Source organism: Phyllobates terribilis, unplaced genomic scaffold, assembly GCF_046119375.1.
Source record: "Phyllobates terribilis strain yellow unplaced genomic scaffold, ASM4611937v1 Scaffold_3__8_contigs__length_932513732, whole genome shotgun sequence".
Classification (NCBI taxonomy): Eukaryota; Metazoa; Chordata; class Amphibia; order Anura; family Dendrobatidae; genus Phyllobates; species Phyllobates terribilis.
Window position 1 is genome coordinate 95560154 of NW_027362763.1, and position 144179 is coordinate 95704332.

Genomic DNA, 144179 nt, shown 5'->3' on the forward strand with positions numbered 1-144179 from the left:
GTGTAGTATATAGAGGATCTGTCAGCTCTCCTGTGTGGTGTAGTATATAGAGGATCTGTCAGCTCTCCAGTGTGGTGTAGTATATAGAGGATCTGTCAGCTCTCCTGTGTGGTGTAGTATATAGAGGATCTGTCAGCTCTCCTGTGTGGTGTAGTATATAGAGGATCTGTCAGCTCTACTGTGTGTTGCAGTATATAGAGGATCTGTCAGCTCTCCTGTGTGGTGTAGTATATAGAGGATCTGTCAGCTCTCCTGTGTGTTGTAGTATATAGAGGATCTGTCAGCTCTACTGTGTGGTGCAGTATATAGAGGATCTGTCAGCTCTCCTGTGTGGTGTAGTATATAGAGGATCTGTCAGCTCTCCTGTGTGGTGTAGTATATAGAGGATCTGTCAGTTCTCCTGTGTGGTGTAGTATATAGAGGATCTGTCAGCTCTCCTGTGTGGTGTAGTATATAGAGGATCTGTCATCTCTCCTGTATGATGTAGTATGTAAAGGATCTGTCAGCTCTCCTGTGTGGTGTAGTATATAGAGGATCTGTCGGCTCTCCTGTGTGGTGTAGTATATAGAGGATCTGTCATCTCTCCTGTGTGGTGCAGTATATAGAGGATCTGTCAGCTCTCCTGTATGGTGTAGCATATAGAGGATCTGTCCTGTGTGGTGTAGTATATAGAGGATCTGGCAGCTCTCCTGTGTGGTGTAGTATATAGAGCATCTGTCAGCTCTCCTGTGTGGTGTAGTATATAGAGGTTCTGTCCTGTGTGGTTTAGTATATAGAGGATCTGGCAGCTCTCCTGTGTGGTGTATTATATAGAGGATCTGTCAGCTCTCCTGTGTGGTGTAGTATATAGAGGATCTGTCAGCTCTCCTGTGTGGTGTAGTATATAGAGGTTCTGTCCTGTGTGGTTTAGTATATAGAGGATCTGTCAGCTCTCCTGTGTGGTGTAGTATATAGAGGATCTGTCAACTCTCCTGTGTGGTGTAGTATATAGAGGATCTGTCAGCTCTCCTGTGTGGTGTAGTATATAGAGGTTCTGTCCTGTGTGGTGTAGTATATAGAGGATTTGTTAGCTCTCCTGTGTGGTGTAGTATATAGAGGATCTGTCAGCTCTCCTGTGTGGTGTAGTATATAGAGATTCTGTCCTGTGTGGTGTAGTATATAGAGGATCTGTCAGCTCTCCTGTGTGGTGTAGTATATAGAGGATCTGTCAGCTCTTCTGTGTGGTGTATAATATAGAGGATCTGTCAGCTCTCCTGTGTGGTGTAGTATTTAGAGGATCTGTCAGCTCTCCTGTGTGGTGTAGTATATAGAGGATGTGTCAGCTCTCCTGTGTGTTGTAGTATATAGAGGATCTGTCAGCTCTCCTGTGTGGTGTAGTATATAGAGGATCTGTCAGCTCTCCTGTGTGGTGTAGTATATAGAGGATCTGTCCTGTGTGGTGTAGTATATAGAGGATCTGTCAGCTCTCCTGTGTGGTGTAGTATATAGAGGATCTGTCAGCTCTCCTGTGTGGTGTAGTATATAGAGGATCTGTCAGCTCTCCAGTGTGGTGTAGTATATAGAGGATCTGTCAGCTCTCCTGTGTGGTGTAGTATATAGAGGTTCTGTCCTGTGTGGTGTAGTATATAGAGGATCTGTCAGCTCTCCTGTGTGGTGTAGTATATAGAGGATCTGTCAGCTCTCCTGTGTGGTGTAGTATATAGAGGATCTGTCAGCTCTCCTGTGTGGTGTAGTATATAGAGGATGTGTCAGCTCTCCTGTGTGTTGTAGTATATAGAGAATATGTCCTGTGTGGTGTAGTATATAGAGGATCTGTTAGCTCTCCTGTGTGGTGTAGTAAATAGAGGATCTGTCAGCTCTCCTGTGTGGTGTAGTATATAGAGGTTCTGTCCTGTGTGGTGTAGTATATAGAGGATCTGTCAGCTCTCCTGTGTGGTGTAGTATATAGAGGATCTGTCAGCTCTCCTGTGTGGTGTAGTATATAGAGGATCTGTCAGCTCTCCTGTGTGGTGTAGTATATAGAGGATGTGTCAGCTCTCCTGTGTGTTGTAGTATATAGAGAATATGTCCTGTGTGGTGTAGTATATAGAGGATCTGTCAGCTCTCCTGTGTGGTGTAGTATATAGAGGATCTGTCCTGTGTGGTGTAGTATATAGAGGATCTGTCAGCTCTCCTGTGTGGTGTAGTATATAGAGGATCTGTCAGCTCTCTGTGTGGTATAGTATATAAAGGATCTGTCAGCTCTCCTGTGTGGTGTAGTATATAGAGGATCTGTCATCTCTCCTGTGTGGTGTAGTATATAGAGGATCTGTCAGCTCTCCTGTGTGGTGTAGTATATAGAGGATCTGTCAGCTCTCCTGTGTGGTGTAGTATATAGAGGATCTGTCAGCTGTCCTGTGTGTTGTATTATATAGAGGATCTGTCAGCTCTCCTGTGTGGTGAGGAATATAGAGGATCTGTCAGCTCTTCTGTGTGGTGAAGTATATAGAGGATCTGTCAGCTCTTCTGTGTGGTGTACTATATAGGAGGATCTGTCAGCTCTCCTGTGTGGTGTAGTATATAGAGGATCTGTCAGCTCTCTTGTGTGGTGTAGTATTATATAGAGGATCTGTCAGCTCTCCTGTGTGGTGTAGTATATAGAGGATCTGTCAGCTCTCCTGTGTGGTGTAGTATATAGAGGTTCTGTCCTGTGTGGTGTAGTATATAGAGGAACTGTTAGCTCTCTTGTGTGGTGTAGTATATAGAGGATCTGTCAGCTCTCCTGTGTGGTGTAGTATATAGAGGTTCTGTCCTGTGTGGTGTAGTATATAGAGGATCTGTCAGCTCTCCTGTGTGGTGTAGTATCTAGAGGATCTGTCAGCTCTTCTGTGTGGTGTAGAATATAGAGGATCTGTCAGCTCTCATGTGTGGTGTAGTATATAGAGGATCTGTCAGCTGTCCTGTGTGTTGTAGTATATAGAGGATCTGTCAGCTCTCCTGTGTGGTGAGGAATATAGAGGATCTGTCAGCTCTTCTGTGTGGTGAAGTATATAGAGGATCTGTCAGCTCTTCTGTGTGGTGTACTATAAAGGAGGATCTGTCAGCTCTCCTGTATGGTGTAGTATATAGAGGATCTGTCAGCTCTCCTGTGTGGTGTAGTGTATAGAGGATCTGTCAGCTCTCCTGTGTGGTGTAGTATATAGAGGATCTGTCAGCTCTCCTTTGTGGTGTAGTATATAGAGGTTCTGTCCTGTGTGGTGTAGTATATAGAGGATCTGTTAGCTCTCCTGTGTGATGTAGTATACAGAGTATCTGTCAGCTCTCCTGTGTAGTGTAGTATATAGAGGATCTGTCAGCTCTCCTGTGTGGTGTAGTATATAGAGGATCTGTCAGCTCTCCTGTGTGGTGTAGTATATAGAGGATCTGTCAGCTCTCCTGTGTGGTGTAGTATATAGAGGATCTGTCAGCTCTCCTGTGTGGTGTAGTATATAGAGGATCTGTCAGCTCTCTGTGTGGTGTAGTATATAAAGGATCTGTCAGCTCTCCTGTGTGGTGTAGTATATAGAGGATCTGTCATCTCTCCTGTGTGGTGTAGTATATAGAGGATCTGTCAGCTCTCCTGTGTGGTGTAGTATATAGAGGATCTGTCAGCTCTCCTGTGTGGTGTACTATATAGAGGATCTATCAGCTCTCCTGTGTAGTGTACTATATAGAGGATCTGTCAGCTCTCCTGTGTGGTGTAGTATATAGAGGATCTGTCAGCTCTCCTGTGTGGTGTAGTATATAGAGGATCTGTCAGCTCTCCTGTGTGGTGTAGCATATAGTGGATCTGTCCTGTGTGGTGTAGTATATAGAGGATGTGTCAGCTCTCCTGTGTGGTGTATTATATAGAGGATCTGTCAGCTCTCCTGTGTGGTGTAGTATATAGAGGATCTGTCAGCTCTCCTGTGTGGTGTAGTATATAGAGGATCTGTCAGCTCTCCTGTGTGGTGTAGTATATAGAGGTGCTGTCCTGTGTGGTGTAGTATATAGAGGATCTATTAGCTCTCCTGTGTGGTGTAGTATATAGAGGATCGGTCAGCTCTCCTGTGAGGTGTAGTATATAAAGGATCTGTCCTGTGTGTTGTAGTATATAGAGTATCTGTCAGCTCTCCTGTGTGGTGTAGTATATAGAGGATCTGTCAGCTCTTCTGTGTGGTGTAGAATATAGAGGATCTGTCCTGTGTGTTGTAGTATATAGAGAATCTGTCAGCTCTCCTGTGTGGTGTAGTATATAGAGGATCTGTCAGCTCTTCTGTGTGGTGTAGTATGTGGAGGATCTTTCAGCTCTTCTGTGTGGTGTAGTATATAGAGGATCTGTCCTGTGTGGTGTAGTATATAGAGGATCTGTTAGCTCTCCTGTGTGATGTAGTATACAGAGTATCTGTCAGCTCTCCTGTGCAGTGTAGTATATATAGGATCTGTCTTCTCTTCTGTGTTGTGTAGTATATAGAGGATCTGTCAGCTCTCCTGTGTGTTGTAGTATATAGAGGATATTTCAGCTCTCCTGTGTGGTGTAGTATATAGAGGATCTGTCAGCTCTCCTGTGTGGTGTAGTATATAGAGGATCTGTCAGCTCTCCTGTGTGATGTAGTGTATAGAGGATCTGTCAGCTCTCCTGTGTGGTGTAGTATATAGAGGATCTGTCAGCTCTTTGTATGGTGTAGTATATAAAGGATCTGTCAACTCTCCTGTGTGGTGTAGTATATAGAGGATCTGTCATCTCTCCTGTGTGGTGTAGTATATAGAGGATCTGTCAACTCTCCTGTGTCGTGTAGTATATAGAGGATCTGTCAGCTCTCCTGTGTGGTGTACTATATAGAGGATCTGTCAGCTCTCTGTGTGGTGTAGTATATAAAGGATCTGTCAGCTCTCCTGTGTGGTGTAGTATATAGAGGATCTGGCAGCTCTCCTGTGTGGTGTATTATATAGAGGATCTGTCAGCTCTCCTGTGTGGTGTAGTATATAGAGGATCTGTCAGCTCTCCTGTGTGGTGTAGTATATAGAGGATCTGGCAGCTCTCCTGTGTGGTGTATTATATAGAGGATCTGTCAGCTCTCCTGTGTGGTGTAGTATATAGAGGATCTGTCAGCTCTCCTGTGTGGTGTAGTATATAGAGGTTCTGTCCTGTGTGGTTTAGTATATAGAGGATCTGTCAGCTCTCCTGTGTGGTGTAGTATATAGAGGATCTGTCAACTCTCCTGTGTGGTGTAGTATATAGAGGACCTGTCAGCTCTCCTGTGTGGTGTAGTATATAGAGGTTCTGTCCTGTGTGGTGTAGTATATAGAGGATTTGTTAGCTCTCCTGTGTGGTGTAGTATATAGAGGATCTGTCAGCTCTCCTGTGTGGTGTAGTATATAGAGATTCTGTCCTGTGTGGTGTAGTATATAGAGGATCTGTCAGCTCTCCTGTGTGGTGTAGTATATAGAGGATCTGTCAGCTCTTCTGTGTGGTGTATAATATAGAGGATCTGTCAGCTCTCCTGTGTGGTGTAGTATTTAGAGGATCTGTCAGCTCTCCTGTGTGGTGTAGTATATAGAGGATGTGTCAGCTCTCCTGTGTGTTGTAGTATATAGAGGATCTGTCAGCTCTCCTGTGTGGTGTAGTATATAGAGGATCTGTCAGCTCTCCTGTGTGGTGTAGTATATAGAGGATCTGTCCTGTGTGGTGTAGTATATAGAGGATCTGTCAGCTCTCCTGTGTGGTGTAGTATATAGAGGATCTGTCAGCTCTCCAGTGTGGTGTAGTATATAGAGGATCTGTCAGCTCTCCTGTGTGGTGTAGTATATAGAGGTTCTGTCCTGTGTGGTGTAGTATATAGAGGATCTGTTAGCTCTCCTGTGTGGTGTAGTAAATAGAGGATCTGTCAGCTCTCCTGTGTGGTGTAGTATATAGAGGTTCTGTCCTGTGTGGTGTAGTATATAGAGGATCTGTCAGCTCTCCTGTGTGGTGTAGTATATAGAGGATCTGTCAGCTCTCCTGTGTGGTGTAGTATATAGAGGATCTGTCAGCTCTCCTGTGTGGTGTAGTATATAGAGGATGTGTCAGCTCTCCTGTGTGTTGTAGTATATAGAGAATATGTCCTGTGTGGTGTAGTATATAGAGGATCTGTCAGCTCTCCTGTGTGGTGTAGTATATAGAGGATCTGTCCTGTGTGGTGTAGTATATAGAGGATCTGTCAGCTCTCCTGTGTGGTGTAGTATATAGAGGATCTGTCAGCTCTCTGTGTGGTATAGTATATAAAGGATCTGTCAGCTCTCCTGTGTGGTGTAGTATATAGAGGATCTGTCATCTCTCCTGTGTGGTGTAGTATATAGAGGATCTGTCAGCTCTCCTGTGTGGTGTAGTATATAGAGGATCTGTCAGCTCTCCTGTGTGGTGTAGTATATAGAGGATCTGTCAGCTGTCCTGTGTGTTGTATTATATAGAGGATCTGTCAGCTCTCCTGTGTGGTGAGGAATATAGAGGATCTGTCAGCTCTTCTGTGTGGTGAAGTATATAGAGGATCTGTCAGCTCTTCTGTGTGGTGTACTATATAGGAGGATCTGTCAGCTCTCCTGTGTGGTGTAGTATATAGAGGATCTGTCAGCTCTCTTGTGTGGTGTAGTATTATATAGAGGATCTGTCAGCTCTCCTGTGTGGTGTAGTATATAGAGGATCTGTCAGCTCTCCTGTGTGGTGTAGTATATAGAGGTTCTGTCCTGTGTGGTGTAGTATATAGAGGAACTGTTAGCTCTCTTGTGTGGTGTAGTATATAGAGGATCTGTCAGCTCTCCTGTGTGGTGTAGTATATAGAGGTTCTGTCCTGTGTGGTGTAGTATATAGAGGATCTGTCAGCTCTCCTGTGTGGTGTAGTATCTAGAGGATCTGTCAGCTCTTCTGTGTGGTGTAGAATATAGAGGATCTGTCAGCTCTCATGTGTGGTGTAGTATATAGAGGATCTGTCAGCTGTCCTGTGTGTTGTAGTATATAGAGGATCTGTCAGCTCTCCTGTGTGGTGAGGAATATAGAGGATCTGTCAGCTCTTCTGTGTGGTGAAGTATATAGAGGATCTGTCAGCTCTTCTGTGTGGTGTACTATAAAGGAGGATCTGTCAGCTCTCCTGTATGGTGTAGTATATAGAGGATCTGTCAGCTCTCCTGTGTGGTGTAGTGTATAGAGGATCTGTCAGCTCTCCTGTGTGGTGTAGTATATAGAGGATCTGTCAGCTCTCCTTTGTGGTGTAGTATATAGAGGTTCTGTCCTGTGTGGTGTAGTATATAGAGGATCTGTTAGCTCTCCTGTGTGATGTAGTATACAGAGTATCTGTCAGCTCTCCTGTGTAGTGTAGTATATAGAGGATCTGTCAGCTCTCCTGTGTGGTGTAGTATATAGAGGATCTGTCAGCTCTCCTGTGTGGTGTAGTATATAGAGGATCTGTCAGCTCTCCTGTGTGGTGTAGTATATAGAGGATCTGTCAGCTCTCCTGTGTGGTGTAGTATATAGAGGATCTCTCAGCTCTCTGTGTGGTGTAGTATATAAAGGATCTGTCAGCTCTCCTGTGTGGTGTAGTATATAGAGGATCTGTCATCTCTCCTGTGTGGTGTAGTATATAGAGGATCTGTCAGCTCTCCTGTGTGGTGTAGTATATAGAGGATCTGTCAGCTCTCCTGTGTGGTGTACTATATAGAGGATCTATCAGCTCTCCTGTGTAGTGTACTATATAGAGGATCTGTCAGCTCTCCTGTGTGGTGTAGTATATAGAGGATCTGTCAGCTCTCCTGTGTGGTGTAGTATATAGAGGATCTGTCAGCTCTCCTGTGTGGTGTAGCATATAGTGGATCTGTCCTGTGTGGTGTAGTATATAGAGGATGTGTCAGCTCTCCTGTGTGGTGTATTATATAGAGGATCTGTCAGCTCTCCTGTGTGGTGTAGTATATAGAGGATCTGTCAGCTCTCCTGTGTGGTGTAGTATATAGAGGATCTGTCAGCTCTCCTGTGTGGTGTAGTATATAGAGGTGCTGTCCTGTGTGGTGTAGTATATAGAGGATCTATTAGCTCTCCTGTGTGGTGTAGTATATAGAGGATCTGTCAGCTCTCCTGTGAGGTGTAGTATATAAAGGATCTGTCCTGTGTGTTGTAGTATATAGAGTATCTGTCAGCTCTCCTGTGTGGTGTAGTATATAGAGGATCTCTCAGCTCTTCTGTGTGGTGTAGAATATAGAGGATCTGTCCTGTGTGTTGTAGTATATAGAGAATCTGTCAGCTCTCCTGTGTGGTGTAGTATATAGAGGATCTGTCAGCTCTTCTGTGTGGTGTAGTATGTGGAGGATCTTTCAGCTCTTCTGTGTGGTGTAGTATATAGAGGATCTGTCCTGTGTGGTGTAGTATATAGAGGATCTGTTAGCTCTCCTGTGTGATGTAGTATACAGAGTATCTGTCAGCTCTCCTGTGCAGTGTAGTATATATAGGATCTGTCTTCTCTTCTGTGTGGTGTAGTATATAGAGGATCTGTCAGCTCTCCTGTGTGTTGTAGTATATAGAGGATATTTCAGCTCTACTGTGTGGTGTAGTATATAGAGGATCTGTCAGCTCTCCTGTGTGGTGTAGTATATAGAGGATCTGTCAGCTCTCCTGTGTGGTGTAGTGTATAGAGGATCTGTCAGCTCTCCTGTGTGGTGTAGTATATAGAGGATCTGTCAGCTCTTTGTATGGTGTAGTATATAAAGGATCTGTCAACTCTCCTGTGTGGTGTAGTATATAGAGGATCTGTCATCTCTCCTGTGTGGTGTAGTATATAGAGGATCTGTCAACTCTCCTGTGTCGTGTAGTATATAGAGGATCTGTCAGCTCTCCTGTGTGGTGTACTATATAGAGGATCTGTCAGCTCTCTGTGTGGTGTAGTATATAAAGGATCTGTCAGCTCTCCTGTGTGGTGTAGTATATAGAGGATCTGTCATCTCTCCTGTGTGGTGTAGTATATAGAGGATCTGTCAGCTCTCCTGTGTCGTGTAATATATAGAGGATCTGTCAGCTCTCCTGTGTGGAGTAGTATATAGAGGATCTGTCAGCTCTCCTGTGTGGTGTAGTATATAGAGGATCTGTCAGCTCTCTGTGTGGTGTAGTATATAAAGGATCTGTCAGCTCTCCTGTGTGTTGTAGTATATAGAGGATCTGTCATCTCTCCTGTGTGGTGTAGTATATAGAGGATCTGTCAGCTCTCCTGTGTCGTGTAGTATATAGAGGATCTGTCAGCTCTCCTGTGTGGTGTACTATATAGAGGATCTGTCAGCTCTCCTGTGTGGTGTGCTATATAGAGGATCTGTCAGCTCTCCTGTGTGGTGTAGTATATAGAGGATCTGTCAGCTCTCCTGTGTGGTGTAGTATATAGAGGATCTGTCAGTTCTCCTGTGTGGTGTAGTATATAGTGGATCTGTCCTGTGTGGTGTAGTATATAGAGGATGTGTCAGCTCTCCTGTGTGGTGTATTATATAGAGGATCTGTCAGCTCTCCTGTGTGGTGTAATATATAGAGGATCTGTCAGCTCTCCTGTGTGGTGTAGTATAAAGAGGATCTGTCAGCTCTCCTGTGTGGTGTAGTATAAAGAGGATCTGTCAGCTCTCCTGTGTGGTGTCGTATATAGAGGTTCTGTCCTGTGTGGTGTAGTATATAGAGGATCTGTTAGCTCTCCTGTGTGGTGTAGTATATAGAGGATCTGTCAGCTCTCCTGTGTGGTGTAGTATGTACTGACTGGCGTGAGCGTGATTAGTGATCCCACTGTACCATGAACCGAGGAGTGCCTGGAGGGGCGTAACTAAGTATCAACCCGATCTGACCAAGGTCGAACTGCGGCTCAGTCGACTCCGTGAGCCAAGGAGGAACTGAGCAGAGGGACTAGGTGCTACTCCAGGTCAGACCCCGGTCACAGCTGTTGACCCACACCGGGGAATGCAGGAACCGGCAGGTTAGACTGGCATACAGGCAGGTGGGTATTGGCAGGCACGGCTGGTATGCAGACAGGTGGATACTGGTAAGCACGGCTGGTATGCAGACAGGTGGGTACTGGCAAGCACAGCTGGTATGCAGACAGGTGGGCACTGACAAGCACAGCTGGTATGCAGACAGGTGGGCACTGGCATGCACGGCTGGTATGCAGACAGGTGGGTACTGGCAAGCACGGCTGGAGTGCAGACAGTGAGATACTGGCAAGCACAGCTGGAGCGCAAACAGGGAGGTACTAGCAGGTTGGAGCGCAGGCTGGATAGGGTCCAGTACAGACTGGGAGACAGGAACAGAGCCGCAGATGGGGTAGACAAGCAGAGTAAAGGGAAACCAACGGAGCGGAGGACAAGGCAGAGCAGAGAGGAACCACCAGTGCGGTGAGCAAGCAGAGCGGAGCGAAAACCGCAGGTGCGGTGGGCAAGGCAGAGCAGAGCGGAACCGCCGAAGTGGTGGACAAGGCAGAGCAGAGAGGAACCGTCGGAGCAGTGGTCAAGGCAGAGCAGAGAGGAACCGCCGGAGCGGTGGACAAGGCAGAGCAGAGCGAAACCGCAGGTGCGGTGGACAAGGCAGAGCAGAGCGAAACCACAGGTGCGGTGGACAAGGCAGAGCAGAGCGAAACCGCAGGTGCGGTGGACAAGTCAGAGCAGAGCGAAACCGCAGATGCGGTGGACAAGGCAGAGCAGAGCGGAACCGCAGGTGCGGTGGACAAGGCAGAGCAGAGCGGAACCGCCGGAGCGGTGGGCAAGGCAGAGCAGAGAGAAGCAGCCGGAGCGGTGGGCAAGTCAGAGCAGAGGGATCCGCTGGCGCCGTGAGCAAGCAGAGCCGAAAAAGGCTGAAGGTGCAGGCAGAGAGGACAGGACTCTGTTCACATGGAACAGACTGGAAAATACAGGAAGATGGCTAGAACACAGGAGGTAGATACGGAGGAAGGGAAAGGGACAAGCAGAACCAGATGCACACAAGGTACTTACAATGAAGTAGCAAGTGGACACAAAACTCACAAACAGAAGTACAGAGACAACGAGTTGGAGTTAGGTGCAGGTTCAGACACTGCAAGAAAAGGGAAGGTACGGACATAGAGACAAACAGGTAACAGGCTAGGAGACAGTTCAGACAGGAACTGATACTGAAACGAGATACAAGAACGAGCCTGGGTATACAGCCCCCAGGGTGGCGGAAACAGACTAGAAGTCACAGGTAACGGGCCTGGGTATACAGCCCCCAGAGCTGCGAAAACAGACTAGAAGTCAGAGATAACAGGTCTGGGTATGCAGCCCCCAGAGTGGGGGAAACAGACTAAAAGTCGGAGATAACAGGCCTGGGTATGCAGCCCCCAGAGTGGCGGAAGCAGACTAGAAGTCAGAGATAACAGGCCTGGGTATGCAGCCCCCAGGGTGGCAGAAACAGACAAGATACAGGACAGGACCTGGCAATTCAGTTGCAAAGACAAACTGAGTGAAGGTGTTGCTCAGGCACCTCCTTCTGGGTGGAGGGGGTTTAAATATCCAGTGACTCGCAGCAATAGGCTGGGGACGCATTAGGAGCGCGCCCACAGCAGCTATAAGAATCAGTAAGTAACCGGGCCGCCGCCCTAAGCAATCAGACAAGAGACATGCACACAGCATGAACTGGAGCAAGGTTTGCAGGCTGGACTGACAGGTAAAATTGCGGCCTTGCATAGTGGTACGTGGTGCACTATGCAAGCACGCCGCCAGGGATGTTACAAAGGATCTGTCGGCTATTCTGTGCGGTGTAATATATAGAGGATCTGTCAGCTCTCCTCTGTTGTATAGTATATAGAGGATCTGTCAGCTCTCTTGTGTGGTGTAGTATATAGAAGATCTGTCAGCTCTCCTGTGTGGTGTAGTATATAGAGGATCTGTCAGCTCTCCTGTGTGGTGTAGTATATAGAGGATCTGTCAGCTCTCCTGTGTGATGTAGTATATAGAGGATCTGTCAGCTCTCCTGTTTGATGTAGTATATAGAGGATCTGTCAGCTCTCCTGTGTGGTGTAGTATATAAAGGATCTGTCAGCTCTCCTGTGTGGTGTAGTATATAGAGGATCTGTCAGCTCTCCTGTGTGGTGTAGTATATAGAGGATCTGTCAGCTCTCCTGCGTGGGGTAGTATATAGAGGATCTCTCAGCCCTCCTGTGTGGTGTAGTATATAGAGGATCTGTCAGCTCTCCTGTGTGGTGTAGTATATAGAGGATCTGTCAGCTCTCCTGTGTGCTGTAGTATATAGAAGATCTGTCAGCTCTCCTGTGTGGTGTAGTATATAGAGGATCTGTCAGCTCTCCTGTGTAGTGTGGTATATAGTGGATCTGTCGGCTCTCCTGTGTGGTGTAGTATATAGAGGATGTGTCAGTTCTCTTGTGTGGTGTAGTATATAGAGGATCTGTCATCTCTCCTGTGTGGTGTAGTATATAGAGGATCTGTCAGCTCTCCAGTGTGGTGTAGTATATAAAGGATCTGTAAGCTCTCCTGTAAGGTGTAGTATATAGAGGATCTGTCAGCTCTCCTGTGTGGTGTAGTATATAGAGGATCTGTCGGCTCTACTGTGTGGTGTAGTATATAGAGGATCTGTCAGCTCTCCTGTGTGGAGTAGTATATAGAGTATCTGTCAGCTCTCCTGTGTGGTGTAGTATATAGAGGATCTGTCAGCTCTCCTGTGTGGTGTAGTATATAGAGGATCTGTCAGCTCTCCTGTGTGGTGTAGTATATAGAGGATCTGTCAGCTCTCCTGTGTGGTGAATATATAAAGGATCTGTCAGCTCTCCTGTGTGGTGTAGTATATAGAAGATCTCTCACCTCTCCTGTGTGGTGTAGTATATAGAGGATCCGTTAGCTCTACTGTGTGGTGTAGTATATAGAGGATCTGTCAGCTCTTCTGTGTGGTGTAGTATATAGAGGATCTGTCAGCTCTCCTGTGTGGTGTAGTATATAGAGGATCTGTCAGCTCTCCTGTGTGGTGTAGTATATAGAGGATCTGTCAGCTCTCCTGTGTGGTGTAGTATATAGAGGATCTGTCAGCTCTCCTGTGTGGTGTAATATATAGAGGATCTGTCAGCTCTCCTGTGTAGTGTAGTATATAGAGGATCTGTCAGCTCTCCTGTGTGGTGTAGTATATAGTATAGAGGATTTGTCAGCTCTCCTGTGTGGTGTAGTATATAGAGGATCTGTCAGCTCTCCTGTGTGGTGTAGTATATAGAGGATCTGTCAGCTCTCCTGTGTGGTGTAGTATATAGAGGATCTGTAAGTTCTCCTGTGTGGTGTAGTATATAGAGGATCTGTCAGCTCTCCTGTGTGGTGTAGTATATAGAGGATCTGTCAGCTCTCCTGTGTGGTGTAGTATATAGAGGATCTGTCAGTTCTCCTGTGTGGTGTAGTATATAGAGGATCTGTCAGCTCTCCTGTGTGGTGCAGTATATAGAGGATCTCTCAGCTCTCCAGTGTGGTGTAGTATATAGAGGATCTGTCAGCTCTCGTGTGTGGTGTAGTATATAGAGGATCTGTCAGCTCTCCTGTGTGGAGTAGTATATAGAGGATCTGTCAGCTCTCCAGTGTGGAGTAGTATATAGAGGTTCTGTCGGCTCTCCTGTGTGGTGTAGTATATAGAGGATCTGTCAGCCCTCCTGTGTGGTATAGTATATACAGGATCTGTCAGCTCTCCTGTGTGGTGTAGTATATAGAGGATCTGTCAGCTCTCCTGTGTGGTGTAGTATACAGAGGATCTATCCTGTGTTGTGTAGTATATAGAGGATCTGTAAGCTCTCCTCTGTGGAGTAGTATATAGAGGCTCTGTCAGCTCTCCTGTGTGGTGTAGTATATAGAGGATCTGTCAACTCTCCTGTGTGGTGTAGTATATAGAGGATCTGTCAGCCCTCCTGTGTGGTGTAGTATATAGAGGATCTGTCAGCTCTCCTGTGTGGTGTAGTATATAGAGGATGTGTCAGCTCTCCTGTGTGGTGTAGTATATAGAGGATCTGTCCTGTGTGGTGTAGTATATAGAGGATCTGTCAGCTTTTCTGTGTGGTGTAGTATATAGAGAATCTGTAAGCTCTCCTGTGTGGAGTAGTATATAGAGGATCTGTCAGCTCTCCTGTGTGGTGTAGTATATAGAGGATCTGTAAGCTCTCCTGTGTGGAGTAGTATATAGAGGATCTGTCAGCTCTACTGTGTGGTGTAGTATATAGAGGATCTGTCAGCTCTCCTGTGTGGTGTAGTATACAGAGGATCTGTCAGCTCTCCTGTGTGGTGTAGTATATAGAGGATCTGTCAGCTCTCCTGTGTGGTGTAGTATACAGAGGATCTGTCAGCTCTCCTGTGTGGTGTAGTATATAGAGGATCTGTCAGCTCTCCTGTGTGGTGTAGTATATAGAGGATCTGTCCTGTCTGGTGTAGTATATAGAGGATCTGTCAGATCTCCTGTGTGGTGTAATATATAGAGGATCCGTCGGCTCTCCTGTGTGGTGTAGTATATAGAGGATCTGTCCTGTCTGGTGTAGTATATAGAGGATCTGTCAGCTCTCCTGTGTGGTGTAGTATACAGAGGATCTGTCAGCTCTCCTGTGTGGTGTAGTATATAGAGGATCTGTCAGCTCTCCTGTGTAGTGTGGTATATAGTGGATCTGTCGGCTCTCCTGTGTGGTGTAGTATAGATAGGATCTGTCAGTTCTCTTGTGTGGTGTAGTATATAGAGGATCTGTCATCTCTCCTGTGTGGTGTAGTATATAGAGGATCTGTCAGCTCTCCAGTGTGGTGTAGTATATAAAGGATCTGTAAGCTCTCCTGTGTGGTGTAGTATATAGAGGATCTGTCAGCTCTCCTGTGTGGTGTAGTATATAGAGGATCTGTCGGCTCTACTGTGTGGTGTAGTATATAGAGGATCTGTCAGCTCTCCTGTGTGGAGTAGTATATAGAGTATCTGTCAGCTCTCCTGTGTGGTGTAGTATATAGAGGATCTGTCAGCTCTCCTGTGTGGTGTAGTATATAGAGGATCTGTCAGCTCTCCTGTGTGGTGTAGTATATAGAGGATCTGTCAGCTCTCCTGTGTGGTGAATATATAAAGGATCTGTCAGCTCTCCTGTGTGGTGTAGTATATAGAAGATCTCTCACCTCTCCTGTGTGGTGTAGTATATAGAGGATCCGTTAGCTCTACTGTGTGGTGTAGTATATAGAGGATCTGTCAGCTCTTCTGTGTGGTGTAGTATATAGAGGATCTGTCAGCTCTCCTGTGTGGTGTAGTATATAGAGGATCTGTCAGCTCTCCTGTGTGGTGTAGTATATAGAGGATCTGTCAGCTCTCCTGTGTGGTGTAATATATAGAGGATCTGTAAGTTCTCCTGTGTGGTGTAGTATATAGAGGATCTGTCAGCTCTCCTGTGTGGTGTAGTATATAGAGGATCTGTCAGCTCTCCTGTGTGGTGTAATATATAGAGGATCTGTCAGTTCTCCTGTGTGGTGTAGTATATAGAGGATCTGTCAGCTCTCCTGTGTGGTGCAGTATATAGAGGATCTCTCAGCTCTCCAGTGTGGTGTAGTATATAGAGGATCTGTCAGCTCTCGTGTGTGGTGTAGTATATAGAGGATCTGTCAGCTCTCCTGTGTGGTGTAGTATATAGAGGATGTCAGCTCTCCTGTGTGGAGTAGTATATAGAGGATCTGTCAGCTCTCCAGTGTGGAGTAGTATATAGAGGTTCTGTCGGCTCTCCTGTGTGGTGTAGTATATAGAGGATCTGTCAGCCCTCCTGTGTGGTATAGTATATACAGGATCTGTCAGCTCTCCTGTGTGGTGTAGTATATAGAGGATCTGTCAGCTCTCCTGTGTGGTGTAGTATACAGAGGATCTATCCTGTGTTGTGTAGTATATAGAGGATCTGTAAGCTCTCCTCTGTGGAGTAGTATATAGAGGCTCTGTCAGCTCTCCTGTGTGGTGTAGTATATAGAGGATCTGTCAACTCTCCTGTGTGGTGTAGTATATAGAGGATCTGTCAGCCCTCCTGTGTGGTGTAGTATATAGAGGATCTGTCAGCTCTCCTGTGTGGTGTAGTATATAGAGGATGTGTCAGCTCTCCTGTGTGGTGTAGTATATAGAGGATCTGTCCTGTGTGGTGTAGTATATAGAAGATCTGTCAGCTTTTCTGTGTGGTGTAGTATATAGAGAATCTGTAAGCTCTCCTGTGTGGAGTAGTATATAGAGGATCTGTCAGCTCTCCTGTGTGGTGTAGTATATAGAGGATCTGTAAGCTCTCCTGTGTGGAGTAGTATATAGAGGATCTGTCAGCTCTACTGTGTGGTGTAGTATATAGAGGATCTGTCAGCTCTCCTGTGTGGTGTAGTATACAGAGGATCTGTCAGCTCTCCTGTGTGGTGTAGTATATAGAGGATCTGTCAGCTCTCCTGTGTGGTGTAGTATACAGAGGATCTGTCAGCTCTCCTGTGTGGTGTAGTATATAGAGGATCTGTCAGCTCTCCTGTGTGGTGTAGTATATAGAGGATCTGTCCTGTCTGGTGTAGTATATAGAGGATCTGTCAGATCTCCTGTGTGGTGTAATATATAGAGGATCCGTCGGCTCTCCTGTGTGGTGCAGTATATAAAGGATCTGTCAGCTCTCCTGTGTGGTGTAGTATATAGAGGATCTGTCAGCTCTCCTGTGGGGTGTAGTATATAGAGGATCTGTCAGCTCTCCTGTGTGGTGAAGTATATAGAGGATCTGTGAGCTTTCCTATGTGGTGTAGTATATAGAGGATCTGTCAGCTCTCCTGCGTGGTGTAGTATATAGAGGATCTATCAGTTCTCCTGTGTGGTGTAGTATATAGAGGATCTGTCAGCTCTCCTGTGTGGTCTAGTATATAGAGGATCTGTCAGCTCTCCTGTGTGGTTTAGTATATAGAGGATGTGTCAGCTCTCCTGTGTGGTGTAGTATATAGAGGATCTGTCAGCTCTCCTATGTGGTGTAGTATATAGAGGATCTGTCAGCTCTCCTGTGTGGTGTAGTTTATAGAGTATCTGTCAGCTCTCCTGTGTGGTGTAGTATATAGAGGATCTGTCCTATGTGGTGTAGTATATAGAGGATCTGTCAGCTCTCCTGTGTGGTGTAGTATATAGAGGATCTGACAGCTCTCCTGTGTGGTGTAGTATATAGAGGAACTGTCAGCTCTCCTGTGTGGTGTAGTATATAGAGGATCTGTCAGCTCTCCTGTGTGGTGTAGTATATAGAGGATCTGTCAGCTCTCCTGTGTGGTGAATATATAAAGGATCTGTCAGCTCTCCTGTGTGGTGTAGTATATAGAAGATCTCTCACCTCTCCTGTGTGGTGTAGTATATAGAGGATCCGTTAGCTCTACTGTGTGGTGTAGTATATAGAGGATCTGTCAGCTCTTCTGTGTGGTGTAGTATATAGAGGATCTGTCAGCTCTCCTGTGTGGTGTAGTATATAGAGGATCTGTCAGCTCTCCTGTGTGGTGTAGTATATAGAGGATCTGTCAGCTCTCCTGTGTGGTGTAATATATAGAGGATCTGTCAGCTCTCCTGTGTAGTGTAGTATATAGAGGATCTGTCAGCTCTCCTGTGTGGTGTAGTATATAGTATAGAGGATTTGTCAGCTCTCCTGTGTGGTGTAGTATATAGAGGATCTGTCAGCTCTCCTGTGTGGTGTAGTATATAGAGGATCTGTCAGCTCTCCTGTGTGGTGTAGTATATAGAGGATCTGTAAGTTCTCCTGTGTGGTGTAGTATATAGAGGATCTGTCAGCTCTCCTGTGTGGTGTAGTATATAGAGGATCTGTCAGCTCTCCTGTGTGGTGTAGTATATAGAGGATCTGTCAGTTCTCCTGTGTGGTGTAGTATATAGAGGATCTGTCAGCTCTCCTGTGTGGTGCAGTATATAGAGGATCTCTCAGCTCTCCAGTGTGGTGTAGTATATAGAGGATCTGTCAGCTCTCGTGTGTGGTGTAGTATATAGAGGATCTGTCAGCTCTCCTGTGTGGAGTAGTATATAGAGGATCTGTCAGCTCTCCAGTGTGGAGTAGTATATAGAGGTTCTGTCGGCTCTCCTGTGTGGTGTAGTATATAGAGGATCTGTCAGCCCTCCTGTGTGGTATAGTATATACAGGATCTGTCAGCTCTCCTGTGTGGTGTAGTATATAGAGGATCTGTCAGATCTCCTGTGTGGTGTAGTATACAGAGGATCTATCCTGTGTTGTGTAGTATATAGAGGATCTGTAAGCTCTCCTCTGTGGAGTAGTATATAGAGGCTCTGTCAGCTCTCCTGTGTGGTGTAGTATATAGAGGATCTGTCAACTCTCCTGTGTGGTGTAGTATATAGAGGATCTGTCAGCCCTCCTGTGTGGTGTAGTATATAGAGGATCTGTCAGCTCTCCTGTGTGGTGTAGTATATAGAGGATGTGTCAGCTCTCCTGTGTGGTGTAGTATATAGAGGATCTGTCCTGTGTGGTGTAGTATATAGAGGATCTGTCAGCTTTTCTGTGTGGTGTAGTATATAGAGAATCTGTAAGCTCTCCTGTGTGGAGTAGTATATAGAGGATCTGTCAGCTCTCCTGTGTGGTGTAGTATATAGAGGATCTGTAAGCTCTCCTGTGTGGAGTAGTATATAGAGGATCTGTCAGCTCTACTGTGTGGTGTAGTATATAGAGGATCTGTCAGCTCTCCTGTGTTGTGTAGTATACAGAGGATCTGTCAGCTCTCCTGTGTGGTGTAGTATATAGAGGATCTGTCAGCTCTCCTGTGTGGTGTAGTATACAGAGGATCTGTCAGCTCTCCTGTGTGGTGTAGTATATAGAGGATCTGTCAGCTCTCCTGTGTGGTGTAGTATATAGAGGATCTGTCCTGTCTGGTGTAGTATATAGAGGATCTGTCAGATCTCCTGTGTGGTGTAATATATAGAGGATCCGTCGGCTCTCCTGTGTGGTGCAGTATATAAAGGATCTGTCAGCTCTCCTGTGTGGTGTAGTATATAGAGGATCTGTCAGCTCTCCTGTGGGGTGTAGTATATAGAGGATCTGTCAGCTCTCCTGTGTGGTGTAGTATATAGAGGATCTGTGAGCTTTCCTATGTGGTGTAGTATATAGAGGATCTGTCAGCTCTCCTGCGTGGTGTAGTATATAGAGGATCTATCAGTTCTCCTGTGTGGTGTAGTATATAGAGGATCTGTCAGCTCTCCTGTGTGGTCTAGTATATAGAGGATCTGTCAGCTCTCCTGTGTGGTTTAGTATATAGAGGATGTGTCAGCTCTCCTGTGTGGTGTAGTAGATAGAGGATCTGTCAGCTCTCCTGTGTGGTGTAGTATATAGAGGATCTGTCAGCTCTCCTGTGTGGTGTAGTTTATAGAGTATCTGTCAGCTCTCCTGTGTGGTGTAGTATATAGAGGATCTGTCCTATGTGGTGTAGTATATAGAGGATCTGTCAGCTCTCCTGTGTGGTGTAGTATATAGAGGATCTGACAGCTCTCCTGTGTGGTGTAGTATATAGAGGAACTGTCAGCTCTCCTGTGTGGTGTAGTATATAGAGGATCTGTCAGCTCTCCTGTGTGGTGTAGTATATAGAGGATGTGTCAGCTCTCCTGTGTGGTGTAGTATATAGAGGATCTGACAGCTCTCCTGTGTGGTGTAGTATATAGAGGATCTGTCAGCTCTCCTGTGTGGTGCAGTATATAGTGGATCTCTCAGCTCTCCTTTGTGGTGTAGTATATAAAGGATCTGTCGGCTCTCCTGTGTTGTGTAGTATATAGAGGATCTGTCAGCTCTCCTGTGTTGTGTAGTATATAGAGGATCTGTCAGCTTTCCTGTGTAGTGCAGTATATAGAGGATCTGTCAGCTCTCCTGTGTGGTGTAGTATATAGAGGATCTCTCAGCTCTCCAGTGTGGTGTAGTATGTAGAGGTTCTGTCAGCTCTCCTGTGTGGTGTAATATATAGAGGATGGCTCCTGTGTGGTGTAGTATATAGAGGATCTGTCAGCTCTCCTGTGTGGTGTAGTATATAGAGATTCTGTCAGCTCTCGTGTGTGGTGTAGTATATAGAGGATGGGTCCTGTGTGGTGTAGTATATAGAGGATCTGTCAGCTCTCCTGTGTGGTGTAGTATATAGAGGATCTGTCAGCTCTCCCATGTGGTGTAGTATATAGAGGATCTGTCCACTCTCTTGTGTGGTGTAGTATATAGAGGATCTGTCAGCTCTCCTGTGTGGTGTAGTATATAGAGGATCTGTCAGCTCTCCTGTGTGGTGTAGTATATAAAGGATCTGTCAGCTCTCCTGTGTGGTGTAGTATATAGAGGATCTGTCAGCTCTCCTTTGTCGTGTAGTATATAGAGGATCTGTCAGCTTTCCTGTGTGGTGCAGTATATAGAGGATCTGTCAGCTCTCCTTTGTGGTCTAGTATATAGAGGATCTGTCAGCTCTCCTGTGTGGTGTAGTATATAGAGGATCTGTCTGCTCTCCTGTGTGGTGTAGTATATAAAGGATCTGTCAGCTCTCCTGGGTGGTGTAGTATATAAAGGATCTGTCGGCTCTCCTGTGTTGTGTAGTATATAGAGGATCTGTCGGCCCTCCTGTGTGGAGTAGTATATCGAGGATCTGTCAGCTCTCCTGTGTGGTGTAGTATATAGAGGATCTGTCAGTTCTCCTGTGTGGTGTAGTATATGGAGGATCTGTCAGCTCTCCTGTGTGGTGTAGTATATAGAGGATCTGTCAGCTCTCCTGTGTGGTGTAGTGTATAGAAGATCTGTCAGCTCTCCTTTGTGGTGTAGTATATAGAGGATCTGTCAGCTATCCTGTGTGGTGTAGTATATGGAGGATCTGTCAGCTCTCCTGTGTGATGTAGTATATAGAAGATCTGTCAGCTCTCCTGTGTGGTGTAGTATATAGAGGATCTGTCAGCTCTCCTGTGTGGTGTAGTATATAGAGGATCTGTCAGCTCTACTGCGTGGTGTAGTATATAGAGGATCTGTCAGCTCTCCAGTGTGTTGTAGTATATTGAGGATCTGTCAGCTCTCCTGTGTGGTGTAGTATATAGAGGAACTATCAGCTCTCCTGTATGTTGTAGTATATAGAGGATCTGTCAGCTCTCCTGTGAGGTGTAGTATACAGAGGATCTGTCAGCTCTCCTGTATGGTGTAGTATATAGAGGATCTGTCAGCTCTCCTTTGTGATGTAGTATATAGAGGTATAGAGGATATGTCAGCTCTCCTGTGTGGTGTAGTATATAGAGGATCTGTCAGCTCTCCTATGTAGTGTAGTATATAGAGGATCTTTCCTGTGTGGTGTAGTATATTGAGGATCTGTCAGCTCTCCTGTGTGGTGTAGTATATAGAGGATCTGTCAGCTCTCCTGTGTGGTGTAGTATATAGAGGATCTGTCAGCTCTCCTGTGTGTTGTAGTATATAGAGGATCTGTCAGCTCTCCTATGTGGTGTAGTATATAGAGGATATGTCAGCTCTCCTGTGTGGTGTAGTATATAGAGGATCTGTCAGCTCTCCTGTGTGGTGTAGTATATTAAGGATCTTTCCTGTGTGGTGTAGTATATAGAGGATCTGTCAGCTCTCCTGTGTGTTGTAGTATATAGAGGATCTGTCAGCTCTCCTGTGTGGTGTAGTATATAGAGGATCTGTCAGCTCTCCTGTGTGGTGTAGTATATATAGGATTTGTCAGCTCTCCTGTGTGGTGTAGTATATAGAGGATCAGTCAGCTCTCTTGTGTGGTGTAGTATATAGAGGATCTGTCAGCTCTCCTGTGTGGTGTAGTATATAGAGGATCTGTCAGCTCTCCTGTGTGGTATAGTATATAGAGGATCTGTCAGCTCTCCTGTGTGGTGTAGTATATAGAGGATCTGTCAGCTCTCCTGTGTGGTGTAGTATACAGAGGATATGTCAGTTCTCCTGTGTGGTGTAGTATATAGAGCATCTGTCAGCTCTCCTGTGTGGTGTAGTATCTAGAGGATCTGTCAGCTCTCCTGTGTGGTGTAGTATATAGAGGATCTGTCAGCTCTCCTGTGTGGTGTAGTATACAGAGCATCTGACAGTTCTCCTGTGTGGTGTAGTACATAGAGCATCTGTCAGCCCTCCTGTGTGGTGTAGTATATAGAGGATCTGTCAGCTCTCCTGTGTGGTGTAGTATATATAGGATCTGTCAGCTCTCCTGTGTGGTGTAGTATATATAGGATCTGTCAGCTCTCCTGTGTGGTGTAGTATATAGAGGATCTGTCAGCTCTCCTGTGTGGTGCAGTATATAGAGGATCTGTCAGCTCTCCTGTGTGGTGTAGTAAATAGAGGATCTGTCAGTTCTCCTGTGTGGTGTAGTATATAGAGGATCTGTCAGCTCTCCTGTGTGGTGTAGTATATAGAGGATCTGTCAGCTCTCCTGTGTGGTGTAGTATATAGAGGATCTGTTAGCTCTCCTGTGTGGTGTAGTACATAGAGGATCTGTCAGCTCTCCTGTGTGGTGTAGTATATAGAGTATCTGTCAGCTCTCCTGTGTAATGTAGAATATAGAGGATCTGTCAGCTCTCCTGTGTGGTGTAGTATATAGAGGATCTGTCAGCTATCCTGTGTCATGTAGTATATAGAGGATCTGTTAGCTCTCCTGTGTGGTGTAGTATATAGAGGATCTGTCAGCTCTCCTGTGTGGTGTAGTATATAGAGGATCTGTCAGCTATCCTGTGTGGTGTAGTATATAGAGGATCTGTCAGCTCTCCTGTGTGGTGTAGTATATAGAGGATCTGTCAGCTCTCCCGTGTGGTGTAGTATATAGAGTATCTGTCAGCTCTCCTATGTGGTGTATTATATAGAGGATCTGTCAGCTCTCCTGTGTGGTGTAGTGTATAGAGGATCTGTCGGCTCTCCTGTGTGGTGTAATATATAGAGGATCTGTCCGCTCTCCTGTGTGGTGTAGTATATAGAGGATCTGTCAGCTCTCCTGTGTGGTGTAGTATATAGAGGATCTCTCCTGTGTGGTGTAGTATATAGAGGATCTGTCAGCTCTCCTGTGTGGTGTAGTATATAGAGGATCTGTTAGCTCTCCTGTGTGGTGTAGTATATAGAGAATCTGTCAGCTGTCTTGTGTGGTGTAGTATATAGAGGATCTGTCAGCTCTCCTGTGTGGTGTAGTATATAGAGGATCTGTCAGCTCAACTGTGTGGTGTAGTATATAGAGGATCTGTCAGCTCTCCCGTGTGGTGTAGTATATAGAGTATCTGTCAGCTCTCCTGTGTGGTGTAGTATATAGAGGATCTGTCAGATCTCCTGTGTGTTGTAGTATATAGAGGATCTGTCAGCTCTCCTGTGTGGTGTAGTATGTAGAGGATCTGTCAGCTCTCCTGTGTGGTGTAGTATATAGAGGATCTGTCAGGTTCCTGTGTGGTGTAGTATATGGAGGTTCTGTCAGCTTTCCTGTGTGGTGTAGTATATAGAGGATCTGTCAGCTCTCCTGTGTGGTGTAGTATATAGAAAATCTGTCAGCTCTCCTTTGTGGTGTAGCATATAGAGGATCTGTCAGCTCTCCTGTGTGGTGTAGTATACAGAGGATCTGTCAGTTCTCCTGTGTGGTGTAGTATATAGAGCATCTGTAGGCTCTCCTGTGTGGTGTAGTATATAGAGGATCTGTCAGCTCTCCTGTGTGGTGTAGTATATAGAGTATCTGTCAGCTCTCCTGTGTGGTGTAGTATACAGAGCATCTGTCAGTTCTCCTGTGTGGTGTAGTATAGAGAGCATCTGTCAGCCCTCCTGTGTGGTGTAGTATATAGAGGATCTGTCAGCTCTCCTGTGTGGTGTAGTATATAGAGGATCTGTCAGCTCTCCTGTGTGGTGTAGTATATAGAGGATCTGTCAGCTCTCCTGTGTGGTGTAGTATATGGAGGATCTGTCAGCTTTCCGGTGTGGTGTAGTATAAAGAGGATCTGTCAGCTCTCCTGTGTGGTGTAGGATAGAGAAGATCTGTCAGCTCTCCTTTGTGGTGTAGTATATAGAGGAGCTGTCAGCTCTCCTGTGTGCTGTAGTATATGGAGGATCTGTCAGCTCTCCGGTGTGATGTAGTATATAGAGTATCTGTCAGCTCTCCTGTGTGGTGTATTATATAGAGGATCTGTCAGTTGTCTTGTGTGGTGTAGTATATAGAGGATCTTTCCTGTGTGGTGTAGTATATAGAGGATCTGTCAGCTCTCCTGTGTATTGTAGTATATAGAGGATCTGTCAGCTCTACTGTGTGGTGTAGTATATAGAGGATCTGTCAGCTCTCCTGAGTGGTGTAGTATATAGAGGATCTGTCAGCTCTCCTGTGTGGTGTAGTATATACAGGATCTGTCAGCTGTCTTGTGTGGTGTAGTATATAGAGGATCTGTCAGCTCTCTTGTGTGGTGTAGTATATAGAGGATCTGTCAGCTCTCCTGTGTGGTGTAGTATATAGAGGATCTGTCGGCTCTCCTGTGTGGTGTAGTATATAGAGGATCTGTCAGCTCTCCTGTGTGGTGTAGTATATGGAGGATCTGTCAGCTTTCCTGTGTGGTGTAGTATATAGAGGATCTGTCAGCTTTCCTGTGTGGTGTAGTATATAGAAAATCTGTCAGCTCTCCTTTGTGGTGTAGTATATAGAGGATCTGTCAGCTCTCCTGTGTGGTGTAGTATACAGAGGATCTGTCAGTTCTCCTGTGTGGTGTAGTATATAGAGCATCTGTCTGCTCTCCTGTGTGGTGTAGTATATAGAGGATCTGTCAGCTCTCCTGTGTGGTGTAGTATATAGAGGATCTGTCAGCTCTCCTGTGTGGTGTAGTATATAGAGGATCTGTCAGCTCTCCTGTGTGGTGTAGTATACAGAGCATCTGTCAGTTCTCCTGTGTGGTGTAGTATATAGAGCATCTGTCAGCCCTCCTGTGTGGTGTAGTATATAGAGGATCTGTCAGCTCTCCTGTGTGGTGTAGTATATAGAGGATCTGTCAGCTCTCCTGTGTGGTGTAGTATATAGAGGATCTGTCAGCTCTCCTGTGTGGTGTAGTATATAGAGTATCTGTCAGCTCTCCTGTGTGGTGTATTATATAGAGGATCTGTCAGCTGTCTTGTGTGGTGTAGTATATAGAGGATCTTTCCTGTGTTGTGTAGTATATAGAGGATCTGTCAGCTCTCCTGTGTGTTGTAGTATATAGAGATTCTGTCAGCTCTCCTGTGTGGTGTAGTATATAGAGGATGTCAGCTCTCCTGTGTGGTGTAGTATATAGAGGATCTGTCAGCTCTCCTGTGTGGTGTAGTATATAGAGGATCTGACAGCTGTCTTGTGTGGTGTAGTATATAGAGGATCTGTCAGCTCTTCTGTATGGTGTAGTATATAGAGGATCTGTCAGCTCTCCTGTGTGGTGTAGTATATATAGGATCTGTCAGCTCTCCTGTGTGTTGTAGTATATAGAGGATCTGTCAGCTCTCTTGTGTGGTGAAGTATATAGAGGATCTGTCAGCTCTGCTGTGTGGTATAGTATATGGAGGATCTGTCAGCTCTCCTGTGTGGTGTAGTATATAGAGGATCTGTCGGCTCTCCTGTGTGGTGTAGTATATAGAGGATCTGTCAGCTCTCCTGTGTGGTGTAGTATATAGAGGATGTCTCAGCTCTCCTGTGTGGAGTAGTATATAGAGGATCTGTCAGCTCTCCTGTGTGGTGTAGTATATAGAGGATCTGTCAGCTCTCCTGTGTGGTGTAGTATATAGAGGATCTGTCAGCTCTCCTGTGTGGTGTAGTATATGGAGGATCTGTCAGCTTTCCTGTGTGGTGTAGTATATAGAGGATCTGTCAGCTCTCCTGTGTGGTGTAGGATATAGAAGATCTGTCAGCTCTCCTTTGTGGTGTAGTATATAGAGGATCTGTCAGCTCTCCTGTGTGGTGTAGTATATGGAGGATCGGTCAGCTCTCCGGTGTGATGTAGTATATAGAAAATTTGTCAGCTCTCCTATGTGGTGTAGTATATAGAGGATCTGTCAGCTCTCCGGTGTGGTGTAGTATATAGAGGATCTGTCAGCTCTCCTGTGTGGTGTATTATATAGAGGATCTGTCAGCTGTCTTGTGTGGTGTAGTATATAGAGGATCTTTCCTGTGTGGTGTAGTATATAGAGGATCTGTCAGCTCTCCTGTGTGTTGTAGTATATAGAGGGTCTGTCAGCTCTCCTGTGTGGTGTAGTATATAGAGGATCTGTCAGCTCTCCTGTGTGGTGTAGTATATAGAGGATCTGTCAGCTCTCCTGTATGGTGTAGTATATACAGGATTTGTCAGCTGTCTTGTGTGGTGTAGTATATAGAGGATCTGTCAGCTCTTCTGTGTGGTGTAGTATATAGAGGATCTGTCAGCTCTCCTATGTGGTGTAGTATATAGAGGATCTGTCGGCTCTCCTGTGTGGAGTAGTATATAGAGGATCTGTCAGCTCTCCTGTATGGTGTAGTATATACAGGATTTGTCAGCTGTCTTGTGTGGTGTAGTATATAGAGGATCTGTCAGCTCTTCTGTGTGGTGTAGTATATAGAGGATCTGTCAGCTCTCCGGTGTGGTGTAGTATACAGAGGATCTGTCAGTTCTCCTGTGTGGTGTAGTATATAGAGCATCTGTCAGCTTTCCTGTGTGGTGTAGTATATAGAGGATCTGTCAGCTCTCCTGTGTGGTGTAGTATATAGAGGATCTGTCAGCTCTCCTGTGTGGTGTAGTATATAGAGGATCTGTCAGCTCTCCTGTGTGGTGTAGTATACAGAGCATCTGTCAGTTCTTCTGTGTGGTGTAGTATATAGAGCATCTGTCAGCCCTCCTGTGTGGTGTAGTATATAGAGGATCTGTCAGCTCTCCTGTGTGGTGTAGTATATAGAGGATCTGTCAGCTCTCCTTTGTGGTGTAGTATACAGAGTATCTGTCAGCTCTCCTGTGTGGTGTAGTATATAGAGTATCTGACAGCTCTCCTGTGTGGTGTAGTATATAGAGGATCTGTCAAGTCTCTTGTGTGGTGAAGTATATAGAGGATCTGTCAGCTCTCCTGTGTGGTGTAGTATATATAGGATCTGTCAGCTCTGCTGTGTGGTGTAGTGTATAGAGGATCTGTCAAGTCTCTTGTGTGGTGAAGTATATAGAGGATCTGTCAGCTCTCCTGTGTGGTGTAGTATATATAGGATCTGTCAGTTCTCCTGTGTGGTGTAGTATATAGAGGATCTGTCGGCTCTCCTGTGTGAAGTAGTATATAGAGGATCTGTCAGCTCTCCTGTGTGGTGTAGTATATAGAGGATCTGTCAGCTCTCCTGTGTGGTGTAGTATATAGAGGATCTGTCAGCTCTCCTGTGTGGTATAGTATATGGAGGATCTGTCAGCTTTCCTGTGTGGTGTAGTATATAGAGGATCTGTCAGCTCTCCTGTGTGCTGAAGGATATAGAAGATCTGTCAGCTCTCCTTTGTGGTGTAGTATATAGAGGATCTGTCAGCTCTCCTGTGTGGTGTAGTATATGGAGGATCGGTCAGCTCTCCGGTGTGATGAAGTATATAGAAAATCTGTCAGCTCTCCTGTGTGGTGTAGTATATAGAGGATCTGTCAGCTCTCCGGTGTGGTGTAGTATATAGAGGATCAGTCAGCTCTCCTGTGTGGTGTAGTATATGGAGGATCTGTCAGCTCTCCTGTGTGGTGTAGTATATAGAGAATCTGTCAGCTCTCCTGTGTGGTGTAGTATATAGAGGATCTGTCAGCTCTCCTGTGTGGTGTAGTATATAGAGGATCTGTCAGCTCTCCTGTGTGTTGTAGTATATAGAGGATCTGTCAGCTCTCCTGTGTGTTGTAGTATATAGAGGATATGTCAGCTCTCCTGTGTGGTGTAGTATATTGAGGATCTTTCCTGTGTGGTGTAGTATATAGAGGATCTGTCAGCTCTCCTCTGTGTTGTAGTATATAGAGGATCTGTCAGCTCTCCTGTGTGGTGTAGTATATAGAGGATCTGTCAGCTCTCCTGTGTGGTGTAGTATATATAGGATCTGTCAGCTCTCCTGTGTGGTGTAGTATTTAGAGGATCTGTCAGTTCTCTTGTGTGGTGTAGTATATAGAGGATCTGTCAGCTCTCCTGTGTGGTGTAGTATATAGAGGATCTGTCAGCTCTCCTGCGTGGTGTAGTATATAGAGGATCTGTCAGCTCTCCTGTGTGGTGTAGTATATAGAGAATCTGTCAAGCTCTCCTGTGTGGTGTAGTATACAGAGGATCTGTCAGTTCTCCTGTGTGGTGTAGTATATAGAGCATCTGTCAGCTCTCCTGTGTGGTGTAGTATATAGAGGATCTGTCAGCTCTCCTGTGTGGTGTAGTATATAGAGGATCTGTTAGCTCTCCTGTGTGGTGTAGTATATAGAGGATCTGTCAGCTCTCCTGTGTGGTGTAGTATATAGAGTATCTGTCAGCTCTCCTGTGTGGTGTAGTATATAGAGGATCTGTCAGATCTCCTGTGTGGTGTAGTATATAGAGGATCTGTCAGCTCTCCTGTGTGGTGTAGTATATAGAGGATCTGTTAGCTCTCCTGTGTGGTGTAGTATATAGAGGATCTGTCAGCTCTCCTGTGTGGTGTAGTATATAGAGGATCTGTCAGCTCTCCTGTGTGGTGTAGTATATAGAGGATCTATCAGCTCTCCTGTGTAGTGTAGTATATAGAGGATCTGTCAGCTCTCCCGTGTGGTGTAGTATATAGAGTATCTGTCATCTCTCCTGTGTGGTGTATTATATAGAGGATCTGTCCGCTCTCCTGTGTGGTGTAGTGTATAGAGGATCTGCGGCTCTCCTGTGTGGTGTAATATATAGAGGATCTGTCCGCTCTCCTGTGTGGTGTAGTATATAGAGGATCTGTCAGCTCTCCTGTGTGGTGTAGTATATAGAGGATCGGTCAGCTCTCCTGTGTGGTGTAGTATATAGAGGATCTTTCCTGTGTGGTGTAGTATATAGAGGATCTGTCAGCTCTACTGTGTGTTGTAGTATATAGAGGATCTGTCAGCTCTCCTGTGTGGTGTAGTATATAGAGGATCTGTCAGCTCTCCTGTGTGGTGTAGTATATAGAGGATCTGTCAGCTCCCTGTGTGGTGTAGTATATAGAGGAGCTGTCAGCTGTCTTGTGTGGTGTAGTATATAGAGGATCTGTGAGCTCTCCTGTGTGGTGTAGTATATAGAGTATCTGTCAGCTCTCCTGTGTGGTGTATTATATAGAGGATCTGTCGGCTCTCCTATGTGGTGTAGTATATGGAAGATCTGTCAGCTTTCCTGTGTGGTGTAGTATATAGAGGATCTGTCAGCTCTCCTGTGTGGTGTAGTATATAGAAGATCTGTCAGCTCTCCTTTGTGGTGTAGTATATAGAGGATCTGTCAGCTCTCCTGTGTGGTGTAGTATATAGAGGATCTGTCCTGTGTGGTGTAGTATATAGAGGATCTGTCAGCTCTCCTGTGTGTTGTAGTATATAGAGGATCTGTCAGCTCTCCTTTGTGGTGTAGAATATTGAGGATCTGTCAGCTCTCCTGTGTGGTGTAGTACATAGAGGATCTGTCAGCTCTCCTGTGTGGTGTAGTATATAGAGGATCTGTCAGCTCTCTTGTGTGGTGTAGTATATAGAGGATCTGTCAGCTCTCCTGTGTGGTGTAGTATATAGAGGATCTGTCAGCTCTCCTGTGTGGTGTAGTATATAGAGGATCTGTCAGCTCTCCTGTGTGGTGTAGTATATAGAGGATCTGTCAGCTCTCCTGTGTGGTGTAGTATATAGAGGATCTGTCAGCTCTCTTGTGTGGTGTAGTATATAGAGGATCTGTCAGCTCTCCTGTGTGGTGTAGTATATAGAGGATCTGTCAGCTCTCCTGTGTGGTGTAGTATATAGAGGATCTGTCAGCTCTCCTGTGTGGTGTAGTATATAGAGGATCTGTCAGCTCTCCTGTGTGGTGTAGTATATAGAGGATCTGTCAGCTCTCCTGTGTGGTGTAGTATATAGAGGATCTGTCAGCTCTCCTGTGTGGTGTAGTATATAGAGCATCTGTCAGCTCTCCTGTGTGGTGTAGTATATAGAGCATCTGTCAGCTCTCCTGTGTGGTGTAGTATATAGAGGATCTGTCAGCTCTCCTGCGTGGTGTAGTATATAGAGGATCTGTCAGCTCTCCTGTGTGGTGTAGTATATAGAGCATCTGTCAGCTCTCCTGTGTGGTGTAGTATATAGAGGATCTGTCAGCTCTCCTGTGTGGTGTAGTATATAGAGGATCTGTCAGCTCTCCTGTGTGGTGTGGTATATAGAGGATCTGTCAGCTCTCCTGTGTGGTGTAGTATATAGAGGATCTGTCAGCTCTCCTGTGTGGTGTAGTATTCAGAGGATCTGTCAGCTCTCCTGTGTGGTGTAGTATATAGAGGATCTGTCAGTTCTCCTGTGTGGTGTAGTATATAGAGGATCTGTCAGCTCTCCTGTGTGGTGTAGTATATAGAGGATCTGTCAGCTCTCCTGTGTGGTGTAGTATATAGAGGATCTGTCAGCTCTCCTGTGTGGTGTAGTATATAGAGCATCTGTCAGCTCTCCTGTGTGGTGTAGTATATAGAGGATCTGTCAGCTCTCCTGTGTGGTGTAGTATATAGAGGATCTGTCAGCTCTCCTGTGTGGTGTAGTATATAGAGGATCTGTCTGCTCTCCTGTGTGGTGTAGTATATAGAGGATCTGTCAGCTCTCCTGTGTGGTGTAGTATATAGAGGACCTGTCAGCTCTACTGTGTAGTGTAGTATATAGAGGATCTGTCCTGTGTGGTGTAGTATATAGAGGATCTGTCAGCTCTCCTGTGTGGTGTAGTATATAGAGGATCTGTCAGATCTCCTGTGTCGTGTAGTATATAGAGGATCTGTCAGCTCTCCTGTGTGGTGTAGTATATAGAGGATCTGTCCTGTGTGGTGTAGTATATAGAGGATCTGTCAGCTCTCCTGTGTGGTGTAGTATATAGAGGATCTGTCAGTTCTCCTGTGTGGTGTAGTAAATATAGGATCTGTCAGCTCTCCTGTGTTGTGTAGTATATAGAGGATCTGTCCTGTGTGGTGTAGTATATAGAGGATCTGTCAGCTCTCCTGTGTGGTGTAGCATATAGAGGATCTGTCAGCTCTCCTGTGTGGTGTAGTATATATAGGATCTGTCAGCTCTCCTGTGTGGTGTAGTATATAGAGGATCTGTCCTGTGTGGTGTAGTATATAGAGGATCTGTCAGCTCTCCTGTGTGGTGTGGTATATAGAGGATCTGTCAGCTCTCCTGTGTGGTGTAGTATATAGAGGATCTGTCAGCTCTCCTGTGTGGTGTAGTATTCAGAGGATCTGTCAGCTCTCCTGTGTGGTGTAGTATATAGAGGATCTGTCAGTTCTCCTGTGTGGTGTAGTATATAGAGGATCTGTCAGCTCTTCTGTGTGGTGTAGTATATAGAGGATCTGTCAGCTCTCCTGTGTGGTGTAGTATATAGAGGATCTGTCAGCTCTCCTGTGTGGTGTAGTATATAGAGGATCTGTCAGCTCTCCTGTGTGGTGTAGTATATAGAGGATCTGTCAGCTCTCCTGTGTGGTGTAGTATATAGAGGATCTGTCAGCTCTCCTGTGTGGTGTAGTATATAGAGGATCTGTCTGCTCTCCTGTGTGGTGTAGTATATAGAGGATCTGTCAGCTCTCCTGTGTGGTGTAGTATATAGAGGACCTGTCAGCTCTCCTGTGTAGTGTAGTATATAGAGGATCTGTCCTGTGTGGTGTAGTATATAGAGGATCTGTCAGCTCTCCTGTGTGGTGTAGTATATAGAGGATCTGTCAGATCTCCTGTGTCGTGTAGTATATAGAGGATCTGTCAGCTCTCCTGTGTAGTGTAGTATATAGAGGATCTGTCCTGTGTGGTGTAGTATATAGAGGATCTGTCAGCTCTCCTGTGTGGTGTAGTATATAGAGGATCTGTCAGTTCTCCTGTGTGGTGTAGTATATATAGGATCTGTCAGCTCTCCTGTGTTGTGTAGTATATAGAGGATCTGTCCTGTGTGGTGTAGTATATAGAGGATCTGTCAGCTCTCTTGTGTGGTGTAGCATATAGAGGATCTGTCAGCTCTCCTGTGTGGTGTAGTATATATAGGATCTGTCAGCTCTCCTGTGTGGTGTAGTATATAGAGGATCTGTCAGCTCTCCTGTGTGGTGTAGTATATAGAGGATCTGTCAGCTCTCCTGTGTGGTGTAGTATATAGAGGATCTGTCAGCTCTCTTGTGTGGTGTAGTATATAGAGGATCTGTCAGCTCTCCTGTGTGGTGTAGTATATATAGGATCTGTCAGCTCTCCTGTGTGGTGTAGTATATAGAGGATCTGTCAGCTCTCCTGTGGTGTAGTATATATAGGATCTGTCAGCTCTCCTGTGTGGTGTAGTATATAGAGGATCTGTCAGCTCTCCTGTGTGGTGTAGTATATAGAGGATCTGTCAGCTCTCCTGTGTGGTGTAGTATATAGATTATCTGTCAGCTCTCCTGTGTAGTGTAGTATATAGAGGATGTGTCAGCTCTCCTGTGGGGTGTAGTATATAGAGGATCTGTCAGCTCTCCTGTGTGGTGTAGTATATAGAGGATCTGTCAGCTCTCCTATGTGGTGTAGTATATAGAGGATCTGTCAGCTCTCCTGTGTGGTGCAGTATATAGAGGATCTGTCAGCTCTCCTGTGTAGTGTAATATATAGAGGATCTGTCCTGTGTGGTGTAGTATATAGAGGATCTGTCAGCTCTCCTGTGTGGTGTAGTATATAGAGGATCTGTCAGATCTCCTGTGTCTTGTAGTATATAGAGGATCTGTCAGCTCTCCTGTGTGGTGTAGTATATAGAGGATCTGTCCTGTGTGGTGTAGTATATAGAGGATCTGTCTGCTCTCCTGTGTGGTGTAGTATATAGAGGATCTGTCAGTTCTCCTGTGTGGTGTAGTATATTGAGGATCTGTCAGCTCTCCTGTGTGGTGTAGTATATATAGGATCTGTGAGCTCTCCTGTGTGGTGTAGTATATAGAGGATCTGTCCTGTGTGGTGTAGTATATAGAGGATCTGTCAGCTATCCTGTGTGGTGTAGTATATATAGGATCTGTCAGCTCTCTTGTGTGGTGTAGTATATGTTAGAACCTTGCTGTTAGGTTTTTTTTCCTTTGCTGGTCACATGACCTTGTTGGCCTATTTAATCCTGCTCCGCCCTTCTGGCTTTGCTGGACTTCATTGTATAACTACTTTCTAGCTAGCCTGTGCTCTGTATCTATCTCTGTTAGTTTGCTTGGTCTACGGACCTCTATGTTCTATCTATTTTGTTTGTTCGTCTGTCTGCTACTATTTCTGTTAGGAGGTGTCCCATATTCCTTCCAGTCCTTAGTACTTGTAGGGATTCCCTCCCCACATCTATAGGTCTTCGTACAGACTAGATTAGGACTTTAGCAGGTCTGATCGCAGGATCAGGTTCCCTGTTACATCGTAGGGATTCAGCTGAGTCCTATAGTAGGGACAGATCTCCTCTCTTTCCTTAGCTTTGGTAGCAGAACATAACAGTAAGTCCAGCCCGCAAATTCTCTAAGGAAAGATTTTTTTTTTTGTTCCATCATGGTGTCGGTTCAGGATTTGGCTAAACACCTGCAGGGACTCTCTCTGGAAGTGGCCGAGCTCCGTCAGCACGTGAGTAACTGTCCTGGAGCACATTTCTTGGAGCCTAAGGTATGTTTGCCGGATTTATTTTTTGGTGAACACCGAGAATTTTTTTCATTTAAAAATGCTTGCTTATTGTATTTTCGTTTGAGACCTAAGTCCTCTGGGGATGAATCCCAGCGCGTAGGGTTCATAATGTCACTTTTGCGCAAAGAGCCTCAGGAGTGGGCCTTTTCTTTGCAACCTAGTGATTCATGCTTCAGATCAGTGGATAGTTTTTTTTCTGCTTTGGGACTATTATATGATGATCCTGACCGTGTCGCATCAGCTGAGACTGAGTTGAGACGTTTAAAACAAGGATCGGGTAATGTGGAAAAATATTGTACACATTTTCGTCGTTGGTCCACTCAAACAGGGTGGAACGATTCTGCTCTGAAAAGTCTATTTCTTGCTGGGCTCAGTGAAAGGGTTAAAGACCTGCTAATTGCTTATCCTACACCTGAGGATTTGCAACAGGCTATGCAATTAGCTATACGGGTGGATAGAAGACTGCGTGCTAGGGTTAATGAGAGCAAATCCTCTGCTATGTCAGTTTCTGGTTATGATAATGTGTGTATTAACAGTGGTGAACCGATGGAGATTGGATCGGTGGCACCTCGCTCTCAAGAAAAAGACCGTCGTTTTTCGGAAGGCTTGTGCTTCTATTGCGGAAAATCTGGTCATTTGATTAAAGGCTGTGAGCTTCGTATGAAGAAAGAAAAAAAAATGGTCAGTCACGCCCGTATTGCCTGTTTAAATTCCAAGGGTATATTTTTAGCTGCTTCCACGATTGCTCAGGAAAAATTGATGGAATTTCGGGTGTTTGTTGATTGCGGGTCTACACTGAATGTAATTGATGGGGGATTCTTGGAAAGACTCAATTTAAAACCTGAACCTTTATCATCCCCCATTGCTGTGGTTTCTGTGGATGGCTCCCCTTTGAAGAATATTACTCTCAAGGTCAGTGAATTTCCTCTCACTAATAATGGTGTTCACCATGAGAAATTGGATTTGGTAGTGTTGAATAACTTGCCTTCTCCAGTAATATTGGGTTTGCCCTGGTTAAAATTTCACAATCCTGTACTGGATTGGTCTACCAGTGAAATTAAATCCTGGAGCCATAAATGTTATGACAAGTGTTGTAACGGGCGTATTGCAGCTTTGGATAGGGGAGAATTGCCTGTTCCTATTCAGGATTTTTGGAGAGTTTTTTCTGAGAAAGAATCGCAGGTTTTGCCTCCCCATAGAGACTATGATTGTTCTATTGAATTTGTCCCTGGAGCGACTCTTCCTAAGAGTCGTTTATTTAACCTTACTATTCCTGAGAGGAAGGCTTTGGAGGAATACATACAGACAAGCTTGGCCGCCGGTCACATTAGGCCCTCTAAGTCTCCTGTGGCGGTTGGATTTTTTTTTGTAAAAAAAAAGGACGGCGGTTTACGTCCTTGTCTGGATTTTCGTGAGATTAACAAAATTACGGTACGCAATCCTTACCCACTGCCATTGATTCCTGATCTGTTTAACCAGTTATTGGGGGCCAAGTGGTTCTCTAAAATTGACCTTAAGGGGGCATACAATCTGTTGCGCATGAAGGAGGGTGATGAATGGAAGACTGCTTTTAACACTCCTGTGGGTCATTTTGAGAATCTGGTTATGCCTTTTGGTCTTACTAATGCTCCTGCATTTTTTCAGAATCTGATTAATGACATCCTTAGACCTTTGATCGGTAAAAATGTGGTTGTGTATTTGGATGACATTTTGATTTATTCGCCAGATCTGGAGTCTCATTGGCGGAGCGTGCGTGAAGTATTACAGTTATTAATGGACAATTCGCTTTTTGCTAAGCTGGAGAAATGTGAGTTCGCTGTACAGAGAATTAGTTTTTTGGGCTACATTATCTCCAGCAAAGGTTTTGAGATGGATCCGGTTAAGGTTCAGGCTGTGCAGGAATGGCCTAGGCCTATTGGTTTGAAATCGATACAGAGGTTTTTGGGTTTCGCCAATTACTATAGAAAATTCATAAAAAATTTTTCTAGTATTGTCAAACCTCTGACTGATCTCACCAGGAAAGGTGCTGATGCGGTTCAGTGGTCTTCTGAGGCCATTGAAGCTTTTGTGTATCTCAAGGAGAGGTTCACCTCTGCTCCCATCCTTATGCAGCCTGATGTTACTAGGCCGTTTTTGGTTGAGGTTGATGCTTCCTCTGTGGGGGTTGGCGCAGTATTGTCTCAGGATAACGGGGATGGATTACATCCCTGTGCCTTTTTTTCAAAAAAATTTTCGGAGACTGAATTGAATTACGATGTTGGTAATCGGGAATTATTGGCTATTAAACTCGCATTTGAACACTGGCGCCACTTCTTGGAAGGTGCGGAATTTCCCGTTCAGGTTCTTACGGATCATAAAAATCTGATATATCTTGATGCTGCCAAGCGCCTTAATGCCCGTCAGGCTAGGTGGGCACTGTTTTTCTCGCGGTTTAATTTCTCCGTTACTTACATCCCTGGTACTAAGAATGTTAAGGCGGATGCCTTGTCTCGCAGTTTTTCTCCCATAGTCGGTGCTGAGAAAGAGGAAAACATTTTACAAGAAGGTGTTGTGATAGCTGCTTTAGACTCCGTTTTGGAAGATGAGATTCTTAAAGCTCAGGAGAATGCCCCATCTAACACTCCTCATGGGAGGTTGTTTGTGCCTGGGACCTTTAGGAGAGATTTGTTTGTTGAGTGTCACGAATCTCGGTTGGCAGGTCATCCCGGAATCTCTGAGACCAAGAGACTGGTGGGTCGCAGTTTTTGGTGGCCTGGATGGCAGAAGGAAGTCATTAAGTGGGTGCGCCAATGTACTATATGTGCTAGATCTAAGTCCTCACACACTCCTGCTGCGGGGTTGCTTTGTCCTTTGGAGGTCCCCAGTGCTCCTTGGACACATTTGGCTATGGACTGTTAGAACCTTGCTGTTAGGTTTTTTTTCCTTTGCTGGTCACATGACCTTGTTGGCCTATTTAATCCTGCTCCGCCCTTCTGGCTTTGCTGGACTTCATTGTATATCTACTTTCTAGCTAGCCTGTGCTCTGTATCTAACTCTGTTAGTTTGCTTGGTCTACGGACCTCTATGTTCTATCTATTTTGTTTGTTCGTCTGTCTGCTACTATTTCTGTTAGGAGGTGTCCCATATTCCTCCCAGTCCTTAGTACTTGTAGGGATTCCCTCCCCACATCTATAGGTCTTCGTACAGACTAGATTAGGACTTTAGCAGGTCTGATCGCAGGATCAGGTTCCCTGTTACATCGTAGGGATTCAGCTGAGTCTTATAGTAGGGACAGATCTCCTCTCTTTCCTTAGCTTTGGTAGCAGAACATAACAGTAAGTCCAGCCTGCAAATTCTCTAAGGAAAGATTTTTTTTTTTTTTTTTTTGTTCCATCATGGTGTCGGTTCAGGATTTGGCTAAACACCTGCAGGGACTCTCTCTGGAAGTGGCCGAGCTCCGTCAGCACGTGAGTAACTGTCCTGGAGCATATTTCTTGGAGCCTAAGGTATGTTTGCCGGATTTATTTTTTGGTGAACATCGAGAATTTTTTTCATTTAAAAATGCTTGCTTATTGTATTTTCGTTTGAGACCCAAGTCCTCTGGGGATGAATCCCAGCGCGTAGGGTTCATAATGTCACTTTTGCGCAAAGAGCCTCAGGAGTGGGCCTTTTCTTTGCAACCTAGTGATACATGCTTCAGATCAGTGGATAGTTTTTTTTCTGCTTTAGGACTATTATATGATGATCCTGACCGTGTCGCATCAGCTGAGACTGAGTTGAGACGTTTAAAACAAGGATCAGGTAATGTCGAAAAATATTGTACTCATTTTCGTCGTTGGTCCACTCAAACAGGGTGGAACGATTCTGCTCTGAAAAGTCTATTTCTTGCTGGGCTCAGTGAAAGGGTTAAAGACCTGCTAATTGCTTATCCTACACCTGAGGATTTGCAACAGGCTATGCAATTAGCTATACGGGTGGATAGAAGACTGCGTGCTAGGGTTAATGAGAGCAAATCCTCTGCTATGTCAGTTTCTGGTTATGATAATGTGTGTACTAACAGTGGTGAACCGATGGAGATTGGATCGGTGGCACCTCGCTCTCAAGAAAAAGACCGTCGTTTTTCGCAAGGCTTGTGTTTCTATTGCGGAAAATCTGGTCATTTGATTAAAGGCTGTGAGCTTCGTATGAAGAAAGAAAAAAAAATGGTCAGTCACGCCCGTATTGCCTGTTTAAATTCCAAGGGTATATTTTTAGCTGCTTCCACGATTGCTCAGGAAAAATTAATGGAATTTCGGGTGTTTGTTGATTGCGGGTCTACACTGAATGTAATTGATGGGGGATTCGTGGAAAAACTCAATTTAAAACCTGAACCTTTGTCATCCCCCATTGCTGTGGTTTCTGTGGATGGTTCCCCTTTGAAGAATATTACTCTCAAGGTCAGTGAATTTCCTCTCACTATTAATGGTGTTCACCATGAGAAATTGGATTTGGTAGTGTTGAATAACTTGCCTTCTCCAGTAATATTGGGTTTGCCCTGGTTAAAATTTCACAATCCTGTACTGGATTGGTCTACCAGTGAAATTAAATCCTGGAGCCATAAATGTTATGACAAGTCTTGTAACGGGCGTATTGCAGCTTTGGATAGGGGAGAATTGCCTGTTCCTATTCAGGATTTTTGGAGAGTTTTTTCTGAGAAGGAATCGCAGGTTTTGCCTCCCCATAGAGACTATGATTGTTCTATTGAATTTGTCCCTGGAGCGACTCTTCCTAAAAGTCGTTTATTTAACCTTACTATTCCTGAGAGGAAGGCTTTGGAGGAATACATACAGACAAGTTTGGCCGCCGGTCACATTAGGCCCTCTAAGTCTCCTGTGGCGGTTGGATTTTTTTTTGTAAAAAAAAAGGACGGCGGTTTACGTCCTTGTCTGGATTTTCGTGAGATCAACAAAATTACGGTACGCAATCCTTACCCACTGCCATTGATTCCTGATCTGTTTAACCAGTTATTGGGGGCCAAGTGGTTCTCTAAAATTGACCTTAAGGGGGCATACAATCTGTTGCGCATGAAGGAGGGTGATGAATGGAAGACTGCTTTTAACACTCCTGTGGGTCATTTTGAGAATCTGGTTATGCCTTTTGGTCTTACTAATGCTCCTGCATTTTTTCAGAATCTGATTAATGACATCCTTAGACCTTTGATCGGTAAAAATGTGGTTGTGTATTTGGATGACATTTTGATTTATTCGCCAGATCTGGAGTCTCATTGGCGGAGCGTGCGTGAGGTATTACAGTTATTAATGGACAATTCGCTTTTTGCTAAGCTGGAGAAATGTGAGTTCGCTGTACAGAGAATTAGTTTTTTGGGCTACATTATCTCCAGCAAAGGTTTTGAGATGGATCCGGTTAAGGTTCAGGCTGTGCAGGAATGGCCTAGGCCTATTGGTTTGAAATCGACACAGAGGTTTTTGGGTTTCGCCAATTACTACAGAAAATTCATAAAAAATTTTTCTAGTATTGTCAAACCTCTGACTGATCTCACCAGGAAAGGTGCTGATGCGGTTCAGTGGTCTTCTGAGGCCATTGAAGCTTTTGTGTATCTCAAGGAGAGGTTCACCTCTGCTCCCATCCTTATGCAGCCTGATGTTACTAGGCCGTTTTTGGTTGAGGTTGATGCTTCCTCTGTGGGGGTTGGCGCAGTATTGTCTCAGGATAACGGGGATGGATTACATCCCTGTGCCTTTTTTTCAAAAAAATTTTCGGAGACTGAACTGAATTACGATATTGGTAATCGGGAATTATTGGCTATTAAACTCGCATTTGAACACTGGCGCCACTTCTTGGAAGGTGCGGAATTTCCCGTTCAGGTTCTTACGGATCATAAAAATCTGATATATCTTGATGCTGCCAAGCGCCTGAATGCCCGTCAGGCTAGGTGGGCACTGTTTTTCTCGCGGTTTAATTTCTCCGTTACTTACATCCCTGGTACTAAGAATGTTAAGGCGGATGCCTTGTCTCGCAGTTTTTCTCCCATAGTCGGTGCTGAGAAAGAGGAAAACATTTTACAAGAAGGTGTTGTGATAGCTGCTTTAGACTCCGTTTTGGAAGATGAGATTCTTAAAGCTCAGGAGAATGCCCCATCTAACACTCCTCATGGGAGGTTGTTTGTGCCTGAGACCTTTAGGAGAGATTTGTTTGTTGAGTGTCACGAATCTCGGTTGGCAGGTCATCCCGGAATCTCTGAGACCAAGAGACTGGTGGGTCGCAGTTTTTGGTGGCCTGGATGGCAGAAGGAAGTCATTAAGTGGGTGCGCCAATGTACTATATGTGCTAGATCTAAGTCCTCACATACTCCTGCTGCGGGGTTGCTTTGTCCTTTGGAGGTCCCCAGTGCTCCTTGGACACATTTGGCTATGGACTTTATAACTGACCTTCCCCCCTCTGAGGGTTTTACTGTCATCTGGGTGGTCGTGGACCGTTTTAGCAAGATGTGTCACTTGGTTCCCTTCGTCAAACTGCCCTGCGCTAAAACTCTCGCTAAGGCCTTTGTCAAGGAAATTGTCAGACTTCATGGCGTTCCTACTGACATTGTTTCTGATAGGGGTCCTCAGTTCGTGGCTCGTTTTTGGCGTGCTTTTTGTGACAGGTTGGGAATTCATTTGTCGTTTTCGTCCGGATATCATCCTGAATCTAATGGCCAGACAGAAAGGAAAAAACAGGATGTTGAGCAGTTCTTGCGTTGTTTTGTGGCAGACAATCAAGAGGGGTGGTCTGAGTTTCTGCCACTTGCCGAATTTGCTCTGAACAATCATACATCTTCTTCTGCTGGTTGTTCGCCTTTTTTTTGTTGTTCTGGGAGACATCCGTCGTTTGGGTCGTTCTCCAAGTTGGGATCTGCCGTGCCTGAGGAGGAGAATTTTTCCGGTGATTTGGAAAGAGTTTGGACGGATGTGCGTGGTAATCTTCAGGAGGCCAACAGAAAATCTAAAGACTACTTTGATAGGAAACGACAGGAGGTTTTGTTCGCTGTTGGTGACATGGTTTGGTTGTCCTCTAGGAATCTGCGGTTGAGGATTCCTTCTAAGAAATTGGGTCCCAAGTTTGTAGGGCCCTTTAAGGTGCTTCAGGTTGTCAACCAATCTGCTGTTAGGTTGGAGGTTCCTACCTCCTGGAGAATTAATCCGGTCTTTCATGTCTCTCTGTTAAAAAAAGCTGTTGTGTCGGATGGTGACGCCTCTGCCTCTGTTCCTCCGGTGGTGGAGGACGGGGAATATGAAATTTCTCGCATCCTTGACTCTAGACGGTATAGAGGTAGTTTGCAGTATCTTGTGGCCTGGAAAGGTTTCGGACCCGAGGATAACTCTTGGGTGAGGTCAGATGATGTTTCCGCGTCCAGACTTATCAGAGCGTTTCACAGGAGATTTCCTGATAAGCCTGGTCCTAGGGGATCCGGAGGATCCTCTTAGAAGGGGGGGTACTGTTAGAACCTTGCTGTTAGGTTTTTTTTCCTTTGCTGGTCACATGACCTTGTTGGCCTATTTAATCCTGCTCCGCCCATCTGGCTTTGCTGGACTTCATTGTATATCTACTTTCTAGCTAGCCTGTGCTCTGTATCTAACTCTGTTAGTTTGCTTGGTCTACGGACCTCTATGTTCTATCTATTTTGTTTGTTCGTCTGTCTGCTACTATTTCTGTTAGGAGGTGTCCCATATTCCTCCCAGTCCTTAGTACTTGTAGGGATTCCCTCCCCACATCTATAGGTCTTCGTACAGACTAGATTAGGACTTTAGCAGGTCTGATCGCAGGATCAGGTTCCCTGTTACATCGTAGGGATTCAGCTGAGTCTTATAGTAGGGACAGATCTCCTCTCTTTCCTTAGCTTTGGTAGCAGAACATAACATGGACTTTATAACTGACCTTCCCCCCTCTGAGGGTTTTACTGTCATCTGGGTGGTCGTGGACCGTTTTAGCAAGATGTGTCACTTGGTTCCCTTCGTCAAACTGCCCTGCGCTAAAACTCTCGCTCAGACCTTTGTCAAAGAAATTGTCAGACTTCATGGCGTTCCTACTGACATTGTTTCTGATAGGGGTCCTCAGTTCGTGGCTCGTTTTTGGCGTGCCTTTTGTGACAGGTTGGGAATTCATTTGTCGTTTTCGTCCGGATATCATCCTGAATCTAATGGCCAGACAGAAAGGAAAAACCAGGATGTTGAGCAGTTCTTGCGTTGTTTTGTGGCAGACAATCAAGAGGGGTGGTCTGAGTTTCTGCCACTTGCCGAATTTGCTCTGAACAATCATACATCTTCTTCTGCTGGTTGTTCGCCTTTTTTTTGTTGTTCTGGGAGACATCCGTCGTTTGGGTCGTTCTCCAAGTTGGGATCTGCCGTGCCTGAGGAGGAGAATTTTTCCGGTGATTTGGAAAGAGTTTGGACGGATGTGCGTGGTAATCTTCAGGAGGCCAACAGAAAATCTAAAGACTACTTTGATAGGAAACGACAGGAGGTTTTGTTCGCTGTTGGTGACATGGTTTGGTTGTCCTCTAGGAATCTGCGGTTGAGGATTCCTTCTAAGAAATTGGGTCCCAAGTTTGTAGGGCCCTTTAAGGTGCTTCAGGTTGTCAACCAATCTGCTGTTAGGTTGGAGGTTCCTACCTCCTGGAGAATTAATCCGGTCTTTCATGTCTCTCTGTTAAAAAAAGCTGTTGTGTCGGATGGTGACGCCTCTGCCTCTGTTCCTCCGGTGGTGGAGGACGGGGAATATGAAATTTCTCGCATCCTTGACTCTAGACGGTATAGAGGTAGTTTGCAGTATCTTGTGGCCTGGAAAGGTTTCGGACCCGAGGATAACTCTTGGGTGAGGTCAGATGATGTTTCCGCGTCCAGACTTATCAGAGCGTTTCACAGGAGATTTCCTGATAAGCCTGGTCCTAGGGGATCCGGAGGATCCTCTTAGAAGGGGGGGTACTGTTAGAACCTTGCTGTTAGGTTTTTTTTCCTTTGCTGGTCACATGACCTTGTTGGCCTATTTAATCCTGCTCCGCCCTTCTGGCTTTGCTGGACTTCATTGTATATCTACTTTCTAGCTAGCCTGTGCTCTGTATCTATCTCTGTTAGTTTGCTTGGTCTACGGACCTCTATGTTCTATCTATTTTGTTTGTTCGTCTGTCTGCTACTATTTCTGTTAGGAGGTGTCCCATATTCCTTCCAGTCCTTAGTACTTGTAGGGATTCCCTCCCCACATCTATAGGTCTTCGTACAGACTAGATTAGGACTTTAGCAGGTCTGATCGCAGGATCAGGTTCCCTGTTACATCGTAGGGATTCAGCTGAGTCCTATAGTAGGGACAGATCTCCTCTCTTTCCTTAGCTTTGGTAGCAGAACATAACAGTATATAGAGGATCTGTCAGCTCTCCTGTGTGGTGTAGTATATATAGGATCTGTCAGCTCTCCTGTGTGGTGTAGTATATAGAGGATCTGTCAGCTCTCCTGTGTGGTGTAGTATATATAGGATCTGTCAGCTCTCCTGTGTGGTGTAGTATATAGAGGATCTGTCAGCTCTCCTGTGTGGAGTAGTATATAGTGGATCTGTCAGCTCTCCTGTGTGGTGTAGTATATAGAGGATCTGTCAGCTCTCCTGTGTGGTGTAGTATATAGAGGATGTGTCAGCTCTCCTGTGTGGTGCAGTATATAGAGGATCTGTCAGCTCTCCTGTGTGTTGTAGTATATAGTATAGAGGATCTGTCAGCTCTCCTGTGTGGTGTAGTATATAGAAGATCTGTCAGCTCTCCTGTGTGGTGTAGTATATAGAGGATCTGTCAGCTCTCCTGTGTGGTGTAGTATATTGAGGATCTGTCAGCTCTCCTGTGTGGTGTAGTATATAGAGGATCTGTCAGTTCTCCTGGGTGGTGTAGTATATAGAGGATCTGACAGCTCTCCTGTGTGGTGTAGTATATAGAGGATCTGTCAGCTCTCCTGTGTGGTGTAGTATATAGAGGATCTGTCAGCTCTCCTGTGTGGTGTAGTATATAGAGGATGTGTCAGCTCTCCTGTGTGGTGTAGTATATAGAGGATGTGTCAGCTCTCCTGTGTGGTGTAGTATATAAAGGATCTGTCAGCTCTCCTGTGTGGTGTAGTATATAGAGAAGGTGTCAGCTCTTCTGTGTGGTGTAGTATATAGAGGATCTGTCAGCTCTCCTGTGTGGTGTAGTATATAGAGGATCTGTCAGCTCTCCTGTGTGGTGTAGTATATAGAGGATGTGTCAGCTCTCCTGTGTGGTGTAGTATATAGAGGATCTGACAGCTCTCCTGTGTGGTGTAGTATATAGAGGATCTGTCAGCTCTCCTGTGTGGTGTAGTATATAGAGTATCTGTCTGCTCTCCTGTATGGTGCAGTATATAGAGGATCTGCTAGCTCTCCTGTGTGGTGTAGTATATAGAGGATCTGTCAGCTCTCCTGTGTGGTGTAGTATATAGAGGATGTGTCAGCTCTCCTGTGTGGTGTAGTATATAGAGGATCTGTCGGCTCTCCTGTGTGGTGTAGTATATAGAGGATCTGTCAGCTCTCCTGTGTGGTGTAGTATATAGAGTATCTGTCTGCTCTCCTGTATGGTGCAGTATATAGAGGATCTGCTAGCTCTCCTGTGTGGTGTAGTATATAGAGGATCTGTCAGCTCTCCTGTGTGGTGTAGTATATAGAGGATGTGTCAGCTCTCCTGTGTGGTGTAGTATATAGAGGATCTGTCAGCTCTCCTGTGTGGTGTAGTATATAGAGGATCTGTCAGTTCTCCTGTGTGGTGTAGTATATAGAGGATCTGACAGCTCTCCTGTGTGGTGTAGTATATAGAGGATCTGTCAGCTCTCCTGTGTGGTGTAGTATATAGAGGATCTGTCAGCTCTCCTGTGTGGTGTAGTATATAGAGGATGTGTCAGCTCTCCTGTGTGGTGTAGTATATAGAGGATGTGTCAGCTCTCCTGTATGGTGTAGTATATAGAGGATCTGTCAGCTCTCCTGTGTGGTGTAGTATATAGAGGATCTGTCAGCTCTCCTGTGTGGTGTAGTATATAGAGGATCTGTCAGCTCTCCTGTGTGGTGTAGTACATAGAGGATCTGTCAGCGCTCCTGTGTGGTGTAGTATATAGAGTATCTGTCTGCTCTCCTGTATGGTGCAGTATATAGAGGATCTGCTAGCTCTCCTGTGTGGTGTAGTATATAGAGGATCTGTCAGCTCTCCTGTGTGGTGTAGTATATAGAGGATGTGTCAGCTCTCCTGTGTGGTGTAGTATATAGAGGATCTGTCAGCTCTCCTGTGTGGTGTAGTATATAGAGGATCTGTCAGCTCTCCTGTGTGGTGTAGTATATAGAGGATCTTGCAGCTCTCCTGTGTGGTGTAGTATATGGAGAATCTGTCAGTTCTCCTGTGTGGTGTAGTATATAGAGGATCTGTCAGCTCTCCTGTGTGGTGTAGTATATAGAGGATCTGTCAGCTCTCCTGTGTGGTGTAGTATATAGAGGAGGTGTCAGCTCTCCTGTGTGGTGTAGTATATAGAGGATCTGTCAGCTCTCCTGTGTGGTGTAGTATATAGAGGATCTGTCAGCTCTCCTGTGTGGTGTAGTATATAGAGGATGTGTCAGCTCTCCTGTGTGGTGTAGTATATAGAGCATCTGTCAGCTCTCCTGTGTGATGTAGTATATAGAGGATCTGTCAGCTCTCCTGTGTGGTGTAGTATATAGAGGATCTGACAGCTCTCCTGTGTGGTGTAGTATATAGAGTATCTGTCAGCTCTCCTGTGTGGTGTAGTATATAGAGGATCTTTCCTGTGTGGTGTAGTATATAGAGGATGTGTCAGCTCTCCTGTGTGGTGTAGTAGATAGAGGATCTGTCAGCCCTTGTGTGTGGTGTAGTATATAGAGGATCTGTCAGTTCTCCTGTGTGGTGTAGTATATAGAGGATGTGTCAGCTCTCCTGTGTGGTGTAGTATATAGAGGATGTGTCAGCTCTCCTGTGTGGTGTAGTATATAGAGGATCTGTCAGCTCTTCTGTGCAGTGTAGTATATAGAGTATCTGTCAGCTCTCCTGTGTGGTGTAGTATATAGAGGATCTGTCAGCTCTTCTGTGTGGTATAGTATATAGAGGATCTGTCAGCTCTCCTGTGTGGTGTAGTATATAGAGGATCTGTCAGCTCTCCTGTGTGGTGTAGTATATAGAGGATCTGTCAGCTCTCCTGTGTGGTGTAGTATATGGAGGATCTGTCAGTTCTCCTGTGTGGTGTAGTATATAGAGGATCTGTCAGCTCTGCTGTGTGGTGTAGTATATAGAGGATCTGTCAGCTCTCCTGTGTGGTGTAGTATATAGAGAAGGTGTCAGCTCTTCTGTGTGGTGTAGTATATAGAGGATCTGTCAGCTCTCCTGTGTGGTGTAGTATATAGAGGATGTGTCAGCTCTCCTGTGTGGTGTAGTATATAGAGGATCTGACAGCTCTCCTGTGTGGTGTAGTATATAGAGGATCTGTCAGCTCTCCTGTGTGGTGTAGTATATAGAGTATCTGTCTGCTCTCCTGTATGGTGCAGTATATAGAGGATCTGCTAGCTCTCCTGTGTGGTGTAGTATATAGAGGATCTGTCAGCTCTCCTGTGTGGTGTAGTATATAGAGGATGTGTCAGCTCTCCTGTGTGGTGTAGTAGATAGAGGATCTGTCAGCTCTCCTGTGTGGTGTAGTATATAGAGGATCTGTCAGCTCTCCTGTGTGGTGTAGTATATAGAGGATCTGTCAGCTCTCCTGTGTGGTGTAGTATATAGAGGATGTGTCAGCTCTCCTGTGTGGTGTAGTATATAGAGGATGTGTCAGCTCTCCTGTGTGGTGTAGTATATAGAGGATGTGTCAGCTCTCCTGTATGGTGTAGTATATAGAGGATCTGTCAGCTCTCCTGTGTGGTGTAGTATATAAAGGATCTGTCAGCTCTCCTGTGTGGTGTAGTATATAGAGGATCTGTCAGCTCTCCTGTGTGGTGTAGTACATAGAGGATCTGTCAGCTCTCCTGTGTGGTGTAGTATATAGAGTATCTGTCTGCTCTCCTGTATGGTGCAGTATATAGAGGATCTGCTAGCTCTCCTGTGTGGTGTAGTATATAGAGGATCTGTCAGCTCTCCTGTGTGGTGTAGTATATAGAGGATGTGTCAGCTCTCCTGTGTGGTGTAGTATATAGAGGATCTGTCAGCTCTCCTGTGTGGTGTAGTATATAGAGGATCTGTCAGCTCTCCTGTGTGGTGTAGTATATAGAGGATCTTGCAGCTCTCCTGTGTGGTGTAGTATATGGAGAATCTGTCAGTTCTCCTGTGTGGTGTAGTATATAGAGGATCTGTCAGCTCTCCTGTGTGGTGTAGTATATAGAGGATCTGTCAGCTCTCCTGTGTGGTGTAGTATATAGAGGAGGTGTCAGCTCTCCTGTGTGGTGTAGTATATAGAGGATCTGTCAGCTCTCCTGTGTGGTGTAGTATATAGAGGATCTGTCAGCTCTCCTGTGTGGTGTAGTATATAGAGGATGTGTCAGCTCTCCTGTGTGGTGTAGTATATAGAGGATCTGTCAGCTCTCCTGTGTGGTGTAGTATATAGAGGCTCTGTCAGCTCTCCTGTGTGGTGTAGTATATAGAGGATGTGTCAGCTCTCCTGTGTGGTGTAGTAGATAGAGGATCTGTCAGCTCTCCTGTGTGGTGTAGTATATAGAGCATCTGTCAGCTCTCCTGTGTGATGTAGTATATAGAGGATCTGTCAGCTCTCCTGTGTGGTGTAGTATATAGAGGATCTGACAGCTCTCCTGTGTGGTGTAGTATATAGAGTATCTGTCAGCTCTCCTGTGTGGTGTAGTATATAGAGGATCTTTCCTGTGTGGTGTAGTATATAGAGGATGTGTCAGCTCTCCTGTGTGGTGTAGTAGATAGAGGATCTGTCAGCCCTTGTGTGTGGTGTAGTATATAGAGGATCTGTCAGTTCTCCTGTGTGGTGTAGTATATAGAGGATGTGTCAGCTCTCCTGTGTGGTGTAGTATATAGAGGATGTGTCCGCTCCCCTGTGTGGTGTAGTATATAGAGGATCTGTCCGCTCCCCTGTGTGGTGTAGTATATAGAGGATCTGTCAGTTCTCCTGTGTGGTGTAGTATATAGAGGATGTGTCAGCTCTCCTGTGTGGTGTAGTATATAGAGGATTTGTCAGTTCTCCTGTGTGGTGTAGTATATAGGAGGATCTGTCAGCTCTCCTGTGTGGTGTAGTATATAGAGGATCTGTCAGCTCTTCTGTGCAGTGTAGTATATAGAGTATCTGTCAGCTCTCCTGTGTGGTGTAGTATATAGAGGATCTGTCAGCTCTTCTGTGTGGTATAGTATATAGAGGATCTGTCAGCTCTCCTGTGTGGTGTAGTATATAGAGGATCTGTCAGCTCTCCTGTGTGGTGTAGTATATAGAGGATCTGTCAGCTCTCCTGTGTGGTGTAGTATATGGAGGATCTGTCAGTTCTCCTGTGTGGTGTAGTATATAGAGGATCTGTCAGCTCTGCTGTGTGGTGTAGTATATAGAGGATCTGTCAGCTCTCCTGTGTGGTGTAGTATATAGAGAAGGTGTCAGCTCTTCTGTGTGGTGTAGTATATAGAGGATCTGTCAGCTCTCCTGTGTGGTGTAGTATATAGAGGATGTGTCAGCTCTCCTGTGTGGTGTAGTATATAGAGGATCTGACAGCTCTCCTGTGTGGTGTAGTATATAGAGGATCTGTCAGCTCTCCTGTGTGGTGTAGTATATAGAGTATCTGTCTGCTCTCCTGTATGGTGCAGTATATAGAGGATCTGCTAGCTCTCCTGTGTGGTGTAGTATATAGAGGATCTGTCAGCTCTCCTGTGTGGTGTAGTATATAGAGGATGTGTCAGCTCTCCTGTGTGGTGTAGTAGATAGAGGATCTGTCAGCTCTCCTGTGTGGTGTAGTATATAGAGGATCTGTCAGCTCTCCTGTGTGGTGTAGTATATAGAGGATCTGTCAGCTCTCCTGTGTGGTGTAGTATATAGAGGATGTGTCAGCTCTCCTGTGTGGTGTAGTATATAGAGGATGTGTCAGCTCTCCTGTGTGGTGTAGTAGATAGAGGATCTGTCAGCCCTCCTGTGTGGTGTAGTATATAGAGTATCTGTCAGTTCTCCTGTGTGGTGTAGTATATAGAGGATGTGTCAGCTCTCCTGTGTGGTGTAGTATATAGAGGATGTGTCAGCTCTCCTGTGTGGTGTAGTATATAGAGGATCTGTCAGCTCTTCTGTGCAGTGTAGTATATAGAGGATCTGTCAGCTCTCCTGTGTGGTGTAGTATATAGGAGGATCTGTCAGCTCTCCTGTGTGGTGTAGTATATAGAGGATCTGTCAGCTCTCCTGTGTGGTGTAGTATATAGAGTATCTGTCTGCTCTCCTGTATGGTGCAGTATATAGAGGATCTGCTAGCTCTCCTGTGTGGTGTAGTATATAGAGGATCTGTCAGCTCTCCTGTGTGGTGTAGTATATAGAGGATGTGTCAGCTCTCCTGTGTGGTGTAGTATATAGAGGATCTGTCAGCTCTCCTGTGTGGTGTAGTATATAGAGGATCTGTCAGTTCTCCTGTGTGGTGCAGTATATAGAGGATCTGTCAGCTCTCCTGTGTGGTGTAGTATATAGAGGATCTGTCAGCTCTCCTGTGTGGTGTAGTATATAGAGGATCTGTCAGCTCTCCTGTGTGGTGTAGTATATAGAGCATCTGTCAGCTCTCCTGTGTGGTGTAGTATATAGAGGATCTGTCAGCTCTCCTGTGTGGTGTAGTATATAGAGGATCTGTCAGCTCTCCTGTGTGGTGTAGTATATAGAGGATCTGTCTGCTCTCCTGTGTGGTGTAGTATATAGAGGATCTGTCAGCTCTCCTGTGTGGTGTAGTATATAGAGGACCTGTCAGCTCTCCTGTGTAGTGTAGTATATAGAGGATCTGTCCTGTGTGGTGTAGTATATAGAGGACCTGTCAGCTCTCCTGTGTGGTGTAGTATATAGAGGATCTGTCAGATCTCCTGTGTCGTGTAGTATATAGAGGATCTGTCAGCTCTCCTGTGTGGTGTAGTATATAGAGGATCTGTCCTGTGTGGTGTAGTATATAGAGGATCTGTCAGCTCTCCTGTGTGGTGTAGTATATAGAGGATCTGTCAGTTCTCCTGTGTGGTGTAGTATATATAGGATCTGTCAGCTCTCCTGTGTTGTGTAGTATATAGAGGATCTGTCCTGTGTGGTGTAGTATATAGAGGATCTGTCAGCTCTCCTGTGTGGTGTAGCATATAGAGGATCTGTCAGCTCTCCTGTGTGGTGTAGTATATATAGGATCTGTCAGCTCTCCTGTGTGGTGTAGTATATAGAGGATCTGTCCTGTGTGGTGTAGTATATAGAGGATCTGTCAGCTCTCCTGTGTGGTGTAGTATATAGAGGATGTGTCAGCTCTCCTGTGTGGTGTAGTATATAGAGGATCTGTCAGCTCTCCTGTGTGGTGTAGTATATAGAGGATGTGTCAGCTCTCCTGTGTGGTGTAGTATATAGAGGATGTGTCAGCTCTCCTGTGTGGTGTAGTAGATAGAGGATCTGTCAGCTCTCCTGTGTGGTGTAGTATATAGAGGATCTGTCAGCTCTCCTGTGTGGTGTAGTATATAGAGGATCTGTCAGCTCTCCTGTGTGGTGTAGTATATAGAGGATCTGTCAGCTCTCCTGTGTGGTGCAGTATATAGAGGATCTGTCAGCTCTCCTGTGTAGTGTAATATATAGAGGATCTGTCCTGTGTGGTGTAGTATATAGAGGATCTGTCAGCTCTCTTGTGTGGTGTAGTATATAGAGGATCTGTCAGCTCTCCTGTGTGGTGTAGTATATATAGGATCTGTCAGCTCTCCTGTGTGGTGTAGTATATAGAGGATCTGTCAGCTCTCCTGTGTGGTGTAGTATATAGAGGATCTGTCAGCTCTCCTGTGTGGTGTAGTATATAGAGGATCTGTCAGCTCTCCTGTGTGGTGTAGTATATAGATTATCTGTCAGCTCTCCTGTGTAGTGTAGTATATAGAGGATGTGTCAGCTCTCCTGTGGGGTGTAGTATATAGAGGATCTGTCAGCTCTCCTGTGTGGTGTAGTATATAGAGGATCTGTCAGCTCTCCTGTGTGGTGTAGTATATAGAGGATCTGTCAGCTCTCCTGTGTGGTGTAGTATATAGAGGATCTGTCAGCTCTCCTGTGTAGTGTAATATATAGAGGATCTGTCCTGTGTGGTGTAGTATATAGAGGATCTGTCAGCTCTCCTGTGCGGTGTAGTATATAGAGGATCTGTCAGATTTCCTGTGTCTTGTAGTATATAGAGGATCTGTCAGCTCTCCTGTGTGGTGTAGTATATAGAGGATCTGTCCTGTGTGGTGTAGTATATAGAGGATCTGTCAGCTCTCCTGTGTGGTGTAGTATATAGAGGATCTGTCAGTTCTCCTGTGTGGTGTAGTATATTGAGGATCTGTCAGCTCTCCTGTGTGGTGTAGTATATATAGGATCTGTGAGCTCTCCTGTGTGGTGTAGTATATAGAGGATCTGTCCTGTGTGGTGTAGTATATAGAGGATCTGTCAGCTATCCTGTGTGGTGTAGTATATAGAGGATCTGTCAGCTCTCTTGTGTGGTGTAGTATATAGAGGATCTGTCAGCTCTCCTGTGTGGTGTAGTATATATAGGATCTGTCAGCTCTCCTGTGTGGTGTAGTATATAGAGGATCTGTCAGCTCTCCTGTGTGGTGTAGTATATAGAGGATGTGTCAGCTCTCCTGTGTGGTGCAGTATATAGAGGATCTGTCAGCTCTCCTGTGTGTTGTAGTATATAGTATAGAGGATCTGTCAGCTCTCCTGTGTGGTGTAGTATATAGAAGATCTGTCAGCTCTCCTGTGTGGTGTAGTATATAGAGGATCTGTCAGCTCTCCTGTGTGGTGTAGTATATTGAGGATCTGTCAGCTCTCCTGTGTGGTGTAGTATATAGAGGATCTGTCAGTTCTCCTGTGTGGTGTAGTATATAGAGGATCTGACAGCTCTCCTGTGTGGTGTAGTATATAGAGGATCTGTCAGCTCTCCTGTGTGGTGTAGTATATAGAGGATCTGTCAGCTCTCCTGTGTGGTGTAGTATATAGAGGATGTGTCAGCTCTCCTGTGTGGTGTAGTATATAGAGGATGTGTCAGCTCTCCTGTGTGGTGTAGTAGATAGAGGATCTGTCAGCCCTCCTGTGTGGTGTAGTATATAGAGGATCTGTCAGTTCTCCTGTGTGGTGTAGTATATAGAGGATGTGTCAGCTCTCCTGTGTGGTGTAGTATATAGAGGATGTGTCAGCTCTCCTGTGTGGTGTAGTATATAGAGGATCTGTCAGCTCTTCTGTGCAGTGTAGTATATAGAGTATCTGTCAGCTCTCCTGTGTGGTGTAGTATATAGAGGATCTGTCAGCTCTTCTGTGTGGTATAGTATATAGAGGATCTGTCAGCTCTCTTGTGTGGTGTAGTATATAGAGGATCTGTCAGCTCTCCTGTGTGGTGTAGTATATAGAGGATCTGTCAGCTCTCCTGTGTGGTGTAGTATATGGAGGATCTCTCAGTTCTCCTGTGTGGTGTAGTATATAGAGAATCTGTCAGCTCTCCTGTGTGGTGTAGTATATAAAGGATCTGTCAGCTCTCCTGTGTGGTGTAGTATATAGAGAAGGTGTCAGCTCTTCTGTGTGGTGTAGTATATAGAGGATCTGTCAGCTCTCCTGTGTGGTGTAGTATATAGAGGATCTGTCAGCTCTCCTGTGTGGTGTAGTATATAGAGGATGTGTCAGCTCTCCTGTGTGGTGTAGTATATAGAGGATCTGACAGCTCTCCTGTGTGGTGTAGTATATAGAGGATCTGTCAGCTCTCCTGTGTGGTGTAGTATATAGAGTATCTGTCTGCTCTCCTGTATGGTGCAGTATATAGAGGATCTGCTAGCTCTCCTGTGTGGTGTAGTATATAGAGGATCTGTCAGCTCTCCTGTGTGGTGTAGTATATAGAGGATGTGTCAGCTCTCCTGTGTGGTGTAGTAGATAGAGGATCTGTCAGCTCTCCTGTGTGGTGTAGTATATAGAGGATCTGTCAGCTCTCCTGTGTGGTGTAGTATATAGAGGATCTGTCAGCTCTCCTGTGTGGTGTAGTATATAGAGGATCTGTCAGCTCTCCTGTGTGGTGTAGTATATAGAGGATGTGTCAGCTCTCCTGTGTGGTGTAGTATATAGAGGATGTGTCAGCTCTCCTGTGTGGTGTAGTATATAGAGGATCTGTTAGCTCTCCTGTGTGGTGTAGTAGATAGAGGATCTGTCAGCCCTCCTGTGTGGTGTAGTATATAGAGGATCTCTCCTGTGTGGTGTAGTAGATAGAGGATCTGTCAGCTCTCCTGTGTGGTGTAGTATATAGAGGATCTGTCAGCTCTCCTGTGTGGTGTAGTATATAGAGGATCTGTCAGCTCTCCTGTGTGGTGTAGTATATAGGAGGATCTGTCAGCTCTCCTGTGTGGTGTAGTATATAGAGGATCTGTCAGCTCTCCTGTGTGGTGTAGTATATAGAGTATCTGTCTGCTCTCCTCTATGGTGCAGTATATAGAGGATCTGCTAGCTCTCCTGTGTGGTGTAGTATATAGAGGATCTGTCAGCTCTCCTGTGTGGTGTAGTATATAGAGGATGTGTCAGCTCTCCTGTGTGGTGTAGTATATAGAGGATCTGTCAGCTCTCCTGTGTGGTGTAGTATATAGAGGATGTGTCAGCTCTCCTGTGTGGTGTAGTATATAGAGGATCTGAAAGCTCTCCTGTGTGGTGTAGTATATAGAGGATCTGTCAGCTCTCCTGTGTGGTGTAGTATATAGAGGATCTGTCAGCTCTCCTGTGTGGTGTAGTATATAGAGGATGTGTCAGCTCTCCTGTGTGGTGTAGTATATAGAGGATTTGTCAGCTCTCCTGTGTGGTGTAGTATATAGAGGATCTGTTAGCTCTCCTGTGTGGTGTAGTAGATAGAGGATCTGTCAGCCCTCCTGTGTGGTGTAGTATATAGAGGATCTCTCCTGTGTGGTGTAGTAGATAGAGGATCTGTCAGCTCTCCTGTGTGGTGTAGTATATAGAGGATCTGTCAGCTCTCCTGTGTGGTGTAGTATATAGAGGATCTGTCAGTTCTCCTGTGTGGTGTAGTATATAGAGGATGTGTCAGCTCTCCTGTGTGGTGTAGTATATAGAGGATGTGTCAGCTCTCCTGTGTGGTGTAGTATATGGAGGATCTGTCAGCTCTTCTGTGCAGTGTAGTATATAGAGGATCTGTCAGCTCTCCTGTGTGGTGTAGTATATAGGAGGATCTGTCAGCTCTCCTGTGTGGTGTAGTATATAGAGGATCTGTCAGCTCTCCTGTGTGGTGTAGTATATAGAGTATCTGTCTGCTCTCCTGTATGGTGCAGTATATAGAGGATCTGCTAGCTCTCCTGTGTGGTGTAGTATATAGAGGATCTGTCAGCTCTCCTGTGTGGTGTAGTATATAGAGGATGTGTCAGCTCTCCTGTGTGGTGTAGTATATAGAGGATCTGTCAGCTCTCCTGTGTGGTGTAGTATATAGAGGATCTGTCAGCTCTCCTGTGTGGTGTAGTATATAGAGGATCTGTCAGCTCTCCTGTGTGGTGTAGTATATAGAGGATCTTGCAGCTCTCCTGTGTGGTGTAGTATATGGAGGATCTGTCAGTTCTCCTGTGTGGTGTAGTATATAGAGGATCTGTCAGCTCTCCTGTGTGGTGTAGTATATAGAGGATCTGTCAGCTCTCCTGTGTGGTGTAGTATATAGAGGAGGTGTCAGCTCTCCTGTGTGGTGTAGTATATAGAGGATCTGTCAGCTCTCCTGTGTGGTGTAGTATATAGAGGATCTGTCAGCTCTCCTGTGTGGTGTAGTATATAGAGGATGTGTCAGCTCTCCTGTGTGGTGTAGTACATAGAGGATCTGACAGCTCTCCTGTGTGGTGTAGTATATAGAGGATCTGTCAGCTCTCCTGTGTGGTGTAGTATATAGAGTATCTGTCAGCTCTCCTGTGTGGTGTAGTATATAGAGGATCTTTCCTGTGTGGTGTAGTATATAGAGGATGTGTCAGCTCTCCTGTGTGGTGTAGTAGATAGAGGATCTGTCAGCCCTCGTGTGTGGTGTAGTATATAGAGGATCTGTCAGTTCTCCTGTGTGGTGTAGTATATAGAGGATGTGTCAGCTCTCCTGTGTGGTGTAGTATATAGAGGATGTGTCAGCTCTCCTGTGTGGTGTAGTATATAGAGGATCTGTCAGCTCTTCTGTGCAGTGTAGTATATAGAGGATCTGTCAGCTCCCCTGTGTGGTGTAGTATATAGAGGATCTGTCAGCTCTCCTGTGTGGTGTTGTATATATAGGATCTGTCAGCTCTCCTGTGTGGTGTAGTATATAGAGGATCTGTCAGCTCTCCTGTGTGGTGTAGTATATAGAGGATCTGTCCGCTCTCCTGTGTGGTGTAGCATATAGAGGATCTGTCGGCTCTCCTGTGTGGTGTAGTATATAGAGGATCTGTCAGCTCTCCTGTGTGGTGTAGTATACAGAGGATCTGTCAGCTCTCCTGTGTGGTGTAGTATATAGAGGATCTGTCAGCTCTCCTGTGTGGTGTAGTATATAGAGGATCTGTCAGCTCTCCTGTGTGGTGTAGTATATAGAGTATCTGTCAGCTCTCCTGTGTGGTGTAGTATATAGAGGATCTTTCCTGTGTGGTGTAGTATATAGAGGATCTGTCAGCTCTCCTGTGTGGTGTAGTATATAGAGTATCTGTCTGCTCTCCTGTATGGTGCAGTATATAGAGGATCTGCTAGCTCTCCTGTGTGGTGTAGTATATAGAGGATCTGTCAGCTCTCCTGTGTGGTGTAGTATATAGAGGATGTGTCAGCTCTCCTGTGTGGTGTAGTATATAGAGTATCTGTCAGCTCTCCTGTGTGGTGTAGTATATAGAGGATCTGACAGCTCTCCTGTGTGGTGTAGTATATAGAGGAGGTGTCAGCTCTCCTGTGTGGTGTAGTATATAGAGGATGTGTCAGCTCTCCTGTGTGGTGTAGTATATAGAGTATCTGTCTGCTCTCCTGTGTGGTGTAGTATATAGAGGATCTGTCAGCTCTCCTGTGTGGTGTAGTATATAGAGGATCTGTCCGCTCCCCTGTGTGGTGTAGTATATATAGGATCTGTCAGCTCTCCTGTGTGGTGTAGTATATAGAGTATCTGTCTGCTCTCCTGTGTGGTGTAGTATATAGAGGATCTGTCAGCTCTCCTGTGTGGTGTAGTATATAGAGGATCTGTCAGCTCTCCTGTGTGGTGTAGTATATAGAGGATGTGTCAGCTCTCCTGTGTGGTGTAGTATATAGAGGATCTGTCGGCTCTCCTGTGTGGTGTAGTGTATAGAGGATCTGTCAGCTCTCCTGTGTGGTGTAGTATATAGAGGATCTGTCAGCTCTCCTGTGTGGTGTAGTATATAGAGGATCTGTCAGCTCTCCTGTGTGGTGTAGTATACAGAGGATCTGTCAGCTCTCCTGTGTGGTGTAGTATATAGAGGATCTGTCAGCTCTCCTGTGTGGTGTAGTATATAGAGGATGTGTCAGCTCTCCTGTGTGGTGTAGTATATAGAGGATCTGTCTGCTCTCCTGTGTGGTGTAGTGTATAGAGGATCTGTCTGCTCTCCTGTGTGGTGTAGTATATAGAGGATCTGTCAGCTCTCCTGTGTGGTGTAGTATATAGAGGATCTGTCAGCTCTCCTGTGTGGTGTAGTATACAGAGGATCTGTCAGCTCTCCTGTGTGGTGTAGTATATAGTGGATCTGTCAGCTCTCCTGTGTCGTGTAGTATATAGAGGATCTGTCAGCTCTCCTGTGTGGTGTAGTATATAGAGGATGTGTCAGCTCTCCTGTGTGGTGTAGTATATAGAGGATCTGTCAGCTCTCCTGTGTGGTGTAGTATATAGAGGATCTTGCAGCTCTCCTGTGTGGTGTAGTATATGGAGGATCTGTCAGTTCTCCTGTGTGGTGTAGTATATAGAGGATCTGTCAGCTCTCCTGTGTGGTGTAGTATATAGAGGATCTGTCAGCTCTCCTGTGTGGTGTAGTATATAGAGGAGGTGTCAGCTCTCCTGTGTGGTGTAGTATATAGAGGATCTGTCAGCTCTCCTGTGTGGTGTAGTATATAGAGGATCTGTCAGCTCTCCTGTGTGGTGTAGTATATAGAGGATGTGTCAGCTCTCAGGTGTGGTGTAGTATATAGAGGATCTGACAGCTCTCCTGTGTGGTGTAGTATATAGAGGATCTGTCAGCTCTCCTGTGTGGTGTAGTATATAGAGTATCTGTCAGCTCTCCTGTGTGGTGTAGTATATAGAGGATCTTTCCTGTGTGGTGTAGTATATAGAGGATGTGTCAGCTCTCCTGTGTGGTGTAGTAGATAGAGGATCTGTCAGCCCTCATGTGTGGTGTAGTATATAGAGGATCTGTCAGTTCTCCTGTGTGGTGTAGTATATAGAGGATGTGTCAGCTCTCCTGTGTGGTGTAGTATATAGAGGATGTGTCAGCTCTCCTGTGTGGTGTAGTATATAGAGGATCTGTCAGCTCTTCTGTGCAGTGTAGTATATAGAGGATCTGTCAGCTCCCCTGTGTGGTGTAGTATATAGAGGATCTGTCAGCTCTCCTGTGTGGTGTTGTATATATAGGATCTGTCAGCTCTCCTGTGTGGTGTAGTATATAGAGGATCTGTCAGCTCTCCTGTGTGGTGTAGTATATAGAGGATCTGTCCGCTCTCCTGTGTGGTGTAGCATATAGAGGATCTGTCGGCTCTCCTGTGTGGTGTAGTATATAGAGGATCTGTCAGCTCTCCTGTGTGGTGTAGTATACAGAGGATCTGTCAGCTCTCCTGTGTGGTGTAGTATATAGAGGATCTGTCAGCTCTCCTGTGTGGTGTAGTATATAGAGGATCTGTCAGCTCTCCTGTGTGGTGTAGTATATAGAGTATCTGTCAGCTCTCCTGTGTGGTGTAGTATATAGAGGATCTTTCCTGTGTGGTGTAGTATATAGAGGATCTGTCAGCTCTCCTGTGTGGTGTAGTATATAGAGTATCTGTCTGCTCTCCTGTATGGTGCAGTATATAGAGGATCTGCTAGCTCTCCTGTGTGGTGTAGTATATAGAGGATCTGTCAGCTCTCCTGTGTGGTGTAGTATATAGAGGATGTGTCAGCTCTCCTGTGTGGTGTAGTATATAGAGTATCTGTCAGCTCTCCTGTGTGGTGTAGTATATAGAGGATCTGACAGCTCTCCTGTGTGGTGTAGTATATAGAGGAGGTGTCAGCTCTCCTGTGTGGTGTAGTATATAGAGGATGTGTCAGCTCTCCTGTGTGGTGTAGTATATAGAGTATCTGTCTGCTCTCCTGTGTGGTGTAGTATATAGAGGATCTGTCAGCTCTCCTGTGTGGTGTAGTATATAGAGGATCTGTCCGCTCCCCTGTGTGGTGTAGTATATATAGGATCTGTCAGCTCTCCTGTGTGGTGTAGTATATAGAGTATCTGTCTGCTCTCCTGTGTGGTGTAGTATATAGAGGATCTGTCAGCTCTCCTGTGTGGTGTAGTATATAGAGGATCTGTCAGCTCTCCTGTGTGGTGTAGTATATAGAGGATGTGTCAGCTCTCCTGTGTGGTGTAGTATATAGAGGATCTGTCGGCTCTCCTGTGTGGTGTAGTGTATAGAGGATCTGTCAGCTCTCCTGTGTGGTGTAGTATATAGAGGATCTGTCAGCTCTCCTGTGTGGTGTAGTATATAGAGGATCTGTCAGCTCTCCTGTGTGGTGTAGTATACAGAGGATCTGTCAGCTCTCCTGTGTGGTGTAGTATATAGAGGATCTGTCAGCTCTCCTGTGTGGTGTAGTATATAGAGGATGTGTCAGCTCTCCTGTGTGGTGTAGTATATAGAGGATCTGTCTGCTCTCCTGTGTGGTGTAGTGTATAGAGGATCTGTCTGCTCTCCTGTGTGGTGTAGTATATAGAGGATCTGTCAGCTCTCCTGTGTGGTGTAGTATATAGAGGATCTGTCAGCTCTCCTGTGTGGTGTAGTATACAGAGGATCTGTCAGCTCTCCTGTGTGGTGTAGTATATAGTGGATCTGTCAGCTCTCCTGTGTCGTGTAGTATATAGAGGATCTGTCAGCTCTCCTGTGTGGTGTAGTATATAGAGGATGTGTCAGCTCTCCTGTGTGGTGTAGTATATAGAGGATCTGTCAGCTCTCCTGTGTGGTGTAGTATATAGAGGATCTTGCAGCTCTCCTGTGTGGTGTAGTATATGGAGGATCTGTCAGTTCTCCTGTGTGGTGTAGTATATAGAGGATCTGTCAGCTCTCCTGTGTGGTGTAGTATATAGAGGATCTGTCAGCTCTCCTGTGTGGTGTAGTATATAGAGGAGGTGTCAGCTCTCCTGTGTGGTGTAGTATATAGAGGATCTGTCAGCTCTCCTGTGTGGTGTAGTATATAGAGGATCTGTCAGCTCTCCTGTGTGGTGTAGTATATAGAGGATGTGTCAGCTCTCAGGTGTGGTGTAGTATATAGAGGATCTGACAGCTCTCCTGTGTGGTGTAGTATATAGAGGATCTGTCAGCTCTCCTGTGTGGTGTAGTATATAGAGTATCTGTCAGCTCTCCTGTGTGGTGTAGTATATAGAGGATCTTTCCTGTGTGGTGTAGTATATAGAGGATGTGTCAGCTCTCCTGTGTGGTGTAGTAGATAGAGGATCTGTCAGCCCTCATGTGTGGTGTAGTATATAGAGGATCTGTCAGTTCTCCTGTGTGGTGTAGTATATAGAGGATGTGTCAGCTCTCCTGTGTGGTGTAGTATATAGAGGATGTGTCAGCTCTCCTGTGTGGTGTAGTATATAGAGGATCTGTCAGCTCTTCTGTGCAGTGTAGTATATAGAGGATCTGTCAGCTCCCCTGTGTGGTGTAGTATATAGAGGATCTGTCAGCTCTCCTGTGTGGTGTAGTATATATAGGATCTGTCAGCTCTCCTGTGTGGTGTAGTATATAGAGGATCTGTCAGCTCTCCTGTGTGGTGTAGTATATAGAGGATCTGTCCGCTCTCCTGTGTGGTGTAGCATATAGAGGATCTGTCGGCTCTCCTGTGTGGTGTAGTATATAGAGGATCTGTCAGCTCTCCTGTGTGGTGTAGTATACAGAGGATCTGTCAGCTCTCCTGTGTGGTGTAGTATATAGAGGATCTGTCAGCTCTCCTGTGTGGTGTAGTATATAGAGGATCTGTCAGCTCTCCTGTGTGGTGTAGTATATAGAGTATCTGTCAGCTCTCCTGTGTGGTGTAGTATATAGAGGATCTTTCCTGTGTGGTGTAGTATATAGAGGATCTGTCAGCTCTCCTGTGTGGTGTAGTATATAGAGGATCTGTCAGCTCTCCTGTGTGGTGCAGTATATAGAGGATCTGCTAGCTCTCCTGTGTGGTGTAGTATATAGAGGATCTGTCAGCTCTCCTGTGTGGTGTAGTATATAGAGGATGTGTCAGCTCTCCTGTGTGGTGTAGTATATAGAGTATCTGTCAGCTCTCCTGTGTGGTGTAGTATATAGAGGATCTTTCCTGTGTGGTGTAGTATATAGAGGATCTGTCAGCTCTCCTGTGTGGTGTAGTATATAGAGGATCTGACAGCTCTCCTGTGTGGTGTAGTATATAGAGGAGGTGTCAGCTCTCCTGTGTGGTGTAGTATATAGAGGATGTGTCAGCTCTCCTGTGTGGTGTAGTATATAGAGTATCTGTCTGCTCTCCTGTGTGGTGTAGTATATAGAGGATCTGTCAGCTCTCCTGTGTGGTGTAGTATATAGAGGATCTGTCCGCTCCCCTGTGTGGTGTAGTATATATAGGATCTGTCAGCTCTCCTGTGTGGTGTAGTATATAGAGTATCTGTCTGCTCTCCTGTGTGGTGTAGTATATAGAGGATCTGTCAGCTCTCCTGTGTGGTGTAGTATATAGAGGATCTGTCAGCTCTCCTGTGTGGTGTAGTATATAGAGGATCTGTCAGCTCTCCTGTGTGGTGTAGTATATAGAGGATCTGTCAGCTCTCCTGTGTGGTGTAGTATACAGAGGATCTGTCAGCTCTCCTGTGTGGTGTAGTATATAGAGGATCTGTCAGCTCTCCTGTGTGGTGTAGTATATAGAGGATCTGTCAGCTCTCCTGTGTGGTGTAGTATATAGAGGATCTGTCAGATCTCCTGTGTGGTGTAGTATATAGAGGATCTGTCTGCTCTCCTGTGTGGTGTAGTGTATAGAGGATCTGTCTGCTCTCCTGTGTGGTGTAGTATATAGAGGATCTGTCAGCTCTCCTGTGTGGTGTAGTATATAGAGGATCTGTCAGCTCTCCTGTGTGGTGTAGTATACAGAGGATCTGTCAGCTCTCCTGTGTGGTGTAGTATATAGAGGATCTGTCAGCTCTCCTGTGTGGTGTAGTATATAGTGGATCTGTCAGCTCTCCTGTGTCGTGTAGTATATAGAGGATCTGTCAGCTCTCCTGTGTGGTGTAGTATATAGAGGATGTGTCAGCTCTCCTGTGTGGTGTAGTATATAGGAGGATGTGTCCGCTCTCCTGTGTGGTGTAGTATATAGAGGATCTGTCAGCTCTCCTGTGTAGTGTAGTATATAGGAGGATGTGTCCGCTCTCCTGTGTGGTGTAGTATATAGAGGATCTGTCAGCTCTCCTGTGTGGTGTAGTATATAGAGGATGTGTCAGCTCTCCTGCGTGGTGTAGTATATAGAGGATCTGTCAGCTCTCCTGTGTGGTGTAGTATATAGAGGATCTGTCAGCTCTCCTGTGTGGTGTAGTATATAGTGGATCTGTCAGCTCTCCTGTGTGGTGTAGTATATAGAGGATCTGTCTGCTCTCCTGTGTGGTGTAGTATATAGAGGATCTGTCAGCTCTCCTGTGTGGTGTAGTATATAGGAGGATGTGTCAGCTCTCCTGTGTGGTGTAGTATATAGAGGATCTGTCTGCTCTCCTGTGTGGTGTAGTATATAGAGGATCTGTCAGCTCTCCTGTGTGATGTAGTATATAGGAGGATCTGTCAGCTCTCCTGTGTGGTTTAGTATATAGAGGATCTGTCAGCTCTCCTGTGTGGTGTAGTATATAGAGGATCTGTCAGCTCTCCTGTGTGGTGTAGTATATAGAGGATCTGTCAGCTCTCCTGTGTGGTGTAGTATATAGAGGATCTGTCAGCTCTCCTGAGTGGTGTAGTATATAGGAGGATGTGTCCGCTCTCCTGTGTGGTGTAGTATATAGAGGATCTGTCAGCTCTCCTGTGTGGTGTAGTATATAGAGGATGTGTCAGCTCTCCTGTGTGGTGTAGTATATAGAGGATCTGTCAGCTCTCCTGTGTGGAGTAGTATATAGAGGATCTGTCAGCTCTCCTGTGTGGTGTAGTATATAGAGGATCTGACAGCTCTCCTGTGTGGTGTAGTATATAGAGGATCTGACAGCTCTCCTGTGTGGTGTAGTATATGGAGGATGTGTCAGCTCTCCTGTGTGGTGTAGTATATAGAGGATGTGTTAGCTCTCCTGTGTGGTGTAGTATATAGAGGATCTGTCAGCTCTCCTGTGTGGTGTAGTATATAGAGGATCTGTCGGCTCTCCTGTGTGGTGTAGTATATAGAGGATCTGTCGGCTCTCCTGTGTGGTGTAGTATATAGAGGATCTGTCAGCTCTCCTGTGTGGTGTAGTATATAGAGGATCTGTCCTGTGTGGTGTAGTATATAGAGGATCTGACAGCTCTCCTGTGTGGTGTAGTATATAAAGGATCTGTCAGCTCTCCTGTGTGGTGTAGTATATAGAGGATCTGTCAGCTCTCCTGTGTGGTGTAGTATATAGAGGATCTGAAAGCTCTCCTGTGTGGTGTAGTGTATAGAGGATCTGTCAGCTCTCCTGTGTGGTGTAGTGTATAGAGGATCTGTCAGCTCTCCTGTGTGGTGTAGTATATAGAGGATCTGTCAGCTCTCCTGTGTGGTGTAGTATATAGAGGATCTGACAGCTCTCCTGTGTGGTGTAGTGTATAGAGGATCTGTCAGCTCTCCTGTGTGGTGTAGTATATAGAGGATCTGTCAGCTCTCCTGTGTGGTGTAGTATATAGAGGATCTGTCAGCTCTCCTGTGTGGTGTAGTGTATAGAGGATCTGTCAGCTCTCCTGTGTGGTGTAGTATATAGAGGATCTGTCAGCTCTCCTGTGTGGTGTAGTATATAGAGGATCTGACAGCTCTCCTGTGTGGTGTAGTATATAGAGGATGTGTCAGCTCTCCTGTGTGGTGTAGTATATAGAGGATCTGTCAGCTCTCCTGTGTGGTGTAGTATATAGAGGATCTGACAGCTCTCCTGTGTGGTGTAGTATATAGAGGATCTGTCAGCTCTCCTGTGTGGTGTAGTATATAGAGAATCTGTCAGCTCTCCTGTGTGGTGTAGTATATAGAGAATCTGTCAGCTCTCCTGTGTGGTGTAGTATATAGAGGATCTGTCAGCTCTCCTGTGTGGTGTAGTATATAGAGAATCTGTCAGCTCTCCTGTGTGGTGTAGTATATAGAGGATGTGACAGCTCTCCTGTGTGGTGTAGTATATAGAGGATCTGACAGCTCTCCTGTGTGGTGTAGTATATAGGAGGATCTGTCAGCCCTCCTGTGTGGTGTAGTATATAGAGGATCTGTCCGCTCTCCTGTGTGGTGTAGTATATAGAGGATCTGTCAGCTCTCCTGTGTGGTGTAGTATATAGAGGATCTGTCAGCTCTCCTGTGTGGTGTAGTATATAGAGGATCTGTCAGCTCTCCTGTGTGGTGTAGTATATAGAGGATCTGTCAGCTCTCCTGTGTGGTGTAGTATATAGAGGATCTGTCAGCTCTCCTGTATTGTGTAGTATATAGAGGATCTGTCAGCTCTCCTGTGTGGTGTAGTATATAGAGGATCTGTCAGCTCTCCTGTGTGTTGTAGTATATAGAGGATCTGAAAGCTCTCCTGTGTGGTGTAGTATATAGAGGATGTGTCAGCTCTCCTGTGTGGTGTAGTATATAGAGGATCTGTCAGCTCTCCTGTGTGGTGTAGTGTATAGAGGATCTGTCAGCTCTCCTGTGTGGTGTAGTATATAGAGGATCTGTCAGCTCTCCTGTGTGGTGTAGTATATAGAGGATCTGACAGCTCTCCTGTGTGGTGTAGTGTATAGAGGATCTGTCAGCTCTCCTGTGTGGTGTAGTATATAGAGGATCTGTCAGCTCTCCTGTGTGGTGTAGTATATAGAGGATCTGTCAGCTCTCCTGTGTGGTGTAGTGTATAGAGGATCTGTCAGCTCTCCTGTGTGGTGTAGTATATAGAGGATCTGTCAGCTCTCCTGTGTGGTGTAGTATATAGAGGATCTGACAGCTCTCCTGTGTGGTGTAGTATATAGAGGATGTGTCAGCTCTCCTGTGTGGTGTAGTATATAGAGGATCTGTCAGCTCTCTCCTGTGTGGTGTAGTATATAGAGGATCTGTCAGCTCTCCTGTGTGGTGTAGTATATAGAGGATCTGACAGCTCTCCTGTGTGGTGTAGTATATAGAGGATCTGTCAGCTCTCCTGTGTGGTGTAGTATATAGAGAATCTGTCAGCTCTCCTGTGTGGTGTAGTATATAGAGAATCTGTCAGCTCTCCTGTGTGGTGTAGTATATAGAGGATCTGTCAGCTCTCCTGTGTGGTGTAGTATATAGAGAATCTGTCAGCTCTCCTGTGTGGTGTAGTATATAGAGGATCTGTCAGCTCTCCTGTGTGGTGTAGTATATAGAGAATCTGTCAGCCCTCCTGTGTGGTGTAGTATATAGAGGATCTGTCAGCTCTCCTGTGTGGTGTAGTATATAGAGAATCTGTCAGCTCTCCTGTGTGGTGTAGTATATAGAGGATCTGTCAGCTCTCCTGTGTGGTGTAGTATATAGAGAATCTGTCAGCTCTCCTGTGTGGTGTAGTATATAGAGGATCTGTCAGCTCTCCTGTGTGGTGTAGTATATAGAGAATCTGTCAGCCCTCCTGTGTGGTGTAGTATATAGAGGATCTGTCCGCTCTCCTGTGTGGTGTAGTATATAGAGGATCTGTCAGCTCTCCTGTGTGGTGTAGTATATAGAGGATCTGTCAGCTCTCCTGTGTGGTGTAGTATATAGAGGATGTGACAGCTCTCCTGTGTGGTGTAGTATATAGGAGGATCTGTCAGCCCTCCTGTGTGGTGTAGTATATAGAGGATCTGTCCGCTCTCCTGTGTGGTGTAGTATATAGAGGATCTGTCAGCTCTCCTGTGTGGTGTAGTATATAGAGGACCTGTCAGCTCTCCTGTGTGGTGTAGTATATAGAGGATCTGTCAGCTCTCCTGTGTGGTGTAGTATATAGAGGATTTGTCAGCTCTCCTGTGTGGTGTAGTATGTAGAGGATCTGTCAGCTCTCCTGTGTGGTGTAGTATATAGAGGATCTGTCAGCTCTCCTGTGTGGTGTAGTATATAGAGGATGTGTCAGCTCTCCTGTGTGGTGTAGTATATAGAGGATCTGTCAGCTCTCCTGTGTGGTGTAGTATATAGAGGATCTGTCAGCTCTCCTGTGTGGTGTAGTATATAGAGGATCTGTCAGCTCTCCTGTGTGGTGTAGTATATAGAGGATCTGTCAGCTCCCCTGTGTGGTGTAGTATATAGAGGATCTGTCAGCTCTCCTGTGTGGTGTAGTATATAGAGGATCTGTCAGCTCTCCTGTGTGGTGTAGTATATAGAGGATCTGTCAGCTCTCCTGTGTGGTGTAGTATATAGAGGATCTGTCAGCTCTTCTGTGTGGTGTAGTATATAGAGGATCTGTCAGCTCTCCTGTGTGGTGTAGTATATAGAGGATCTGTCCGCTCCCCTGTGTGGTGTAGTATATAGAGGATGTGTCAGCTCTCCTGTGTGGTGTAGTATATAGAGGATCTGACAGCTCTCCTGTGTGGTGTAGTATGGACAAGAAGACCAAAGACCTGAAGCGAGCTGTATTTGGGCCGGGACTTGTACAGTGAGGACACATAATGATCAGGTCTAGGGCAAGTTAGTATAATCACTTATTTTTTAACAACTTCCTGGCCCTATTCAGCAAATTGGCGGCCGGCTGGTGAATCAGAATTTTTGGGGTCATTCATAAAGAATTGTATTACAAATCCATTCTCTTATTCCCCACCAAACAGTTTATAAAATTAAAATAGTAAAGTATTGGTGCTAAAAAAATAAAGTTCAACTCATCCTGCAAAAACAGCCTCCATAAATCTTTTGTCATGGAAAAATAAAAAGTTAACTTTTAAAAAATAAAAAAAATAATAAAATGCGTTGATACAAAATGCTCAGTTCTGGTTCCTAAAGGTCTAAATTGGTCGGTCCTTAAGGAGTTTCAAAAAAACCCCTAAAGAATTAAGTGTTTGCATTGCAGCAGAATGTCTTTATTGCTCATACAGAAGTTGTGGTATTTTACAGGACGGCTGTGGGTAAATGTTATTTGTACAATTAGAGATCTTTTTACAGTTTTCTTTTCCTTGATGGTGAGAGGTGGCCGAGCGTGGCAGTCATTTCTGCAGGTTACATAGTGGAACATTTTCCTTGACGTGCTCAGCTGTCCCTTAGAAAGAACATGTAATGTGACAAGTCATCCCCAGCCCTTAATTCCTGGACCATCTCCCAGTAAGTAATGTCGAAAAATTTCTTCCTAAACCTATGAACTGGCATATTTTTTCACAAGCCCATAAAATTCCTTCCTTGGAAACACGACCTGGAATATTCTTTCTTCTTTGCTATTGACATTAATAAAGTCTCTATCCTCAACTGACCATCACTGGGCTGGAATATCTCTAACACTTACTTAAACCTGACAGTCCAATAATCCACATTGCTGGATGAGGAACTTAACGCATTCAGCCTCTGAGGACTGGGACATTGTCTGGGAATGACTTCATTTTGGTCTTATTATTACTTCATGGCTCATGGTTTCTTCAGAGTAGAGGTTTGGAACAGTCTGATCTGGTGGACCTTGTTGAGGTCGCCAACTGTACAATGGTGGAATAACTTGTAGCTCTTAACACTGAAGGACAACTTCAAGAAGCTTTTTAATACAGCTGCTGTATAGAAAAGCTTTTCACCAACCTAATTTCTTTTACTTGAAAGCAGTCTGGAACATGGAAAAAAAGACTGGAGAAATTTGATCAGATCTTAAAAAATCAACAATGGAGTCAATTTTTCCTAATAAATAAAATGTGTGTGCCACTTAGTAAACTTTTAGACTGTTCTAAAGTAAAAAGAAATCTATGAGCATGTACTGATTGGTGCCAGAATTTGCTACATTTTATCAATTAAAGCTTAATAAATGTGTTTAAAATTTGAGGTCAGTGCCTTCTCCTGATACACCACGTCTTCTTTTTTCCCCTTTTCCCCAGCAAGGTGCAAAAAATAACAACTTTGCACAATTTTTAACATTTTTGTACAATGTTTCCTCGAACACCCCTTTAAAGGTGCAAGGATGCGATGTGCAGAATTCTGGCCACATTCCGACTAGACGTGTCTGGCTTCATTCAACTCACTTGTTTTGATTGAGGCCACGCATGTCTAGTGAGCATGTGACTGCATGTATGCAAATCGCTAACAGCATCATCACCGGAGAATCCTGACAGCTTGCAGTGTAAGGATTTACATGTCTGTAGTCACGTAGAGTGACTGCAGACTTGAGACCCAAGTTTGAACAACCCCTTTAAGAAAGCGACCAGTTGGGTCTGGCATTAGAGAGCATCCTTAATGGCAGACTATAACACACATAGGTTTTCTTCTTGTAAAAAAAATGTCTTTTAGTCCAAAACTTAACGAAAATATTTTTTTTTAGAATGGTACAATACATAAAAAGCCATAATTTTAAATGACAGGGGAACAGTCAGGGGATCTCACAGATATCCCTCCCCCTCTGTCTCCTTTTATTTATTAACCAGCACTCAGTGGTGCGACCCCCCCTGTGTCAGGTTCATGATCTCTGCCTCCACAACGTGGATCATGTCAGGCTCGTCATAAATCAACCTTGAGCCAAGAAAAAAGGCTTGTGGGCACAAAGAAAATGCCCAAGACTGAGTGCCCCCTCGCAGGAGGTACATGATTATTCCCACCCGCTGGGACTCATTCCCTGAAGACTGGGGTTGCAAGGTAAAAATAGTCTACAGCTCTCCCTAATCACACTAAACATTTTTTTCAAACCCAATTTTTTTTTTATGAAGTGCCACTACTGGTTCAGGAGAGGTCAACTGCAAGTCAGAAGTTACAGATGTCCGCAACGGAGATCTCTGGGAAGCACGCATCGTTCTAGAAAACTGACCCTGCACCTGGAGCTGCCATGATTCTAGCTTCTGATGCCCCCTGGCCAGATCCTGAACCATCTAGGTCAGATTTTCCATCTCATCACAAAGTGTAAGAGTTGGATCCATTCAGCTGGGGAAAAAAAGTATACAGCCAATTCTAATGTGACATTAGTCACTATTCATGGACAAGCCGTGAGGCAGGTAATCAAGAGGTTCAGGGTCAAATACTAAGAGAGCTCGTCGTAAGCTAAAGGGAAAGACAGAGTTTTATTCAGGTCATGGTCTGAAGTCAGAATTCCAGGAACATAGAAGATCAAGACAAAGGGGCTAGGCAAACGGATGGTCAAAGGCAAATGCAAGGTTGGGCTGAAAAGATCAGAATATAAGAACTCAGAGCACAGAGCAAACACACACCATTTGAGCTAAGCTACAACTGGCAGCAATCAGATACAGACAAACAGCTAATAGCCAGGTAATAACCCAGGACAGGAGACACCTGGAGGAAACCCAGCATGCCCCGGCTCTGATTGGACAGCTGGACTGTCACTCACAATACTGACAGCTCAGCATGCCCCAGCCCCAGATTGTACTGCTGAGCCATCAATCACAATACCAACAGCTCAACACGCCCCTGCCCCAGATTGGACGGCTGAACTGTCACTCACTGCGTCAAAGACACGATGAGTGGTGGAATCCTGACAGGTGAATCCTGTGTTGGCTACTGAATATTGAAGAATTTCACTTACTATACAGGAGGAGGTGAGCTGTGACATTGACAATTGTGAATGGTGGATCCTGTGTTATCCACTGTATATAAAGGTGTTATCAGTCATTGTCCAGGAGGGGGAGGTGAGCTGTGACATTACCTATTGTGAATGGTGGATCCTGTGTTATCTACTGTATATAGAGATGTTATCAGTCATTGTAGAGGAGGGGGAGGTGAGCTGTGACATTACCTATTGTGAATGGTGGATCCTGTGTTATTTACTGTATGTAGAGGGGTTATCAGTCATACAGGAGAAGGAGGTGAGCTGTGACATCATCTATTCTGAATGGTGGATCTGTGTCACCCTGGCCTGGATGCCACAAAATGTAATAAAGCTGTGTCTGAGAGCAGGGGGGAGGTTCTCTAGTCAGGGGAACATTAGCATGCAGTACCTCCTGTCTCAGGCCAGTAGGGGGAGCAGGCTGCCCCTATAAAAGCTGGAACTGGGGGCAGGGTTAGAGAGAACTGGATGACCTGTCTCAGTACTGAGACTTGTCCCGGAGCAGAGCAGGGACAGAAAGTTGTATTGCACCTAAGAGGAAGTGTGGCAGGAGGAGAGAGCCACAAGCCAGAGACAAGAGGCGAAGAGAGACTGTCTTGGCAGATAAAGGACTTAATTTACCAGACTTTGGTGTCTGAGGCTGGGAGGATTCCACATCCTACAGCAGATAACCAGTCCGCAGGGGACTGTATATTCCTTGGCCTAAGAAGCCTGGACGCTCTGCCACAACAGAAGGGACCAGCAAAGCCGTACCAGGCTGGGAGCAGAAAGGAACCCACGTCTCAGGCCATACAGGCGAGAATACACGGAGAGCTCGGAAATGTGGGCTGTTACCCTATAACGAGGAGATAGCCAGAAGGAGCACAGAAAGCACGGTAGGCCTACACCCTCACCCTGACCAGGGCCAATTTCCCCATTGCTCTCAGACATCCAGGTTCCCTCCTAGCCGGGACTGTTTATGGGTCAGTTTACCTGTTTTAGTAAAGGCCCTGGACTGCAACCTGTTGTCTGTGTGCTCCTTCGCGCCTCCAGCACTACCGGTACTGGGACTCTCACCACCATCACTCCCACCATCCATTATACTGCCCTGGGGCCGCACTCTTCCCGTGGGGAGTCACACTACCCTAGCTGCACACCTCATCAGCCCCAGCGGTCTGCATGCAGCGGCGGTTCCTAATAACCGCAATCCACGGGTGGCGTAGTCGGACATAATCATCAGCGCATAACGGACTACCACTGGCCTGACCACCCTGAGCCACGGAACCGGATTGCCACTACTACTCCCATCGTTCCCCTACTGCCCGGATCCGAGTGCCCCACGGCCCAGGGGGCGAGTCAGATCCTGTGTTATCTACAGTATATAGAGATGTTAATAGTCATTGTACAGGAGGAGGAGGTGAGCTGTGACACCACCTATTGTGAATGGTGGATCCTGTGTTATCTACTGTATATAGAGGTGTTACCAGTCATTGTACAGGAGGAGGAGGTGAGCTGTGACATCACCTATTGTGAATGATGGATCCTGTGTTACTACATAGAGATATGCTACTTTTCATTGTAATTATGCTTCTTATGGAAAGGACACTGCTAAAAGGTCATCTGTACCGAACAGGAAATAAGAGTCTAGTATTAGGCCTAGTGGCCAGTCTGAAAATTGCAAGCTTTTTTATTCTTTCCATATAGATAGAAAAAAAATTAAAAGAAAATCATTATGATGTTTAAAAAGAAAACCTTTAACCTTGAATTAATCAGTAAGTTGTTTATTGAAGTCACATTCCCTTTAAGTTCTCTTGACCCCCCCTTAATACTTTACAGCAGTAACAAACGCCTTGTATAAGGTAAGCTGCACAGTGTGCCAACCACGGCTTAGTGATATTTCTATGTAGTGTCTCCTGCATGTGTCGCTTTCTTGCTGTTCCCTTAACAGAAGCTACAGGATACATTTGCAAATGTGTTTGTCTTAGCTGTAAGGACCCTCCAGAAACAAAAGGATTATTTGTTTGCATCCAAGTAAAATACAGATCTGCCTCTTAAATAATACAGTTCTTTCCTCTCCTAAACACTAAACATTGTAATCCTTTCACATTACAACTGACTGACACAATCGCTGAAGAAAGCCCTGCATATATTACAGGGAGGGAGCTGGAGATGAACATATACTGTGAGCGTCACCTGCATTATGAGCACAATCAACCCGTCGGGATTTTTTTTTTTTTCTTTTTTTGCAGGCTTTCTGCTTTCAGTTGCACCTCCGCGGTGGTGACAAGACGTTTGCTAGAAGACTTTCTCATTTGCAATTTGTCTACAGATCAGACCATTAGCTGCTACTGCTTCCTGAAGGTCAAGAGAGTAACAGAGAGGAGAACATGGAGTTTTAGCATAACATCCGTACCTAAAAAAAAATATTTTTCTTAATTGTAGCCAGTATTCCTAGTGTAAATGCTATATCTGTCATTTTTAGGGTATTTTACAACTGCTACCATGCTTAAAGGGGTTGTCTCAAGTTAGGTTTTCAAGAACACACAGTTCCGCTGCCTCCTGGCTTCCTGCTTGCCTGGGGATTATTTGGTCCTACTTGAGTGACAGTTCGGACCAGCGGCATCATTGTGCCGATGCCCAGATTGTACACTCTCTGATTCTGCCAGCAGAGTCAGCTTTTCCTCTGTATGTAATATAGAAGTAGAAAAACGATCCATGCATGAACCTGAACATATATGAGTGCTCATGCACTGCTCGCCTGATACGGTTGCGCATGGCAGGCGAAACACTGAGAAGAGCCGGGATATTTCCACCATTACGCAGCTGCACCGACCGCTGGTTCCGAACCTCATGGATTTCAGAACAATAAATATATCCCAGAGGACGGAAAAAGATAGCAGTATTGCCTGGCCGAAAGGGGTTGGATCAATTCCGAAAAGCATAGTTCCAATAAAATGTTTCCTTCACTTCGTCTCTGGTCCCTGTAGGAAAGCAGGAGGTAAAGTCCTAGATATAAGGTATGTGTCACCGATATGGCTACCCTTGGTGATGTAAGTCCAGGGGCTGAAGGCTCCAGCAATAATAGGCTGCTGAGAGGTTTTTATTGTGGCCGAGATTTTGGGTCCGGGTTTTAGAAGCGACCAGAAGAACATGGGTGGGAATGGTCTCTCCCATACCTCCCAGGCCAGGCTTTGGAGGTCCTATTTAAGGGAGCTGAGCTGCCTCAGGTCTGTCTGTGTTTGGGAGAAGGAAAAGACTCTAGTGTTGGATAGTCTGTGCCAGAGACTGAAAGAGTTGGACTGTTATCTGAACAGGTGAGCCCATATTTGCTGCATGAACTGTTTTGTTTATTTTGTTATACCTTTATGCCAAAAAGAGGCTGTTTTTATGTTGAGTCCTCCGAAGTTTATGAGTGCAAAAAACATTGCATTATTGAACAAGAACCTATTGCTTGTGTGTACACTAACGACTGCCAAAGTACGTGAATCCCTACAACACCTATATCCATCGGCAGCGCCCGGGCAATAGCGCAATCTTTTTTCTTCCTCTGGAATAGCTTTCCCTCTGAAGCACCAGAGGAGCTCAGGAGCCCTGAATCTATCCAGCAGTGATCCGGCCAGGTACAGAGTTGTGCTTACAAACTCTATTGGAAAAACCTTGTAAGTGCTGCAGCCCCTGTCTTTTAGACCGATCACTGCTGATAGACTGAGGTCGATATTCATTAGTACACAATAGAATACAAATCCATCCATTCTTCACAACGGAGAGGACTTTTAAGAGCAGGTAAATTGCGCTTTGCAATTTTACCCATGAAAGAACTTGAGAATAACCCTTTAAAGAGCATAAATTTATCACCTAACCACAGAAAAGGAGACAAATACATGATCGCTTGGGGTCTCACCTCTGAAACCACCACTGATCCTGAGAATGGGGGTCCTAAAGTACCCTGTGTAAATGGAGCAGTGGTGCATATGTGACGGGCCCCCTGGGCCGTGTGGTACTCGGTGCCGGGCCGGTTGGTGCAGGGGATCTCACAGTGGCAGTGACCCGGTCCGTGACCCAGGGCGGTCAATAAAAGGGGATTATAGTTTTTATAGTTTAATGTTCGTGACGCCACCTGTGGTGTGCGGCTATATGGAGCCGCCGCTGCGGTGCAGATCCTCTGGAGCTGATGATGACGCAGCAGAGTTGGTTCAGCTCTCCACAGACGGAGCTTATCTCCAGGGCAGGAAATGGTGATGTTATAGATGTTGCTGTGCAGTGTATTGCAGGGGATGGCGCAGTTAATAATCAGTCCACAACTTAATGGCGGTTTCCTCTTATCTTTACTTGCGGTGGTTAGGCTGACCGGGGCACGGGTACTAGCTGCTAGTAGAGGTCCGGGCGGCCTGGAAGCAAGTTGGGAATCCACATAGCCAGGTGAAGTTGGAGGCCTTCCCTTTGCGCTATCTCTTTGGCCCTGCTGCGTACAGCTATGCTGCGGCCCTCGTCCCTGAGTAAAACGTCTTTGTGCTCACCCGTATGGCAGGCAGCTCGGGCCTTCCTGGAGTGTCGCTCCCACGTGGCGGTGCTGGGCCCTATGTGCTGCTCAGCCTCCGGTTTCTGCTGCTGGGCCTTCAGTTCCCCACAACCTCGGACTCCGGTGTCCAGTTCTTCTATGCTCCTCTCTGGGGCAAGCTGCCGTGCAGCTCCACTCCCCAGGTCTTTCCTCTTCACTGTCCTGTATTCAACTCCTCACTAACTCTAACTAACCCAGCTTCCAGATTCCACTTGCTAAGTGGAGGAACTCCCCTTGCTGGTCTGGAGGCAGGAAAGTGTTGCATGCTAGTGACTCGCCCAGGGGAATGGGGATGACTCGGGTACCCGGGCCTTTATCCTTGGGGATGTCGAAGTGGTCGGCTCCCGGGGCCTGTACTTTAAAACGGGGGAAATTGGTTAAGTTTATAAAAGAGTTCGTGACGCCACCTGTGGCTTCTGGTGAGGATCACCAGCGCTGCGCAGTCCACTGAGGCTGGTGATAAGGCAGCTTGATGGTATAGCTAGGCCTCAGGGCAGTGTATGACGGGGGATGCAGGACAGGCGAGACCGAGCCGGGTCAGAGCAAGAACGGGGACAGACAAGATAGTCACTTCAGTACCTTTTACTGATGGAAATTCAGGCACGTCCCGGAGCACTGTAGGGTGAAGGGTGCATGTCAGGATCCTCCCCAATGAGCGGGTTTTGGGCCTCTTGTTTCTTGCCTCTGCGTAGTAAGTTTCTGACCTGCCTGGAGCTAGGCCTAACTTTGTCTCTGTCCTGCGCTGGCTGACCTTGTGGTAGGGCCTTTCCTTGGAGTACACGCTCCCGACTTACGGGGCCTATGTGTCTCCTGGCTCTGTTACTTATCAGCACTTTAGCGATCCTGGAACTTGTAGTTCTCCAGGGATTCCGGTTTATCTTACTGGGTCGTGGAGATCCCGGTAAGCGTCGGACCCGGTGTCCGGTAACTTCTTCGGGGTGAGCTAGTTAAGCTCCTCTGCCCCCTATGTACTAACTCTCCTCTTTGCCGTCGGCCTACTCGGGTCCTCACTAGGCTACTCACACTAACGGCAGCTTGCCGCGCTTCACCGATCTTATGACGCCAGTGTAGCACCCTGAGGATTCGGCTGCTACAGGGGTATTGCACCTCAAGCCAGAGGTGTGATATTCCACTCCCGGGTAAGGATGGAGTGTGGAACTGAGCTCAGTTAGCTGCATACACTACATACATCCCATTTCTGAGGGACAGACCGATGGTTCTCCCACTAGGTATATGTGCAGGTACGACAGTGTCTGTCCCTGGCTGGAGTGGGAGGGGGGTGGAACATCCCAGTAGTGTAGGGGCAGATAGGGGGAGCAGTCTGGGTAAGGCTAGGAGCTCATTGGGTGCTGGTCACCTGAGCTCACACATAGAGGGAGTATATAAGGTGGGAACCATCTTAGATCAGGGTCAGTCTTCTGTAGAGGGTCAGTCTTCTGTAGAGAGTCAGTCAGTCCTGAGAGAGGTCCAGGAGCGCCTGCAGAGAGAAGAGAGAGAGGAGAAGAGAAGGACCCAGAGGGGGAGAAGAAGGAACCCCAAGAACCCAGTATACAACCAGAAGGGTGAAGGGTTGGCACGCAAGGGAACCGGATCCCAAATTAGTGGAGGAGAGAAACAACCCTCAACTAAGAACCGGAGGCTGCGACATTACATGTGGAGCAGCCCCTCACCAAGTCCACTAAGAAGGCACACCGAGCATAGGGTCAGGGAAGCCAAAGAAGGTTCACCCAATAGGAGACCCGAGGGAGCCGGACATAAGTGGACCCCTGGTGGGAACGGCCAGTAGAGAGGACAGTCAGAAAGGGAGCTCAGGACCACGCTCCAGAATTGCTTGGGGGTTGGCCGAGTCCAGGACCTGGTGGACGCAGCACGGCTCGGGCGGTCGCTCAAGGCCAGAGTGACCAACAGAACAGCAGTAAGTAAAAACCCTGAACTGCACAGCCCGACTCTGAGTCTTCTTACCATCCACACTGCACCACCACTACCACCATCCTCTACACCTGACCCCCTGAGGCTATACCCCTCCCGTTGGGGGTTATACTATCACAGCTGCACACATACCACCAGCCTCAGCGGACCCTGCTGCAGCGGCGGCCTTTTGACCGCAAATCAACGGGTGGCGTAGTCGACACTAAGAACACTAACAACATCTGTAAAGACTGCCACACACTGAGTTTGACACCCTGGGCACGGACCGGGTCGCCGCCACTCGGAGACTACAACCCCCATCTGATCCGGCTCCGGGTATTCCCCAAACAGCACTGGCCCAGGGGGCGCGTCAACTTTGGCGTAGTCGGCAGGATAACGTGCCCGCAACAACCGGGTACTGCGTGCCTGAAGAAAAGTTCACCGTTACCTCAAAAAGAAGTCTCCTGCCGGTTCCGGAGGGTCCCCGCCAACGGACCCCATCACAGGTCGTTTCCCGCCGGTTGTCCGCCATTTGCAGCTTTTTCCCGCCATCCATGGAGTTTCCCGCCACTGGGAGACGATTCCCGCTATTTCCAAAGATTTCCCGCCTTGGAAGAGCGGACGCCATTATGGGCGTGCCAGAGGGTGGCAAAAGGCCACCTCCCATCGTGGGCCAGGTCGAAGAATGGCGCCAAAAGCGGAAACCGCGCCCACCAACAGAGACTGTGATGCTGGAAGTGTCCATCAGCGTGAGAGAACTGCCCCTGGAACTGACAATCACTAAGTTGCCCCGGGACCACCCTCAATGTGGGCGGAGACAGAACAAAGGAGCGAAGATGGGTGCAGCCTGGAGAAGTCTGGAGAGAGCGCACCCGGAGACAAGTAGTCTGGAGAGGAGTCCAGAGAGAGCGTACCCGGAGATGGAGGGAGAGACAGGCAGCACCGACCCAGTGGTCAGGAGCCTGCTGCAAGCAACAACCCCACTAGGCTTAGTGGAGATCCTAGCACAGCTCCCCCGAGACCGGGAGTGTGCACAGACCGCGCTGGAGGGCCTCGCACGGAGGATGGCCCAGGTGCAGCAAGACACGCTGACGGAGTGGAGCCGTGAGATGGCCCAGCAGACCGGAACCCGTCAGCGGAGCACGCCACCCGAGACGAGGAGACAGACCGCCTCTGAGGATGGCGCAGGAGGAATGAAGGCCGGAGACGGCGCCGAGAAGGGAGCTGAACGGACGGAGGCAGGTAAAGGGGACGTCTCTACCCCGAGCCGAGAAACCGTGTACCTGTCCCAGCTCCCCGTCGCAGAGCCCGAAATTCCCCCTGCCGTGTCCGTCGCTGCATCGTCACCGTCCCAGACTAGGCCTCAAGCAGAAGCCGCGGCCGCGACCCCTGTGACGTCACGCGCCTCAACCCTGAGCGCGGCGAAGCAGGAAATACCATCGGCCTGGTCGCAAGGTCTAGTACCTCCGGGCGCCGCAATTCCAACAGCGCCCCCTACCTCCGCGGAGCCACCGGCCTGGTCGCAGGGCCGAGTACCCCCGGGCGCCGCCGTCCTTACGGTGCCCTTTACCTTTAGGGTGCCCCAAGCCTGGTCGCAAGGCCTGGTCGACCCAGGCGCCGCTACCATCAACGCGCCCTCAACATCTCGAGTGCCGCACCTGGGCGAAGATCTATTTGCCCAGCACACGTGCCCGGATGGGCAGCCCTTTGTATGGCCCCAGGAGTACTACCAACTGGAACTCCAAAGAGCAAGGCCCCTGTGCGAGCCCCTGATTCCGGCTTCGAAGCCCGTCAGGAGAACCCCGCTCCCGCTAGAAGAAGCACAATTCGAGTGGGACCCCACCGGAGGAGACCTCATGGGGTTCACTCAAGAAACGCGGGCAGCCGCAGCAGAGCGAGTGGAGTGCTGCCGCCAGCAGTTGGCAGCCTTCGAGCAAGAGCGGAAAGAGAGGCGGATCCGTGAGCAGCGGCTGCAGGAACAGAGCGCAGGGCAGAAGAGCCGGACCAGGAGGAACCCCCGTGCAGCTCATGGTCCCCGTACCATCGGGACTGTGATTAAATTCAACCTGCAGCATGGGTGGGGCTTCATAAGAGACCATCATACCCCCGGCGACGTCTTTGTAACCCGCAGAGACGTAGAAAGCCATCTGCCGGAGGGACACAGAGGTCGTGACCTGTACGTAGGGGACGAGGTCACGTTCACCCGGCACAAGTGTGCCAAAGGACCCTACGCCCTCCATGTACATCGCCTGACGGAGGAGGAGCTGCGGTGTGAGGAGGAGCAAGAGGACCCGGACGGGTCTGAAGACAAAGAAGGAGCAGGAGGACGCCGTCGTTAAAGTACGGTAAAGAGACTGTAAATAGTTACCCGTCGGGGTACAGTGAACTGTTGCTGCTTTAAATATGTCCCCGTTGGGACCAGTGAACTGTACCCGTGTGTCCCTATCCCCCAACAGGCTGAGGACTGTGAACAGCCATTCCTCTTCCCCATTGGCCGAGGACTGAGAGCGGCCATACCTTCCCCTTTTTGTACATAGTTGCGCTTCTTAAGGCGCCCCCTACCGGTTTTATAGGAAACCGTGTTTCTAAAAGAGACTGTCGCACTTTACCCGGTCACAAGTCGCACCGTGGCCGGAGGAACAAGAAAGTTTACAAGAATGTTATTTATGAAAAGTTTTATATGACAGGTTTATTGCTGATGATATATATATAATGTTTTATATGTTTATGTTGTTATGAAAATTTGTATGTTTGTGGATGTTTTGTTCTCTTACAGCCCGAGGACGTGCTGTAATTTACCAGGGGGGAATGTAGCACCCTGAGGATTCGGCTGCTACAGGGGTATTGCACCTCAAGCCAGAGGTGTGATATTCCACTCCCGGGTAAGGATGGAGTGTGGAACTGAGCTCAGTTAGCTGCATACACTACATACATCCCATTTCCGAGGGACAGACCGATGGTACTCCCACTAGGTATATGTGCAAGTACGACAGTGTCTGTCCCTGGCTGGAGTGGGAGGGGGGTGGAACATCCCAGTAGTGTAGGGGCAGATAGGGGGAGCAGTCTGGGTAAGGCTAGGAGCTCATTGGGTGCTGGTCACCTGAGCTCACACATAGAGGGAGTATATAAGGTGGGAACCATCTTAGATCAGGGTCAGTCTTCTGTAGAGGGTCAGTCTTCTGTAGAGAGTCAGTCAGTCCTGAGAGAGGTCCAGGAGTGCCTGCAGAGAGAAGAGAGAGAGGAGAAGAGAAGGACCCAGAGGGGGAGAAGAAGGAACCCCAAGAACCCAGTATACAACCAGAAGGGTGAAGGGTTGGCACGCAAGGGAACCGGATCCCAAATTAGTGGAGGAGAGAAACAACCCTCAACTAAGAACCGGAGGCTGCGACATTACATGTGGAGCAGCCCCTCACCAAGTCCACTAAGAAGGCACACCGAGCATAGGGTCAGGGAAGCCAAAGAAGGTTCACCCAATAGGAGACCCGAGGGAGCCGGACATAAGTGGACCCCTGGTGGGAACGGCCAGTAGAGAGGACAGTCAGAAAGGGAGCTCAGGACCACGCTCCAGAATTGCTTGGGGGTTGGCCGAGTCCAGGACCTGGTGGACGCAGCACGGCTCGGGCGGTCGCTCAAGGCCAGAGTGACCAACAGAACAGCAGTAAGTAAAAACCCTGAACTGCACAGCCCGACTCTGAGTCTTCTTACCATCCACACTGCACCACCACTACCACCATCCTCTACACCTGACCCCCTGAGGCTATACCCCTCCCGTTGGGGGTTATACTATCACAGCTGCACACATACCACCAGCCTCAGCGGACCCTGCTGCAGCGGCGGCCTTTTGACCGCAAATCAACGGGTGGCGTAGTCGACACTAAGAACACTAACAGCATCTGTAAAGACTGCCACACACTGAGTTTGACACCCTGGGCACGGACCGGGTCGCCGCCACTCGGAGACTACAACCCCCATCTGATCCGGCTCCGGGTATTCCCCAAACAGCACTGGCCCAGGGGGCGCGTCACCAGCACACCTAAAGTTCACTGCTCTGAGCTACAACTGAGTCTTGACTGTGCTCTACTGCAGACTAACCTCTCTCAGGCTTCTACTGCAGGAACTCTCTCAACATTTTTGCTCTCTGTCGACTCCAGTCTAGACTCTGACTCCAACTCACTCTGACTCCAGACTAACTGCTGCCGGGCTCCACCTTCCCTATTTATCTATCCCTTACGGGCTCCCTTTTGTGGTCTGAGGTGGAAGGTGGAGATGTGTGAATGGTTATGGGGGCCTCATGTGGAGGAATCCATCAATACACCCTTCTAGGAGTTGTGATACCAAGCACAGCTGGGCGTCACACTAGTATACCTGACTAGGGGACCCCTGCTTGCTTCCAGGCATGGCATCACCTCTTGTGAGGGAGGCAATGCCACTGTGGCAACCAGACTCCTGGCGTGCCACATTTGCGCAACTGCCTCTTCATTAAGGGCTAGATAATAGGGAGGTGAAATGGGGCAACTATCACCAGAATTCGAATACCTGAGGGATGCGAAGGGATCTCCATCATTCCTGTACACAAATCAGTTTCCACCACTTGTAGGAATTAAATATCTTTCACCAGCCATGTGCGGAAAGGGGCTTTCATTACCTGTGGTCTGAAGAAACCAACTAAATGCCCAAAAAACCCTTTAGTGGAAATTTAAAGGGAACCTGTCATGTCCCCAAACGATATTCTGCTAATCTGCAGGTTGATAGGCTTCCATTGCTGTTCAGTCTCCGCACTGAAAGAGTGACTACTGGGAGAAAGTCAACTGTATTCCACCTGGGAGCCTCCAGCTTTCAGTCACAGAGGACAGTCCAGAGTGGCTTCAGTCACCCCTCAGTACACTGTTAACGATGACCTTAACCACACAGCAGTACTTTGATTGATTGATGGGCTATCTAAGTGCAGACCATGAGGACAGACACCCTATATATATATATATATAAATGTATGCATATATATCTATATCTATATATACAGTCATATGAAAAAGTTTGGGCACCCCTATTAATCTTAAGCTTAATGTTTTATAAAAATTGGTGTTTTTGCAACAGCTATTTCAGTTTGATATATGTAATAACTGTTGGATACAGTAATGTTTCTGCCTTGAAATGAGGTTTATTGTACTAACAGAAAATGTGCAATCTGCATTCAAACAAAATTTGACAGGTGCATAAGTATGGGCACCTCACCAGAAAAGTGACATTAATATTTAGTAGATCCTCCTTTTGCAAAAATAACAGCCTCTAGTCGCTTCCTGTAGCTTTTAATGAGTTCCTGGATCCTGGATGAAGGTATTTTTGACCATTCCTCTTTACAAAACAATTCCAGTTCAGTTAAGTTTGATGGTCGCCGAGCATGGACAGCCCTCTTCAAATGATCCCACAGATGCTCAATGATATTCAGGTCTGGGGACTGGGATGGCCATTCCAGAACATTGTAATTGTTCCTCTGCATGAATGCCTGAGTAGATTTGGAGCGGTGTTTTGGATCATTGTCTTGCTGAAAGATCCATCCACTGCGTAACTTCAACTTTATCACTGATTCTTGAACACTATTGCCAAGAATCTGCTGATACTGAGTGGAATCCATGCGTCCCTCAACTTTAACAAGATTCCCAGTGCTGGCATTGACCACACAGCCCCAAAGCATGATGGAACCTCCACCAAATTTTACTGTGGGTAGCAAGTGTTTTTCTTGGAATGCTGTGTTTTTTTGCCACCATGCATAACGCCTTTTTGTATGACCAAACAACTCAATCTTGGTTTCATCAGTCCACAGGACCTTCTTCCAAAAAGAAATAGGCTTCTTCAAATGTGCTTTTGCATACCTCAGCCGACTCTGTTTGTGCGTACTTGCAGAAACGGCTTCTTTCGCATCACTCTCCCATACAGCTTCTCCTTGTGCAAAGTGCGTTGTATAGTTGACCGATGCACAGTGACACCATCTGCAGCAAGTTGATGCTGCAGCTCTCTGGAGGTGGTCTGAGGATTGTCCTTGACTGATCTCACCATTCTTCTTCTCTGCCTTTCTGATGTTTTTCTTGTCCTGACACTTCTGGCCTTAACAAGAACTGTCCCTATGTTCTTCCATTTCCTTACTATGTTCCTCACAGTGGAAACTGACAGGTTAAATCTCTGAGACAGCTTTTTGTATCCTTCCCCTGAACAACTATGTTGAATAATCTTTGTTTTCAGATCATTTGACAGTTGTTTTGAGGAGCCCATGATGCCACTTTTCAGAGGAGATTCAAACAGGAGAACAACTTGCAAGTGGCCACTTTAAGTAGCTTTTCTCATGATTGCATACACCTGGCTATAAAGTTCAAAGCTCAATGAGGTTACAAAACCAAAAAAAGTGCTTTAGTAAGTCAGTAAAAAGTAGGCAGGAGTATTTAAAACAAGAAAATGATAAGGGTGCCCATACTTATGCACCGGTCAAATTTTGTTTGAATGCAGATTGCACATTTTCTGTTAGCACAATAAACCTCATTTCAAGGCAGAAACATTACTGTGTCCAACAGTTATTACATATATCAAACTGAAATAGCTGTTGCAAAAACACCAATTTTTATAAAACATTAAGCTTAAGATTAATAGGGGTGCCCAAACTTTTTCATATGACTGTATATATATATATAGATAGATATACAGATATTTGCACTTTTTTATTCCAGGGTGCAACCAAGGCCATCAGTGTTGGTATTGTAAACTAGGGTGTCTGTCCTCATGGGGTGCACTCAGATAGTACTGGGCAGCCCGCCTAATCTAATAGTATGGGCGCCACTAATAGGCTGTAAGCCAGATACTGTGCACTACCCTGGTGTGAACAGCGCCCTATACAAGCATTTTTGTGAGCAATTTTAATACTAAGCAATCACCCCCTCCATGAACTGGTAGGTTGTGAGTGGTTGTCTCATCAGTATATTGCATCTATACAGCCGCCATCTATGGGTTTGCTGCATCCTGGTAGTAGACTAGTTCTGAGACCTGGGCAGGTAAATACTACTGCCCCATTTTTTGCTGTGTTTAAACTTATGATGAATCCTCCTAGGACACACACTGTGCGCTGCATGGATTTGCCGGTTTCTGTGCCGGGAACGGTGGTGAAGTATGCGTTATACATACTCCCGGGCAGAAGCCGTCTAGTGGGCGCAGTTTCACTCCGTACAGTTGTATTGAGCAAGGCTGCGCCCCGTCTAGTGAGGCGACTGTCTAGTGGGAGCAGCGTCGCTCAGTACAAGCGCGTGGAGCTAAACTGCGCCCACTAGACGGCTTATGCATTATGCATACATCACCGCCAGTCCCAGATCAGAAACCGGCGATCCCTCCCAGCACACAGGTCGTGACTGCAGATTTATCATTTTAGACCGAACAACTCCTTTAAACACTAGGTCATTTTGTGAATATAGCTTTCATTTAAGGGTATGGTCACACAGGGTTTTTTTAATGAGTTTTTGGAGCAAAAACTCTAACTCTCCAAGCCAAGTTTGTGGTTTTTGAACTCCACATGTTTTTTAGAAAGTTTCTGCCTCAAAAACCCATGAAAAAAAAATCAGTGTGCATCTACCCTAAGTGGCTGTGACTTTTTCAAGCCTTAAAATCACTTTATTTTTTCTTCAAAAAATGTTGAACTGCTGCTGTCTTTTTGCATATCTATCTATCTATCCATGTATTCATCTATCTACAGTATCCTCATATCTATCTGTCCATCTATCTGTGTTCTATCTTCTATCTATCCTCATTGTGACATGCAGAAGTAGTGCTGTTGCAGAGTGTGACATGCAGAAGTAGTGCTGTTGCAGAGTGTGACATGCAGAAGTAGTGCTGTTGCAGAGTGTGACATGCAGAAGTAGTGCTGTTGCAAAGTGTGACATGCAGAAGTAGTGCTGTTGCTTTAAAAGCATTCAGCAACTATTAGAAGTAACAAAAGCACATGAGACAGGAAGTGTTGTGCTCCAGAAGCATCCAGCAACTAGAGGGGTTAACACAGTCACAGGAGAAGGGGAGTGTTTTAGCAGAGCCCCAGGAGGATTGTGGAGAAGTTGTTTACTGTCTGGCTGGAGGCGAAGAGAAAGGTGGTGTGTGTGTTCTGTATCTCACAGAAGCGCCCCTGCAAGTGAAAAGGATGCAAGTCAGGAGTGAAGCTAAGCACAGGTCAGGTAGAGTTCCTGAACTAGCAGTGTAGAGTATTGTCAGGCAGAAAGATAAGGACTGGAATATATGTGTCACAAGGATCATCTCCCTCAGCAAACTCTCCCCCCTCCTCCATCTCACTGTGCTGTAAAGAATGCTGTGTTCATTAATGTGCCTTTGCATTAGAACTGTGCTGTCGTGTACTACTGGGAAGATTGTGAACTGCTGTGCTTCTAAGGAAACTGTACTGTTTGTCACTGGAGCCTGTTGCTCATAAGACTTAACTTGCACTGGCTGTGTGGCTTCTTATTAAATGCTACTGTTCTACCGTTTATGAGGACTCTTGTCAAGTGTGTCTGGTCAGCAAGTGAAACAACCTACGTGTCTGTGCCTGAGGGTCAATACCCCTGTGTGCCTGACAGAAGCTGCAGCACATGGTCTATGGTCGACCAGAGTAACGGTTCCCCCAGGATTCCAAAGAATTCATGTAACCTGTCTCGCCCCTATGTGAACCTAGCGGCGTGCGTGTAACATCATATCTATCTATATACAGTACAGACCAAAAGTTCGGACACATCTCATTCATAGATTTTTCTGTATTTTCATGACTATGAAAATTGTACATTCACACTGAAGGCATCAAAACTATGAATTAACACATGTGGAATTATATACTTAACAAAAAAGTGTGAAACAACTGAAAATATGTCTTATATTCTAGGTTCTTCAAAGTAGCCACCTTTTGCTTTGATGACTGCTTTGCACACTCTTGGCATTCTCTTGATGAGCTTCAAGAGGTAGTCAGCGGAACCCCAAACCATCTCGATTGGGTTCAGGTCTGGTGACTGTGGAGGCCAGGTCATCTGGCATAGCACCCCATCATTCTCCTTCTTGGTCAAATAGCCCTTACACAGCCTGGAGGTGTGTTTGGGGTCATTGTCCAGTTGAAAAATAAATGATGGTCCAACTAAACGCCAACCGGATGGAATAGCATGCCGCTGCAAGATGCTGTGGTAGCCATGCTGGTTCAGTATGCCTTCAATTTTGAATAAATCCCCAACAGTGTCACTAGCAAAGCACCCCCACACCATCACACCTTCTCCTCCATGCTTCATGGTAGGAACCAGGCATGTAGAGTCCATCCGTTCACCTTTTCTGTGTCGCACAAAGACACGGTGGTTGGGACCAAAGATCTCAAATTTGGACTCATCAGACCAAAGCACAGATTTCCACTGGTCTGATGTCCATTCCTTGTGTTCTTTAGCCCAAACAAGTCTCTTCTGCTTGTTGCCTGTCCTAAGCAGTGGTTTCCTAGCAGCTATTTTACCATGAAGGCCTGCTGCACAAAGTCTCCTCTTTACAGTTGTTGTAGAGATGTGGCTGCTGCTAGAACTCTGTGTGGCATTGACTTGGTCTCTAATCTGAGCTGCTATTAACCTGCGATTTCTGAGGCTGGTGACTCGGATAAACTTATCCTCAGAAGCAGAGGTGACTCTTGGTCTTCCTTTCCTGGGGCGGTCCTCATGTGAGCCAGTTTCTTTGTAGCGCTTGATGGTTTTTGCAACTGCACTTGGGGACACTTTCAAAGTTTGTCCAATTTTTCAGACTGACTGACCTTCATTTCTTAAAGTAATGATGGCCACTCGTTTTTCTTTACTTAACTGCTTTTTTCTTGCCATAATACAAATTCTGACAGTCTATTCAGTAGGACTATCAGCTGTGTATCCACCTGACTTCTGCACAACACAACTGATGGTCCCAACCCCATTTATAAGGCAAGAAATACCACTTATTAAACCTGACAGGGCACCCCTGTGAAGTGAAAACCATTTCCGGTGCCTACCTCTTGAAGCTCATCAAGAGAATGCCAAGAGTGTACAAAGAAGTCATCAAAGCAAAAGGTGGCTACTTTGAAGAACCTAGAATATTAGACATATTTTCAGTTGTTTCACACTTTTTTGTTAAGTATATAATTCCACATGTGTTAATTCATAGTTTTGATGCCTTCAGTGTGAATGTACAATTTTCATAGTCATGAAAATACAGAAAAATCTTTAAATGAGAAGGTGTGTCCAAACTTTTCGTCTGTACTGTACGTAATGAAGTCTATGGAAAGGGGAATATGAGGGAATAACGTAGTTTGGATCAGAGTGAAAGAGACACACACAAACCAGTGCAGACACTTTCCAGTAGGTGTTTTATCTCACACTAGATCTGGAATCAGAGCTACACTTCTTCGTACTGCAGTATAATGTCTTCCATGCTGCTGCTCCTCCTGAGCATGTGCTGTATAGAGACAGGACAGCAGGAATCCCTCATGTCTGTGTGTGCTGTGTATGAGAGACATCATAGAAGCTTTTTCTTTACTTAATAACAGCTGAAAACTAGAGTTAAAGTCTGCAAAGGGGAATATAAGTGAAAAATATAGCATATAAGTAATGTACTGGGCGAAATGGTAATTTTTCACATGTACCCAAACATAATAGCTTATTCTTATAACTCACCTGAAATGACAGGTATGGATTTAACCAAAGCGCTATGACTAAGGGCCTTGCTTAGGCTTGAAACGGGTAGGAAAATTGTTTCTTTTAATTTTTTGGTCTTAGAAAATTTTAAAGTGACCAAATAAATATATATAGATTTTTTTAATTTTTCATTTGCGGATGCTGGAATTATTCACTATAACGTAAAAAAAAAAACCTATACAAGATATCAGTTACTGAAATTCACAACTGTCCCTGTGGTATTGTGACTGGTTGGAGGCAATTAGTAAACGGAAGCCCCAGACCTGGACGTGGTTACATTTACTTTCAATGCACAGAAATCATCCATAAGTGATAAAGACATCATCACCTCCCAGGATGGGGCACAGATATCTCCTCTGATTATTATCTCCAATGACAAAGGGGGAAGGGCATTTGAAGGTCTGAGGTTATTTTTTGACACTTTTCAAGCCTTATTAACCTCAGGTCTGTTAAATCAGCTTGAAAATTATCACTGCACTGGCTGTAATGAAATCTGGCCCAGTATTGTCAATATGTACACATGTGTATAAACAAGACGATAGACAGATAGATAGATAGATAGATAGATAGATAGATAGATAGATAGATAGATAGATAGATGATAGATAGATAGATAGATAGATAGATAGATGATAGATAGATAGATAGATAGATAGATAGATAGATAGATAGATAGATGATAGATAGATAGATAGATGATAGATAGATAGATGATAGATAGATAGATAGATAGTTAGATGATAGATAGATAATAGATAGATAGATAGATAGATAGATAGATAATAGATAGATAATAGATAGATAGATATGGGATAGATAGATAGATAGATAGATAGATAGATAGATAGATAGATAGAAAGATGATAGATAGATAGATAGTTAGATGATAGATAGATAATAGATAGATAGATAGATAATAGATAGATAATAGATAGATAGATAGATGATAGATAGATAGATAGATGATAGATAGATATGGGATAGATAGATATGGGATAGATAGATAGATAATAGATGATAGATAGATAGATAGATAGATAGATAGATGATAGATAGATGATAGATAGATAGATAGTTAGATGATAGATAGATGATAGATAGATAATAGATAGATAGATAGATAGATAGATAGATAGATATGGGATAGATAGATAGATAGATAGATAGATAGATAGAAAGATGATAGATAGATAGATAGATAGATGATAGATAGATGATAGATAGATAATAGATAGATAGATAATAGATAGATAATAGATAGATAGATAGATGATAGATAGATAGATAGATAGATGATAGATAGATATGGGATAGATAGATAGATAGATAGATAGATAGAAAGATGATAGATAGATAGTTAGATGATAGATAGATGATAGATAGATAATAGATAGATAGATAGATAGATAATAGATAGATAATAGATAGATAGATAGATGATAGATAGATAGATAATAGATAGATAATAGATAGATAGATAGATGATAGATAGATAGATAGATAGATAGATGATAGATAGATATGGGATAGATAGATAGATAATAGATGATAGATAGATAGATAGATGATAGATAGATGATAGATAGATAGATAGTTAGATGATAGATAGATGATAGATAGATAATAGATAGATAGATGATAGATAGATAGATAATAGATAGATAGATAGATGATAGATAGATAGATAGATAGATGATAGATAGATAGATAATAGATAGATAGATAGATGATAGATAGATGATAGATAGATAGATAATAGATAGATAGATAGATAGATAGATGATAGATAGATATGAGATAGATAGATAATAGATAGATAGATGATAGATAGATAGATAATAGATAGATATATAGATAGATAGATGATAGATAGATAGATAATAGATAGATAGATAGATAGATAGATAGATAGATAGACTTCCATGAAAAAGTTTTGAGGACCGCGCCCATTTAACTAAAAAGAGTAGACTTACATACAGGGAAGAGGAGGCCATATCTCAGGAACAGAGAGGAGCTGGAACAAAAGAAAAACATCTCCGGATTCAGGAGAACAGCGGCATTTACACCGGGTAAATAAATTACATATTTATAACAAGTGACAGGTCCTCTTTAAGTGTCTATTTTTATTCCATCATTGCTCTTTATGAAGCTAATTAATATTTTTAGAGTTACAAATTATACTAGCGCTGAAATGGTCCCAAAAAAAATAAAAGAAATAGAAAAAAACAAAACAAAGAAATTAAATCAAGAACCAAAAAAAACTAAAAAAAAAGAAGGAAACTCACTCATCAGCTCGATAACATTAGAATAACAAATGTGAGCCGCAGTCCGATGTGTTGATTGATAATGTGATAATTTTGGGTGCACGCTGGTTAATCAGACCATGGTCAGACTAAATAACATTACAAACATCTTCAAACTTGAGCTATTTTTCTCGAATATATTCCGGTCGCTTGCCCGGTAATTACCTCATTGAGAGCCGACATTCTTCCGTTTTGTGAACAAAAATGAAAAAATAAAAACATATTGTACTTATTAAAAATCCCCATCACATTTTAACCATTTCCCTACTATGTGTATTATATACGTTGCAGTGCAGGTTGTTATCTGGGAGCCGTCATTTATATACAGCAGCTGCTTCAGCTTTTTTGATGGTTCTCCACATCCATGTGATAATGCTGTTAGGTACAAAGTGTCTGAAGATATGAGAAGCTTCTCGATAACAATCACATGGAAAGGTGCCTATTCCTTTTTAGGAAGCTTCATGACTAGGGATGAACTGATCCATGGAAGTTCTGGCTTTGGTACCCAACCCAAACTTTATTCCAAAGTTTATTCCATCGAAAACAATAGGGACCCAAACTTTTGAGCGTGAAAATTCTCTTGACGCGCCCCCAGAGCCGTGGGGTACTCGGCAGCCGGGCCTATGGATGCTGGTGGGGGATATCACAGTGGCTGGCCCGGTCCGTGGCCCAAGGCGGTCAACAAAAAGGGGGAAAGTTATTTGTAAGGGGTTTGTAGTTTTAGAAAGTGTTTGTGACGCCACCTGTGGATTGCGACCAAAGGGAGCCGCCTCTGCGGAGCAGACCTCTGGAGCTGGTGTTACTGCAGCAGGGATGGTGTGGCTCTCCACAGGAAGCGCTAGCTCCAGGGCAGTGTAGATAGTGTGGGTTGCGCTGGGCGTTGTAGTGCAGGAGGAAAGATGGCGCAGCTGAAATAATGGATGGAGGCAGTGCGGTGCAGTCATCCGAGTCTTTACTCACAGTTCTTTAGTTCCTCAGGTTGCACTGTCCAGCTTACAGCCTCCCACGTCGCGCTGCGTTCACCAGAACGGGGGTTCAGCTCTTCCTCAGGTTATTTAGGAGCACCTGACGGAACCCCGCTTTCTTGTGTTCCTCTCTAGACCGTCTTCACGCTAGGTCTTCTCCCTCCTGCCCTGCGCTTCCCCATTCTCAGTCCCGCTCGGGTGCTCTGAAGTCCCTCCTGTCTAACTGGAGTTCCCGGACCTGCTTGACCCTCACGGAGATTAGAATGAGGCTTGGGCAACTGGACTATGAAAGCCAGAAGCCTCCGGTTTTTACAGCCGAGACCTGGAGTAACACGGCTGGTCCAGGGGCCGGTCCCCTTCTTGCGGCCTACGATCCCTCTGTCTTCTGACAGATTCGGGGCGTATGGGTGCCGTCCTGCACTCGCCGTACCCCCTAGGATCCCTTTAACAGAACGGAGCCTACTCCTCTGCTCCCCTCCTGGGCCTCTAGAACTAGGCCCTACTTGTGGAGCAGAGCTCCTAAAGAAACTCTGCTCCCAGACTGACTAACACTCTCTTCTGTTCTGCCACCCTAAGATGGCTTCCCTTTATATACCTACTGTCAAAGTGTTCCACTAAACTGCTTCCTCCACCCACACCCACTACTGGTTCCTCCTACCTTTGGGTTCCCCCCACTCCAGCCAGGGACAGGGCTCAGTACTGCGCATGCATCTTGCCCTTCCAGCCGGCCTGGAGCAGTGTAGTGTTGAATGTAGGTGTTGGGGTTCCGGGCAGCACTTCCTCCTTACCTGAGAGAAGGAGACACCACACCTCTGGGTGAGGTGCAGTACCTCTGTGGCGACTGAACCCTCAGGGGCGCCACACTCTCTCCATCTCTGCAACGGACTTCCAGGAGAAGTCCATGTTTGGTGTTTAGCACCGGATACTAACTGTCCAGTACGAACCTCAAACTTTTAAGTTCAGGCTTGCTCATCTCTGTTCATGAGTGAGTCAGAGGTTACACAATGAGATAGCGTTAATCAAGTTGTTGTTTCACATCTGTCCTGGCTCCAGCACTGGGATTTGCTTTCTTCCCCTATGGCCGTCTCCCCCTTTGATAAAGTCTGCTTACTATACTAAGCCAGGTTGCACCCATGAATTCATCATCCTTTTAAGATCGGCTCATGTGGCTGCACATTGCCTGAGTATTCAGGTAGTAGCATTCTGCTACCACGTGCTTTCCAGGAGTTAATCCATACTAAATTTGGCCCTGCTACAGCCAGGTGTCTGATTATATTCTCAGTTGCTGCTGACTGTTATCCACCAATCAGCTTCTACTGTCAAGCTTATTCCTACTATTTCTGGACCTTTCCATACTCTTAACTCTTCTATAACAAATAACCAACTCTTTCATGCTGTCTGCACCCGCATCTCTACCATCAAGTTACCTTATAACCAACTTGTCTCTGCTAATCCTGGTGCTGTCCACACCCTCAACTCTGCTATACCAAGTTATCTTATAACCAACTGAGCTGTTTCTGGTGCTGACTCCACTCACAACTCTGCTGTTCCTGTGTCTTACCGCACTCCTGAAACAATGTACCAGAATGCATACACTACTCTGCTGTTTCTGTGCTGTTTGCGCATTTAGCTATAAGGCATCTAAAGCCACATTCACACAGTGAGTATTTGGTCAGTATTTTACATTAGTATGTGTAACCCAAAACCAGGAGTGGATGATAAATACAGAAGTGGTGACGTGTTTCTATTATACTTTTCCTATGATTGTTCCACTCCTGGTTTTAGCTTACAAATATTGATGTGAAATACTGATCAAATACTGAACATGTGAACATAGCCTAATACTTTCAGTTGCACTGATCCAACTGTCATCCTGTATATCCAGCTCTACTGGTCCTCACTATCCGGCCAGTCCAGCTCTTAGCTCTGCTGTATTAACACCTCTGTTCCATGCTACTATCCCTAACCTACAACTTAGCGAATACATCTCATCAGGTAAGGCTATAACATTTCTGCTGTATGAGATTTCGGCCTGTGAAATTGTGTGCTGCTGTCTGTCGATTGATGACAAAGGTGTATTAATAGGTACAATTGCAAATAGATTGTTATTAAAAATCCTCTCCGATATCCAGAACAGAAAAAAATATAATTTTATAGTTTACTGCTCATTGCCTAAGTTACCGGACACCTCTGCAGTTTATCAGCGTTATACGGTCTCCTAGGCAAGGAGTGCAGCGCTTCCAAGCTCTTTCCGATAGAGCTTGTAAGTGTTGTTCTGAATCTTGCCAGATCATTGGATCTGACTAGTTTTAGTGCCCCTGCGCTGCTACAATGCTGCAGAGGTAAAGTTGCCTCTGCTAGCAAAATGGCAGAGCATGAAGTTCAGACCAGCAGCGCGATGATGGAGCCGCTGATGATCACATCACTAGAAGCAGAGCAGTGTGCTTTTACCAAAGGAAGTTGAGAAAACTTTTTAAACCTGTGGGTGGCTGTATTTGGGTTCTGCAGAAGGTGGAGAAAATCATTTTGGGTCAGTGCATTTGCCTGTAGGTATGAGACATGGCCTGGTGATCCTATGCATCCTTTGATGTATTTGGCTGTGAAGTGTAAACATTGAGAGGAGGGGGACTCATTACAGCCCTTGTGCGTAGCGGGGTCTAGTCCTGCTTTTCATTGATGAGGGGTACACACCCCAAAACACGAGTCTGCAAATGGAGTGTCTGCTTTGTGTTCCTTTCCTATCTATGTTATGTTGCAAGACTCGTTAAACGGTCAATGTTGACTTTTAGGATTGCTACATCCAATAGGTGGCGCTAAAGTTTCCATCCTCTTCGGCTGTGTGCCCACGATGCGTTTTTTAAGCGTTTCCGCAGCGGCAAAAACGCTGCAGAAACGCTTAAAAAACGCATGGTAGAAGGCCTGCCATGTTCCCCAATGATAATCCGCATGTGCTGTGCACATGCTGAGGAAATTTCCGCTGCGGATTATCATTGCGGAAAAAAACGCAGCACTACCAATTATTTTGCGGAAGCGCTGCGTTTTCAACGCCATTGACTTGCATTGAAACGCATGGATTACGCATCACTGTATATGTAGATGCGGAATCCAAGCGTTTCAATGTGCGGATGGTACCTAGGTGTGAAGGACAGGAGACTCTCCTCCGGACCCGGGTATCATAGAATCTGTGAAAAAAATACTAAAATAAAAAATATACATTATACTTACCTTCTGATGGCTCCTGCTGCGCTCGTCCTCCCTTGCCAGCAGCTCGTGAAAGACTGAAGGACCTGCGCTGACGTCATAGTCATGTGACGGCAGGTCCTTCAGTGTACCGCGATCTGCCAGCAAGGGAGAACGGAGCGAAGCAAGACTCCGGGGGCCATCGGAAGGTAAGTATAGATTTATTTTTTTATTTTTAACCGTTCTTTTACGGTCACACTATAAAAATCCATGCCGTTTGCATGGATTTATATAGTGTGACCAAGTTGTCAAGCACTTTTCAAGTGATGCTGAAATCGCTTGTCAACCCGCATGCGGAAATGCATGTGAAGAACACTTCACATCCACATGTCCCTGGCAGGAAAACGCATGTACAATCCGCATGTACAATCCGCATGTACAATCCGCATGTACAATCCGCATGTACAATCCGCATGTACAATCCACATGTACAATCCGCATGTACAATCCGCATACGTTTTTTTCTGCCGGGGAGAAGCAGAAACACTCAGGAAAAATCCGGAGCATTTCTGCATCGTGGGCACAATAGCCTTCCTTTCTGAAGAGACAATTTGCATAGCTATAGCGTATGTGTAAAAGAGAGTTGGTAGAGTTGTTAAAATGTAGTCGGGATGTTTTGTTGCTAAGTGGGTAGAGTGTTTGGAAAGAAAATGTTGGAATGATAAAGCACCTGCAAGACTTAAATCTTAAAAGTCAGCAAGCAATTACACAAAGGCTAGAGGCTCTCAAAAAAATTCTATAAAAAAAAGACTCAATTGTAGAGCGCTCCTCTCTCAAGAAGTGAAAATTACTGTATACCTAGTTATATTTAAAAGCATCTTTCATTGATGGAAAAGTATTTTGAGACAGGACTTGTCCATTCATCAGCAATACACCTTATAAGGTGTATAAGATCGATAAGCTGTGTTGCTTTGAACAAGGGACTGGTTTGAAACGCTTTTTCTTGCCAAATCACCAAAAAATAAGACTTTTGAATAACTCAAAGTATAATTGAGCTAATGAGCTAGGTATTCATATGTATGGGGGAGTCAGGAAAGATAGTGTTGTATGGGTACTTTAAGTCTTTATAGGTTTAAAACCTTGAGATGCAGAGACAGTGTCAACAGTCGGCATACTTTCCAAGGTTTACCAGGAAGATCTGGCCCACGTTACAGGAATAGAGAAAAACAGTATTGGCCCATAGCAGTCTATGAGCGACACTGATCCATAATATGTCAGTGTGCAAGAGGCTTAAATGCAGTGTGTGGAAAACACCAGATTGTTTCAAAAGGCAAACACAGACCTGCTCCATCTGAAAAAGACAGCTTTACGACATGTGCCACATTTGCACATTATATTCAATGGGAGGAATAGAACTAAGCAACAGCACATGTGAAAAAGACTTGGGTATAGTAATAGATCACAGTCTGCACATGAGTCAACAGTGTGATGCAGCAGCAAACAAGGCAAACACAGTTCTGGGATGTATTAAGAGAAGCATAGAGTCTAGATCACGTGAAGTAATTATCCCCCTCTACTCCTCCTTGGTCAGACCTCATCTGGAATACTGTGTCCAATTCTGGGCACCACATTTTAAAAAAGACATTGAAAACTGGAGCAAGTTCAGAGAAGAGCTACCAGGATGGTGAGCGGACTACAAAGTATGTCCTACAAGGAACGGTTAAAAGATCTGGGAATGTTTAGCTTGCAAAAAAGAAGGCTAAGAGGAGACTTAATAGCAGTCTACAAATATCTGAAGGGCTGTCACAGTATAGAGGGATCATCCTTATTCTTATTTGCACATGGCAGCACGAGAAGCAATGGGATTAAACTGAAACGGAGTAGATGCAGATTAGATATTAGAAAAAACTTTTCAACAGTGAGGGTGATCAATGAGTGGAACAGGCGGCCACAAGAGGTGGTAAGTTCTCCTTCAATGGAAGTCTTCAAGCAGAGGCTGGACAGACATCTGTCTGAGATGGTTTAGTGAATCCTGCATTGAGCAGGGGGTTGGACACGATGAACCTGGAGGTCCTTCCAACTCTAACATTCTAAGATTCTATGATTCCATTGTTTACGTAATCAATATATAAGTTTAAAGTGATGCAGCCCCGGGAAACTATAAAGGTGTGCTGTTTGCCCTATGATTGCCCTATGGTTAAAGTGGTCATGAGTAGCTGTCACCCTGCTGAACTAGCTGAGATCCAACCCCTCAAATGCTACAATCAATACTGACTATAAGGTGTAAGTTCTCGTAGAAAAGGAAGGAGTTCCATCTGTTCCTTAGCTGCAAAGTCCCAAGGTGCAAATTGCAGAGATACTAACATTGGTGTTGGCAATTTAGGGATCTTTTTGACAATACCCTTGTTCCAACCCCAGACAGTAAACAATTGGTTACTACCTGCATCCCCAAAAATAACAAAATTATTGTTTTCATTTTTAAATCCCTACTAAAAAAAAATAAAAGTTAATTAATATATTATAGGAGTCTCAAAATGTTGTTAATAAAAAATATGCCTTATCATAAAAAAATGTCCTCATATGACTATGAGAAAGGGAAAAGAAAAAAGTTTCTTAAATGCTATGATAATAAAACAAAATCACTGCATTTTTAAACAGGTTGTCTCTGCATTTACAGTTATATGAAAAAGTTTGGGCACCCCTATTAATCTTAAGCTTAATGTTTTATAAAAATTGGTGTTTTTGCAACAGCTATTTCAGTTTGATATATGTAATAACTGTTGGACACAGTAATGTTTCTGCCTTGAAAATGCAGCCTTTAAGGACAATGTCCTTACCTGGCTAAGATATATTGATGATGTGTTCTTTCTTTGGTCTGGTACCTATGAGGAATGTGAGGTTTTCATCAATGAGCTAAATAGTAATGGACTCAATATTAGACTCACAAAGAACATTTCCCATGTTGAGATAGATTACTTAGATCTCAAGTTGATCAAAACAGGTAACCATATCTCTACCACTCTTTTTAGAAAAACCACTGCCACCAACAATCTGCTGCACTATACCAGCTTCCATCCACTGCATTTAAGGAATGGGATTCCGAAGGGGCAGTTTCTCCGGGCTCGAAGAAATTGTACCACATTGGAGGAGTTCCAGGAACAGTCCAAGGATCTCACAGGACGCTTTCAAAGGAGGGGCTACCCACGACGTATCGTCTCTGGGGCATTCCAGGATGCTAGAGGTAGGAGCCGTGTTGATTTACTACGGACACGGGGGGCCAGACCAGCTAGGCCCCTGAGCTTGATAACCACTTTTAATAACCAGTGGTCTGACATTCGTAATTTGCTCACTAAAAATTGGGGAATTCTCCTTAGTGAGCAGAAACTAATTAAGCATATTTCCATAACCCCTAATCTGGTTGCCCGTAGAGCTAAGAACTTAAGGGATAGGCTATGCAAAAGCCATTATATGCGTCCCTCCACAAGATTGGGTAGAGGAGCTACCATCACCGGCACCTATCCTTGTGGCGGATGCAATGTCTGTCAGCATACGGTGGCACAAGATGGTCTTACACTCCCCATCTTTCCTCACCAGATTCACTCTAAGGCTTACTTCAATTGTCGATCACGTAACCTGGTTTATGCTTTGATTTGTAATTGCCCAAAGATCTATGTTGGGCAAACATCCCAAGAACTCAGAAAAAGGATTCAACAACATATCTCTAATATCTCTACGGCCAGGAGGGATCGTGATAAAGATAAAACTATAACGACTGTGGCGGCACATTTTTTGGATGTCCACAATGGTCGATCAGATGGTCTTCGAGTTATGGGCTTGGAACAAATAAGAACAAATATAAGGGGAGGAGACCGAACAAATGCTCTACTGAGATGTGAGTCAAAATGGATTTTTAATTTACAAAGTTTAATACCCGGAGGTCTTAATGGTGAACTATTATTTACGGGCTTTTACAAACAGTTTTGAGATGGTGGGACTTTTACATTTGTCTCTTCTCCCTTCCCTTAGGATCCATACTGGGCTTGACGAGCACCTACACCCACCATAAATGATGAAGCTCTCTCTTTGATATGCTCCTTTTGAAGCGATCCTGGGTCATATCTTCTTGGCAAGATTCCTTGGTTATAAATCTACTCCTCAAAAATTTGGGCTACAATTACACCTCTCTGATTTTGGCACCTTATGTTGGCAATGTTGCCTAAGAGGAATGGAGGCATCTACATGAGGAGGAACTCTTTATCCTTTTATCCCTTTTTCATCATGTCATGTGTTTTATTTGTGGAGTGGCATTCTATTGGCGTCTGGACTTATGACTTGCTCCTTCTCGAACAGCACTCAATTTCCCAGGGAGGCTGGAAGATCCGATTGGACAGGACCATTCTATTGCATTCATGATCCTTTGCTATATAATAACTTTGATGTGCCTTTTAGTCTGGCTGCATCCCAGTTTACCTGTGGGTGCCCTGCATTCCCTCTATTTCCAGTGTGTCTATTTGGTTTTCAGACTATACTTCCCCTTTCTTTTCCTTTTTTTTTTTTTTTTTTTTTTTTTTGTCTGTGGTGGTCAATGATAGTAACTATTCAGTGAATATACATCTAAAAGGTAAAGCATGTCCACTTCGCAATGCTATATTCTATCAGGGTCAACCAATTTTGTATTAACATCTTCTTGTGACATCTACAGTGATCTATTCTGATTTGTATAATTTAAAATCCTGTTTTACACAGGCCTTGCTTATTTTTGACCGTTGAACTATGTTCTAGATCTCTGCAGGTTCACTTTATTGTAGGACCTCCAACTTCAGCATCCACACTTGGACATCTGAGGGTGTTTTTCACCCCCCGGTGAGTCCACTTCTGGATGCAAATTTCTGCAATATCTGTGGTGGTCAATGTTGGTATTTAGAGATTGTTCCTATATACAGTGGTTAAAGATACTTCCACCTACAATGTGATAAATTATTCATTCAATAATTTTAGTATCCAGATGTTATTCAGCCATCTGCTTATTATCACACGTGTGCCAACTTAGTGTACTTATAACTGATTATTCACTTTACTCTGTGTTTCAGATGCTGAGATGGGGCCTTTTTGACCCCACTTTTTTACTTTACTCTTTTTTTTTTTTTTTTTTGAAGGTTTATTCATGTGTGGCCAGACTTGTGCCACCAAATGGTTAATAGTTTCAGCTTGCTAGCAGGGGTACAATGGTAACACTGGACATTCATAGATTACTATGTTTGCTCAGACACATGACTGAGACACTCCTGGGGGGGAGGGCCTTTGCCTTGAGAACGTGCACTGCTGCTGTGCATCTATAGTCACTGATTCCCGGCTGCCCGTCCATTACTGTGCGCCCTCTGTTGGGCGTGTGTACCATGGCAACACAGGACACTACGGAGGTGAGGTGCACGTGTTTCCGCCCTGACAGTGCAAGCTTCCTGCCGCGATGCTCGACCTCCCAGCGTCCTGCTTACACACAGCTGTCTTCATGGTAAATTCCACAATTATCTTATTAACTGACTGTTATATCAACTGACATTAGAATGTTTCTTGCATATGCCCCTGATGAAGCCACCGTGAGTGGCGACACGCGTTGGGCTCCGCGGCGCCAGCTGTTCTTATTATATTTTTTCAGCACAGGCTCTCACTTTCTGGTATCATCCCCTTATTCAGTGCTTTAGGTTCCGCTGTGGTCATTAGCTTATGTTAGCTGTAGGGACCTATTTGGTTTTCCATTAGGATCGTACTTTTTGGGGGCACCATTCAGTGTGGGGAAACAGGTACTGCTTTTTGCCATACTCTGCTTTTTCAGCCTCTTATGTGCTTTACTTGCCTTTACACATTTACCCTGTTATTTAACTTGTGCATTGCAGGGTCTAGGCATCATTGACCATCACAGATATTGCACTGAGCCTGTGCGCTCTGTATTTCTTCATTCATTGAATTATCATTTATAGTATTTGTTGTATCATTATATACGTGATTCTATTATAATGTATCAGCTGGCTCCTTAGACAGTGGTGTTTTTCCACTATTTTATGGTGTTTTATATGTTTGTTAGTTTGTTACTACATGTATATGTGTCAGGAAACATTTGTATTTAATAAATTGATATATTTTCATAGATTGATATTGCTATTGATCACTATTTATTTATTTTTTTCTTTATCATTTTGGTGATCACTATTAGTTAGCATCTCCTCTTTCCCAAAAATAATTTTCCACCTATTAGACCATACCAGCATCATGGTCTAAAAGACGTTCTGTCAGTGTAACACTGAAAGGTATAATGCATTGCAATGCATTATACCAATGAGCAGATTCATAAAAGTTAAAGCCCCATAGAGGGACTAAGTAAATAAAAAAAAATTGTAAAAATATTTTTTAAAAATAACACAAAATAAATAAAAAAAAAGTAATAAAATATTATACCAATAAATATGTATATTTATGTAAAAACAAAAATAAACAAAAAAAAGTACATATTTTTGGTATCGCTGTGTCCAGAATGACCCAGTATAGCGTTATCTTGTCCTGTAAAAAGCAAGCTGCCATACAGCTCTGTCAGCAGAGAAATAAAAAAGTTATAGCTCTCAGAATAGAGAGATGCAAAAAACAATTCTTTTTTCTATAAAATAGTTTTTATTGTGTAAAAGCGCTAAAACATAAAAAATGTTTTATAAATGTGGTTTCGCTGTAATCGTATTGACCCAAAGAATAAAGCTGCTTTATCAATTTTACCACACGGTGAACGGCTTTAAAAAAAACAAAAAAATAATTCCTGAATTGCTGGTTTTTGTTCATTCTGTCTTCTAAAAATTGGAATAGAAGACGGTCAAAAAAATGTTATGTCCTTGAAAATGGTACCAATGAAAACGTCAACAATAAAGAATAAGCCCTCACATGACTATGTCGCAGAAATATAGAAAAATTATAGCTCTCAAAATATGGCGATGCAAAAACTTTGCAAAAAAAAACATCTTTTAGTGTGTGACAGCAGCCAAACAGTAAAAACTATATAAATCTGGCATCGCTGTAATCACAGAATAAAGTCATCTAATCACTTATACCGCACAAGGAACGTCGTAAAAAATAAATAAAACCAATTCTTCACCTGCTATTGATTTGTTCTTTCTGCCTCCCAAAGATCGTAGTAAGGCTCTGCTCACATTTATCCTGCGCTCTACTCTGAGCGCTTACACTGGGATTTCCATGTAAATCTCTGAAATACGTTCATTCTGAAGGAACCCCCGATGGATGATTCCCTGTAATGAGGCACATGGAGGCACTGTGGATGCCATCTGGCCTGTGATCCGGCGGTGTCCATCTTTTTAGGCGTACATAAAAGTGCGATCGACCTCAGTTTTGTGTATGTCTGAAATGAAGGAGACCGCTGAACAGAGTCAGAATAGTCCAGAGTAACTCTGCTGCCTCATTAGAGTGAATGGACCCATCAGACGTGTGATCTGAATTATGTCAATCGGAGATTTAGATGGAAACCCCATGTAAGTGCTCAGCGTAGAGCACCGGATAAATGTGATCCCAAATGCTATGTAAAATGTTCCATTTAACTCAATTCACAAAAAAGTCCCTTAGATGAATCCCTAGTTTCCAAAATGGGGTCACTTGTGGGGGTTTCTGCTGTTTTGACATGTCAAGGGCTAATCAAATGTCATATTGTGGCACCCTGCTACAACAGGTACCACAGGACCCAAAAGGGTGCATGGACGGACTTCTCCACAAGAGGCCCTCATTACTTACAAACACCTCCACCCTTCCACCTGATACCACCAGAGGGAGCCCTGTTAGGGATATATATATGGAGGGTGGAGCCAGGCACTTCAGTCAGTCAGAAGTTAGTCTGAGGAGAGCGTGCTGACGCTGAGAACAGCGAAGACGCAGCACGTCTGCTGCTGTGTTCTGAGGGCCCCGAGTGTGGCCGGAGGCAAAGAGGAGAGGAGAGAGGAGTTGAGGGGGCAGAGGAGCATCATAGGCTCACCCCCGAGTATACAAACTGGACACCGGGTGCGAGCCTATAGGGTCCCTTTATACCCAGTAGGGATCACCGGCATACCAGGAGGACTACAAGTCCCTGGCCGACCTGAAGATAAACCCATTACAGGACCGGGAACCACGAAGGCCCCGGCGCCCAGGGATAGTGGTTGCCAGCGGAAGGTCTTACTACCAAGCGACAGGTGAAGAGAGCAACACGACACAGAATCTAGGCCCAGTTTCAGGCTGGCCAGGAGCTTAGAGAGAGGGAGACACGGACCAGGAGGCCCTATACCCGCTCACAGGGGAGAAGTCCTGAAGTGCAACGTTCCTACCGAGTACCCTGGACCGTACCTGACATCCGCACCAGTAAAGGTATTGAAGCGAATCCCCTGTCTCTGTCAGTTACTCCTGCTGCGCCATCCCGACTGCACTACAAGCCCCAGCATCACCACCCACCGTCAAACTCTACACTGCCCTGAGGCCCGCTCCACCTATGGGGAGCTGTTCCATCCCAGCTGCGTATCAACTGCCTCAGAGGTCTGCAGCAGCGCTGGTACAAATTACCAGAAACCACAGGTGGCGTCACGATCAAACTACAAATCCCATATAAACTATCCCCTTTTTGTTGACCGCCCTGGGCCATGGACCGGGCCAGCCACTGTGACATATTCCCCCCCAGCATCCATAGGCCCGGACACCGAGTACCCCACTGCCTAGGGGGCGCGTCATCTCTGGCGTCACGAACAGGAATTCGTGCCCGTTGCCACCGGGTACTGTGTGCCATATTTGAACTGTGTTTAAACTGTGGTGAACATCGCCGCCATTACCGCGTTGCCGCATGGGAAGAAGAGGGGCGTAACCGCGGGAATCGGAGAGGCGTGACTGCTAGAAGCGCGCGAAGCTCAAGCCCCGCCTCGCCCTCTGACGCAGCACCTGGAAGCGTCAGGTCCTGGAAGGAGACCGTCGCCGGAAGGAAGGAACTTACTTGCCGACAGTCCTGAGGATGTCCCCTGGATTAGGCGAAGAAGGAGGACAACGCCACCCCGTGGGAGGACCAACGACCAACATCGCCCTCCAGAAGAATACATCTGCTACCGTTGCCACAAGGCCGGCCACACCGCGCGGAACTGTCCTTTAAACGGGAAAACCCTGGGGCCGAGGGCCGACACCCAGGAGTAACTCAACCAGGCCCATCCAGCTGGTACAACCGGTTCGTAGGAGGAAGGCCTTTCCTGTCCATCGTGCTGCACGGCATAGCAACACCTGCATTACTGGACACCGGCTCACAGGTAACCATCATACCTGATGTCCTCTACAAAAGGTACTGGTCCATAGATGAACTCCACCCGCCAGCCCCGAACCTCTCTGTGTATGCCTCTAACGGCCTTCCTCTTAACCTAGTAGGGGTTAAGGACGTGACAGTGAAGGTGGGGAGAGTGGAACTAAAGGACCCAGGACTAATTGTTATAGAATCTAACCCTGGTGATACCAATCCGTATATGATACTTGGTACAAATATTGTTGGTAACTGTTTGGGAGAAGTGTTGTTTTTACTCCAACAGATTGCTGACACTGTCAAACCAGGGCAGAGGAAGGTGCTCCAGAGAGAGATTCGAGCCCTCCTGTACCAGCAACAGGTAAAGCTAACAGGTGGTGAGATTGGTAATGTACGGGTGACAGACCCGATACCCATTGTGATTCCCTCAATGAGTGAGATGCTGATTTGGTGTAGGGCAGCAATAGGTCTCAAGGGACAGAACTACCAGGCGGTAGTGGAGCCCATTAGCTCAGAGCACAGACCTACAATCTTAACTGCTAGAGGGGTAGTTGATGTACGCAATGGGAGGGTACCCATACGTCTCCTAAATTGTGGGGAGGAGGAAGTTAAATTGCCAAGATACGCCACTGTTGCCAGATTGTATACTGTGGATAATGATGCCATACACACAGTGCAATCCTTGACCCCACCAGATACAGTGGAGGACAATGACTCCGAAGCTCAGCTGGAGGATTGCTCCATGTTGGAACTGATGCTACTCCTGTCCATCAAAAACACGGTGTCTGCAGAGTGGTTCAGGAATATGAACAAGTGTTTAGTAAACACCCACTTGATTTTGGAAGGGTTAAATGGGTACAACATCACATACCCACCGGTAACCATCCACCCATTAAAGAGCGTTACAGACCCAGCACCAGCACATTACCAAAAAGCCAAGGAAATGTTGCATGACATGAAAAAGGCAGAGGTAATAAGGGATAGCTGTAGCCCCTGGGCAGCTCCCCTGGTCCTGGTCAGGAAAAAGGACGGTAGCATGAGGATGTGTGTAGATTATAGACAAATTAATCTAATAACACATAAAGATGCATACCCTTTGCCCCGTATAGAGGAATCCCTGGCTGCACTAAAATCTGCCAATTACTTCTCTACATTGGATCTCACTAGCGGGTACTGGCAAGTCTCTGTTGCTGAGGAAGACCGAGAGAAGACAGCCTTCACCACCCCGATGGGACTATGTGAGTTCAACAGTATGCCGTTTGGGCTCTGCAACGCACCTGGAACGTTCCAGAGGCTGATGGAGTGTTGCTTGGGACACCGGAACTTTGAGACAGTGCTGCTGTACCTGGATGACGTTATCGTGTACTCGAGGATGTATGAAGACCATCTGAAGCACCTGGTGGAGGTATTTGAAGCATTGTCCCAGTATGGGATGAAACTAAAACCTTCTAAATGCCACTTGCTCAAATAGAAGGTTCAGTACCTGGGACACGTAGTCAGCTCAGAGGGAGTAGCGCCAGACCCGGAGAAGGTCACTGCCATCCAGAAGTGGCCTGAACCGAGGAGCATCAAAGAGGTACGGCAATTCCTGAGACTGGTCGGGTACTACAGGAGGTTCATAAAGGACTATACCAAAAAGGTAGCACCTCTACAAGACCTCCTGGTAGGACAGTCCAAAAGAGGAAAGAGTCCCCCATTCCAGTGGGGCAAAGAGCAGACTGAGTCCTTTGTCAATGAAGGAAGTCCTAACCGGTGAAGAAAGCCAGGCTCACCCTGACTTCAGCCAGCCTTTTCTGTTGTACACCGACGCCAGCAACGAGGGACTGGGAACTGTGTTGTCCCAGAAGCAAAATGGAAGAGAAAAGGTAATTGCGTATGCCAGTAGGAAGCTTCGCCCTACTGAGAGGAACCCGGAGAATTACAGTTCCTTCAAGCTGGAGTTCCTGGCCTTGGTCTGGGCTATCACTGAAAGGTTCAAGCATTACCTAGCCTCAACGAAATTCACAGCCTTTACTGACAATAATCCCTTGACACACCTGGAGACAGCCAGGTTGGGAGCCATGGAACAGCATTGGGTGGCCAGACTGTCGAATTATCAGTTCACGATCAAGTATCGGGCAGGTCACAAGAACACCAATGCTGATGCCCTGTCAAGGATGCCCCACCAGTCAGACACCGAGGATGAAGTGGATGATTTAGAGGAGGTTGAATTACCTGCTTTCCACTAAAGCGGAGTGGTCCACGAGCAACACGCCACCAGAAGACATCCTGGAAGGACGCTGAACCCTCTACCTCATCACAGCTGGAAGGAGACCCAGGACAGTGACCCGGTTGTCAGCCTCATCAAAAGACTGATAACCCAAGAAGGTTCTCACCTGGAGAAGGATGTTCCCCCACAAAGCTAAACACCTGTGGAATGAGAGAAGCCGGCTGTTCATCTACAGAGAGAAGCTGTGCAGGAGGTATGTCAACCCCAAGACTCATGAAATGGTGTGGCAGATTGTTGTACCCAGGACAGATATCCAGATGGTGTTGGAGGCCTACCACGACCAAGCAGGTCACTTTGGCTGTAAGAAGCTGGAAACCCTGCTGAAGGACCGGTTCTATTGGGTTGGAATGCGGAGCTCCATAGAGAGGTGGTGCCGGAATTGTGGGCCCTGTTGCCTCAGAAGGAAAGACTACGGCAGCCAGAAAGCACCCTTGCAGCCCATCAAAACAACCCAGCCCCTGGAGATTGACGCTCTGGATCACGTCAAGCTGTCACCCAGCAGGTCAGGCTATTCCTATGCACTGACCATGGTGGATCATTATTCCCGGTTCCTGGTGGTAGCCGCTGTCAAGGATCTGACAGCAGAAACTGCAGCAAGAACGTTCCAAGCATACTTCTGCAGGCCCCATGGATACCCGGACAAAGTGCTGACGGATCAAGGCCCTGTCTTTGTAGCCGAGCTGTTTAAAGAATTCTGTCATCTGTATGGGTGCAAGAAGATCCGGACTACGCTGTATCACCCTCAGACCAATGGTTTGTGTGAGAAAATGAACAACATCGTCATAGACCTGCTGAAAACCTTACCCTTGGAAGAAAGGAACCAGTGGCCAGAAAACTACCTGACCTGGTAGATCTGTACAATCACATACCTGTGAGTTCTACTAATTGTACCCCAGTGTACCTCATGAGAGCAAGACACGGAAAGTTGCCCATGGACCTGGAACTCGGAGTGGTAGAACCTGCAGCAGATATGTCCACTGAAGACTGGGATACAAATCGGCAAGAGCAGTACAGGAGAGTACAGGCCTGTGTCAACGACAGTCTAAACAAGGTGAGGGAAAGACAGGAAGAACAGTACAATAAACATGCACCAGCAGAACCCTTGGCACCTGGATAGATAGTGCTAAAGCGGAAAAGAAGAGGTCACAAGCTCGATGACCAGTGGGAAAGAGAGCCCTACACTGTGCTAAACTCCAGATTTGACAACAGTAAAACCTGCCTGATCAGTAAAGATGGAGGTAAAACGACTGCAACAGTCTCAAGAGACCATTTGAAAGTGTGCCCAGGTCTACTGAAGACAACGGAGGAAGAAGTGCCTCCTATAGCACCGGACGAACCCAAGGAAGAAGTGCTTCACACAGTTCTAGGAGATTTCCCTGCGGACTGGCCTCAACTTGATGGAACAGTTATTATACCCGTAATACACTTCTATCAGCCACAAAAAGAACCTGTGAGCGCTCTGGAAGAACCTGCTCAGGAACAGGAAGAGTCCCCTGTCAGAGGAAGATCACCTGTTGAAGCAGAGCCTGAAGGCCCAGTGGATAGTGCACTTGCCAGTCCCATAGAGAGATTAAGGCAGTTTTATAATCTACCAGCACGTACACCTGCTAGATTAACAGAAAGTGCATGCACAGACACTAGTAACACCCCAGTGCTATGAAGGTCCACATGCAGCACACAAGGACAAATCCCTGCCAGGTTTAGGGAATAAGCACAAAGTGCCTAAATTATAAATAATTACCCAGTTGGGTATTGCCTATTGTTTATTGTATGAACTGAAATAATATGTGCATTTAGATACCCATAAGGGTATAAAGACTTGTAGGCCGAGGACTGTGAGCAGCCAAAAACTGTCCCTGTAAATAGTTGCACTCATCAAAAGTGCCCCCCTTGTTTGACCACAGAACAAAAGCCCGTTTGGTGTGGCCGAAGACGTGGTCCAGCACCTGGATCACTTATGCCCTGTAGCCACGCCCAGGGCCTACGTTGAGGGTTTTCAGGCGGGTCCCTCATGTTACCTTTGTTACACTTTCTTCGGTGAAATGGACACCGGGTTACGGGACTTACTGTAACTTTATTATTATTATTATTATTGTTATTGTTATGGTTGTTACCTGTTTTGAAAAAAATGATTCAGTCCAGGAGTACTGAATTGTACTAGGGGGGAATGTGGCACCCTGCTACAACAGGTACCATAGGACCCAAAAGGGTGCATGGACGGACTTCTCCACAAGAGGCCCTCATTACATACAAACACCTCCACCCTTCCACCTGATACCACCAGAGGGAGCTCTGTTAGGGATATATATGGAGGGTGGAGCCAGGCACTTCAGTCAGTCAGAAGTTAGTCTGAGGAGAGCGTGCTGACGCTGAGAGCAGCGAAGACGCAGCACGTCTGCTGCTGTGTTCTGAGGGCCCCGAGTGTGGCCGGAGGCAAAGAGGAGAGGAGTGAAGAGTTGAGGGGGCAGAGGAGCATCATAGGCTCACCCCCGAGTATACAAACTGGACACCGGGTGCGCGCCTACAGGGTCCCTTTATACCCAGTAGGGATCAGCAGCATACCAGGAGGACTACAAGTCCCTAGCCGACCTGAAGATAAACCCATTACAGGACCAGGAACCACGAAGGCCCCGGCGCCCAGGGATAGTGGTTGCCAGTGGAAGGTCCTACTACCAAGCGACAGGTAAAGAGAGCAACACAACACAGAAGCTGGGCCCAGTTGCAGGCTGGCCAGGAGCTTAGAGAGAGGGAGACACGGATCAGGAGGCCCTATACCCGCTCACTGGGGAGAAGTCCTGAAGTGCACCCTTCCTACCGAGTAATCTGGACTGTACCTGACATCCGCACCGGTAAAGGTATTGAAGCAAATCCCCTGTCTCTGTCAGTTACTCCTGCTGCGCCATCCTGACTGCACTACAAACCCCAGCATCACCACCCACTGTCAAACTCTACACTGCCCTGAGGCCCCTCCACCTGTGGGGAGCTGTTCCATCCAAGCTGCGTATCAACTGCCTCAGAGGTCTGCAGCAGCGCTGGTACAAATTACCAGAAACCACAGGTGGCGTCACGATCAAACTACAAATCCCATTAAAACCATCCCCTTTTTGTTGACCACCCTGGGCCACGGACCGGGCCAGCCACTGTGACATATTCCCCCCCAGCATCCATAGGCCCGGACTCCGAGTACCCCACTGCCCTGGGGGCGCGTCAATATGGCATCCGCAATCTATTCCAGCAAAAATAGTGCTCATGAATTCAATTGGTTCTCTTTCCCTTACAAGCTCTGCCAAACAGTATTTTTGCACCACATATGGGGTATCGGTGTGCTCAGGAGAAACTGCACAATAAATTATATGGATCATTTTCTCCTGTTACACTTTTAAACATTATTTTTGTGGGAAAAAAGTAAAATTTTAATTTTTTCCTTCCACATTGCTTTAATTTTTGTGAAAACCAAAAAGGGCTAATAGATTTCTTTAATGTGGTTTTGAGGACTCTGAGGGGTGTATTTTTTAAAGCGGTGTCAAGTTTGGGTATTTTCCGTCATATAGGCCCCTCAAAATCACTTTAAATGTGATGTGGTTCCTAAAAAAATTGGTTTTGTAAATTTTGTTGGAAAAATGAGAAATTGATGATCAACTTTTAACCCTTCTAACTTCCTAACAAAAAGAAAATATGTTTAAAAAATAATGCTGATGTAAAGTAGACATGTGATAAATGTTATTTATTAACTATTTTGTGTGGATGACTGTAAGGGACGCACAGGGACGGGACCGGGGAGATCACACAATAACTCGCCGCTGCCGTCACTCTGTCAATTATTCACAGGATTGAGCAGGGATTCGCGAGCACACGATCCCGATTACTCACAACTTAGCTATCGGCAAGCGAGCAGAAAGCGTATGGCGCACACCTCTGGATTCCAATGCGTGGAATATGTGTATGGTTACTGCCGACTTCACGATAGCCCAATTAATATTATTAGCTGCCACCACCGGCCGAGTTTGAAATATAATAGAGGCCTGGCCGGACGCCTGCTTTCTGGTAGAATATATGGCCTCGGAGGAGGGAACGATTACAGGACAAAAGAAACAGAACTATTAGATTTTATATTTAATCCAAAAGGGAGGCAATGTTTAGGAAAAATATACAAAGATTTTACAAATGGACATTCACAGTACAGAATAGACAGTTACAGAAAATAAACAGGATTACAGAAGAAACTTACTATAGAGTTCACAGAGACCAATCAGTATAGCTGGAGGAGGGGCTCCCCAATTTGATTTGAGCGTTATCGAACACAATCCATTGCTTATAGTATCTCTACCCCCCTGACAACGATAATGGATCAATCTTCAGTTGGCTCTTTTATGCCGAAGGGGGAGACCGGCCCACACACCCCTGTGATGACATCATGTGGACTCGGGTTCCACTTGTAACATACCTGGCGGCGTCCTTGCATAGTGGTCCATCTCCCACTGTGCAAGAGTGCGCACTTGATCTCCAGTCCAGAATGTCTCTCTGGCTTCCCTCCATGCTGTCTGTTTGTGTCTGTTTCTGCTGCTTAAGGGCGGCGCCTGATCACTTCCTGCTTTTTGTACCTGCTGCAGGCACACCCCTTGTGCGTCCTCAGCCTATTGCTGTCTGCCACCTGGTATTTAACCCAGCTGCTCCAATCAATCCCTGCCTGAGCATTGTGTTTCATTTAGTGTGCTCTTGCACTCTGATTGTGCCAGGTCCCTTCTGTGTTCTCTTGTCTGCCTATCCTTGAGGCTGTATTTCCAGGCCTGTCTGAACACGCTCCTAGCCTGTTCCTCCCGCCCTCTAGGGGCTGCATTCCTAGACCCGCTCCTGTATCCAGTCTGTCCTGTCTGAACACGCTCCTAGCCTGTTCCTCCCGCCCTCTAGGGGCTGCATTCCTAGACCCGCTCCTGTATCCAGTCTTTCCTGTCTGAACACGCTCCTAGCCTGTTCCTCCCGCCTTCTAGGGGCCGATTACCTAGACCCGCTTCTGTATCTTGTCTGTCCTGTCTGAACACGCTCCTAGCCTGTTCCTCCCGCCTTCTAGGGGCTGCTACCTAGACCCGCTCCTGTATCTTGCTACTGTGTCTGTTCTTGTCTGTATTCTCTTCTAGCCTGTTTCCCGTGTTTCTCTATGTCCGTACCTTTCCTTTTTCTGCAGAGTCTGAACTCGTACCTAACTCCTGCTCGTTGTCACTGTAATCCCGTTTGTGAGTTTGTGGTCCACTCGCTACTTCACTGCAAGTACCCTGTGGGTATCTGGTTCTGCCGTTCCCTTCCTGTCTGTTCCGTGTGAACAGAGCCCTGTCCCCCCTGCTCTGCCTTTGCTCACCGCTCCGGCGGTTCTAGCCTGCTCTGCCTTTGCTCACCGCTCCGGCGGTTCTAGCCTGCTCTGCCTTTGCTCACCGCTCCGGCAGTTCTAGCCTGCTCTGCCTTTGCTCACCGCTCCGGCGGTTCTAGCCTGCTCTGCCTTTGCTCACTGCTCCGGCGGTTCTAGCCTGCTCTGCCTTTGCTCACCGCTCCGGCGGTTCTAGCCTGCTCTGCCTTTGCTCACCGCTCCGGCGGTTCTAGCCTGCTCTGCCTTTGCTCACCGCTCCGGCGGATCTAGCCTGCTCTGCCTTTGCTCACCGCTCCGGCGGTTCTAGCCTGCTCTGCCTTTGCTCACCGCTCCGGCGGTTCTAGCCTGCTCTGCCTTTGCTCACTGCTCCGGCGGTTCTAGCCTGCTCTGCCTTTGCTCACCGCTCCGGCGGTTCTAGCCTGCTCTGCCTTTGCTCACCGCTCCGGCGGTTCTAGCCTGCTCTGCCTTTGCTCACCGCTCCGGCGGTTCTAGCCTGCTCTGCCTTTGCTCACTGCTCCGGCAGTCTCGCTCTGCTCTGACTCCTTTGCTCACTGCTCCGGCAGTCTCGTTCTGCTCTGACTCCTTTGCTCACTGCTCCGGCAGTCTTGCTCTGCTCTGACTCCTTGCTCACTGCTCCGGCAGTCTCGCTCAGCTCTGACTCCTTTGCTCACCTCTCCAGGCGGCCTTGTCCTGCTCTACTCTTGCTCACTGCTCCAGGCGGCATTGTCCTGCTCAACTCTTGCTCACTGCTCCAGGCAGCCTCGTCCTGCTCTACTCTTGCTCACCGCTCCAGGCGGTCTCGTCCTGCCCTGCTCTCGCTCACCTCTCTGGGCGGCCTCACTCTGCTGTGTTTGTCCGCCACATCTGTGGTTCTGTTCCTGAGTCCCAGTGTGTACTGGGTCCTATCCCGCCTGTGTTCCTACCTGCTAGTGCCTCCCTGTCTGCACTCTAGCCATGCTTGCCTGTACCCCCCTGCCTGCATACCCGCCTGCCTGCATACCAGTTGTGCCTGCCTATTCCCACCAGTCTGTGTGCCAGCCTAACCAGTCTGTTCCTGTATTCCCCTGTGTGGGTCAACAGCCGTGTCCGGGGTCTGTCCTGGAGTAGCACCTGGTCCCTCTGCTCGGTTCCTCCTTGGTGCACTGGCGTCGTATGCTGTCGTGCGACCCTGGATCGGGTGAATACCTAGTTATGCCCCTCCAGGCATTCAATCTCCGGCACGGTCCAGTGGAATCACACGCACACGCCGCTCAGCCCGGGCATGTGCATTACAGCATGCTCAGGCCATGGTTCCCGTTGAGCCTCACGGCCTTCGCTCTCTGAGACGTTTTCCAGCGAATACATGCATTAAAAATAAATAAATACATTTTTTTTTCCTTAGCTGAGTTCCAGGCGAATTGCGCACCCGTCCAGATGGATCTATCAGCTCTCGTTCCTGCGGATCCGCCACGTTACTATGGGGATCCAAGACAGAGTCGTGCATTTGTGGAGCAATGCATGCTACACTTCAAGTTCTACCCTCTATGTTTTCCCACAGATTGGGCTAAGGTGGGATTCATGATGTCTTACCTAGCGGGTGATGCCTTGAATTGGATCACCCCCCTATGGGACGCACAGGATCCTATCGTCCTGGACATAATGGCCTTCCTGGTGGCCTTTCTAATGGTCTTCGATGATCCTAACCCGGAGGCTCCTGCTGAAGCTTCACTTCCCAATATCCCAGAGCAGCCCCGATGGGTAATGTGTGTGGGTAGCGCAATAGTCCTCCAGCCCATTGAGACTTCTGCCCACACAGAATCCTCACAGGGTGACTACGCTCTCCGGAATACTTCTCCCAACCTCAAGAGGCAGTCCAGATGTGCTAGATGTAGAGGCAAGCCGTCACGCCAGGGTCTGTCCTCCCTGAGACCTCGTGACCCCAACCTTGAAGTCCCTACTGAAGCTTCATCTCCCTGTATCCCGGAGAAGCCCCAACGGGTAATGTACGTGTGTAGTGCACCAGTTCTTCTGCCCGAAGAGACTGCTGCCCACCCAGAATCCACACCGGAGGACCCCCTGTTGCCTCCTGAATCCCCCGGGATACCACTTGATGACAATTGGAGAGAGACTTCCCTATACTCTGCACCTGATACCTCGCCCGCTTCGTCCAGTGAGTCCGAACTAGTGTTCCCCGAAGCAGAGGTTACCCCCGAGTCTCTACACCCCTCCGATCAGGCGGAGGATCTCCAGTTGTCTCCTGAACCCTTCGGGGTGCTACCTGGTAGCGAATGGACAGAGACTTTCCTATACTCGGTACCTGATACCTCGGCTCCTTCATCCAGTGAGTCCGACCTAGTGTACTCCGAAGCAGAGGTTACCTATGAGTCTCTACACCTCTCCGACCAGGCGGAGGACCTCCAGTTGTCTTCAGAACACTTCGGGGTGCCACCTGGTGGTGAATGGACAGAGACTCTCCTATACTCTGAACCTGATACCTCGCTTGCTTCGTCCAGTGAGTCCAACCTAGCGTATTCCGAAGCAGAGGTTACTCCCGAGTCTCTACACCCCTCCGACCAGGCGGAGGACCTCCAGCTGTCTCCAGAACCCTTCGGGGTGCCACCTGGTGGTGAATGGACAGAGACTTTCCTATATCCTGGATCTGATACCTCGCTCGCTTCGCCTAGTGAGTCTAACCTAGTGTACTCCGAAGCAGAGGTTATTCCCGAGTCTCTACACCCCTCCGACCAGGCGGAGGATCTCCAGTTGTCTCCAGAACCCTTCGGGGTGCCACCTGGTGGTGAATGGACAGAGACTTTCCTATACTCGGCACCCGATACCTCGCCTGCTTCGTCCAGTGAGTCCGACCTAGTGTACTCTGAAGCAGATGTTTTCCCCGAGCCTCTTCACTCTTCTGACCCGGCGGAGGACCTCCAGTTGTTTCCTGAATCCTCCGGGGTACCACCAGATAACAAAGAGACAGTGACTTTTCTTACCCTGTACCTGATAACCCGTCTATTTCTTCCTGTGAGTTTGACAAGATGTACCTCGAAGCAGAGATTACCCCAAAGTCTCTGCTCCCCTCCAACCCAGTGGAGGACTTCCAGTTGTCTCCTGTACCCTCTGGGGTGCCACCTGAAAATATATGGAGAGAGACTTCCTTGTGTGCTGTTCCTGGTACTCCACCCATTTCGTCTGTTGCTGAGGATGGCTGGATAGGAGGTAGCATCCTAGCTACCCAGAGGAGACCAGTTTTTCCGGTGGACAGTGGAAGTGATCTCCTTGAAGTGAAGGATTGGCCCTCGAATTCCCTGCGGAACATTCTGGCAGGCCTGAAGAAGAGGGGGCGTAAGGGGGGGGGGTACTGTAACATACCTGGCGGTGTCCTTGCATAGTGGTCCATCTCCCACTGTGCAAGAGCGCGCACTTGATCTCCAGTCCAGAATGTCTCTCTGGCTTCCCTCCATGCTGTCTGTTTGTGTCTGTTTCTGCTGCTTAAGGGCGGCGCCCGATCACTTCCTGCTTTTTGTACCTGCTGCAGGCACACCCCTTGTGCGTCCTCAGCCTATTGCTGTCTGTCACCTGGTATTTAACCCAGCTGCTCCAATCAATCCCTGCCTGAGCATTGTGTTTCATTTAGTGTGCTCTTGCACTCTGATTGTGCCAGGTCCCTTCTGTGTTCTCTTGTCTGCCTATCCTGGAGGCTGTATTTCCAGGCCTGTCTGAACACGCTCCTAGCCTGTTTCTCCCGCCCTCTAGGGGCTGCATTCCTAGACCCGCTCCTGTATCCAGTCTGTCCTGTCTGAACACGCTCCTAGCCTGTTCCTCCCGCCTTCTAGGGGCAGATTACCTAGACCCGCTTCTGTATCTTGTCTGTCCTGTCTGAACACGCTCCTAGCCTGTTCCTCCCGCCTTCTAGGGGCTGCTACCTAGACCCGCTCCTGTATCTTGCTACTGTGTCTGTTCTTGCCTGTATTCTCTTCTAGCCTGTTTCCGGTGTTTCTCTATGTCCGTACCTTTCCTTTTTCTGCAGAGTCTGAACTCGTACCTAACTCCTGCTCGTTGTCACTGTACTCCCGTTTGTGAGTTTGTGGTCCACTCGCTAGTTCACTGCAAGTACCCTGTGGGTATCTGGTTCTGCCGTTCCCTTCCTGTCTGTTCCGTGTGAACAGAGCCCTGTCCCCCCTGCTCTGCCTTTGCTCACCGCTCCGGCGGTTCTAGCCTGCTCTGCCTTTGCTCACCGCTCCGGCGGATCTAGCCTGCTCTGCCTTTGCTCACCGCTCCGGCGGTTCTAGCCTGCTCTGCCTTTGCTCACCGCTCTGGCGGTTCTAGCCTGCTCTGCCTTTGCTCACCGCTCCGGCGGTTCTAGCCTGCTCTGCCTTTGCTCACCGCTCCGGCGGTTCTAGCCTGCTCTGCCTTTGCTCACTGCTCCGGCAGTCTCGCTCTGCTCTGACTCCTTTGCTCACTGCTCCGGCAGTCTCGCTCTGCTCTGACTCCTTTGCTCACTGCTCCGGCAGTCTCGCTCTGCTCTGACTCCTTTGCTCACTGCTCTGGCAGTCTCGCTCTGCTCTGACTCTTTGCTCACTGCTCCGGCAGTCTCGCTCAGCTCTGACTCCTTTGCTCACCTCTCCAGGCGGCCTTGTCCTGCTCTACTCTTGCTCACTGCTCCAGGCGGCATTGTCCTGCTCTACTCTTGCTCACTGCTCCAGGCAGCCTCGTCCTGCTCTACTCTTGCTCACCGCTCCAGGCGGTCTCGTCCTGCCCTGCTCTCGCTCACCTCTCTGGGCGGCCTCACTCTGCTGTGTTTGTCCGCCACATCTGTGGTTCTGTTCCTGAGTCCCAGTGTGTACTGGGTCCTATCCCGCCTGTGTTCCTACCTGCTAGTGCCTCCCTGTCTGCACTCTAGCCGTGCTTGCCTGTACCCCCCTGCCTGCATACCCGCCTGCCTGCATACCAGTCGTGCCTGCCTATTCCCACCAATCTGTGTGCCAGCCTAACCAGTCTGTTCCTGTATTCCCCTGTGTGGGTCAACAGCCGTGTCCGGGGTCTGTCCTGGAGTAGCATCTGGTCCCTCTGCTCGGTTCCTCCTTGGTGCACTGGCGTCGTATGCCGTCGTGCGACCCTGGTCGGATCGGGTGAATACCTAGTTATGCCCCTCCAGGCATTCACTCTCCGGCACGGTCCAGTGGAATCACACGCACACGCCGCTCAGCCCGGGCATGTGCATTACAGCATGCTCAGGCCATACTTCTCCCAACCTCAAGAGGCAGTCCAGATGTGCTAGATGTAGAGGCAAGCCGTCACGCCAGGGTCTGTCCTCCCTGAGACCTCGTGACCCCAACCTTGAAGTCCCTACTGAAGCTTCATCTCCCTGTATCCCGGAGAAGCCCCAACTGGTAATGTACGTGTGTAGTGCACCAGTTCTCCTGCCCAAAGAGACTGCTGCCCACCCAGAATCCACACCGGAGGACCCCCTGTTGCCTCCTGAATCCCCCGGGATACCACTTGATGACAATTGGAGAGAGACTTCCCTATACTCTGCACCTGATACCTCGCCCGCTTCGTCCAGTGAGTCCGACCTAGTGTTCCCCGAAGCAGAGGTTATCCCCGAGTCTCTACACCCCTCCGATCAGGCGGAGGATCTCCAGTTGTCTCCTGAACCCTTCGGGGTGCTACCTGGTAGCGAATGGACAGAGACTTTCCTATACTCGGTACCTGATACCTCGGCTGCTTCATCCAGTGAGTCCGACCTAGTGTACTCCGAAGCAGAGGTTACCCATGAGTCTCTACACCCCTCCGACCAGGCGGAGGACCTCCAGCTGTCTCCAGAACCCTTCGGGGTGCCACCTGGTGGTGAATGGACAGAGACTTTCCTATATCCTGGATCTGATACCTCGCTCGCTTCGCCTAGTGAGTCTAACCTAGTGTACTCCGAAGCAGAGGTTATTCCCGAGTCTCTACACCCCTCCGACCAGGCGGAGGATCTCCAGTTGTCTCCAGAACCCTTCGGGGTGCCACCTGGTGGTGAATGGACAGAGACTTTCCTATACTCGGCACCCGATACCTCGCCTGCTTCGTCCAGTGAGTCCGACCTAGTGTACTCTGAAGCAGATGTTTTCCCCGAGCCTCTTCACTCTTCTGACCCGGCGGAGGACCTCCAGTTGTTTCCTGAATCCTCCGGGGTACCACCAGATAACAAAGAGACAGTGACTTTTCTTACCCTGTACCTGATAACCCGTCTATTTCTTCCTGTGAGTTTGACAAGATGTACCTCGAAGCAGAGATTACCCCCAAGTCTCTGCTCCCCTCCAACCCGGTGGAGGACTTCCAGTTGTCTCCTGTACCCTCTGGGGTGCCATCTGAAAATATATGGAGAGAGACTTCCTTGTGTGCTGTTCCTGGTACTCCACCTATTTCGTCTGTTGCTGAGGATGGCTGGATAGGAGGTAGCATCCTAGCTACCCAGAGGAGACCAGTTTTTCCGGTGGACAGTGGAAGTGATCTCCTTGAAGTGAAGGATTGGCCCTCGAATTCCCTGCGGAACATTCTGGCAGGCTTGAAGAAGAGGGGGCGTAAGGGGGGGGGTACTGTAACATACCTGGCGGTGTCCTTGCATAGTGGTCCATCTCCCACTGTGCAAAAGCGCGCACTTGATCTCCAGTCCAGAATGTCTCTCTGGCTTCCCTGCATGCTGTCTGTTTGTGTCTGTTTCTGCTGCTTAAGGGTGGCGCCCGATCACTTCCTGCTTTTTGTACCTGCTGCAGGCACACCCCTTGTGCGTCCTCAGCCTATTGCTGTCTGTCACCTGGTATTTAACCCAGCTGCTCCAATCAATCCCTGCCTGAGCATTGTGTTTCATTTAGTGTGCTCTTGCACTCTGATTGTGCCAGGTCCCTTCTGTGTTCTCTTGTCTGCCTATCCTGGAGGCTGTATTTCCAGGCCTGTCTGATCACGCTCCTAGCCTGTTTCTCCCGCCCTCTAGGGGCTGCATTCCTAGACCCGCTCCTGTATCCAGTCTGTCCTGTCTGAACACGCTCCTAGCCTGTTCCTCCCGCCCTCTATGGGCTGCATTCCTAGACCCGCTCCTGTATCCAGTCTGTCCTGTCTGAACACGCTCCTAGCCTGTTCCTCCTGCCTTCTAGGGGCAGATTACCTAGACCCGCTTCTGTATCTTGTCTGTCCTGTCTGAACACGCTCCTAGCCTGTTCCTCCCGCCTTCTAGGGGCTGCTACCTAGACCCGCTCCTGTATCTTGCTACTGTGTCTGTTCTTGTCTGTATTCTCTTCTAGCCTGTTTCCGGTGTTTCTCTATGTCCGTACCTTTCCTTTTTCTGCAGAGTCTGAACTCGTACCTAACTCCTGCTCGTTGTCACTGTACTCCCGTTTGTGAGTTTGTGGTCCACTCGCTAGTTCACTGCAAGTACCCTGTGGGTATCTGGTTCTGCCGTTCCTTTCCTGTCTGTTCCGTGTGAACAGAGCCCTGTCCCCCCTGCTCTGCCTTTGTTCACCGCTCCGGCGGTTCTAGCCTGCTCTGCCTTTGCTCACCGCTCCGGCGGATCTAGCCTGCTCTGCCTTTGCTCACCGCTCCGGCGGTTCTAGCCTGCTCTGCCTTTGCTCACCGCTCCGGCGGTTCTAGCCTGCTCTGCCTTTGCTCACCGCTCCGGCGGTTCTAGCCTGCTCTGACTTTGCTCACCGCTCCGGCGGTTCTAGCCTGCTCTGCCTTTGCTCACCGCTCCGGCGGTTCTAGCCTGCTCTGCCTTTGCTCACCTATCCGGCGGATCTAGCCTGCTCTGCCTTTGCTCACCGCTCCGGCGGTTCTAGCCTGCTCTGCCTTTGCTCACCGCTCCGGCGGATCTAGCCTGCTCTGCCTTTGCTCACCGCTCCGGCGGTTCTAGCCTGCTCTGCCTTTGCTCACCGCTCTGGCGGTTCTAGCCTGCTCTGCCTTTGCTCACCGTTCCGGCGGTTCTAGCCTGCTCTGCCTTTGCTCACCGCTCCGGCGGTTCTAGCCTGCTCTGCCTTTGCTCACCGCTCCGGCGGTTCTAGCCTGCTCTGCCTTTGCTCACCGCTCCGGCGGTTCTAGCCTGCTCTGCCTTTGCTCACCGCTCCGGCGGTTCTAGCCTGCTCTGCCTTTGCTCACCGCTCTGGCGGTTCTAGCCTGCTCTGCCTTTGCTCACCGCTCCGGCGGTTCTAGCCTGCTCTGCCTTTGCTCACCGCTCCGGCGGTTCTAGCCTGCTCTGCCTTTGCTCACTGCTCCGGCAGTCTCGCTCTGCTCTGACTCTTTGCTCACTGCTCCGGCAGTCTCGCTCAGCTCTGACTCCTTTGCTCACCTCTCCAGGCGGCCTTGTCCTGCTCTACTCTTGCTCACTGCTCCAGGCGGCATTGTCCTGCTCTACTCTTGCTCACTGCTCCAGGCAGCCTCATCCTGCTCTACTCTTGCTCACCGCTCCAGGCGGTCTCGTCCTGCCCTGCTCTCGCTCACCTCTCTGGGCGGCCTCACTCTGCTGTGTTTGTCCGCCACATCTGTGGTTCTGTTCCTGAGTCCCAGTGTGTACTGGGTCCTATCCCGCCTGTGTTCCTACCTGCTAGTGCCTCCCTGTCTGCACTCTAGCCGTGCTTGCCTGTACCCCCCTGCCTGCATACCCGCCTGCCTGCATACCAGTCGTGCCTGCCTATTCCCACCAATCTGTGTGCCAGCCTAACCAGTCTGTTCCTGTATTCCCCTGTGTGGGTCAACAGACATGTCCGGAGTCTGTCCTGGAGTAGCATCTGGTCCCTCTGCTCGGTTCCTCCTTGGTGCACTGGCGTCGTATGCCGTCGTGCGACCCTGGTCGGATCGGGTGAATACCTAGTTACGCCCCTCCAGGCATTCACTCTCCGGCACGGTCCAGTGGAATCACACACACACGCCACTCAGCCCGGGCGTGTGCATTACACCACCCTTCATGTTTTTATTAAAATATCTAACTTCCGCGATAACGTCTTGCTGGTTGCCCTCAGAAACTTGCAAGTGAAGCCATATTTTCCGTTATGAATTTACCTTTCTTTAGAGACCACGCATGGCTTAGCTGCGACCGTTTTTTCTGGTAGTTTTGCATCACCGCTCTCTGGAGGGGCTTACAGCTATGGAAAAATAAGCATATTGCTCCTTGACTAACCCTGCCACTAAAAATATGGGTCCTGTTATTATTGGACGTATGGAACTTTAGTTATTCCATATTCCATATCGGCGCCGGCCTGACTATGATTTCTTTTTGAAGCTTGGGAGTCAAGCTTCCTCAGCTGGAGGTAAATTGTCGCAGGTCTGTGTTAGACGAAAACACCCTCACATTTTAAATGGGGTTGGTAGCACCTCTCTTGTGCCAGCATATGCTTGAGTCACTACTGCTATATGTGTTAATTTGCATAGGAGATCACACTTTAGATTGTCAGCTCTTCTCTTGTGACAAATGGTGGATAAGAGAGGGGTGAGAGGAAAAAGGGGTTTGGGAGAAATTGTTAATATTTTCTTAATATTTCCCTGACAATGACAATCTAGTTTAAGGGCATAAAAATTCAAAGTTTGAAAATTGCAAAATTTTCAAACTTTTTGCCAAACTTTCAATTTTTTCAAAAATAAATGCAAACTATATCAACCAAAATTTACCACTAACATGAAGTAAAACATATCATAAAAACAAACTCAGAATCACTGGGATATGTTGAAGCGTTCCAGCATTATTACCACATAAAGCGACACTGGTCAGAATTGAAAAAATTGGCCTGGTCAGGAAGGTGAAAACAGGCTTGGGGGAGAAGGTTTTCCTTTAGATTTCACTACCAGAGACGGGAATGGGACATTTAACAATCACACACTTGAAATGGACATGTCATTAAGTTAAAAGTGGATAGTTTTTATTTCTATTTTATTTTATTTTACTTGTCCTCTGGATATCACAATTTTTCTTTTTAAAAATCCACCATACCGTTCCAGAGCTGACACTTTACTAAGGTGGACCAGAGATGAGCGAATCACTGCCAGGTAAATAGAATTCACCTCAAATTTCTCATCATTTCCCAGATTCATCATCATCCAATTTTTTTGATTTAATTGTTCAACTCCAGGAAAATGAAAGGGGTATTTCAATTTTTAAAACATTTTTTAATTAATATTTGCCTCTCCTCAGCCCTCACCACTCAATTCACTTGTTGGTCTTTTCAGTCCGGTCTTCACTCATAGACCACTGTTTTGTTTCACTCTCAAGGTCCTAATGAGTCTTCACTGTCTCCAGTGCCCACTAGGTCTATTGACATTATAAGGGCACGGCCCAACAACACATGTCATGATATCCCAAGGCCTAGTGGGCTCCATCGGTGCCGAAGACCAGCTGGGACCAATGGTGTAGAAGCAATCTAACAGCCAGTAAGTGAAGGCCAAACCAAAATGACCAAAAATATATTTTTATTTTTTACCCTATGTTTAATATCCTCTTGTGTCTGGAGGCACCATAATAAGATTCACTTGCTCCGGGTATATCAGGCTCTGTTTCCTTCTCCTGGGTCCACTGCCCTTTGTTGTGCTCCACGTTGGGTTTTGCAAGTTGCTAAGTGGAATTAATGACATAATTTCCCTAGAACTAATTAAGGCCGATTTAAACTCAGCTGTGTGTTACGAGTCCGGGTGGTGGAACCTCTGTGCTTTGATTCAAGGAGGGACCAGAGGGGTGTAACTAAGTGCCTACTCGGACTGACCCAGGTCACACGGCGGCTTAGTCCACTCCGTGAACCCAAGAGGGACCGGGCAGGTGAACCAGGTGCCACTCTGGGACCGACCTTGTGTGAGAGCAGGTGACTCCCACGGGTCAGATAACAGGAGCTGACCGGTACAGCGGACGAGCACAGCAGGTAGGCTGGCAGGTGATCCGGGTAGACCAGCAGGCGGGTACGGCGGATAGCCGGACAGGTACTTCGGGTAAATGAGCAGGCAGGTACGGCAGGTAACTGGCAGGTGCTCCGGGTTGGCAGGCTGGCGGGCACGGCAGGTAACTGGCAGGTGCTCCGGTTAGGCAGGCTGGCGGGCACGGCAGGTAACTGGCCGGTCCTCTGGTTAGGCTGGCTGGCGGGCACAGCAGGTAACTGGCAGGTGCTCCGGGTTGGATGGCTGGCGGGCAGGACTGTTAGACAGGACCGATGCTACACTGTGTCTTGGGATTGAGACTCTAATGCTATGTTTGATGTTATCCACCATCTGTGCTTTTGTGTTTGTGTTTGCATTCATCCCTGCTGTGTTACACTCCATCTGTCCTGCTACTCCTGACATTCCTGAGTGTGCCAAGTCCTTGCTGCCCATGTGCCTTTCTGCTTCCTGTCCATGTGCCCACACAGACCTGAAACTTAGAAGATACATCTCACCTGGTGAGCCTAACAGACACATTTGATTCACATCCAACAAATTTGATGCAATTCAAATTTCCTGTCCAAATTCAAGCAAACTGTAGAATTCGGCTTTCAGTAAATTCACGAATCGCTACTCCCCAACCAGTGTCGGACTGGAGTGCCAAGGGCCCACCAGTAACATCAACTCCAGGGCCCCACTTTAAGGCTACATGCAAATATGACCTTAAACTGAGTAGATTGTTAAATGAATAAGATGCTGCCTTTGTCTGTATATGGTAAATCAAATATATTGTGTCAAGTACTGCTCATAAAATAGGGTGGTGGCCCACTCCTGCACAGGGGCCTACCAAAGTATTCTCCTGTTCTCCAGTGGGCCAGTCCGAACCTGTCCCCACCCATCTGACAGTAATGGCCTATCCTAAAGATAGGCAACAATATCCAAGTCCTGAAAAATCTCTCTAACCAAAACAGAGGTAAATCCTCCAAAAAATATCATACGCTAATATCTAAGCTGTATAATTTTGGTTCCAAAAAAAAAAAGAAAAACTAAACTATTGTGAATGAGAGCAAAGCATTGGCTCAAGAGTGGTAATGCTTGGATTGGATTTTGCATATCCAAGGTAAATTAAGTGGCTGACAACAAAAAAGGTGAATTGTTAAAAAAAATTATATATTTTTTTTGAGACGTTTTGGTGTTACTTATTTACAAATAATGACTCCTAAAAGTATCCTTGAGCGTTCCTTACAAAACTGCTGTAAAAAGTACACAAGACTTGATCCTTCATTAATATATCTGCCAGGAAATCTCCATAAATGTGAACTTAAAAAAACAAATATCTGCATGTAATTGGAACTGGAAAGAGTTTACAATCAGGGAAAGCATTTATAAAGTGAATGGAAGATGTGCTGAGGTCGTCCAAATGAAACTCATGTTTTGCTGGAAAAAAACATTCACTACCAAGGGACATTACAACAAAGTGCTGTAAAATCCCCTTCACTAAAGAATATAGGAAATGCTCTTGGGAATGAAAAAAGACGGTTAAAAGGTGACTTGGGAGGGGTACAAACTTTTTAGTAGAAGGATTTAGCAATTAGAAAGACAAATTGTTTATGTACGGGAAACGGCAAAAAATGTTCATGTTTGGTGTGCACACTATCAAGCTTCATTACAGCACAGCAATGCCATGGATGGGAATAATATTAACCCCTTCATCCCGAAGCCTGTTTTCACCTTCCTGACCAGTCCAATTTTTTGAATTCTGGCCATTGTCACTTTATGAGGTAATGACTCTGGAAAGCTTCAATGGATCCTGGTGATTCTAATATTGTTTCTTTGTGACATATTATACTTCATGATAGTGGTAAAATTTATTTGATATGACTTACATTTATATGTGAGAAAAACAGAAATTTGGCGAAAATTTTGAAAATGTAGCAATTTTCAAATGTTAATCTTTATGCCCTTAAATCAGAGAGTCCCACAAAATAGTTCATAAATAACATTTCCCACATGTCTATTTTACATCAGCACAATTTTGGAAACTTAATTTTTTTTTTGTTACGAAGTTATAAGGGTTAAAAGTTGACTAGCGATTTCTTATTTTTACAACAAAATTTACTAAACCATTTTTTTTAGGGACCACATCACATTTGAAGTGACTTTGAGGGGTCTATATGACAGAAAATATCCAAAAGTGACATCATTCTAAAAACTGCACCCCTCAAGGTGCTCAAAACCACATTCAAGAAGCTTATTAACCCTTCAGGAGCTTCACAGGAATTCATGGAATGTGGAAGGAAAAATAAACATTTAACTTTTGTCAAAAAAAAAATTACTTTAGACCCAATTTTTTTTACTTTCACAAGGGTAACAGGAGAAAATGGACCCCAATATTTGTTGTACAATTTCTCCTGAGCACACCGATACCCAATATGTCTGGGAAAAACACTGTTTAGGCACACGGCAGGACTTGGACGGGAACGAGCACCATTTGACTTTTTGAATGTAAAATTTGCTGGCATAAATAGCGGACACCATGTCGTGTTTGGAGAGCTCCTGATGTGCCTAAACAGTGGAAACCCCCGACAAGTGACAACATTTTGGAAAATAGATCCCTCAGGGAAGTTGTATAGCCTTCCTCTTGTGTTAGCTTTCTGTTACTCTTTCTTATGTTAACGGGTCGGTTTTGACCCATGTCTTAAATCACCCCTAGGATACCCTAAAAACAGCTATTTATGATCCAATTTGTTTCTTACCTCTTAGTTACCTTGTTAGGGTTTCTCATCCATGGAAGGATTGATTTTAATATTTTTGTTGTGGCCCCCTGGGCCTTTCATTTGAGAGCATACCCTACATATTCAATATAAAAATATTGTCAAATGAACCTCAAGAGAATAATATAAACTTAAAAAAGTTTGTTATATTACCTGACTATTACTGAAGGGTTTTAGAACACATTTCTTAAATGTAAAAAAAAGTATACATATATATATATTTTATATTATTAACTCTAGTAACATCTATGGTGTTACGGGTCAATTTTGACCCATATCTAACTACTTTATGAAAAAGGCAAAAAACAATTTTTTTTTTTTTATAGAACTTTAATACAAATAAAAGATGAAAATTATATTAACATTAATAGCAATAATAATAAAAAGTAGCTTTTCTAGGTCAAACAAACAAACAACAATCAATCAAGCAAATCAACAGAAATCAAGTACTAGTTTTTCGATGCATTAGTATTTAGATGCATGTGTGGCAAAAAGTGACACTTTTTGTGTGTTCTTTGCAGAGGTATTTTTTGCAGCCTTTCTGTCCTTATTGCTAGGGCAGACCTGACACCTCTTTCTTTTAGAATCAGGTGGTCTCATTGGGGTTGTGGCTGTTGTGGTTGATGTTGAGGCAGGCCTGGTTGAGGAGGATGCTGGTGATGCTCTTTGTGTTGCTGTGGGTGTGGATGAAGCACTTGTTGAGCTCTGGAGTTGTCGGACCAAGGCTGCAGCGGCTGGGTCTCGGGGCACTCGTTCCCTTTGGTCAATGTGCGCCTTGACAAGGGATCTTCCTAGTTCCTCAAGAAACATCCTCCGCTTGTGTTTTTTCTTTGAATTCCATTCTTGGTGAATGTGGGTCCACAACACAAATGAATTGCATGCTGACACATCAAGGATGTTGTAAAATACAACCATTGGCCATCTCCTAGTCATTCGCTGGCAAGTGTAGGTGGCAGTCAGCTTGTCCAGATTGTCCACTCCTCCTTTGTTTTTGTTATAGTCCAGGATGATTCTGGGCTTTTTGTCACTTCCTGATGACACAGCTGCATCTTTGTGAAGTGTGGACATCAGTACCACATTCCGTCGTTTTTTGGGGCAGTATGAAACAGCAGTGGTGGTGTCTGTAAAAACAAACTTTGAGGAAAGTGGAGCCCTGTCCTTCATCTGCAACAATTCAGCGGGCAGCTCAGGTTTGTTTTTTTTCACTGTGCCCACCATGGTGATTTTCCTCCTGAGAAGTTCTTGTCCAAGGTCATAGCTGGTAAAAAAAAATTGTCACAAGTAATGTTGTGACCCTGCAGTCCAGTAGTCATATCGAGGACTACACGTTTTCCTTGGTTTATTTCAGGGATGCCGCTTGCAGACTTGCCTGTGTAAATCTGTAGACTCTATGCATAGCTAGTTTTTGCATCACAGGCTGCCCAAATTTTTATGCCGTATTTGCCTGGCTTACTTGGCATGTATTGCCGGAAGGGGCATTTTCCGCGGAAAGGGAGAAAACATTTGTCTACTGTCACCTCTGGCCCTGGGTTGAACATCAGTGGAAGGAGCTGCACCCATTTCTCCCAAACATCCCTGATGTGAGCAAGTTTGTCAGATTTTGTTCTGGTGTCTCTGTTGTCAAATCTGAGGACTCTTGATATCATTTGAAAATTTTGAAGTGATATTGTTGCCTGGAAAATATTCCTGCCTGTCTATGCGTCCCAGAGACTAACAGTGGCCTCATTGCAGGATTTGTACACTCCAGCAAGGAGAAGAACACCAATGTAGGCATCCAGGACATCATCATGAAGGTCATTCCACATGTTGCCGTGGACTTTTTTTCCTTCAAGGTTTGTCATAGCAATAATGACTTTTTTTATTGACAATGGCATAAACAGATCAAAACATGACTTGATGTCACTTACTCTTGTCACAGCAAACCTTGTGATCCCAGGGGTCATTTTTATGACATTTGTAGCATCTGCCCTGCCATGTACATCTGGAGGTACTGAGCTCCAACTGATCTTGCCACTTTTGGATTTGAATCTTTCAGCGGGAGCAGCTTCAGCACCAGGACCTCCTCATCAGACTAATCAGAACTGTCTGTGTCTTCCGGTTGATACTCCACATCATCTTCCTCCTCAGAAACCTGTTCATCTGTATCAGTTTGCTGCTGTGTGTCCTCTGATTCATTATCATCTAAGATATAATCCAGAATTTGGCTTACATCAAATCTTCTCCTCATTGTTGCATGTGTAAACTGGAAATGTATACTCTGCAAAGTACCAACTCTAAGCTGATTTGGCCATACATGCCTGGACATGTCCCTAACTCAAGTTGTTGGAGGTAGAGCTGGCTGTGGGCTGTTGGTTTATATTTATGAGTTCAGTTTTGGGACTTATTATTGTTTTTTTACTCTTATATTAGACCTGGGTCGAACTACACCCCAACAACACAAATGTTATAATTTTAATAAGAGCATTTTTACAATTTAGTAAAATAGTTTTATTTATTGTATTTTGTTTAAAAATAAATTCCTGAAAAAGTAAAAAAGTCTTGATGCAATAAACAAATGTATGTAGAATTTGTATGCATTTAAAACCTAAAACGGGTCGGTCACGACCCTAACACAAGAGGAAGGATAGATATGTAGTGAGCACCTTGAACCCCTAGGTGTTTCACAAAAGTTTATAATGTTGTTGAGCCATGAAAATAAAAAAAATCTAATTTTTCCCACAAAAAATGCTTTTTAGCCCCAATTTTTGCATTTTCACAAGGGTAACAGGAGAAATTGCACAATGCAATTTGTAGTTCAATTTCTCCTGAGTACATTGATACCCCATATGTGGGGGAAAACTACTGGTTGGGCGCAAGGCAGGGCTCAGAAGTAAAGGAGCACTATTTGACCTTTTGAATGTAAAATTTGCTGGAATAATTAGCGGATGCCATTTCGCGTTTGGAGAGCCCCTGATGTGTCTAAGAAGTGGAAACTCCCCACAAGTGTCACCATTTTGTAAACTAGACCCCTCAAGGCACCTTGAACCCCTTAGGTGCTTTGCAGAAGTTTATAATGTTGAGCCGTGAAAATTAGGAAATCACATTTTTTTCACAAAAATGTTTTTTTAGCCCAAATTTTGCATTTTCACTAAGGTAACAGGTGAAATTGCACCATACGATTTGTTGTGCAATTTCTCCTGAGTATGCAGATACCAAATATGTGAAGGAAAACTATTGTTTGGGCGCAGGGCAGGGCTTGGAAGTGAAGGAGCACCATTTGACTTTTTGAATGCAAAATTTACTAGAATAATTAGCGGACGCCATGTCACGTTTGTAGAACCCCTGATGTTCCTAAACAGTGGAAACCCACCACAATTGACATCATTTTGGAAAATAGACCCCTCAGGGAACTAGATATGTAATGAGCATCTTGAACCCACAGCTGCTTTACAAAAGTTTATAACGTTGAGCAGTGTAAATAAAAAAAATTAAATTTTTTCCCAAAAAATGTTTTTTAGCCCCAAATTTTGCATTTTCACAAGGATAACAGGAGAAAATGGACCCCAAAATTTGTTGTGCAATTTCTCCTGAGTACGCAGGTACCCCATATGTGGGTGAAAACTACTTTTGAGGCACAATGCAAAGCTCAGAATGGAAGAAGCGCTAAATTGGAGTTCTGATTTTGCTGGACTGGTTTGAGGGTGCCATATCACATTGGTAGAACACCTGAGGTGCCAGATCAGCCGAACCCTCCATAAGTGAACTCATTTTACAAACTACACCTTTCAATCAATGCATCTAGGGGTGCAGTAATCATATTGTCACCACAGGTGTGTTACAGCATTTAATACCATTGGGCAGTGAAGAAAATAAAATTACATTTTTATCACCAAAATTTAGTTTTAGCCCCAGATTTTTCATTTTCACACTGGGAAATGGGTAAAAATGGCACCAAAATTTGTCCCACAATTTCTGCTGAATGTAGAAATACCCCATATGTGGCTGTACAGTACTGCTTAGCCACACCACGAGACTCGGGCGGGACGGAGCGCTTTTTTCCTTCTGGAGAGCAGATTTTCCTAGAATAGTATGTAGACTCCATAAACAGAGCCCCTATGTGCTAGAAGAATAGAATCCCCCTCAAGTGACCCCATTTTGGAAATTATACCCCTTTGTGAATTTATCTACAGGTGTAGTGACGATTTTGACTCCATCGGTGTTTTCCAGAAGCAAGCAGCAGTGGATGTTGCTAAGTGAAGATTGCAAACTGCCATTGTAGTGACCAGTACGTTGTAGTGACCAGTACCTTATGCTCCTCTTCTGGAGACAAACACATGTAAATTAGGCAGGCTCTCATCACTACAGCAATGCCAAACATGTGGACGCTAACTGCGGTTTAGATACACACTGGAGCTCAGAAGAGAGAGCACAGAATTCGCTGGATTTCTTTTGGAGGGCGAGGAGCCATTTAGTTTTTCCAGAACCTTTGTTCTACCAGTAATTTGGAAGCCCCCTATATCTGCGTTAACAGATGACGGACCTGAGTGGGGACTTGCTTTTTTTGTGAATGTCAGATATTGAGAAAAACATGTATAATGTGTCTTTTGATATAGTGTATGTAAACTTCTGGTTTCAACCGTAAATCTCTGAGTGATGTGATTCAGATGAAATCCCCAAAGGATCCATTTACTATAATGAGGCAGCAGAAATGCTCTGGACTCCATCTGACCTCTGTTCAGCAGTGTCCTTCTTTTCAGAAGTGCACAAAACTGTGACCGAAGGCACTTTTATGCACACCTAATAAAAAGACAGACACCTCCGGATCATAGGCCAGACGGCATCCACAGTGCCTCCATCTGCCTCATTATAGGGAATCTTCCGCCAGGTGTTCCAGCTGAATCAAGTATTTCACAGATTTACATGGAAACCCCGGTGTAAGCGCTCAGCGCAGAGCGCAGGATTAATGTGCGCCTTACTGCGATCTTTGGGAGGCAGAAAGAGCAAATCAACAGCAAGTGAAGAATTTGTTTTATTTCTTTTTTACGCCAGTCATCGTGCGGTATAAGTGATTAGACGACTTTACTCTTCAGGTTGGTGCGATTACAACAATAGAAGATTTATATTTTTATGTTTGGCTGCTGTCACACACTAAAAGACGCTTTTTATTGTAAAAACAAGTTTTTGCACCATCATATTTTGAGAGCTATAATTTTTCCATATTTCTGCCGACAGAGTCATGTGGTGGCTTGTTTTTTGCTTGACGAGTTGACATTTTTATTAGGCAAATGAGATTTTTTGATTGCATTGTATTCTGTTTTTTGGGAGGCAGAATGAACAAAAACCAGCAATTCAGGAATTGTTTTTGGGAATTTTTTTTATCATGTTCCGCGTGTGGTAAAATTCATAAGGCAGCTTTATTCTTATGGTCAGTACGATTACAACGATACTACATTTATATCTTTTTCTATGTTTTGGCGCTTTTACACAATAAAAACTATTTAATAGAAAAAATAATTATTTTGGCTGCGCTTTATTCTGAACGTTGTAACTTTTTTATTTTTTTCACTGACGGAGGTATATGGCAGCTTGTTTTTTGTGGGACAATATGACGTTTTCAGTGATACCATATTTATTTACAGGCATCTTTTTGATTGTGTTTTATTCCACTTTTTGTTCGGTGGTATTATGATAAAGAATAGTTTTATGCCTAGTTTTTCGTTATTTTTTTACGGTGTTCATTGAAGGGGTTAACTAGTGGAACAGTTTTATAGGTCGGGTCGTTACTTATGCGGCGATACAAAATATGTGTACTTTTTTTGTTTATTTTTTTACACGGATAAATATATTTATTGTATTAATATTTTTTCTTTTTTTTTTTTCTTTATTTTGTGATTTTTTTTTATATTTTTATAATTTTTATTAATTGTTTTTTTTTACTTTTTTACATTGTCCCAGGATGGGACATCAACTTCAAACTGTCAGATCACTGATCTGATGCTGTGCAATGCATCTGCACTGCTTGTTCTCAATCAAGAAACCACTTAAATGGGACCTGCCTGACAAGTGAACTAGACCAAAAGATCCTCAAAAACTACACATCATGCTGCAATTCATAAAAATTCAGGAACAAATGAGAAAGAAAATAAGTGAGTTTCAGTCTGGAAAAGGTTATAAAGCCATTTCTAAAGGTTTGGAACTCCAGCGAACCACAGTGAGAGCCATTATCCATAAATGGCGAAAACATGGAACAGTGCTGAATCTTCCCAGGAGTGGCCAGCCGACCAAAATTACCCCAAGAGCGCAGCAATGACTCATCCAAGATGTCACAAAAGATCCCACAATAACATCCAAAGAACTTCAGGCTTCACTTGCCTCAGTTAAGGTCAGTGTTCATGACTCCACCATAAGAAAGAGACTGGGCAAAAATTGCATGCATGGCAAAATTCTAAGATGAAAACCACTGCTGAGCAAAAAAACATAAAGGCTCGTCTCAGTTTTGCCAGAAAACATTTTGATGATCGCCAAGACTTTTCGGAGAATATTCTGTGGAATGACGAGACAAAAGTTAAACTTTTTGGAAGGTGTATTTCAAAAAGAAACATCCTACTAACAGTAAAATATGATGGTGGTAATTTGATGGTCTGGGGTTGTTTTGCTGCTTCAGGACCTAGAAGACTTGCTGTGATAAATGGAACCATGAATTCTGCTGTCTACTAAAAAATCCTGAAGGAGAATGTCCAGCCATCTGTTCGTGACCTCAAGCTGAAGAGCACTTGGGTTATGCAGCAAGACAATGATCCAAAACACACCAGCAAGTCCACCTCTGAATGGCTTAAGAAAAACAAAATTAAGACTTTGGAGTGGTCCTGACCTTAATCCGATTGAGATGCTCTGACCTGACCTTAAAAAGACAGTTCATGCTCGGAAACCCTCCAATGTGGCTGAATTACAACAAATTTGCAAAGATGAGTGGCCAAAATTCCTCCAGAGCGTTGTAAAAGACTCCTTGCCAGTTACTGCAAACTCTTGATTACAGTTGTTACTGCTACCAATTATTAGGTTTAGGGGGCAATCACTTTTTCACACAGGGCCCTGTAGGTTTGGATTTCTTTTTCACTTTATAATAAAGACCTTAATTTAAAAACTGCATTTTGTGTTTACTTGTGTTATTTTTGTTTAATATTTAAATTTGTTTTGTGATCTTAAACACTTAAGTGTGACAAACATGCAAAACAATAAGAAATCAGGATGGGGGCAAACACTTTTTCATACCACTTTATATAACCTTTTTTAATTTTTTTCATTATGAAAAAGTAAAAAGTATGTAACAAATATAAATCAATTCTACAGGAACACAGAGAAGTTTTCTTTTGTGTTCTAATCTTTTTTAAGGCAGCAGCTCTAATCAGATTGGTTACCACGGAAACAACATTCCTATTATTTGAACTATTTTTTATCTGACCCCCTTGTCTATTGTGGAGGATATACTTGAATTAGAACTAAGTCTGGATGCCACTTACTACTTTGGCTACAGACCCAAAAGTAAAGTCGCTGATATGATCTGTCCCTGAAATAATATTTGTATATTGTTTTTTTTTCACGTTATTTACTGTAATAATAGATAACGATACTTCTGATACTTTAAAAAGTTCTTCTAGTTAATATAACAAAGGCTTTGCTCTGTGCGAGTCCTTCCCTGCTGTTTGTGCTCTAGGTGATGGCTATCCTCGCAGTTAATGAAGGATTCTCGGCGGTTACATTATTCTCGAGGTTCTGGTAATGAATAGTCTCAGAAGAGCTAAGCTATATATGCTAAGTTATGATCTAATGACAGTGTTGTGATTAATGGAAGAAATAGAGGTGATTGTGGCATTTAGCACTAAATTTTACAGACGTGATTGTAATAATACCATTAATTGCTATTTTTTTGAATCTCCAGATCATCAATCGTCGGCTTTCCATAGATAGAGCGTGACATTGTCGAAGATTGTATATTATTACTATCTCTGCCTGGACAGGACAGTTGAAATTAAAGTTTTTTCAAAAATGTACATTAAGGCTGTGTTCACACATCATGGTTTTTTGATGCTTTTTTTATGCTAATTTTCAGCTTTTTTTTGGTTCGGGATTTTGTGCTTTGCATGTTTTTTTGCAAAATAGAGCATGTTACTTCTAGCATTTTGTCACCCATTGAAAGTAATGGGTAGTGAAAAAAACGCTGAAAAAAAGCACCAAAAATTCAAATGTCAATTTTTCTGTGTTTTTTCAGCATTTTTTGTGCCTAAACCAGAATAAGATTTTTTTTTTTCACTGAACTTTATGTACATGCATAACAGACAAAAGGACAGTGAAAAAAAACACTGAAAAAAATGCACCCAAAAAAAAGCTAGAAAACAGCAACAAAAATCCTGAACAACCTCCTGCCAAGAGATCAGATTTTGCTGCAGAAAATAAACGCTGAAAAAACCATGATGTGTGAAAGTAGCCTAATGGCTTATCCATAGGTTAGAACTTAGAGAATACCAGTCACCAGGTCACAAGTAGCCATTTTTTTCTTATTTTATTCTCGCTGATTCCCTGAGTCTTTCTTGTTAAAATCCACCAGAGATATGAGCCCTTTTTATCAATTTTTATGGTCTTTCCCAATGGGGTGTGGCTTACAGGGTTATAATGCAGGACGGGCTAAAGAAATCCAAAAATGTAAATATATATATATATATATATATATATATATATATATATATATATATATATACAAGTAATAGACGTAACTTTTCAGTATATTCACCACTGTGTACAAATCATCCAGACTACGGTATAGATACGTCCAAAGTCGTATCCCCCCCTTTGGTGCGGGCTCCGGCGCTGAGCCCGCATCTTTCCCGGCACATGACAGCTGGTCTGATCAGCTGTCATGTGCCCCTAGCAGTCTTGGAGACTATTGAAGTAAGTAAAAAGTAAAAAAAAAATGTTTTTAAGAATATTAAAAATCTAAAAATTCAAATCACCCCCCTTTCGCCCCATTCAAAATAAAACAATTAAAAAAAAATACACACATTTGGTATTGCCGCATTCAGAAATGCCCGATCAATATATAAAAATAATTAATCCGATCAGTAAACGGCGTAACAAGAGAAAAAAATCTAAACTCCAGAATTACGTTTTTTGGTCGCCGCAACATTGCAATAAAATGCAATAACGGGCGACCATAGCATCGTATCTACCCCAAAGTGGTATCAATAAAAACTTCAGCGTGGCATGTAAAAAATAATCCCTCACCCAGTACCAAATCCCGAAAATGAAGACACTATGGGTTTCGGAAAATGGCGCCATTTTTTTTTTTTTACAAACTTTTGACATTTTTTTCACCACTTAAATAAAAAAGGACCCATACATGTTTGGTATCTACGAACTCGTAATCACCTGGAGAATGGCAGGTCAGTTTTAGCATTTAGCGAACATGGTGAAAAAAACAAACAAGTTCACGATATAGTAAAACCAGTGATGTCGTTCAAAAGTACAATTTGTGCTGCAAAAAACAAGCCCTCACATGGCCATATTGACGAAAAAATAAAAAAGTTATGGCTCTGGGAAAAAGGGGGGCAAAAAAATGAAAATGCAAAAACGGAAAAACCTAAGGTCGTGAAGGGGTTAAAGTTACATCTCTCATTTACGGGAAACCGTATCAAGGAAAAACATTCCACATAGTTCTCTTTGTAATAACTTCTTTTTTATCCGATTTATATCCTTAGTATACACCTCTCCAAGCACCATCCATTCTAATTGTGAAAGCATATGTTTATGTTCCCAAAAATGTCTCGCTATTGTCGTTTCACCCAATTTTTTATTTTCGATTGTTTTTATTTTTTTCCTCCTCATTATTTTTTATTTGGTCTTTTCTGTTTTTCTGCATAAATTCTAATAGCAGAGCGATGTTCAGTAAGTCGCACCTTTATACTGGGCTATAATATCAGCAACTGCAAAAAATGGACAGACTTGTACCTGTAAAAACAAAAAAACAAAAACCTCTGATTGAAGTGATTGGTTGACTGGAATCTTATTTTCTTTATTTTCCCCCTTTTTCCCCTTCTCTTCTTCTCCCCTTTCACCATCTTCACTCTTTCCCCCTTTTTTCTGCTTCCTTCTTCATTGTCAGATGTCCAGCGGCTCATACAAATAGACCACTGCTCATCCATGCTATCTTCACCTCATTTTAACAGGTTCTATACTCCATGTCTTTCTTTTCCATTTATTTTTGCTTCTTATTTTAAGAAAATGTATGCTTTATCCTCTTTACTCTCCTTGCCAAACACTTAAGGGCAAGGAGAGTGCCCTTAAGTGCCATATTTTTCAATATGATGACTTGGTCATATGATTTCAGAGGGCCGTTGTCGTGCGCCCTTGTACAAATAAGACAAACTCTACAAGAAACAAAATTAACATAAACCCTGCTGTAACTAAATAAGTAAAAAGCAAAAGAGTATTTAAATATCATAGGGTTCTTAGTAACACTGTTTTTGATCAAAAATAGCATAAAAGCCATCCCACCAACGACACGGTGACCCTATCTGGGATAGTCCTACACTGTCTAATATTAAAAACCTTTTTCAAATAAGTTGTCTATTTATACTCACATCCTGTTTTCTGTACTTTTACTTCTGTGGTATGTCCTGATGAACTACCTGCCAGGAAAAGTGTTAAATCACAACAAATACGTTATAATCTAGAGTAAAGTTCCTAAAAATAAAAGGTGTCAGGAGAAGCTGTATAGCACTGCACTAATTCCCAAATTAGATGGTGATTTATTCTACATGCTCCAATAAGAGGACTGAATTAAAAGGAACTAAGTGCCAAAATAAGCACCGAGCTGCTTCTATATTTACATCCAGAGCACCGTGGAATCATCACATCGTGAGTGGATATCATGGTTTATATAGGATAAGCTCCAGTGTGTTGGATTTCACATTTCCAATTATTTTTTTGGAATGGATCTTAAAGGGGTCTTTTACAAAAAAAATAAAGTGATGTCACGGCACTGAATTAATTTGCAAGTTCTATGTACTGCATTGTTGGCAGTGGGACCAACGAAAACAAAAAAAAGGGAAAAAAATGTTTTCAATCTTTAAGTAAAATTAAATAATTATAGAAAAAATGAACATACTAAATCATTAAAAAAGAGAGAAATTACTGGTAGTTTTTTCCCTTAAAGGAGTTTTCCCACAAACAAAAGTTTATTTTAATCAGTAGATCTTGGAATAGTAATAATTTTTACAATTTGATGTGGATAAATAAAATGTTTCTGTGCTGAGATAATCTTATAAATGTGCCCCTGCTGTGTACTGTGTAATGTGTCTGACCGTACAGGAACATGGTCTGATCATACCACATCTCCTGGGCAGGGGAGGAGAAAAAAAAAAGTATATAGACATTACACCATGGGATCACAGCTGATTCTTTATTGAAGTAAAACATTGTTTAAAAACAGGCAGGGAAATGTTTTACCTCACAGAACGAATCAGCTGTGATCCCATGCTGTAATGTCTGTATACTCTTTTGCTTCCTCCCCTGCCCAGGAGCTGTGGTATGATCAGACCATGTTGCTGTACGGTCAGACACAGACATTACACAGTACACAGCAGGGGCACATTTATAAGATTATCTCAGCACAGGAACATTTTATTTAATCACATCCAATTGTGGAACTTATTATTATTCCAAGATCTATTGATTAAAATTAACTTTTGTTCGTGGGAAAACCCCTTTAAGTTTTTTTTGTTTGTTTTCTTTTTGATGTTTTTGACTGTCAGTTGTTGTTTTTTTAGCATTTTTGTAGAGTATTTTTTTACTGCCGTTTTCCAGACGTTTTTTAAACGCCATTCAACAATGAAGAAACCTGCAATGGTTTACCAAGCAAAATCGCTGTCAAAACCCTCAAAAAGATGCCTGGGTGTCTTCTGGACATCTTTTGAGCCTTCCCATTGACTTGTATTGTAAAGTATATAGAGTCTACAGAGCAAAAAACACCTGGAGAATAGTCAGGTCACTTTTTTTCGTAAACTATTTGGCACCTTTGAAAACCTGAAGTGCTTAACCCCTTTCTGACCTATGATGTAAAGGTACGTCATAGGTCGCCTCCCCCTGTTTGATGCGGGCTCCGGCGACGAGCCCGCACCTTTTCTGGCACATGTCAGGTGATTTCATCAGCTGACATGTCCCTCTAACAGCCGCGGGTGGAATCGCCGACAGCGGCATTTAACATGGCCGCACCGGAAGCACGTCATAAGACTCGCCCATTGGCGTGCCCGTCACATGATCGTGGGGCGCCTATGGGTTGGCATGACAACCCAGGGTCTGCAGTAGACCACTGTGGTTGTCATAGTTGATCTACTATGAGTGTCACCCAGCGGTCTGCACTCATAGCAGATGAGCATTTCTGCAACACATAGCAGGGCTGAAGCCCTATTATGTGTAAAACAAGCGATCAGATGATTGCAGCTAAGGAGACTATTGAAGCCAGTAAAAATGTAAAAAAATGTTTTTAAAAATATTAAAAAAATAGAACAAATATAAAAGATCACATGTCCCCCCTTTTACCCCATTCAAAATAAAACAATTTAAAAAAAAATACACATATTTGATATCGCTGCTTTCAGAATTTCCCGATCTATCAAAATATAAAAGGAATTAATCTGATCGGTAAATGGCGTAACGAGAGAAAAAAATCAAAACGCCAGAATTAGGTTTTTTGGGTCACCGCAACATTGCAATAAACTGCAATAACGAGCGATTAAAACATATCCACCCCAAAATGGTATCAATAAAAACATCAGCCCGGCGCACAAAAAATAAGCCCTCACCCGGCCCCAGATCCCAAAAAATGGAGACGCTACGGGTCTCGGAAAATGGCGCCAGTTGTTTTTTTTTTTTTACAAGATTTGTATTTTTTTTCACCACTTAAATCAAAAAGAACCTATACATGTTTGGTGTCTACGAACTCATAATGACCCGGAGAATCATAATGCCAGGTCAGTTCTAGCATTTAGTGAACATGAGAAAAAAATAACCCAAAAAAACTATTGTGGCATTGCACTTTTCTTTGCAATTTCACCACACTTGGAATTTTTTTCACATTTTCCAGTACAAAATAAGTTCAAAAGTACAACTCGTCTCAGAAAAATAAACCCTCACATGGCCATATTGATGGAAAAATAAAAAAGTTATGGCTCTGGGAAGAAGGGGAGCGAAAAACGAAAACGCAAAAACCCAAAGTGGTGAAGGGTTTAAAAGGCGCCCAAAACACTGAATATATGAACAGCGAGTCATTTTTTACATAGAAGTGAATATGTTTATTCTTTTAAGCATTTCCACAAAACCAAAATACGGAGTTGGACTATAAGGTGGTATACATGCAAAGTGTAAGAGCACGTTAATGACATAGAGTACTTACAGTGGTGGCCAAAAGTATTGGCAGCCCTGCAATTCTGTCAGATAATACTCAGTTTCTTCCTGAAAATGATTGCAATCACAAATTCTTTGGTATTATTCTCTTCATTTAATTTGCTTGCAAGGAAAAAACACAAAAGAGAATGAAGCAAAAATCAAATCATTGATCATTTCACACAAAACTCCAAAAATGGGCCGGACAAAAGTATTGGCACCCTCAGCCTAGTACTTGGTTGCTCAACCTTTAGCCAAAATAACTGCGAACAACCGCTTCCAGTAACCATCAATGAGTTTCTTACAATGCTCTGCTGGAATTGTAGACCATTCTTCTTTGGCAAACTGCTCCAGGTCCCTGATATTTGAAGGGTGCCTTCTCCAAAGTGCCATTTTGAGATCTCTCCACAGGTGTTCTATGGGATTTACGTCTGGATTCATTGCTGGCTACTTTAGAAGTCTCCAGTGCTTTCTCTCAAACCATTTTATAGTGCTTTTGGAAGTGTGTTTTGGGTCATTGTCCTGCTGGAAGACCCATGACCTCTGAGGGAGACCCAGCTTTCTCACACTGCACTGGGCCCTACGTTATGCTGCAAAATTTGTTGGTAGTCTTCAGACTTCATAATGCCATGCACACGGTCAAGCAGTCCAGTGCCAGAGGCAGCAAAGCAACCCCAAAACATCAGGGAACCTCCGCCATGTTTGACTGTAGGGACCGTGTTCTTTTCTTTGAATGCCTCTTTTTTTCCCCCTGCACACTCTATGTTGATGCTTTTTCCCAAAAAGCTCTACTTTTGTCTCATCTGACCAGAGAACATTCTTCCAAAACGTTTTAGGCTTTCTCAGGTAAGTTTTGGCAAACTCCAGCCTGGCTTTTTTATGTCTCGGGGTAAGAAGTGGTGTCTTCCTGGGTATCCTACCATACAGTACCTTTTCATTCAGACGCCGACGGATAGTACGGGTTGACACTGTTGTACCCTCGGACTGCAGAGCAGCTTGAACTTGTTTGGATGTTAGTCGAGGTTCTTTATCCACCATCCGCACAATCTTGCGTTGAAATCTCTCGTCAATTTTTCTTTTCCGTCCACATCTAGCCATGGGCTTTAAACTTCTTGATGACACTGCGCACGGAAGACACAGGAACATTCAGGTCTTTGGAGATGGACTTGTAGCCTTGAGATTGCTCATGCTTCCTCACAATTTGGTTTCTCAAGTCAGACAGTTCTTTGGTCTTCTTTCTTTTCTCCATGCTCAATGTGGTACACACAAGGACACAGTACAGAGGTTGAGTCAACTTTAATCCATGTTAACTGGCTGCAAGTGTGATTTAGTTATTGCCAACACCTGTTAGGTGCCACAGGTAAGTTACAGGTGCTGTTAATTACATGAATTAGAGAAGCATCACATGATTTTTCAAACAGTGCCAATACTTTTGTCCAACCCCTTTTTTAGGTTTGGGGGGGAATTGTATCCAATTTGGCTTTAGGACAATTCTTTTTGTGTTTTTTCATTGATGACAAATTAAATGAAGATAATAATACCAAAGAATTTGTGATTGCAATCATTTTCTGGAAGAAACTGAGTATTATCTGACAGAATTGCAGGGGTGCCAATACTTTTGGCCACCACTGTAGTTAACAATATTTTGATCAAAATAGCATAAAAGCCGTCCCATCATGACAAAGTGTACCCATTGGGATGGTCCTAACCTGTCTCTAGTAAACCTAGTATTTTTTCTTGGGTATTATCTATGAAATGGCCACAAGGTGAACATGCTCCTACACTTTGCACATATGCGAGCTTATAGTTCAGCTCACTTTTTTAGTTTTGCTGTTATTGCTTGAATTTTGTACAAACAAGGGGCATGGCCAACTCTTTCTGAGCTAAGTATTCGATCTGTATAGCTTACCTTGGATGGGTGTCTCAGTCTGGCCCTGTCCTGCTCTGCCTTTATTCACATTGAAATCATTTGACACATGGTAAGGTTTAAATACTAGAGACAGGTAAGGACCGTCCAGATGGGTACACCTTGTCGTGGTGGGATGGCTTTTATGTTTTGTTTTATTCATCAAAATAGAGTTTACTAAGTACCCTATGTTATTTACATATACTATTACTACTTATTAATATTATTTATTTATATAGCATCATTGATTACGTAGTGCTGTACATGCAAAGGGGTTGCATACAAAATACAGATATCACTTACAGTAAATGAACTAACAATGATAGACTGGTACAGAGGGAAGAGGACTCTTACATTCTACAGAATGATGGGGAAGGAGACTGTAGGTTGGGGGGATTGCAGCAGCTCTGGTGGTTTTGTGGTGGCAGAGTGGTCATTGCAGGCTGTGGCGAGGTGACAGCTCCGGTGGTGGTGAGGTGCCGTTGTGGTCATTGCAGGTTGTAAGCTTTCTTGAAGAGATGGGTTTTCAGGTTCCGTCTGAAGGATCCGTGTGTGATTGCTAATCGAATGTGTTCGGGCACAGAATTCCAGAGGATGGGGGATATTCGAGAGAAGTCTTGGAGGCGATTGAGTGAGGAATGAATAAGTGTGGAGGAGAGAAGGAGGTCTTGGGAGGACCGGAGATTACGTGAGGGAATATATCAGGATATTAGTTCAGAGATGTATGGAGGAGAAAGGTTATGGATGGCTTTGTAGGTCAGTGTTAGTAGTTTGAACTGTATATCCTGGGCAATTGGGAGCCAGTGAAGGGATTTGCAAAGGGGGGTAGCAGAGGAGTTCACTGCCTGAATCCTACTGGGTATGCTCACGATCAGATTCAAGCATGTCTCGACCAAAATCTGTACCATAGGTGTTCTACACTACTGGGCCAATCCAGCATCTCTACTTCATTGTCATTGAACCGTTTCTTTGCCAATCTTAACATATGCTTCAGGTCATTGTCCTGCTGGATCACTATGTCATCCTTTCCATACCCATAGTCCTCGAGTGTATGAAGTAACTCGTTTTGTAGGATACTCACATATAGCTCAGCATTGAGACCACCATTGATCCTGGTCAAGTGACCAACGCCTTTGTCTGTGAAACAACCCCATATCATCAGGCTTCTTCCACCGAACTTAACAGTTCCTTCAATTTCTCAATCCGTTAGCCCCTTTTCCCCTTGTTCCTTCCAGACCCATTTGCACCCATCAGAGCCTAATCTATTGACCTTCATCTCATTGCTCCAAATCACCCTATTCCAATCTTCTACTGACCACTTTTTGTACTTTTTTGCAAACTCGAGCAAATGCTTCTTATGACGATATTGAAGTCGAGGCTTCTTCACCTTTTTCGGGCCACCATTCCAGACTTGTGTGGTGTGCATTGCACGATGCTTGCATGGACTCATGTGATCTCACTATTATGATGCATACGAGCAACCTCCACTGCCGTGTTTGTCGCACCAGAACTAATACACTGTCACGGGTGTGTCAGATGTTACATGTTACAGACAGTCACCCTGCAGTTGGTTGCAGAAGATTTCTTCGTTTGGCATTACAGACACCTTCCTAATCTGTCTCACGCTAGGACCCAGCGGCTACCTCCCTCCTGCTCTGACACCCAAGTCTGGATGTATGAATAGTTTCACTTTGCAGCAGGGAGGGGCCGGTGATACTCACATGTTTCCTTGTGAATGCTTGGAGCTTTCAGACTGCGAACTTCCTCTGTAGTGCTAGCAGGACGTTTAGAGTTATCTCTCTGAAGTCAGCTAAAGCTAAGTTACTTTCCCCCGTGTCTGTCTCCCTTGTTGTCTTTAGTTGTTAGTGGGGATCGACTAGTGATCATCCCCCTTCCCTATCCAGGGCCAAGCACTAGGGAAATACAGGGTCTAGGTTCCTGTGCGGCGATTGGTGAGGAACCAATATAGGGACTGTCATGGGAGACAGGGTGATATAAGATCAGCCTAGAAGGTCTCTACTCCCCCTTTTCACTAGAGTCTGGGCTCCCTTCCCCCTTCCCTTTGTGTTGCACTTAGTCTTTCCTACACCTTGTGTGACATAGACCTTGTGATGAGCCGACTTGTTGACTCCGATATTTTGCCTGGACGTTCACCTCTTGGCTTTTGAATAGATGGACGGACTTCATTTCGTATTCTTCCAGCTGTTATGGTGCTCACATGATGCAGTTTGGCAATATTCTTGGCAGAGAGACCGCTGTCGATGAGCTGGATGATGTTGTTTCTCTTTTCTTGAGAAATCTTGTTCATGGATGCTCCTCGATTCGAAATGAGTGACCTTTCGGTTGGGAATCAACCTAATAACACACTGAGCTATTAGAGAATGTGAGAATAGGTTGTATTTCGTAGTATACAGGAAGAAAAAGCTTTTTCGACCACCAGGAGCAAAACAGTAACAATGCAGTGACATAACAAGAATCTGCATAAGTAATCATATGCTAAATAGTTGTAAGTCAAATTTATGAATGAGATAGCCAAGATGATTGTCTATAAAAATATGGTAGTCTCACATTCAGAGAAGTAGTAATGGATGGTGAGATATGGAACCTGAAAGTCAAAAGTTCAAAACAGTGTTACCCTTTTTGCCAGTGTATTTGTGTGTAGTTACAATTTTTCGCCACCATTATGCTATTAGTTTAGAGCATCTAGGTTCTCTATCCAACTTGTCATGCTTTCCAATTTTGAATGACAGTCTGTATCCCATTTTAAAGCTGCCTTAACCTTCAGAGATCAAATCGCTCAGCATTCAGAGTTCGTCCAGCACTCGTCCAGACATCCTCTGGTGGGGACTGTTATATTCTTTACACCAAGGAAAAGACATTGGGGCTCCAAAGCCAAGAGAAAACTCTTATTCGGTGCTGGGATTATCTATTGAGGAAAGGTGTCTATTACCCTATGCAACTCTTCAATTTTCTTGGAACCACCACCCCTTTCTGGATCCTCGACAGTGTCTTGGAACTCAGTGAAACAGGACGGTGTCCCCACTCTCAATGACACCGTAGTAGCCGTAGGATTTGCTTCTTGTATAACACAAGTGATAGATTGACTCATTTTTTCCCATACACTCAGTTATTTTGTGAATGTTTTGCTGTTTTCTTTCTGCTTTCTTGTCTTTTTAATTGGTTGCAAAGTGCCCCAGTTTTACTGTTTTTGCTGTACACCGCGCTCTCTATCAAGTTCTTAAATTGGATAATGGAAGAGAACAGACCCTCCAGGTCACTCCGCAAGTTATAGCCATAAATCCACTCTTTCATTTTGAACTCGACATCTAAATCTGTCACGGATAAGGAACATTTGCCTAACTTAATTACTCTTACCCTTCCATATTCTCCAAGTTTTGCAAAAAAAATCTGACATTCCTCGGCCGTATTTGAGTCCCTCTCTCCTCGCCATCGTGTTAGCATCATTACTAGGTAATGGAACTTAGGAGCACTTGTCATGTTTGTAATGGCCTAACACTCTTCAGAAGGTTAATTGCTTGAAATTTCCATTTATTTTGTTTAAAAAAAAAATACAAAATCACTCTGGGTTCACAGATATCTGGATTTATTATTTTACTCTTTCGACACTCTTCAGTACTTCAGCGCTGTGCTAATTCACTTTTTTTGGGTGTGTATGCGCACCACTCAGTTTAGCGGCATTTTTTGTTTTGATTTTTGTGATTATTACAAAATTTTACTTTGTGAAATTGTGGCCAAAATTTGGCGTTTTGAACTACTAAATCTAAAATATTAAAGTAAATACCAGATAAACTTTCAACATTGTCAGTCTGCAGGATTTTCTGCATATTCTTGAAGTCATTGAAAAATCCATCAGGGTACAGAAGAAAGCGGGGAGGCTCCTGCCGCAGATGGGCGAACGTACTGCTGAAGATTCTTCAGGAAACACCGGCGTTTGTTTTCTAAAGTTTCTTTATTAACGTTTCGGGGTTTTTTTTTCAGTTTCCTGAGCGTTTTTCAACTATTTTAACTGTCAATATTTTTTCTAAACATTTTTTCCAGAATTATTTTGGCATCTTTTTTATCGGCGTTTTGCAGAATTTTTTTTAACTACATTCATCGGTGAAGAAACCGCTAGCAATTTTTCGAGCAAAAACGTTTGAAAAATGCTCAACAACACGCCCCAGCATCTTTTGGGCCTTCTCATTGACTTGTATTGTAAAATATAGGTTATCTTCAGGGCTGAAGCCGTCTGAAGAATGGACCAGTCACGTCTTTTAACCTCTTGATATCTTTGGAAATCTAAAGTGATTAAAAGATTCTGAAAAGCCTGAACATATGAACAGTGCCAAGAGAAGTACAGTATGTGGCGCTTCCACTGCAGAAAGTAGGTTGAAAATGTAAGTGCAATTTGTCTCCAAAATTTTTATTTTTAAAAACAATTAAAAACACATCGCGTTTCGGCTGTGAACAGCCTTCTTCAGGTGCCTGCCTGTGAGTCATTTTTACATAGAAATGCTTATGCTCATCCTTTTGAGCGTTTACTTAGCGCTTCTTCAGGTGCTTTTTGGAGCAGAATCTGCTTGAAAAGACGTTGTGTGCACCCGAATAGCTAGACACAGGACAGCAAAGAGCAATTTTGCTTTAAAGAAGCACTCCCGTTAATTATTCTCCTAGGAGTTTAAACACAACTTTATTAATGTCCAAGTGACCTCAACATACAGTTAGGTCCATATTTATTTGGACAGAGACAACATTTTTCTAATTTTCGTTCTAGACATTACCACAATGAATTTTAAACAAAACAATTCAGATGCAGTTGAAGTTCAGACTTTCAGCTTTCATTTGAGGGTATCCACATTAAAATTGGATGACGGGTTTAGGAGTTTCAGCTCATTAACATGTGCCACCCTGTTTTTAAAGGGACCAAAAGTAATTGGACAGATTAAATAATTGTAAATAAAATGTTCCTTTCTAGTACTTGGTTGAAAACCCTTTGTTGGCAATGACTGCCTGAAGTCTTGAACTCATCGACATCACCAGACGTTGTGTTTCCTCCTTTTTGATGCTCTGCCAGGCCTTCACTGCGGTGGTTTTCAGTTGCTGTTTGTTTGTGGGCCTTTCTGTTTGAAGTTTAGTCTTTAACAAGTGAAATGCATGCTCAATTGGGTTGAGATCAGATGACTGACTTGGCCATTCAAGAATATTCCACTTCTTTGCTTTAATAAACTCCTGGGTTGCTTTGGCATTATGTTTTGGGTCATTGTCCATCTGTAGTATGAAACGACGACCAATCAGTTTGGCTGCATTTGGCTGGATCTGAGCACACAGTATGGCTCCGAATACATCAGAATTCATTCGGCTGCTTCTGTCCTGTGTTACATCATCAATAAACACTAGTGACCCAGTGCCACTGGCAGCCATGCATGCCCAAGCCATCACACTGCCTCCGCCGTGTTTTACAGATGATGCGGTATGCTTTGGATCATGAGCTGTACCACGCCTTCGCCATAGTTTTCTCTTTCCATCATTCTGGTAGAGGTTGATCTTGGTTTCATCTGTCCAAAGAATGTTCTTCCAGAACTGTGCTGACTTTTTTAGATGTTTTTTAGCAAAGTCCAGTCTAGCCTTTTTATTCTTGATGCTTATGAGTGGCTTGCACCGTGCAGTGAACCCTCTGTATTTACTTTCATGCAGTCTTCTCTTTATGGTAGATTTGGATATTGATACGCCTACCTCCTGGAGAGTGTTGTTCACTTGGTTGGCTGTTGTGAAGGGGTTTCTCTTCACCATGGAGATTATTCTGCGATCATCCACCACTGTTGTCTTCCATGGGCGCCCAGGT